This window comes from Panthera pardus, unplaced genomic scaffold (genome assembly GCF_024362965.1).
Source record: "Panthera pardus isolate Hobbes unplaced genomic scaffold, ASM2436296v1 HiC_scaffold_18, whole genome shotgun sequence".
Classification (NCBI taxonomy): Eukaryota; Metazoa; Chordata; class Mammalia; order Carnivora; family Felidae; genus Panthera; species Panthera pardus.
This window is the reverse complement of record NW_026526743.1, coordinates 10959301-11075161: the sequence shown is the minus strand read 5'-3', so window position 1 is coordinate 11075161 and position 115861 is coordinate 10959301. Positions and strand designations below refer to the sequence as shown.

Below are 115861 nucleotides of genomic sequence, written 5' to 3'. Positions count from 1 at the left end.
ATCTCCAGTCTCAAGAAAAGCCTGAGAATAGAGAAAGGAATGGGCAGGGGCGAACCCAGAACCAACCCAGCATTAAATAGGTGCAGACAAGAAACCAACAGTCATGTTAGGAATCCTAACAATCCTTCGAGAATATATTACAAAAAACTTAAAAGTCATCGTTGGTTACTTATTTGTGTGTGTGTGTGTGTGTGTGTGTGTGTGTGTTTTCTTGTGACAAGGTGAGAAAATAAAACGCAGCTTCCAATGAATATACATACAGTTATAAAAATGGAAACAGGGTGTGTATTTGACCCTGCTGTTCTGTCACAATTACTAAACACATCACCAAGGAGTAGACCTCCACATTATTTTTCCCCCATGTGTAAAAAAGGGAATCACAACACACAGATTTCTTTCTTTTTAAATGTTTGTTTACTTTTGAGAGAGAGAGAGACAGAGCAAGCAAGGGAGGGGCAGAAAGAGAGAGAGAGAATCCCAAGCACCCTCTGTGCTGTTAGCCCAGTGTGGGGCTTGATCTCATGAACCAAGAGATCGTGACCTGAGCCGAAATCCAGCCAGAGACTTAACCGACTGAGCTACCCCGGCACCCCAACACACATATTTCTTGTAAGTACTTATGTTTATTTGTTTTTTGAAGAAACAAGAATTAGTAGTGCTCTTACATAAATGGGTACAGGGAGATAAGAGAAACCTTCCTACAGAATTCTGAGTAACATATAGATAGCCTTATTTCAGATGGTGGAGTTTGATTCCCTTGAATTGGCTGGACTTAGTGACTAAGGATGAAAAGAAGAAAAGGGTAAGTTGACAGCAGAGGAAATGGGTAGACACCACCCTTACCGAGTGAGCAAGGTTAGCAGCATTAGTGATGTCCTGTTGACACCATGTACCACATAGTATGATGCAACAAAACTGTTCACTACTGTGATGTCCTTCCCCCAGACTCACCACTTTACTCATAAAAAAATCAGATAAGTGCGAATTGAGGAACATTGTATAAAATGTCCAATGAAAACTCATCAAAAGTGTTGGGATCATGAAAAACAAGTGTAACAAAGTAACTTGATTAAGTGCAACCTGGTGTCCTGGAATGGGATCTTGCAACACAAGGACATTAGTGGAGGGAAAAAAATGGTAAAATCCAAATAATTTGTAAACAATGTTCTATCAATGTCAATTTCTTAGCTTTGACAAATGTACCATATATCTGCATAATACATGAGGTGAAGCTGGGGTGGAAGTTACATAGAATGGGAAATACATACTTGCCACTTTACAGTAAATCTAAAATTATTTAAAAATAAAAATTTAAAAATTTAAAAATAAAAAAGAGCAAGGAGGGACTTCTAGCTTGACAACAGGAGTAGTTATGTGGACTCATTCCCTAGTGAAACTGGTGGAAAAAATTTAAGCGAACAAAAACCAAAACATACAAGATTTAATATCTCTGGAAATGGATGTACAACAACAAGGTTATACAACGAATGAAGAACATTTGTTCAAGATGATCTGTAATTCTGTAAAAAGAGTGCGAGTCTGCGGTTTTTGAACTGAGACATTTAATCTCCTTCAACCTTCCCAGTTCAGGGAGATAGAAAATCCACTACGGTGGTGCAGATGAGAGCGCAGGGATCCCTCACTCCCAGCTCCCACTTGGAGAGTTATCTTCCAGGAGGGCCAGGAGGTCAGCATCTCTCATCCTGCCCCCAGCTACTTGTTGTTAAGGTGAAGTTCCTGGCCAGTATGGTCCCCAGAGGTCTCTTTTAGCAGGACGCCGCTTCTGGGCTGGAGGTTCCGCCTTGGGCACCATGCTTCTGAGAATACTGGTCCACTCTCATTTTTGTGCCAGCCGAATGGAAGGATTTCCACACTCCGAGACGGCAGCTGAAAAGACTTGAGGCTACTTCCCACTCACCCCACCTCAAATGGGGGTGTCAGACAGAAGTGGGACATTGTCCCCACTCCCAGTTCAAGAGTGCTCACTCAGTCATTTTGCTCTGGGGAAGCAGAGAACCTGGGAAGAGAAATTTGGGAGTAGCCAGCCTGGGGAAGAACAAATATCCAACAACATAGGAACCCAAGAAGCTTGAATACTTTTGGTTCAGGCTGTAGAGCAATTTCCCCCAGAACTTTGCTGAAAGCAGTTCTGGAACTCTGTCCTTGAACCCCGTGAATGGTCTCTGTAGCTCTCTGTCAGTGAAAAAACTCACCAACTCCCAGCTTTTTCCTGGCCAGGAATGTGTTATGTGCCATGACCCTGGAATTCTGTAATCCGCTTCGTGTTCGTCCCCTGTCATTTTAGGGGGAATAGTCCTCTAACAGGTGTCCACTCCAGTCGGCTCTTCCTTCCATTCCTTGTAGAATCTCTCCTGTTCTCTTGAAACCAGGAGCACAAACGTATCTTTTTTTCCCCAATGTTTATTTATTTTTGAGAGAGGGACAGAGAGAGAGGGAGACACAGAATCCAAAGCAGGCTCCAGGCTCTGAGCTGTCGGCGGAGCCCAATGTGGGGCTTGAACTCACAAACTGCGAGATCATGACCTGAGCTGAAGTTGGACGCTTAACTGACTGAGCCAGCTAGGTGCCCCAGGAACACAAACATATCTTACTCTCAAACAATGACTCTTACCCAGGGACTACAGTTCCCTGTGAGTCACAGGCTAGTTCCTGGGAGCATAGAAAGGGAACGAGTAGATCAACAACCAATAGTCCTAACAATGGTGCCAAGGGACCAGGAGCATTTAGTAGCCTAATGGTAAAATCCACTCAACATTTGCTCTACAGATACTTCCAAGAGAAGCTGAGAGAAGGCACTTTGCAAAATGCTGTGAAGGATATAGTGTTGAGTCACTCACACCTGGATTGTAGACAGATGGTCCAGGGTGATGAGACTCAGTTCATGTCAACCATTACCTCCTCACAGAGGTTTCTCCATATCTCTCAATTTTAAATTAGTCCTCCACCCCAACATCACTCTTCTCTCTCTCTTGTCCCTCATAACGATTTGGAAATATATACATATATAGACATATATTTGATCAATATTTATTGAGTGCCCATTTTCTGGACAGGCACTGCCCTACACAATGGGGACACATATATACCAAAAAATAATGCATTCCTGTTCTAGAGGATCTTTCATCGTAACAACCAATAGTTTAAAAACAAGAACAATGAAAAACCTACACAATATAGGTTGGACGGGGGGAGTGCTGTGGAAACAGGAAAGTGTAGAGCGGATGAGAAATCGTGGGAGAGTAGAATGAAAGCAGTTTTGCAGCACTAAGTAACATGGTTGGGACAAGTCTAATGAGACATTTATTGTCTAAGCACAGACTCTGAGGACGGAAGGAGTCCTTATCTGAAGAAACAGGGTGTCACACAGAGAACACCTACGACAAGGAAACTGAAGGGGGAGAGCCCTGGGAGCCTGAAGAGGGGCAAGAATGTGGCCAGAGCTGCACCTGCAGGGGTTCGAGTGAGAGGAGAGGAGCCAGAGAGAGAAATGGAGACACTGCGGTGCCTTGGACCACACAGGAGGTTGGAATACACTTCCTGCGTGCTCTAGAATGTACCCAGGGACTGGTTGATCTCGTGCAGTAGCATACACAGACCTGAAAATGATTATCATGAAGGAAGTTTATTCCTACAGATCCATAGGCTCAGGATGCAGGGCACATGACTCAGGGTCTCCTGGAGACCAGGACGGGTCAGGAGGCAGAAGTGGAGGACAAAATGTGGTTCCGAGCTTTTGTATTTTGCACAAAGGAAAGGCAAGGCAGGGCAGGGGAGACAGCTTAGGATTGGCTAGTTTGAATACTATTAGCAGGCTTTAGAGCAGGAGGGCTGTCCTGATTTGTCTGGTGCCAGGATCTGGGATGATCCGCACAGAATACTGTTTCCTGAAGTGAAAGAGCCAGAAGGAGGAGGTGGTTCCCCTTAGTGTCTTTGTATTGTCTAATTTGCATATGAAAGGCAAGTCCACACCGGTAGTTTGCTACCTCTGAGGACTGGTTATCCTGGGAGGAGGCCGCCTGCCTGCCATGAGCAAGGCCCCAAATTTAGAGCATCAAGAATAGACAAGCAAATCCCCGCTGTGCAATGGGTAGTTATGGCAGGGTTTTAAGTAAAGTATTGATGTCATCTGATTCGTGTTGCAAAAAGATTACTCTGGGTGCTGCATGGGAGTTAGGCTATGGAAAGGGGAGGAGAGGGGGAAGATCTGTTGGAAAGTTCTCACTGCATTCCCCGTGGGTAAGGATGACGATGTAAGGTAGTGACAGCGGGGGTTGTTTATCACACACACTTGATCAGAAAGGAAAAGTAACCAAATTAGTACAAAAATATGGACATGACAAAACTACCCAAAACAATCTACATATTCAATGCAATCCCTATCAAAATAACACCAGCATTCTTCACAGAGCTAGAACAAACAATCCTAAAATTTGTATGGAACCAGAAAAGACCCCGAATAGCCAAAGCAATCTTGAGAAAGAAAACCAAAGCAGGAGTCATCACAGTCCTGGACTTCAAGATGTATTACAAAGCTGTAATCATCAAGATAGTATGGTACTGGCACAAAAACAGACACTCAGATTAATGGAACTGAATAGAGAATCCAAAAATGGACTCACAAACATACGGGCAACTCATCTTTGACAAAGCAGGAAAGAATATCCAATGGGATAAAGACAGTCTCTTCAGCAAGTGGTGCTGGGAAAACTGGACAGCGACATGCAGAAGAATGAAACTGAACCACTTTCTTACACCATACAGAAAAAATAAACTCAAAATGGATGAAAGACCTAAAGGAAGCCATCAAAATCCTCGAGGAGAAAACAGGCAAAAACCTCTTTGATACTGGCCACAGCAACTTCTTACTCAACACATCACCGGAGGCAAGGGAAACAAAAGCAAAAATGAACTATTGGGATCTCATCAAAATAAAAAGCTTCTGGGGCGCCTGGGTGGCGCAGTCGGTTAAGCGTCCGACTTCAGCCAGGTCACGATCTCACGGTCCGTGAGTTCGAGCCCCGCGTCAGGCTCTGGGCTGATGGCTCAGAGCCTGGAGCCTGTTTCCGATTCTGTGTCTCCCTCTCTCTCTGTCCCTCCCCCGTTCATGCTCTGTCTCTCTCTGTCCCAAAAATAAATAAACGTTGAAAAAAAAAAATTTAAAAAAAATAAAAATAAAAAAAAATAAAAAGCTTCTGCACAGCGAAGGAAACAATCAACAAAACTAAAAGGCAACCGACAGAATGGGAAAAGATATTTGCAAATGACATATCAGATAAAGGGTTAGTATCCAAAATCTATAAGGAATGTATCAAACACCCAAAAAACAAAAAATCCAGGGAAGAAATGGGCAAAAGACATGAATAGACACTTCTCCAACGAAGACATCCAGATGGCCAACTGACACAAGAAAAAATGCTCAACATCACTCATCGGGGACATACAAATCAAAACCACAACGAGATACCACCTCACGCCTGTCAGAATGGCTAACATTAACAATCCAGGAAACAACAGATGTTGGCAAAGATGTGGACAGAGCAGATCTCTTTTGTACTGCTGGTGGGAATGCAAACTGGTGCAGCCACTATGGAAAACGGTATGGAGTTCCTCAAAAAATTAAAAATGGAACCACCCTATGACCCAGCAATTGCACTACTAGGTATTTATTCAAAGGACACATGTATGCTGTTTCAAAGAGACACATGCACCCCAATGTTTATAGCAGCACTATCAACAATAGCCAAAGTATGGAAAGAGCCCAAATGTCCATCGACGGATGAATGGATAAAGAAGATGTGGTATATATATACAATGGAGTATTACTCGGCAATCAAAGGAATGAAATCTTGCCATTTGCTACTACATGGATGGAACTGAAGGGTATTATGCTAAGCGAAATTAGTCAGAAAAAGACAAATATATGACTTCACTCATATGAGGACTTTAAGACACAGAACAGATGAACACAAGGGAAGAAAAAATAATATAAAAACAGGGAGGGGAACAAAACATAAAAGACTCTTAAATATGGAGAACAAACAGAGGGTTACTGGAGGGGTTGTGGGAGGGGGAATGGGCTAAATAGGTAAGGAGCATTAAGGAATCTACTCCTGAAATAACTGTTGCACTATATGCTAATTTGGATGTAAATTTAAATTTTTTTTTTTCAATATGAGCATGAACATAATGGTTTCACAGTATGGATTGTTATTTTAATCCATCCATACCCTACACTGCCTCCTTCAAATGGTTATTAGCACATTTCTGATGACACTACCGTTTTCCTGTCACAGAAATACTTCACTACATAGAGATGCTCAGGCTGATAGCACCGTTTTGCTGTCACAGAGCCTAGGCCAGGGGCCAGCAGGGCGGACTGAGCAGAAATGCGCCAACTGAACAGGCTTTGGCTGCTCAAGTGCTACACATCCCAAAGGACCGGCCCCTGACCAGCTCTGGGAAGACCATCTAAGTGCTTAACATCTGGCCTGGGAAGTGATGTCACGCCTGAATCTGCAGGCCCCGCTCGCTGCATCCGTTTGACCAGATGATTGATGCGGACGGTGCGACTCACGGGGAGTGGTGGCTTTTGTAGGCCTGAGGCTCTGGGACACACTGTACCTCTGCCTTCTGCGGACCCCCGGAGTACCCACGGTCAGTCGCGAAGGCGCGGCGTGCCTCAGTAAGAAACCCCGGCATTAAAGCTTCGGTGAGCTTCCCTCATTGGCGACGCCTGAACATACTGTCACACCTTTGCCGAAGGACTTAAGCCTTGTGTGACTGTGCTGGGACGGGACACCTGAACGCTGGTGCTCAGTCTCCCTGGACCTTACCCTTTAGTGACCTTGGCCCGTGTCCCGCGCTGTCACAGGCAGGAACCGTGTTACAGCTGTTCTGAGTGAAGCACAACCTCCTAGCACACCGTCAAGCCTGAAGGTGGCTCTGGGGAGCAGAGAACAGTATGGACCCGTGCCGTGATCTAGAAGCACGTTCCGGTCAAGGCTCGCCGAGGAAATGCTATTTGAGATGAGAGGTGAGGGATAAGCCTGCCCTCACTGGGCAAAGTGGGGAGGGAGAGCCCATGGCAGGCGGAGGAGTGAAGGGAGACGGGGAGTGAAAAGCGGCCAGCGTCGTGCAAGAGGTAGTAAATGAGGCCCGTCCCCCACCAGGGAAGGCCCCGTGGATGGGCCACGTGAAGGATTCGGGGTTTACCCCAGGAGTGGAGGGGAGTCGTGGAACGTTTTAGGGGGAGAGGGCGGGTGAGCAGTCCGTGACCAAATCGGAGCCGGATCTCTGGCGTCAGTGTGGACAACGGATCGCCGAGGACACAGGTGGACCCAGCTGGAAAAGCAGGAGCCGAGGTGTCAGGTGACGTCTGCAGGCAGCAGGCAGCGGATCGCAGAGCCACCAGCTCCCCGGCGGGAAAAGTTCACAGCGCAGACACGCGCTTGACACACGGATGCCAGAAACGGAAGCGGAATAAATAGGGACTCGAAACCAGTCACCCAGCGCTAAGAGCGAGGTCAGGAGGCGCAGCAGGCAGCCCTACCAGAGGGCCCAGGCTCTGGACCCCGCTCCAAGAGGACAAAACGACTCGCCCGTCTACAGTCTGGCGCAGACCCTTCAGTTGTGACACGTGTAACCTACCTGTGAGCAAGCAGGTCGTCAGCCCTCACAACTCAAGGGTGACATCGTGGAGCATTCCAGAGGCACCCCCGCCCCGCATCCCACAGCGGAGACAGGAAAGGCCGCCTGGGAGAACAGAGGGAGCCGCACACGCTCCCGAGGCCAGCTTCCCAAGGTCTCCAGCATCACGCCTGCAGGGCGCCCTCCCAGCTGGAGCCCGAGGCTCCCACCGCCTCCCACTCACACGGACACGTACGTCACCTTGACGAAGCCTGCCAACACCACAGTCTTTAATCTGAAGTTATGCACATTTAATGATGCAGAAATCATGACCACATAGTTGATTTGCTTTTTGAAGCCAAAGGCTACAAGTTTCAACAGCGGGAACAAAGAATAAATATGAAATCACTGACGTATGTGCAATGGAAATACATAGCATTGACCTGGCCATTAGGTCTTTGTTGAAATCAAGGCAAAAGAGGGAATATTTGTAAGTCATATCACCTGAGGCCATATCTATACGGAGACAAGAGCCTTTCTCACCAGTCTCTGTACTTTGTAATCACTAAATTAAACCCTCCTTTGTGAGAATATCCACTGTGACTTCGTTTATATGTATATAAGCCTTCAACTCAAAGCTAGGACTTCATTGCAGCACATTGTATTTGTTTAATGCTTATAAAAGGTATTTGAGTTTACTCAGCTTTTTAGTACCATTCATGTCACTGTGAAGAAGAGTTAATAGAACAGGCCCAAGGCCACTGTCCTTTAGTCAAAGGAAAACTTTGTCAAAGGACAACTTTGCCACAGTTTGCCCTTGACTGGAGCTTGGGACCTTGTATTTCAGGAGGTTTCCTAGAATTCGCAGAAATGACAGCTGGCTCAGTGTGCCTGTGGTTGGTGTAAACAACGTGGCTTACGCTGGTGAACTGCTATCCTTCTGCAGGTCTAGAATTTGGGCTACATTTTAGAGAAAGAGTGCCCAATAAAAACCCTAGGCATGGACTTTCTAATGTGCTTCCCTAGTAGACACTTCACAGACGCTGTCATATCTCATTGATGGAACGTGAGTGCACTGGAACTCCCGAGGAACTTTAGCCCTTCTCCCTTGTCTGAGTTTGCTGTATATCCTTTTGCTGTAATAAACTGTAGCCGTTGAGTATATGCTGAGTCCTTCCTAATAAATCATTACCCCCGGGGTGGTCCGCAGGACTTTCAACACCACCATTCATTCAGACTTTTCAAGTCTTAGAGATCTGGCCATAAAGGCCCATGTGGGTTCTCTCCGAGGTCAACGTATGCCATATATTGTGCCAACTATACACACAGCTTTGTATAAACACTGTGTGAGGGACCCAAACGCTGTAAGAAAGATACACTGCTGTGTGTGACCATTCACTAAGACACACGTACATTAAGTGTCTACTAAGGAAAATAAGAGGTAAAGACAACAAAATGAGACACTGGCCGGACACCGGGATGATGAAAGGAAAATGGCTACAATGTAAGCAGCTCGGGCAAGAGGACAGAACACAGTGGGATTCACAGAGATATTTCTCAGGCACCTGAAACACGATGTGTAAAACTAAGTGCCTCCCGTAGCCCTCGTCTACCTCCCTGCCACCTCAAACCCAGAGGTTTTCTGTCATTTCCTATAATAGACTATGCAGCCGATAAGAATAAGTTTGGTTTATCTCACTCAACCTGAAGGGATGGCCAAGGTCTACAGTCAAAAGAGAAAAGGGGATTTTGAGCATAATTTGATCCATTTAGTAAAAATGATGACCAGGAAAACAAAGACTTACCCTGTAAGAAGGAATATAGGAAAGGATATGGACATGGACCCTACAGACACCCTAACTGACCTCAAATCTCTAATCTCATACTTCCTAGCTGAATGTAGAACTCTGGGTAAATTCCTTCACCTTTCTGTGCCTCAGTTTTCTGATCTGTAAAATGGGGAGAACATCACCTACCACGGACCTGTTGCAAAGGCTAAGAGTTGCTGTGTGTCAAACACCGCAAACGATGACTGATACACGGGAACACGCCATGTCTGCGTGCCGTCAGGATCATTATGGGTGCATCCTCGTGGGGACGGTCACGGCCGCCTGACACACGCACACAGGCTCAGTAGGTAGGAATACCGACAAGGTGTGGAACGATGACCAGAGAGAAACGTTCAACCTGGAGACAAGGACGTGGGGGAACTCTGTGATCACTGACAGAAAATGCCTCGGGGGCGGGGGGTTAACTCACTCAGGGATCCCCTCACAAGTGAGAAAGCAATGGCGACGCACGGATCCTGAGAAGCACAACTGTCTAATAGACGGAAGGAGACAAAGGGCCTCTGAAGAAGGGCAGGAAGTCACAGAAACCAGGAAAGTGCCTTCAGGTCAAAGAGGTGGGCAGCGGTAAAAGGCCCAATAACAGACTGGGGGCGGGGGGAAGCGTGGGAGCACAAGAGGGAACTCTGTGAGACCTGCTTCAGTCAGGTGCCAGTGGCGGAGGCCAGTGTTTAGTGGTCAGTGTAGTGCAGGGGGACGTGATGGGGGAGGCCAGACAGCGGACAGAACTGTTGCACAGGGTGTGTCTGGGAGAGAGGAGAAGGGCGGAGCTCACCGGCACGTGGGGCAGGAAGTGGGTGTGTGTGTGTGGGGGGGTGAGACTAGAGACTGGAACACAGGCATGGATTAAGAGGACAGAAAGGGATTAAGAGGGAGAAGTTAAAGACCAAGCGGTGAGGGTCTAAATGCGAACAGGTCCTAGACAAGCTGGGGATTGGCGGATGTGTCCAACCACGAAGAGGAAGAGTGATCCTTGGAGAGAAGAGACCTCTTTCCCTTTTGAGGCTATGCAGGTATCTCCTGCTTTTCAGAAGTTCACTTACACTGCATTGCTTTTACAAAAGACCTACATCAGCAACCTGTTTTCACTAAGCGAAAGAAACCCAACAAGGATTTTCACTTTTACCGGAAAAGGTGAAAAGCATTCGTTTTGTAGAGACAGCACACACCCCGAGCAGCAAGACTGGAACCACCAACCTCCTTCCCCAGGAACTATGCCATCTCAGCATTCAGCCACCATAGCTGTGAACTGTGTCTGTGAGCATTTCGGCTTTATCTCGATTTATTTTGTGCATCTGTGACCAAGATGTCCTAAGAAAAGCCTAAGAGGAGTTATTTTTGGGGTCTGGGAATGCTAAAAATGTTTTTCCATATAAATTAATGGTAATTGCTTCTTCACATTATACAGATCACTCACTCTTATGTTTCAGTGTTCTCAGAAATATTTATGGAAACCAGCACAGAAGACTTCAGGCCTTTCCTTCCTCCATACAGTTCGGGATTTCTATTCCAACTCAAGATAAACCACCAGAAAATATGACTTTAGACTACACAATTTTACCTATTTTCTCAGAGTCCTTCTTTGGTACTACAAACTAGGCAGAGAAACAGAAGACGTATAAAAGAAACAAAGAGAAATGAAAACAATTGAAAAATTCAAAAACCAAAATGAAAATTCACTGGGTGAGCTCAATGCTACATTAGATAGGAGAGAGGAAAGATTCAGTGAGCTCCAAGAGATCAATGGAAATTAATCAACCTAAGCAACAAGGAGAAGGCAGAGTGGGGTGAGGGAGTAGGAGTCCGAGGACCTTCTGGGACAAGAATAAAAGATCTACCACTCATGTTATTAGAGTCCTGAAAGAGAGGAGAAAGCGTGTGGCTGAAAAAATGTTTGAAGAATGAATACCTAAAAATCTTGCCAACTGGCAAAGGGCATATACATCATCGGATTCAAAGAGCTAAGCAAACACCAAACAGAATAAACCCCTCAAAATTTCATGCCAGGTTATATCATAATCAAACTTCTGAACTCTATATGCAATAAAAAAACCACTGTGAAAACAGCTTGACAGAAAGATGCATTACAGACAGAACAATGGGTCAAAATGGCAGACTTCTCATCTGCAACCAAGAACAGAAGGAAATAACATGCTTTTCGAGTACTAAAAAAGTGCTGACTCCAAATACTATATCCCACAAAAATATCCTACTAGAATGAAGGAGACTGAGACATTTATAGAAAAAGGAAAACAAGGGACGCCTGGGTGGCTCAGTCGGTTAAGTGTCCGACTTCGGCTCAGGTCATGATCTCACGGTCCGTGGGTTCGAGCCCTGCATCGGGCTCTGTGCTGACAGCTCAGAGCCTGGAGCCTGTTTCAGATTCTGTGTCTCCCTCTCTCTGTGACCCTCCCCCGTTCATGCTCTGTCTCTCTGTCTCAAAAATAATAAACGTTAAAAAAAAATTAAAAAAAAAAAAGAAAAAGGAAAACAAAAACATTTGTCATTAGAAGACCTACCTGATTACAGATGATCCCTGACTTACAATGGTTTCATGATTTTTTGACCTTATGACATTGTGAAAGTAATACGCATTCAGCAGAAATTGTACTTCCAAATCCAAATTTTGATTTTTTTCTCTGATTAACAAAATGCATTGTGATACTTTCTTTTGATGCTGGGAGCAGCCACATCTCCCAGTCAGCCCTGCAATCACAAGGGTAAACTACTGAAACTCTACGTCATACTGTGTTGCCGGCGTTTGGGGACATTGTGTTTCGTGTTTTCGCATCCCATCATGTCTACAAAACACCCATCCGTGTCTCCCGCTTCTGGGAGGCAATTACTCTACGAGAAGAGGAAGGCAATTACTCTTGAGATGAAACTCAATATAATTGCCTAGCATGAAGCAAGTCTTCGTACGTGTTAGGACTTTCTCAATCAACAGTCAGCCATGTTAATGGTCAGTATTGGTTAAATCCATTGTCCTCACAAAGCAAAGAGAGGGGCCAACTGGTAACATGGAGAAATTACTTGTCACATGGATAGAAGACCAAATACAGAAGCGCATACTGCTGACATTGCCAATCCAGGCTAACGCAAGAAGTCTTTTCAATCCACTAGAAGAGCATGCTAATGGTCCTACGCATGCAAATGTTCACAGAAAGTCTTAAGAGTTCCAATGCTTCAAGAGTCACCATAATTTTCATAATATTTAGGTCAGCAGTGAGGCAGCAACCGCCACTACTCACAGTGCTGAAGCTTTTAAGAAAGAGCTGCATAGGATACTTGTGGATAAGAAATACTTGCCAGAACAAATATTTGATGTCAGTAAAACGAGCTTGTTCTGGAAGTATATGCTGGGGCACACATACGTGCATCAAAAGCCCAAGACAGTGCCAGGATTCAAGGCACTGCAAGGCCATGTAATGCTGCTTTTGGGTGTTAATGTTGCGGATTTCAAGTTACAAGCCTTTTCTACTCTACCACTCAGAGAACCCTAGAGTATTCAAGAATGTGAGCAAGTATATGCTTCCCATTTATTATCACCATAACAAGAAAACCTGGATCACATTAGCAGTGTTTAAAGACTGGTTTTTGAACTGCTTTATTCCACAGTCAAGAGAATATTGTAGGCAAGACAACATCGCACCCATTCAAGATTCTTCTGATCTAATACTTGAGGTCATCCCCGGTATTTCAGGGACACGCATCCTGGTATAAAGGTTGTGTATCTGCCACCAAACACAACTGCAGTCAATCAATGAACCAAGGTTAAACAGCTATGTTCAAAGTATACTATTTATGTCATTTATGCTGGCTGTTGAGTGACTGAATCTAGCCAAGTTTTGGGAAGGCTTTTCACATTCTAAATGCTATCCAGAACATCACTACAGGAAGAGTCACATAGCAGTGCACGAAAGAAGAAAGTTTTGAAGATATGTGAACACATTCAAAGACTTTAAAGATTCTGCTGTTGAAGAAATAATAAGTAACAAGGTATTAGTGCTTGGGTAACAGCCAGAATTGGACACTGAAAATGAGGATATTCCTGAGCTTGTTGGCATTGAGGCTGAAAAGCTTTCTATTCTTTTTTTAAACTTTTTTTAAATGTTTATTTATTTTTGAAGAAGAGCGTGAGCAGCGGAGGGGCAGGAGGGAGGGAGACACAGAATCTGAAGAAGGCTCCAGGCTCTGAGGTGTCAGCACAGAGCCTGACGTGGGGCTCGAACTCACGCAAGGTGAGATCATGACCTGAGATGAAGTCAGACGCTTAACTAAACTAAGGAGCCACCCAGGCGCCTCAAGGCTGAAAAGCTTTCTATTGAGAAGCTAATCAGACTGGGGGAAGAAAGAAAGAAGTTTAGGCAGAATAAGTTAACCCATGAAGCACCAAGAAAGTTCACAGCAAACAAACGGATAGAGGTAACTGCTACTATCAGCAGTGGGTAGGGATATTAGAAGAAATGGATGTCAGTTACAAGACATTAACAAGAGCTGACAGGCTGATACAGGGTACTCTTGCTTGCTGCAGACAAATACATAATGAAAAGAAGAAACAAACTGCACAGTCAAAACCTGCTATCTTCCTAAGGAACACGATACTGGCTACACCATCAACAAACGCTGATGCCCTGGTGCCTTCTACCAGCTACTCTCTTTCATAAGAAAAAGAGACTGATGATCCCGTCACCTTAGCACCCCCATTACCCAGCAATTAATTTTAGTTCCTCATTTCACACATTCTTTAGGCCTGGTGTACTTTGGGCTGTGTATGTTAAGTACCCATACAATCACTGTTTTTCACTTTCAGTATAGTATTCAATAAATTACATGAGATATTCAACACTTTAGTATAAAATAGGTTTTGTGTGAAATGATTTGCCCAGCTGTAGGCCAACGTAAGCATTCTGAGTATGTTTAACAAAGGCTGGGCTAAACTGTGATGCTTAGTGGGTTAGGTGTACTAAATGCATTTTTAACCATGGTATTTTCAACTTACGATGGGTTTACTGACATGTAACTCCATCATAAGTCAAGGAAGATCTGTATAGGAGTTTGCAAAAAAAGAAATGTAACAGGAAAAAAAATATCTTGAGATTTCAAGAAGAACAATGGAATGGGTAAAAATATAGGTAAACACGTTACACTTCTCATGGGTTGTGTAAAAATTGTTTGATAATTGAAGCAAAAAAGAACATCATCCAATATGATGCTCAGTGTATGAAAAGGAAATACTTCTGTAAAAGGACCCAATGAAAGTTAAGGTTTCTACAATCAAAGTGCTAAGATGTTGATACTGTAGGCTGTGATAAATTACATATATATGAAACGATACCTAAAAAAACAGTAAAATACAAAGACTTATACTCAAAGTCATCACAGATATATCTATTAGAATTCTAAAAATTAAAGTAACCCACAGGAAGGCAAAGCAAAAAACAAAACAAAAAATAACCCCAAAACAACAGAGGAACAGTAAACAGGCAACAAAGAAAAACCAAATCATAAACTAGCCGACTTATGCCCTAACATATCAATAATCATTTTAAATTTAAATGGTCTAAATATAGCAATTAAAAAAAGAAGTCAGGAAAATGGGTAAAAAGAAAGCGTTACCCGAATACGTGCTATTCACAGAGGCTCACTTCAAATGTAATGATATAGACAAGGTTGAAAATAAAATTATGGAAAAATATAAACCAAAAATGCAAAATATTAACCCAAAAATGCAACAGTGACTATGTTAAATCAGATAAAGTATATTCCAAAGAAAAGTTACAGGGGCAAAAAGAGACATTACATAATGATAAAAGGGTCAATACACTAAGATGATTTAGCAATCCTAAATGTGTATGCACCTACAACAGACCTTTCAAATACAGCAAAAACTGATAGAACTTAAAAGGAGAAAGACAATTCCAGAATTATACTGCGGGACTTCCAACATGCCTCTCTCAGCTCTTGATAGAAATACTAAACAGAAATCAGCGGGGACCTAGAAAATCTGAATAACATCATCAACCAACAGGATCATGTGGACATTTATACAAACTCCACCTAACAACAGTAGAATACACATTCTCTTCAAGCCAACTTATATAACGTTCACCAAGATAAACCATATTTTGGGTCATAAAGCAAACCTCAACAAATTTAAACAGCCAGATCAAATATAAAACAAACTAGATGTGATTAACAAAGAGAGCATGAAATACTTCAAACGCTAGGAAATTAAACAACATACTTCTAAATTATTTATGGGTTAGACAGGAGGTCTTGACTAAAGAAATTCTTAGAACCAAATGAAATGATATTAAAATATATTAAAACTTGTAAGGAAAGTGCTGTGAGGGAACTTTATAGAATGTAATGCTTACATTAGAAAAGTAAAAAAATCTCAAATCAGTATTCAAAACATCCGTCTCAAGAAACTACAGAGGAAAATACCACCAAAGCAGGTGGAAGAACAGATATAATAAAGACCGAAACAGAGATATCAGTGAAATTAGGAACAAAAAGATAATAGAGAAAAAACAGTGGTATAAAGTGCTGCTTCTTTAAAAAGATTAAAAAAATTTGATAAACATCTGAGATTAACAAAAATAAAAATAACCGGCACATTTTCAATATCAGGAATATAACAGGAGATATAAGTACAGATTCTTCCATCATAAACAATATAATAAAGGAATACTTGGAACAAAAATGAAAATTTAGATGAAATGGAACAATTCCTAGAAAAAGACAACTACAAAAATTCATCCAATGTGAAATAGATATTCTGAACAATTCTATACATATTAAATAAAATAAATACATAATTAAAAGGCATCCAAAAGAAAAATCTCCAGGCATAAATAGTTCACTGGAGAATGCTACCAAACATTAAAGGAAGAAATAAAACCAATTCTATGCACTATCTTCCACATAACAGAAGAAAGAACACTCCCAATACATACTGGGAAGCCACTATCATCTAGACACCAAAACCAATGACAGTACCAAACATAGACAAAAACCAAAGAAACAAAAATGAACAAAAGAAAGAAAACTGCATATCATTATCACTCATGAAATTAGAGGAAAACTTTCTCAACATACTAGCATACTGAATACTGCAATACAATATATAAAAATAATTACACTCTACAATCAAGTAGGACTTGTTTCAAGAATACAAAGCTGCTTCAACATTCAAAACTCAAATCAATGTAATACATCATATCAACAAGCTGCAGAAGAAAAAAACATATGATTGTATCAATTGGTAGAGAAAAAGCATATGACAAAATTTAACACCCATTCACAATAACAACAACAACAAAAAAACCCACAGCAAATTAGGAATACGGGAAAATTTCTAAACTTGATTAAGAAACTTCTATGAAGAAAACCTTATACTAACATCATACTTGACAAAATACTGAATGTTTCCCCCCTAATATCAGAAGCCAGACAAGGATAGCCTTTCTTACTACTACTATTCAATATTGTATTGGAAACCCTAGCTAGTCCAGGAAAAGAAAATGAAGTAGACAGATGGTAAGGAAGAAATAAAACTACCTCTATTTGCAGATGGTATTTCTATGTAAAAAAACCCAAGCAGTCTATCAAAACAAATGCCTACAGTTCAGAAAGATTGTAGGATACCAAACTGACATCTAAAAATTAATTACATTTCTGTATACTACCAAAACGTGGGTGGAAACTTAAAAATCAATCCATTTATCATAAAGAAAAAAGACCACCTAGATATAAACTTTATAAAAATCATTCAGGACCTATTATTGAAATTTATAAAACAGTGATGAAATAAATCAAGCAATACTTAAATAAATGTACAGACATACCATGTTCTTAAACTGGAAGATACAACACCATAAAGAAGACAATTCTTAACAAACTAATCTGACAATTTAACTCAATTTCTATCGAAATTTGATACTTTTTTTCATAAATAGACAAGCTTCTCCAAGACTTTATGTGGAAATTCAGAGTAATGAGAGTGCTAAATCAGTTTTAAATAAGAAGAATAAAGAGATCATTTTATGCAACTAAAATATTTACCACCTAATTACAGCAATCAAGTAAACTAATAGTACAGGACCAAGAAAATCAGCTCCTTAAAGCCGCATGAAGAAAATGTTTGTTTTTTAAAAATCAAAGCCTTAAACAGTCTTAACTGGTAAAATAAAATGTGCCCATTCATAGGTGTATTCTTATCTCCTCAAATATAAAAGTGTTTGATGGCTTTAGCCATTACATTTCTCACAAAAATTAAGCTCTTTATGAACAGAGACAATGTTTTAGAACAGAGAAGACATTCATGAAAGTTTCCAAACCTGCCCTCAACTAACTCTCTTGACACTGGACAGCAATGAATGTATATACAAGACACATAAAAAGTCTAAGTCCTTTCCCTCTCAACAAAACCCTCCTCCTGCCAAGCAAACTAAGGAATCCATGACAAAGTGCCAAAGGCTTGGCAAGGAAGTCTGAAAGAAAATGTGTTTGAAGTTCATTGTCTAAGTCTCCTTAAAAAAAAGAAAAAGGAAAAAAAAATTCCTGAGATAACACTGCAGTGTAAATTAAGGAAAAGATACAGCTGAAGGTTTTCCTACATGCATATAACCGCTGGGTCTCTCCCTGGATGAGTTCTCAGTTGTAGAATAAGGCTCTAGGCTGGATGAATTTCCAGTATGACTCATTAGATGACAACAGATATCCTGCAACAGAAGGGTTTCTCACAGGGAAGAAAACTGAGGGGTTTCTCTTTGGTATGAACGATCAGATTCTGAGTAAGAGGTTTCCTCAGTGGCTACATTCAAAAAGTCTTTCCCCAACAGGAGCTCTTGGAGGTTGACCGAGGACTGCCCGCTCGCGAAGGGTCTCCCCACTTCTGCTGCGCTGCCCCTGACGGGGTGTCTCCCAGTATGAATCCTCTGATGCTGAGTGAGGGAGGAGCTGCGACTGAAGGCCTTGCCACACTCGCTGCATTCATAGGGCTTCTCCCCGGTGTGGATGATGGAGTGTCGGATGAGGTTTGTGCTCCAGCAGAAGGTTTTCCCACACTCGACACATTCATAGGGCTTCTCTCCACTGTGAATCCGCTGGTGCCTCGTGAGCCCCGAGCGGCGGTTGAAGGCCTTCCCGCACTCCATGCACTCGTAGGGCTTCTCCCCGGTGTGGATGCTGAAGTGTCGGATGAGGTCCGCACGATTGCTAAAGGCTTTCCCACATTCTTTGCACTCAAAAGGTTTTTCTCCGGTGTGGGCCCTTTTGTGCAAGATGAAAGTGGAACAGTGGGTGAAGGCCTTTCCACACTCCGTGCACACATAGGGCTTCTCCCCGGTGTGGATCCTCTGGTGCCTCTTGAGGTAGGACCTGTGGTTGAAGGCCTTCCCGCACTCCAGGCACTCGAAGGGCTTCTCCCCCGTGTGGATGACGTAGTGGTGAATGAGGGCCGCGCTCTCACAGAAGGCCTTCCCGCACTCGCTGCACTCGTAGGGCTTCTCCCCAGTGTGAGTCTGCTGGTGCCACATGAGGTAGGACCTGTGTTTGAAGACCTTGCCACACTCGAAGCATTCGTAGGGATTCTCGCCACTGTGGATTATGTAGTGACGTATGAAACCCGGCCTGTCTCGGAAGGCTTTTCCACACTCTTTGCACACAAAAGGTTTCTCTCCGGTGTGGCTCCTGTTATGCAAGACAAAAGTGGAGCGGTGGGTGAAGGCCTTTCCACACTCGTTGCACTTGTAAGGCTTCTCCCCGCTGTGAATCCGCTGGTGCTGTGTAAGGTGTGATTTGCGGTTGAAGGCCTTCCCGCACTCCATGCACTTGTAGGGCTTCTCCCCGGTGTGGACCATGTGGTGCTGGAGGAGGTAAGTGCTTTTACTAAAGGTTTTCCCACACTCAGTGCATTCGTAGGGCTTCACTCCAGAGTGAATTCTCTCGTGTCGAGCAAGGAGGCGTTTCTTGTTAAAAATTTTCCCACATTCGTTGCATTTAAAGATATCTTCTTCTTCTTGAATCATGGGATCTTTACCTGATCCACACGAGTCATGGTCATGGACAGCACCTCGCAGAGGGACTGGCTCCTGTACAATTCTTGAACACACATTATCAGCTGTCCCTACGTTGCCATCTTCAGAGCTTGATTTCCCGGGGAGTTTCTCCTTCTGGGGATCTATCTCTGGTCTCAAATGTCCTTCTTGCATTTCCAATGACCCATCCTGATCCTTGGTTTGGCGCTTCTGGGAGTCTCCTGCAACTCCTTGTATTAGTTGTTCCTGGACGGGGGCGCCCTCAGACAGGGCTGGCTCACCAATGGCAGATACTGTGGCCTTGGGTTTTCCTTTGTCACCTGAAAGAAATCCAATACACAAATAGGTCTGTTGGTAATGCCAACATAGGAGAAAAACGAGCATTTCAGTGAAATGAACAGAAAAAAAATGAAGATGAAAATAGTGTCTCTGAGTCTTGCCACCTCTGAATCCCAGGATAACAATTTCTTTCCTGGTCCTCAGACTGTTGACACCATGAAAGGGAGAGAGACCCAGGGGAATGGCTGGATTAGAAGACAAAGTGCTGGAGGGGAGACACAGTCAATTCCAGATTGGATATTTATGCAAATGGATAACTTATATAGGACCTCAGATAGTTCGCTTAAGAGATGATTCAGGGCAATGCTTGACCACACGAGAAAAGTCCAACCATGCAATTAGAGGATTTGTGTCTTGGGCTAGAAGATAGCAACTAGGCCTCTGGAAAGAGATGGGGAGGGGCAGGAGTCAGGTAGGAAATGATCCAATCAATTATGTTTATGTAATGGCAGTGAATAAAACTCTGGACGCTCAAGCCAAGTGAAATTCCTAGGCTGCCAATACTTCATGCATGTATTGCCCTACATCAATGCCAGAAGGGTAACAAGTCCCCGAGGACACAGTAGCTCATGTTTGGAACCCCTCCCAAAACTGGTCCTAAAATACACCTGATGCAGATGTACTGGACATGATTTACAACAACTATGTTAAAGAAGCTCAAAGAGCTAAAGTAAGATATGGAGAAAGTCAAGAAAACCATATATAAACAAAATGGAAGTACCAGCAAAGAGCAAGAAACCTAAATAGAAACCAAAACGTACAATAACTGAAATGAAAACTTCACTACAGGGATTGAAAGGAAGATTACAGTAGGATGAAGAAAGAATCAGCATATAGGACAATGGAAATTATGTCCAAACACAGAAAAAAAAAAAAGAAAAACATTTAAGAAAAGTGAAAATACCTTAATGGAACTGTGATAAACCACTAAGGGAACCAATACACTCACTGTGGGATTCCCAGAAAATAGTGAAAGAAAATATTTGAATAAATGGCTGAAAATGTCCCAAATTTGATGAAAGACATCAATTTAAATATCCAAAAAGATCAATGCACTCCAAGAAAAATGAACTAAAATAGACTCACACCAATAAAACTTATAATCAAACTTGTGAAAGCCAAAGACAGAGTATCTTGATAGCAAGCTTGAAGAAACTTGTCACATACAAGAAATTCTCAATAAGATTATCAGCAGAGTTCTCATCAGAAACTCGGGAGGCCAGAAAACAGAAAAAAATCTGTCAACCGAGAATCCTATATCCAGGGGCGCCTGTATGGCTCAGTCAGTTAAGCAACCAACTCTTGATTTCAGCTCAGGTCATGATCTCATGAAGCCTACTTGGGAATTCTCATTCTCCTTCTCTCCCTCTGACCTTTCCCTGCTCTCCCTCTCTCTCGAAATGAATAAATGAACTTAAAAAAAATCATATATCTGGCAAAACTCTTTTAACAGTGATGAGAGAAATTAAGTCATTCCCATATATAAAATCTGAGGAAGTCTGTTATCACTAGATCTGTCTTGCAAGAAATTCTCAAGGAAATCCTGCAGGGTGAAATGAAGGACACTACGGGGCGCCTGGGTGGCTCAGTCGGTTAAGCATCCGACTTCGGCTCAGGTCATGATCTCGCAGTCCGTGAGTTCAAGCCCCGCATCAGGCTCTGTGCTGACAGCTCAGAGCCTGGAGCCTGTTTCAAATTCTGTGTGTCTCCCTCTCTCTCTGACCCTCCCCCGTTCATGCTCTGTCTCTCTGTCTCAAAAATAAATAAACGTTTAAAAAAAAATTAAAAAAAAAAAAAAAAAAAAGAAATGAAAGGACACTAGACAGCAATTCAAAGCCATATTAAAAAATAAAGATCTCGGGGCGCCTGGGTGGCTCAGTTGGTTGAGCGGCCCACTTCGGCTCAGGTCATGATCTCGCGGTCCGTGAGTTTGAGCCCCGCGTCGGGCTCTGTGCTGACAGCTCGGAGCCTGGAGCCTGTTTCGGATTCTGTGTCTCCCTCTCTCTGACCCTCCCCCGTTCATGCTCTGTCTCTCTCTGTCTCAAAAATAAATAAACGTTAAAAAAAAAGATTTAAAATAAATAAATAAATAAATAAATAAATAAATAAAGATCTCAGTAAAGGTAAATATATGAACAATTATAAAAGCTACTATTATTTTAACAAGGGTTTATAACTACACTTTTTGTTTTTTACGTGATTTAGGAGACTAATTTAAAAAAACTGTATTAATCTAAAAGGCAGTGTTACTATAACTTCAGTTTATAACTCCACATTTAGTTTCCTACATAATTCAAGAGACTAATGGTTTTAAAAGAGTTATTAAGGTTGAGGGCATACAATATATAAAGACGTAATGTGGTAACATGACCAACTAAAAGAGGTGCGAACAGAACTGTAAAGGAGAACTTCTTCTCCTGATATAAAATCAAATTAGTGTTATAAATTTAAGATATTAAATGTAATCCCCATGGAAACCACAAATAATCAGCTAGGGATAATATACACAAAGGAAATGAGAAAGGAATTTAAACATTTCACTACAGAAAGTCAACTGAACACAAGAGAAGACAGTAATGAGAAACAAAAAAAATCTATGATGCATATAAAAAGCCAATATCAAAATGACAGAAGTCTCTCTGTATTAGTAATTACTTTATTTATTTTTTTTTTAATTTTTTTTTAACGTTTTATTTATTTTTGAGACAGAGAGAGTCAGAGCATGAATGGGGGAGGGTCAGAGAGAGGGAGACACAGAATCTGAAACAGGCTCCGGGCTCTGAGCTGTCAGCACAGGGGCCCGATGCGGGGTTCGAACTCACGGACCGCGAGATCGTGACCTGATCCGAAGTCGGCGCTCAACCGACTGAGCCACCCAGGCGCCCCTGTAATTACTTTAAATGTAAATGCATTAAACTCTCCAATTAAAAAACAGAGATTGGGGGTGCCTGGGTGGCTCAGTCAGTTGAGCGTCCAACTTCGACTCAGGTCATGATCTCACAGTTTGTGAGTCTGTGCCCCACATCAGGCTCGCTGCTGTCAGGGCAGAGCTTGCTTCAGATCCTCTGTCCCCCCCACTCTACCCCTTCCGCACTCATGCACTCTCTCAAAAAAATTAAACATTTAAAAAAGTTTTTAAATAATAATAAAAAACAGAGATTGGCAGAATTGATAAAACACGTGATCCAAGTATATGTGTCTACAAGAGACTTACTTTAGATCTAAAGACACAAATAGATTAAAAGTGAAAGAAAGGAAAACGATATTACATGGAAATACAAACCAAAAGCAAGCAGAAGTGGCTATATTATTATCAAACAAAATAGACTTTAAATCAGAAAAGATTACAAAAGACAATAAAGGACATTATATTTTAATAAAAAGTATAATACAGCAAGAAGCTATAATAATTGTAGACATATACTTAATGTCAAACCATCAAAACGTATGAAGCAAAAAGCGACACAATGAAGGAAGAAAGAGACAATCCTATGGTAATACACGGAAACTTCAATACCCCATTCTCAATAATGGATAGCACAACCAGACAAACTACAAGTAAGGAAATAGAGGACTTAACATAATAAGCTAACTAGAGCTAACAGACATATACAGAATATTCTACCCCACAACAATAGCATACACGTTCTTCTCAAGTGTACATGGAACATTTTCCAGGACGGACCATGTTAGGCCACAAATTAAGTCTCAATAGATTTAAAAAGATACCACATAAACTATGATTCATTTCCAATGAAAATGAAAATATAACATATCAAAACTTATGGGATGTAGGGGCGCCTGGGTGGCGCAGTCGGTTAAGCGTCCGACTTCAGCTCAGGTCACGATCTCGCGGTCCGTGAGTTCGAGCCCCGTGTCAGGCTCTGGGCTGATGGCTCAGAGCCTGGAGCCTGCTTCCGATTCTGTGTCTCCTTCTCTCTCTGCCCCTCCCCCCTTCATGCTCTGTCTCTCTCTGTCTCAAAAATAAATAAACGTTAAAAACAAATTAAAAAAAAAAGTATTAAAAAACTTATGGGATGCAATGAAAGCAGCATTAACTGGGAAATTTATAGCCATAAATGCTTACAAATTGATAGCTTATAAATGCTAAATAACAAAAGAGATATCAAACCAAAGAGGTTAGAGTGGGAGAGAGCCAAAGCATTAGAGACTGTTAAAAACTGAGAACAAACTGAGGGTTGATGGGGGGTGGGAGGGAGGGCAGGGTGGGATGGAGGGCAGGGTGGGTGATGGGTATTGAGGAGGGCACCTTTTGGGATGAGCACTGGGTGTTGTATGGAAACCAATTTGACAGTAAATTTCATATATTAAAAAATAAAAATAAAAAAATTAAAAAAAAAAAAAAAAAAAAAAGAGATATCAAACCAAACTAAAGACAACTTAAGGATGTAGGAAAAGAACAAACTGAAACCACAGCTAGGGGAAGGAAGGAAATAGTAAAGATTAAAGAGAACTGATATAGGGAATAGGAAAATAGAGAAAATCCATGAAACAAAAAGTTGGTTCTTTGAAAAGATAACAAAATTGGCAAACTTTTGGCTACTGAAAAAAAAAGATTCAGAGTACTAAATCAGAAATGGAAGTGGGGACATTACTATCAATTCTGCAGAAATGTTTAGTTTTTTTTTTTTAATGTTTATTTATTTTTGAGACACAAAGAGAGCATGGGAGGGGCAGAGAGAGAGGGAGATAGAGAATCTGAAGTGAGCCCCAGGTTCTGAGCTGTCAGCACAGAGCCCAATGTGGAGCTTGAACCCGCAAACGTTGAGATCATGACCTGAGCCAAAGTTGGATGCTTAACTGACTGAGCCACTGAGGTGTCCTGCAGAAGTATTTTTGAAAAAGATTATAAGAGAGTACTATGAACTGTACATCAACAAACTGTTTAACCTACATGAAATGGACAAGTTCCTAGAAACACAAAAGCCATGAAGACTAAATCAGGAAGAAACATAAGATCTGAATAAACCTATAACTAGTAAGGAGGCTGAATTAGTAGTAAAAAAAATCTACCAACAAAGAAAAACCCTGGCCCTGATGGCTACACTGATGAATTCTCCCAAACATTTTAAAAGAAGAATGAATAGCAATCCTCAAACTCCTCGAAAATATTAAAGAGAAAGAAACACTTCTTAACTCATTAAGGCCATTAGTACCCTGACACCAAAGCCAAAGACATTACAAGAAAACTACAAACTAATATCCCTTATGAACAATGATGCAAAAATTCCTCAACAAAATATCAGCAAACTGCAGTATATTAAAAGGACTGCACACCATGACCAAGTGGGGTTTATTCCTGTAATGCAAGAGCAATCTGACATATGAAAACTGATAAATGTGAATACACCACATTAATATAATGAAGGGAAAAGCCCACACAATCATCTCAATGCTGAAAAGCCTTTGACAAATTCAACATCCTTTCATGATAAAAACACTCAACAAACTAGGAATACAAGGAAACTTTCTCAATACAATGAAAGTCATAAATGAAAGACTCAGAGCAAACATGATACACAATGGTGAAAGACTGAAAGCTTTTCCTCTACTAAGATCAGGAACAGGGCAAGGATGTACCCTATCACCACTTCTATTCAACGTAACACTGGAAGTTCTAGGCAGAGGAATTAGTCAAGAAAGAGAAATAAAAGGCAGCAAAACTGGAAAGGAAAAAGCAAAATTATCTTTGTTTGCAAATAATATGATCTTATATGTAGAAAACTATAAAGATGCCACACACAGTAACTGTTAGAATGAGCTCACCAAAGTAGCAGGATACAAAGTCAACACAGAAAAATCAGTTGCATTTTTATATACTAATAATAAACTATCTGAAAACGAAATTACAAAAAAGGCCTGCTTACAACTGCATCAAAAAGAATGAAATACTTAGGAGTTAACCTAAACGACAAAGTAAAAGAGATAACAATGAAAACTACAAAATGTTGCTAAAATGAATTAAAGATGTAAATAAATGGAAACGCATACCATATTCTTGGACTGGAAGTCTTAGTATTGTTAAGATATGGATATAAGTGTCTGACTCGGCTCAGGTCATGATCTCACAGTCCATGGGTTTGAGCCTCACGTCAGGTTCTGTGCTGACAACTCAGAGCTTGGAACCTGCTTTAGATTCTGTGTTTCCGTCTCTCCCCTCCCCTGCTCACACTGTCTCCCTCTCTCTCTCTCAAAAATAAATATTAAAAAAAATTTTTTTAAAGATATTGATATAATCCAAAGTGATCTACAGATTCAATGCAATCCCTACCAAAATCCCAGGCATTTTTGGCAGAAACAGAAAAATCCATCATAACATCTATATAGTATCAGAATGGACCCTGAATAGCCAAAACAATCTTGAAAAAGAACAAACCTGAAGGACTCTAAGTTCCTGATTTCAAAACTTACTACAAAACTACAGTAATCAAAACAGTATGGTACTGGCATGAAGACAGACATAGACCAAGAGAACAGAATCAAGATCCCAGTAATGAACTATAGTATATATCATCAAATCATTTTTGATTAAGGGTGTCAAAACCATTCAATGGAGAAAAAGACACTGTTTACAACAAATGGTGCTTGGAAAACTAAGTATCTACATGCAAAAGAATGAAATTGAACCCTTATCTAACATCATATACAAAAATGAACTCAAAATCGATCAGAAACTTAAATGTGAGACCTACAACTATAAAATTCTTAGAGAACATAGAGCAAAACCTCCATGGCACTAGATTTGGCAATGATTTCTTAGATATGACACCAAAGGCGTAGGCAACAAAAGAAGAAACAAATTGGAGCTCATAAAAATTAAAAAACCGCATCAAGATATTATCAACAGAGCAAGATAACCCAAAGAATGAGAGAACATATTTGCTCATCATATATCTGATAAGGGATTAATATCATATATCTGATAAGGGATTAATATCCAGAATATAGAGAACTAAAACTCAAAAACAAAAAAATCCCAATGACAGAAATGGGCAAAGGACCTGAACTAGACATTTCCCCAAAGAGGATACACACACTGTCAGTAAGCACAAAAGATGTTCAACATCACTAATCATTAGAGAAATGCAAATCAAAACTACAGTAAGTTATCATCTCGACTTGATTAGGATGGTTATCAAAAAATCAGAAAATAACAAATACTGGAGCATGTAGAGCCATGGGAACTCTTGCGCAATGTTGGTGGAAATGTAAAATAACATAGTTTCTGTGGAAACGGTACGGTAGCTCCTCAAAAAGTTAAACAGTGGAATTACGAGACAATCCAGCAATTTTTCGTGACATACGCCAAAAGAATTAAAATCAGGCTCTCAAAGATTCTTGTACACCCATGTCACAGCAGAATTATTCACAATAGCTAAAATATGGAAGCCACCAAGTGTCCAACGAGTGATAAATGGATAAGCAAAGTGTGGGATGTGGAATGTCACCGAGCCTTAGAAAGGAAGGAAATTTTGACACACGCTACAACATGGATGAGATTTGAGGACATTATGCTAAGTGAAATAAACCAGTCATAAAGACACACACACACTGTATCATTCCACTAATATGAAGTATCTACAGTAGTCAAAATCAGACACAAAAAGTAAAATTGTGGTTGCCGGGGGCTAGGGCAGAGAGATTGGGGGCGGTTATTGTGTGATGGGGAAGGACTTTCAATTTTACACAATGAAGAGCTTTGGAGATAGAGGTGGTGATGTTGCACCACATTATGAATGTGCTTGATGCCACCACTGTATATTTAAAAATGATAAAATGTTAAGTTTTATGCTATGGATATTTTACTACAAAAAAAGGATAATATGAGAAATATACAAAAAATCCCTACAAATCAAAAAGAAAATGCAAACAAGTTAATAGAAAAATAGGTATTTATCATGAAAGGACATTTCAAAAAAAATACAGATTGACCAATCATCCTATGATCAGGTGCTAAAGTTCCTCCGCAATGAAAGAGAAATAAATGGAGACCACGGGAGACACAGTTTTGCACTCATTTGAGTGTCAAAAATTGAGGAGCCTTAGAGAATCGGGTCCTGGGCAAGGTATGGGTGGAAGGAGCTTCCATGCGTTCCCGGTGGAAGTGCCCTTTAGAACACACTGGCAATTATCCAGGAAAAACGTGGAAGTTGCATAGCCCGGAATCCATCAACCTCACTCCAGCAGACATCAAAGATGCCGTAACCACAGGCAGGAGGACCGCTGCGGGGACGACTCCGGGGACCTGGACGGCTCTGGACAGCGCCTGTGTGAGCAGTGAGCACGTGAGCGCATGGGGAGCGGGTGGGAGCCAAGTGAGCCGGGAACTTACTGACCTTCTTCAACGGTAAGGAGCTTGGGTCTATTTTTACACAGAGTACAGAAAGGATGAAGTTACGCTACACAACAAACAAAACGAAGGAGGAAATAATTCCCCTGAAAAGGTGCTCTGGACTCCGGTTCAGGAAGCGGCCCCGGGGCCAAGGGCAAGACCCCCTCTGCTGGATGGAAGGCGCAGCTGCAGACTCGAGAGCCCGAGTGAGTGTGGAAGGGTCGAGGCTCAAGCAGGGGAGGAGGCGCACTGCACTGTCAACGCCTCGGTCGCACGGAGACACGTCCGTGGCTGGGGAAGTGCCAGCCGTCTGGAACAGAGTCTGAGCACGTGGGGAGGCGCAGGCAGGACCTGGAGCCGAGCCGACCAGAGGCACCACGCAGACGTGGAGAGCGGTGGGGAGGCCAGCGGCCCCCCCAGGGAAGATGATGGGAGTGAGCAGGGAGCATGGGGGCGGGGCTGATGGAGGTGGCGGCATAAGGAACCGAGGCGGGAGATGCACCGGGCGGGACACGGCTGCACAGGACCTGGGGGCGCCGGCCAGAGAGAGGCACTGAGGGCGGGGGGAGGCTTGAGCGGCTCTCCGAGGCCGTGTCCGGTCCCCAACTTGCCACCGAAACTTGGCAGGTGGACGGAGGGAGAGACATTACGGGTCCCTGGCCGGGCACGCGGACTCTGGGTCAAAGGGTTCCCGGCTTCCGAACCACCGGAGAGGCCAGAACGAGAAGCTTCCCGGGGAACCAGGGCCCGCGGTCCCCTCCTGGTCTGCAGCCTGCAGGGTCTCCCGCGCGCCCGCATCCTGGCTCCTACCTGGATAGGTGTTCTGGGAGAGGCCTCTCTTCGCCGTCCACGGCTCCTGCCCGCGCTCCAGCTGGCAGATGAGCTCCGGTCTGGGGACGGGACACCCTGGTCACGGAGAAAGAAAGAAGGCACTGGGATTTTTGGGAAAACAAATTAAACCTCTCAATCTAGTCTGTAAAGAAGACCTTAGAATAAAGCTCCTTCCATCCACACAAAACGCTAACATGCAAACCCAGAAACCAAAAGCAGGCCATACTGCCAGGGAGATTTCTTTCCCTCACAGTAAGTCAAAAACCAATACGTAGAGTTTAATCATAAATGTCAAAATATAAAGTGTAATCATAGATAAACATAATCATAAGGGGCTGTGTCAAGCATCTCAGATGCATTATGTCATTTCAAAACTGAAATAAATTTACGGAGTAATTGAAACAACTGACATATTTAAAATATTGACTTATTCATTCAAAACAAGCTATTTGTCTTCATTGATCTAGGTCTTTTTCTAAATCCTAAGCAAAGTTTTGTATTGTTCTTCCTATAGGCCATGGACGAAATGAGGATTCTATCTCAGGATTTCCTCACAGCATTCTCAGCAAGTACAAATTGCAACCAGCACCACTTTGTAGATGAAGAAACTAACGCTCAGGCAAATCATGGGATTTGCCAGAGCGCACAGACCTGGTGAATGGCTGGGCCAAAACGGACACCCAAGTCCAGCCATACCCGCTCTCTATGCCGTTTTACCACAAAGCTACACAACACCGTTCCGGAAGTGCTGAGTCCCCGTGTGAGGATGATGAGGATCACAACGAGAGATATGGCACTGTCGGAGGGGTTCTTAACTGCTAACCTGCACACCACCTGCTCACACCAGGCATTGTTCTGAGCTCTGTTCAAAAGTTACCCATTCATCCTTGCTACAGTCTGGGGAAGTACATACATGAGTATCTGGGGAAGTATATACATGTTACCAGCGAGCACACCCAGGTGCAGTAATGTGCCTGCAGCCACAGCTTTAAGGGGCAGAGCTAGGACTGAACATCAGGGGTCTGGTTCTGGGCCTCTGTCTCCTAAACATGACACTAAGGAGGAAACGGCAACACCCTTGTGTGTGGCCAGCAGCCCCAGACCAAGTGGGGGGTGGAGGTGAGGTCGTCCTCAGAGAACTGGGGCCAAGGGAAGGACAGACTCAGGGACTCTAGACTTCAACATTACATGAACTACTCAAAAATAATAAAACTGAAAATCCTATGCAGTGATACTATCACATATGACCTTTACAGAAACATCAAATATCATACACTGTCATCGACATTAAACACAAAAAGGATTTTTACTACAGAGAAAAAAAAAAACAACAACAACAAAAAATGGAGAACAGCTCAAAAATCAACTACTGGGACCCCATCAAAATAAAAAGCTTCTGCACAGTGAAGGAAACAGTCAGCAAAACTAAAGAGCAACCGACAGAATGGGAGAAGATATTTGCAAATGACATAACAGATAAAGGGTTAGTATCCAAAATCTATAAAGAACTTATCAAACTCAACACCCGAAAAACAAATAATCCAGGGAAGAAATGGGCAAAAGACATGTATAGACACTTCTCCAAGGAAGACATCCAGATGGCCAACCGACACATGAAAAAATGCTCAACATCACTCATCATCAGGGAAATACAAATCAAAGCCACAATGAGATACCACCTCACACCTGTCAGAATGGCTAACATTAACAACTCAGGCAACGACAGATGTTGGCGAGGATGCAGAGAGAGAGGATCTCTTCTGCGCTGCTGGTGGGAATGCAAACTGGTGCAGCCACTCTGGAAAACAGTATGGCGGTTCCTCAAAAACCTAAAAATAGAACTACCCTATGACCCAGCTATTGCACTACTAGGCATTTATCCACGGGATCCAGGTGTGCTGTTTCGAAGGGACACATGCACCCCCATATTTATAGCAGCACTATCAACAATAGCCAAAGTATGGAAAGAGCCCAAATGTCCATCGATGGATGAATGGATATATATATATACACACACATACATATATATACACACACACACAATGAAATATTACTCGGCAATCAAAAAGAATGAAATCTTGCCATTTGCAACTACGTGGATGGAACTGGAGGGTATTATGCTAAGCGAAATTAGTCAAAGAAAGACAAATATCGTATGACTTCACTCATATGAGGACTTTAAGACACACAACAGATGAACATAAGGGAAAGGAAGCAAAAATAATATAAAAAAAGGAGGGGGGCAAAAACATAAGAGACTCATAAATATGGAGAACAAACTGAGGGCTACTGGAAGGGTTGTGGGAGGCGAGATGGGCTAAATGGGTCAGGGGCATTAAAGAATCTACTCTGAAATCATTGTTGCACTATATGCTAGCTAATTTGGATGTAAATTTTAAGAAATTAAAAGAAAACAGAGAACAGCTTCATAAAATGAAGTTCGTTCCAGACTGAGTAAATTAAGCTAAGGGACTCATTGTAGTGGCCAAGACTTCCGGAGGACTGCGATGCCATGAGATTGTGTGGGTGAAGCAGGAACAGTGCCTGGGACAGCGCTCCAAGGACCTGAACAGGCTGTGACTATTATTATTCACTTTTCCTAAAAGTGACCCACTTTTTATTTTGCTTAGATTCCTTCAACAAGGGAATCTGTATCACTCTAGTAAGTGGGAAACCGGAGTCACTGGCCTTGAAGGCAGGTCACCCTGAAGACGCAGCAATGAAACCAAAACCATCTTAATTCCCAGTGAGCTCAGGCTGCCTACTCGAGGCTGCGTGCTCACTCTGTTGAAAAGGGAAATGAGCAACAATTGCAGGTAAGGCATTAAGATTCAGCACTGAACCCAGATTTTTCCTCAACAATAATCAGGAGGCATTAATCATTCCATGAAATGATTATGTCAGGGTGTCCCTCAATGTCAGCTGATGAAGTGTCCATGCACCCTGTGACCACAGGGTTTTTCAACCTCTATACAATGGACATTTAGGTCAAGATACTTTTTTTTTTTTTTTTTTAGTTTATTTATTTTGAGAGAGAAAGCATGAGAGAGAGAGAGAGAGAGGGAGGGAAGGAGAGTGAGAGAGAGAGAGAGAGAGAGAGAGAGAGAATCCCAAACAGGCTCTGCACTGTCAGCGCAGAGCCCAATGTGGGGCTCGAACTCATGAACTGCGAGATCATGACCTGAGCCGGAACCAAGAGTTGGCTACTTAATCAACTGAGCCACCCAGGCACCCCAGGTCAAGACACTTCTTTGCAGGGAAGACAGGGAGGAAACTGTCCTGTGCGTTACAAGAATGTTTGGCAGCACTCCAGGTCTCCACCCACCAGGTGCCTGTCTCAGCCCCATCCCAGGGCGACAACCAAAATGTCTACAAACACTGCCCAGTGTCCCTCGGGGATGACATCGTCCCTGCTTGAGACCGCTAACCTGGAAGGCCATAACCGGGATGATGAGAGAAAGCGACAGGGATGGGGAAGGGCCCTGCATAAGATCTGGTGGTCAGGACACTGCTGGCGAGGAGGCGGGGACCGCGCACAGAAGGGTCACCGTCTGAGAGGCTGAAATGTCCACGAACACTCACCAGGCAGACACAACAGCAAGCTGAGGCCCGAGCCAGGTGTGTGCGCAGGAAACCACCAGATGCCCCGCACAGCCAGAGCAGGGGGAGCTCAGGGAGAGCACGGAAGGGGAGAGAAGAGCTCAGCAGGGCCAAAATGCACTTTCTATTTGTAAACGTTTTGTTACAAAATATTTAATCTATCAAACTTCTCTAATTTTGTTTTTGCCTCTTCTCACTGAGACCTGACTCCAGTTCTCCAAAAATCGGCACGTCTTCCCCTAAGCTCTGGGGTCTCAGATCGAATGGCCTCGTGGTGACTAACCTCAAGCAGAGAAACATCTAAGCTGGCGTTTCTCAACTGGGCGCCCTGGATTCTGCAGGCGGGATAATTCTTGTTGAGGGGCCCGTCGTGTCCATCGAAGGAGGTCTCCAGCATCTCCGGACTCTAACCACCAGATGCCAGTTCCACCCACACCCAAGGCGCGACAACCCAGAGTGCCCGCAGACGTTGCCAAATGGCTCCTGGGGGCAAAACTGCCACCCGCCGAGAAGCACTACTCTAACCGCCTCTCTCGTCCCGGCAGACGATCCCGGCCCTGGAAACAAGTGACAACCATGAGGGCACGTGAGCACAGAGAAGCCCCGTCACTGGGATCACCTCGTTTACAACAGTACCTGTCGGTGCTGAAGGCAAAGGCCTCCGGGGGGCCTGACTCCCTCCCTTCCCGGAGAACTTCCCATCACTCCCTGCCCTGCTGGCCCTGCTGAGGACACTTGAGCCAACCAGGCTCAGCCTGTCAGCTCCCCCTCTGGAATGTGAAATGAGGACCTCAGATGGGAGACCAGTCTGTCCCGGGCACTGGGGTGAGAGGTCCAGAGGACCTCGGGCTCAGGTGGCCATTTCTGCCTCAAGGACGCCCCACACAGCCCCGCAGCAGAGTAAGGAAGAGAAACAACAGAAACAGGCAAAGACGCAGAGGTGCGGAATCTGGGGGCCACGCCTGGAGACAGAAGGTCCTCTGACAACGAGGTGGCAGGTCCCCCCCTAGGGTGGAGTGGGGAGCACTTACCCAGAGACACCAGAAGTCCACAGTTTTCCAGCATCACCTCCTGGTACAGGGTCTTCTGGGCCGGGTCCAGCTGCCCCCACTCCTCCTGGGTGAAAGTCACGGCCACATCGTCGAAGGTCACAGATACCTGGATGTCAAACAGAGGTAGCAGCGTGTTGGTGTTGGGGTGCTGGATGGGATCGGGCCTCATCCCTACATCCCTGATAAAGGTACACAGTGATCAAGGCTCGAATCGCCAAGAACCTCGTGAGCGCCAAGCTCCGTGCTGGGCTCAAGGTGGGGGTGGACACAGCAGTGTAAGGGAGAAGCCTCCTCCACGGGAGCCACCGGAAGGTCACACAAGACAATGGAAGTGACGGGTGGACTGGGAGATGCAGACACCATGGGCCCCAGGACGTCAGAGGAATGAGTGAATGATGACAATAACAGCATTGGTGACAACGGCAGTACCTGAGCCTCACTGGTCCTGCTCACTGCCTGCCCCATGCTGAGGACTTCACATCTTCGTTAAAGTGACTGTAAGTACCCAGTTCTTTTTTTTTAATGTTTATTTATTGCGGGGGGTGGGGGGGAGTGGCAAAGAGAGAGAGAGAATCCCAAGCTGGTTCCCTGTTCAGCGAGGAGCCCAACACTGGGCTCAATTCCACGACTGTGAGTTCACAGCTGATATCAGGAGTCAGACACTTAACCTACTAAGCCACCCAACTGCCCCACCTTTTTAAAAAAATTTTTTTTCAAGTCCCCAGTTCTTAACTCACCTTGTTTCCACTAATGTGGTCTTGTGACTTAAAAACACTGTATATATGGAGGGACGCCTGGGTAGCTCAGTCAGTTAAAGTGTCCAACTTCAGCTCAGGTTATGATCTCAGAGTTCGTGAGTTCAAGCCCCGCGTAGGGCTCCGTGCTGACAGCTCAGAGCCGGGAGCCTGCTTTGGATTCTGTCTCTTTCTCTCTCTCTCTGCCCCTCCCCCACTAGTGCTCTGTCTCTCAAAAATAAATAAATCTAAAAAAAAAAGAAACAAAAAACACTGCATATGTAGTTTGCCTTGTTAATGTTACTTCCGTCACCATATTCTACAGTCTTCTGAGACATTCAACACATACAAGACCACCTTTCTGCGTGTGACCAGATCAGACCCACGAATTAAATATAAGTAACACAGCTACTCCACTCTCAGATGGACAGCCCCACCGCTGCGGGTCTGTAATTTAAACGCTCCAAGACCTTGGCTTATGGTTTTCCATCTGCACCTCCAGAGCCCACATCTCTGTGCTTTCTAGCTTTGCCCGCTCCACCAGTGCTCTTGAATTAATATTTCAATTAAACATCTGGAAAAGTCCTAACAGACTAATTGGTTGGTACACAGGAACCCTGCATCATGACTCGGTTCTGGTGCTGGATAAACTCACATCACTGGGAGCATGCTGGGCAGGTAGACACGCACAGAAGGGTTAACTACGGCCTCCACATTGATTCCCAGGTGATATATGCGTGAGTTATGAAAACTTTCCGACATGCAATCACGTAACATCGTACCTATCTGGTTGGTGAGAGGCAAATATACGGTTTTTCTGGTCGGTCTGAAGTTGGAAATGCAGAAAAAATTAGAGAGCGTCACTTATTAATCACATCCTGGCCATTTAGGGCCGACAGTTACCGAAGTCCTTGTTCAGCTTCCTGGATGGTCACTAGAGCTAGTAATCTGGCTTCCGGCGAGTATGACTTGGAGCGGGCCGGTTTCCTGGGTTGTTTACGATGGATACGGGGTTAGTTCCCTGGGCAGGTGGCTGCAAGTTTGGGTCAAAGTTCTACTTTTACGTACGTTCTGCCACTTGTCCCTCTGTATATTCAGCCTCCCACGTTACAAGGCTGGAGATCGAGTGACAAGCCCTCTCCACTCGTCCTACACAAACACAGCTGCAAACAGAAATCGAGTTCTCCCTCCAATTCCAGCTGCCCAGGAGCCCTCTCCGCAGCAGAGAGGCAGCAACGCCCAAAACATCGTCCACTCACCTGCGCAGGGTCCATCCACGCCGCCGCCATCATGGGACCCCGTGGACAGAGGCGGGTCCCGCGGGCTCGGCCGACCGCCACCTCTTCCCTGTCCTGGGAGGGGTGACCTCGGCTGACTTTCGCACTCCCCGGTCACCGCGCGGCTCACGGCCCGTTCAAATGCGCGGAGGTGAGTCGCAACCCTCCTTCTCCTCTTTTTGGATGAGCTGCACTGGAAGCGGCCACAGAACAGCGACCCCTCCCCACAGCTGGCGTGGACGGAATCGTCGCACACAAATGACGTATGCCTCCAGGAGGCCGGAAGCCCCGCCCCCATGTCAACGAGCCGCAGGAAATGCCCCTGTCCTGTCACTCAGTGGCCCCGGTACTGCCGCGGACACCCCCGTGCACAGCCTTCTGGGCGATGTAGTTTTTGCTCTAAAAACGAGTCCCAGAAGAACGCGTTCCAGAGCCAGTCTTCCTCGTGGTAAAACACTGATTAGGCCCAGATTCCCCTGTCAGGCCCGCCTCTTCACCGTGAACACAACCCAGGGGGGCCGAGGAGAATGGATGCCCGTCACATGCCCCGGGAAATCGAGGCTCCGAAGGCGGGAGCGTCCGCCTGGGGTCAGGGCACGTGTCACCTGTCCGCCTAGGGTCAGGCCCTAGGCTCGGCTCGCGACTTCCCCGTGCGTCTCACCTCCTCGCGATCTTCCTGGAGGGAGCTGGGCACACGAGCGGTAGGAAGAGCGAGCGCCAGGACACGGACGCCGGAAGCCCCCGCCTCCCACGCGGCGCATGCGCACCGTCCGGCCCCTCGCGGGCTCTATTCCAGCATCAGCTGCACGTGCTGCCGGGCCTTGACGCCCGCTGGTGAGCGAGGCTGGGGGAGGTCGGGACTCCGGGGTGGAGCACGGGCGCTGCATCCTGTGTCTGACTGCCGGAATAGGGGTCCTGCGTGGATCTGCATGTTGGGGAGTTGTTAGCGAACGGGGTTATCTCCAGTCTGAAGAGAAGCCTGAGAATAGATGGAGAAAGGAATGGGCAGGGGCGAACCCTGAACAACCCGGCGTTAAATAGGTGCAGACAAGGGGCACCTGGGTGGCTCTGTTGGTTAAATGGCCAACTTCGGCTCAGGTCACGATCTCGAGGTTCGTGAGTTCAAGCCCCACATCGGGCTCTGTGCCGACAGCCCAGAGCCTAGAGCCTGCTTCGGATTCTGTGTCTGCCTTTCTCTGCCCCTCCCCTCGCTCTATCTCTGTGTCTCTCTTTCAAAAATAAACCTTTAAAAAAAAAAAAATAGGTGCAGACAAGAAACCAACAGTCATATTGAGAATCCTCACAACCTTTTTAGAATTCTATTACATAAAGTCTCACAAGTCACCATCAGTGACTTTTGTTTTCTTCTCATAACTGTGAGTGTGAGAGAATACGATCTTGTTTCTAATGAGTTCAGAATACATATAGTTATGCAAATGGGAATGTAGTGTGCAGAAAATGCCCTCAAAAGATTTAGTTTTATGGTATATTACTCAGCCATAAAAAAGAATGAAATCTTGCCACCTGCAACAATTCGGATGGAGCTAGAGAGTATTATCCTAGGCAAAATAAGTCAGAAAAAAACACAAATACTATATGATTTAACTCATATGTGGAATTTAAGAAACAAAACAAATGATTGTGCGGGGGTGGGGGGAGAAGAAAACTAAGAAACAGACTCTGAACTATGGAGAACACACTTATGGTTACCAGAGGGAAGGTGGAGGGGGGGGGGGGTTAAATAAGGGATCACTTGTGATAAGCACCAGGTGTTGTATGAAGTGTTGAATCACTGTATTGTACACCTGAAACTAATATTACATGGTATGTTGACTGGGTTTTAAATAAAAACTAAAAAGAAAAAGAGATTTAATTTTAAAAGTGGAGAAAAGCATAGTAACAGGATGTTAATGGAATCAAGGATTAAGGTGGAGTTAATTTTCTAGAGGAAGATGTTTTTTATAAAAGGTTGTGGAAGGGTGCTTGGGTGGCTCAGCTGGTTGAGCATCGACTCTTGATTTTGGCCCAGATCATGGTCCCAGGATCCTGGGATCAAGCCCCACATCATGCTCCATGCTGAGCAGGGGATACTGCTTGGGATCCCTCTGCCCCTTTCCCTCTCTCTGAAACAAAATAAATAAAAATTCATATTAAAAAAAAAAGGGCGGGGGCACCTGAGTGGTTCAGTTGGTTGAGTGTCCACCTTCAGCTCAGGTCGTGATATCATGGTTCCTGAGTTTAAGCCCCACATCAGGCTCACTGCTGTCAGCCTGTCAGCACAGAGCCTGCTTCAGATCCTCTGTCCTCTCCTGCTGCCCCTCGCTGCTTGTGCTGTCCCAAAACTAAGGAAAAATTTTTTAAAACATTTAAAAAAAGATTGTGGAGAAATATGGCTAAATTAGCGTGTGATCCATCATTGGCCATAATAACTTGACCATATTGGAAACAGCATATTTCTCTTCACATGTAGTTGACACAGTTAAATTAAGTGATTTGAGGCTAGAATGTAAGTCAGATATTAAAGTTAAGATTTTTATATTCTCTTTATCACGAGAGGCAGAATGTTTGGAATCAGTGGTGGGGAAAGCTATATAGCTATTGGAAATCCCTGCTGTAAAGCATGTCAGAGTTTGCATGATTTAGACACATATCACCGGGTAGTCAACGTGGAAGCCCTAGTTTCCTTTCCTCTGCTTATCTTATCTACTTCCCTCAAAATGCACCCGGTGATGTGAATTTGTCTAGCACCAGAACCAAGTAATATTGCAGGGTTCCTATGTACAAACCAGTTAGTTTATTAGGAATTTCAAGGTGTTTAATTGAAGTATTACTTCAAGAGCACTGATAGAGAGGACAAAGCTAGAAAGCACAGAGATGTGGGCACTGGAGGTGCAGATGAAAAGCCACAAGCCAGTATCTTGGAGCCTTTAAATCATACATCTGCAGCAGGGGGTGGGGGCTGTCCGTCTGAGTAGCCGAGTTCCTTGTATCATGGGTCTGGTCACACATGGAGCCGTGGTCCTACACGTGCAGGACATGTCACATGAGGAGACTGCATAGAATACGGCAAAGGGAGTAACATGAACAAGGCAAGCTCCATACGTAGTGTTTGTAAGTCAGGTGACACAGCGGGGAAAGCGATGCCTGCAAAAATGAGCAAAAACCATGTTTTGAGCTCCCAGCTGTGTCTAGATGCTTATTCTGGGGCAGTCAGCTTACTGTGGATAGAGGGAGTGGCTGACACGTGACAGTGGGACAGAAGGATACAGGGGAAGGTTGGAAGAGCCCTAAATTGCTCCAAGTGGAGGATGTGATTTCAGAAGAGGTGACGGTCCGTCTATTAGGGGTGATTTAGTTGATGCAATCAGAATATGACACATCACAGAGCTACTGGTGAATCCATTTGAGAATTGAGCGGCAGTTGATGTTCAGTGAGACAGGTTATCAGACGGTAGCACGCTCGTGTCAGTATAAAGACGGTGGACCTCTGGGTTGACCCGTGTCCTGTTTTATAGATCCATGCTCCTGAGAAGATGGGAAATAGTAAATTGAGTCTAGAAGCAACTGTGATGGGGGATAGGGTATGCACCAAGGCAGTTATCTGAATGAAAATAGGAACTAGTTTTGCCGGTGAGTGGTTGAGTCACCACCCTGGGGACCCGGAGGGACATCATCTTGGGACGCTCTCATGGGAAAGAGTTTCTACAAGAAATAAAGATTCTACCCCATCAGACACCAACTCACAGAACCATAAAGACCTGGTAAAAAAAATGACTCAGCTTTTATTCATTAGTATCTTGCATCTTAGAAGAAACAAAAGACAGACAAGTTAGTAGAGCCAGGAGAGCTCCCTGGACAAATGCAATGAAACAGGTGCGGACAGGGCTCAAGAATCCATCTGAACAGATGGAGGCAGCACCCTCCGAGAGTGGGCCCGGACCCAGGGGTGCTCCAGGATCTGCGACAAAGGCAGCCGCTCCAAAGGCTGGTATCTGAGAAGCTTGGAGATCAAGTCCCGGGCCCCCAAAGGTATTGACGGAGGAAACCTGATGTCCACCTGATGAGGCCAGACAAGAAAAAAGAAAAGGATGGTTAATTTCTGTGCTCCATGTTTTCTGTTCCTTGAGTCCCTTCCAGGCACTCTTCTAGATCTTATTCGACAACCTTTATGTGCAGCCCAGGCTCTGTAGCACCCCGCCCCCACGAATTCCCAGAATGTGACCATCCCACCTTGAGGATACGTCTGTACGTCTCATTATGGGAATGGCTTTCAAAGGGTGGATTCCCCACCAGCAGCTCATAGCAGAGCACTCCAATGCACCACAGATCAACCGTCTCATTATATGTTCTCCTTTCTATCATTTCTGGGGGCAAGTAGTCCAGAGTCCCACACATGGTCTTTCTCCTAGAGGACAGCAGAGAAGGGAGGCCTGTGTAGAGGCCCCACACAGGGCAACCCTCCTTTTCTAGATTCCAGTGAGATGAGAGATGATAGAAAGGCCTGAGCAGTCCCCTCCCAAGCCTGGAAGTCTGGGAACACCAAGTTGTTTTTTTTTTTTTGGGACAGAGAGAGACAGAGCATGAACGGGGAGGGGCAGAGAGAGAGGGAGACACAGAATCGGAAACAGGCTCCAGGCTCCGAGCCATCAGCCCAGAGCCTGACGCGGGGCTCGAACTCACGGACCGCGAGATCGTGACCTGGCTGAAGTCGGACGCTTAACCGACTGCGCCACCCAGGCGCCCCTGGGAACACCAAATTTTAATAAGGATCGAGGTTTAGGGAAGGCGCAAGTCCTGGGACCCACCAATTCCATACTTCGGAATTACTTATACATTTAGCTCACGATCCAGGATGTTTTCATAATATTCTGGGCATCAATAGAGATTTGGAACAAACTGAAGGTGCATCAACAGAGACCAAGTAAAATTTCCGGAATTATGGAGCAATGATTGTTATTTACATGGAAACTTACTGGGGAAAGTTATATGTTAACAGAGATCAAAAGATAAAAGATGTGGTTCAGCCATTCTTTCCATCTACAAATGCACATTAAATATATACATATGAAAAAAGACAATGCTCAAATACAAACCCGGGGTTTTATCCCAGTCTTACACGTGCAATGGGTTAAATTGGATCATTCCTTACTGGCACCCAGGGCCCTTGCCACCACCAGGTGACCTACCTCAGAGATGGGGTGTGGACAGACCAGCCAAAGTCTGCAATCTTCACCTCACCCCTGAACCCCAGCAGCAGATTCTCCGGCTTGATATCCCTGTGAATCACCTTTTTCTCATGGCAGTATGTCAGAGCATCTGCTAATTCCTCCATTATCTGAGTGAGCAAAGAAAAAGCAGTCTGGAAATGAAGCCAGCCAGTTTTCCGTGTGAGATAAAATACTCCTCATACATTTTTATCATTGTAGTGGAATCTTTTTTTTTTTTTTTTTTAATTTGAGAGAGAGAGCACACAAGCAGGAGAGAGGCAGAGAAAAAGGAGAGAATCCCAAGCAGGCTCTGTACTGTCAGTGCAGAGCCCGATGCAGGGCTCCAACTCACAAATGGAGAGATCATGATCTGAGCCGAAACCAAGAGTAGGACGCTTAACTGACTGAGCTACCCAGGCACCCCTGTAGTGGAATCTTTTATGTCCTAGTTACCAACCCCATTACTTCCTTAATGGCACAATTAATTACTGGTGGGGAGGAATTCCTCTCCCCATTTTATGTGGTCTTAAAGGAGGGGTGCTAAAGTGGACAGAGCCTCTCTTTTGCTCTAGCACAGCAAGGAGCTGGACCAGGGCCCATGCTTGGCCAATCAGAGGATCGCCCACAGGACTGGAGTCCTGAAGAAATGATACAAAAATAGGAGGAAAATTGGAAGATCACTCATTCTGACAGCAAGCTGACCCAGCCCTTCCTGCTGGGATAACTGAGGCTCTGATTCCCCATCTGAGGCTCTGTAGAAATCTCTTGCTTTCTATTTCTAAGCCAGTTCTACTCATAGGCTTTCAACATGCTTCTTCACATAAGGTAGTGGAGATTCTGTTGCTTACAACCAAAGAATCCAAATTCATACACACTAATTATTAATATTCTGGGTAACTAGGGTATCAAAATGTGAAGCTATAGGATGTACGTGTCACTACATAAAAGGCAACAGAATTCAGAAATAAAAAAAAAAAAAAGCTGGACACTAATGATAGCCACAAGCAGTGATCCCCACCAGCCCAGAGTAAACTCACAGGCCCAAAGCCGCCAGCCCTCCCACCTCACCGTGGCTGTGTGCTGTTCATCCAAAGTGTTGCTCTTTTGCAGCTCCTTGTAGAGCTCACCCCTTGGAGCATATTCCAGAATCAGGTACACCCGGCGTGCATCATGGAAGTAGTTGTATAGGCGTAGGATATTGGGGTGCCTGGAGAAAAGATGGAGGAAGGGTCAGACTCATGAGACCCAACTCCCGATGCTACTAAAAGTGGTCGGACAAAGGACAAATTGCGCTGGGACCAGAATAATGGTCCGATACTGGAGTGTGTGAGGGGAGAGCAAGAGGAGGCATGAGGATTTGGGGGTCTGAGACAGGGAGGAGGTTTACACGGTGTAAGCGGAGTGAACTGCAGAAAAAATCTTCAAGGTGGACTCAAGGTGGCCTGTTGGAGGGTCATTTGGGGGTTGTGCTGGGTTCAGATGCCAGAGACGGAAGAGGAAACAGATGAAGAGGAAGAAGCTGGCGCTGGATTCTCCTGCAGCCCGTCCTTACTGTAGATGCGCCTGGATCTCAATTTCCCGGCGCAGCTGGTGCTCCAGTCCTTCCTTTTCTATCTGGGACTTGAAGATGACTTTCAGCGCCACAAGGAAATGGCTTTCCTTGAGCCGAGCCAGGTACACGTTCCCAAATTTTCCCTTGCCCAGAGGACGCCCGATTTCAAAGTCCTCAATCGTGAGGCGCCGCCTGAAAGTGAGAACAGAGCCTCAGTTTGGGGAAGAAAATGGCGGGCAGTGACGGACTCGAACCTCCTTCACCTCTCGCCTCCCGCCCCCGTGCCCCTTCCCCTTGTCAAGGGCGCAGCCAGGCTGTTCGGTTGGCCCACGAGCCAACACTTCCCACGTGCAGCTGGTCTTCATTTCTCGTCCCGCTCCGCTTCCTTCCAGAGACACTCACACGGGGGGCATGCCGAGCTCCACGAGGCCTGCCGCAGCTTCTTAGACAGACAGGGAGAGGTCAACACGCGCTTCTTGCACCCCACCCCCGCCCCCAACAACTGACACCAGTCCTTCTCCACCTGTTCCCTGGTCTCGGGTCTGCTCCTCTTCTTCATCTGCGGGCTGCACGCTGCCCGTCGCCATCGCAGCGTTTGGGTGGCTCCCCAGGAGACGGCACGGCGGCGACAGGACGCCTTCCCGAGCCCTTTGGAACTGTCCTCAAAAGCGGTGAGGGTAGGCAACAACCAGGCTGAGGCGCTTCGGAAGCCGACGGCCCCCCACGAACCCTCAGCGCAGCGCGCGGAGCTACAACGCCGGAGATCAAGGAACTCCCGGGAAGCCAGCGCTGGGGCCTTTATGTCTGCGCCCCCTCGTTGGCTGAGCCACAGTTCCTGACCGGCTCCCATTGGTTGGATCTTCTGGGCGCGCAGGCAGTGTGTCCAATAGAAAAGACAGAAATGGGAGCTTCCGCCCACGCTGAGCCAATGAGGTGGCAGGGCGCGGAGACCCGGGCGCTGCGGCGGGGCAGACTCAGGCGGGCCCCCGTGAGCTGGGGGAACCTGGGGGAATGGGAGGCGAAGCAAAGGGTCTCGGTGAACCAATTCCTGCGTGAGTCTCCGAGAGTGCGCGAATGCATTAATGAACTGACACCGTGTGCGTGTAAATGATGAGACACCAACCACAGAAAGCTGCGGGGGGTGGGGGTGGCTCTAAGGTCGGCAAACTCCCAAGCTACGTGCGCACCAAACCGGCCCCCGCTGGGAGGTCGTGTCCCGTTCAGGCCACTCCCCAGGGGCGTCCTCCATCTTGCTTCCCGAAGTTTCTGCCTCTGTCCTCGGGTGTCCTGCAGCCCCTGCTCTCCCCACTCCACCCCACAGCCCTTGGAGCCTCCCCCAGCCTGGGACTGTAGGCCCATTCGGCGCAATGGCACAGACCGCTCTCCCTTTGCCTCCATGAGCTGTGTATTTGCTGGACTCTTGACCTTAAAAATACAATAATACATTCATTGTATTTAACATTCGGTTATTTTTAACCAGCAAAAAAAAAGAAGAAAAAAAAAAGGGCTTATTTGGAAATAGAGAATTACAATATAGGGACAAGGAAGATGCAGCAAAAACGCTGTTTTATGGAGAAGGAAGTTTGGGAGGGCTTGTTTTGAAGGAAAGTCCATTGGAGAAAAGCAACAGTTGAGTAAAAGACACCTTCTCATTGGTTGAGTTGCCGGGGTGGTCAATTTCTTGTAGGAAATGCAACGTATATCTTTTCTCCTTGGGGCCTATAATTGATGATTCTTTACTGTAGGATTCTTCTGCCGGCGTCTGCAATTGACATCCCTAGTCAGGATGTGACAGCCCCCGTCTGGCCTCCTGGCTCCATTTTACTGAAGTTTCCTGTAATTAATTTTCACAGACACTGTCTGCAGTTTGCATTTGGGGGTCTCAAATAGTAAAATCAGCCCACATGTCTGTTTGTGTGGCATATACAGGCGTTACCAAAAATGTAAATTGCATTCTTTTAGACAGGTAACGTAGCAGGATTCTTGCAGAGAGTCTGACACTGAGGCTTTTCTTTCCAGGAAGCAACTTTATTCTTGCCAGCACGGCTCAGTTGGGTTTCTACCTGAAGAATTGAGCCCTGAACAAATGCCACGTGGCATAGTTTTTAATACATTTTCTATTTCTTTGTCTCCCATATAATGATAACACACAAACATGGAGTCTGATTAAGTGGTCTCATGTTACAAGGTCGAGAGGGATGTTGTCACATGTATAGCCAGGTTGCTTGAGGTTTTTTTTTGTTTTTGTTTTTGTTTTTTCATTCCTTATGGAGGGGACCCTACCACAGTAACAATATAACTTCTTGGAGGAATGTAATTTAGAAAGAAAAAATCTTCTCCCAACCCAGAAAACCTCCTCACAAAGATAGTAAAAACATAAATAAAAGTTTATTACTGAATAAACCTTAAACTGAATGCAATGCCGTATCACAGATAATTGCTAAGCGATGGAAAGTGAGAAAGATGCCATTTCGTAAAGCCAAGCAGACACTGGCTTTTCCAGTGTCTCCCATTACATAGCTTCATCACAAACAATAATTAGTCCTCACGTAAGAAAACATAACAGCACCATTTGTTACACAGAGTCATCCTAAATCTACCTGGTAATTGGGGTGGCTGTCTGCTCCTACATTGGCTTTCCATAAAGGAAAACAAACGTCTCATTTCTTGAGGATAGAAAGCAGTGTTAACCTTAAAAATAAAAGTTATTTTACCCACAAAAAAGTGTTATTTGGAAATAGCACAGAATTGCCATAGAGACACGCAAACTACAATAAAGCCACAGGCAAATCCAACAAACAAAAGTTATTTTATGGAGGAGGAGGGAGCTGGCAGGGTCGTTTTCAACAAATTCCATTGGAGGAAAGCAACAGTTCAAGATGATGGAAGTCTCTCATTGGTTGGGTTGCAGGGATGGTTGGTTTCTTTCGGGAGATGCAGGGTCCATCTTTTCCTGTTGGGGCCTGGAATTCCCGATCCTTCCTGTGATTGCCTTGGAGTGGTTTCGTGAGAGTTCTGCCTTCTGGCCTCCCAACTCTGTTGTAAATGAACGAGGCTTCCTTCGTGAATCTTCCCTTTTGCAACTTGGAGCCAGATGCCCACCAGAGAGGCTGTCTTCCCAGAGAAGCTGAGTGATAGAGATAACATCTCCCTCGATTTCTGCATTTCAAAGAGATGGCTCCCGAGTCTTTTAAGACATTCCTGGGGGGGGGGGGGTGGGGGGTCGGAGCGCACCGGGGGCCTGAGGAGAAGGCTAGTGGAGCTAGAACTGTGTGGCAGGGGTTCAAGCGGGACCAGGGGAGTTAGATAAATGGAGACAAATTGCGTAGAACCCTGTCAGCCTTTGTAAGGAGGCTGTAATTGGCTCCAGCACGTGTTCTAAAATGGACCTGGGATTTGTTTCCTCAGGTGTGGTAAGGCAGCAGATCTGGAAGGGACTGTCACAAAGGAAGAAGTTTATGCTCACATCCCTAGCAAATGGGAGTTACGGCATGTTACCCGTGGGAGACTCTGCGCCGTGTGGATGGAGGTCTCGTTCTCGGACTCCCCACAGAAGGTTTATGCGAGGACCGGCTCTCGGGGAAAGGCAGCCAGAAGGAAGGTAGCAAAGCACAATGCCCTTTAAGGACAGGCCGTTCTCAAGGTGGGAAAGCCAGGCACTGCCCTGAAGCTACAGGGCTCTTTTCTCTTCGTGGGTCATAGACCGGGTGGTCTCTCATAGAGGCTCCTTCCCGTCACTGGTCGGGAGGGGAGTCTCTGATCAAGCCCACCGTGTTCCTACCGGAACCATCTTGGCAGCCTTCCCCCGGGGGAGGGGGCAACGCTGCAGCGCACAGGCATGACCTTGGGCACGGATGGCCCTGCGGCACGGGCGGGAGCGTGCGTGTTCCGCCCCGGGGCTCCTGGTCTGTCAGCCCTGGCGTGTTGGAAGGCGGTCCGCACGTGTGACCCCAGGCTTCTAATGTGTAACCTACTTATCAGCACCCTAGCCTCCAGCTCCGAACTGCCTGTTCTACCAGACGTACACGGCGGAGCGGAGGAGCGGGGGAAGCACCAGGGTGGGTCGGAGACAGCAGTGACGGAGAAAGCACTGCCCACCACATGTGTCGTGTCTTCGGCAGGAAAAGGCAAGGCGGAACAGGTAAACAGTTTAGGATTGACTGGTTTGAATAATATGGTAGGGCTTTGGGGCATTGTCACTCCCTTCTAGTACTGGGCCCTAGAGTTTTAAGGAGACAGACAGGTGGGTCGTTTGCATGTGAAAAGCGAGGTCCTGGGGAAGTTGTTAGGGGTCTCTAATAACTGGCTGGTCCTGGGAGGGGCAGAATCTCCCCAGTCAGCAAGACTCCAAATGCCAGGACACAGAAAATTAAAAATATATAGTTAGTAAACTGTGAAATAGATGACCACCTGGGGAGGTTTTCAGGTGAATGGTAATATAATCCGATTTGTGAATTAAAAGGATCAATCTGAGTAGTGTGTGGAAATTAGACTATAGGAGGGGCAAGACAGAAGATCTATTCGACTGTTTTCCAGATGGCGGAGGACACGGACTTAAACTAAGGTAGTGACAGAGCGAAGTGGTTTATCACAAAGTACAAACAGTTGATCAGAAGGGACAGTAATCAAATTAGTACAAAAATATGAACATGAATATAATGGTTTCACAATATGAGTTGTTATTTTAATCAACCTATAACCACTCTGCCTCATTTAAATGGTAACCAGATTTTTTTTTTTTTTTTTTTTTTGAGAGATAGAGAGGAAGACACAGAATCTGAAGCAGGTTCCAGGCTCTAAGCTGTCAGCACAGAGTCTGAGGCGGGGCCCGAAACCACGAACTGTGAAATAATGACCTGAGCCAAAGTGGGACACTTAACTGAGCCACCCAGGCGCCCCTTAAGAGGTTAGCACATTTCTGATGACACTACCGTTTTCCTGTCACAGAAATACTTCACTACATAGAGATGCTCAGGCTGATAGCACCGTTTTGCTGTCACAGAGCCTAGGCCAGGGGCCAGCAGGGCGGACTGAGCAGAAATGCGCCAACTGAACAGGCTTTGGCTGCTCAAGTGCTACACATCCCAAAGGACCGGCCCCAGACCAGCTCTGGGAAGACAATCTGAGTGCTTAACATCTGGCCTGGGAAGTGATGTCACGCCTGAATCTGCAGGCCCCGCTCGCTGCATCCGTTTGACCAGATGATTGATGCGGACGGTGCGACTCACGGGGAGTGGTGGCTTTTGTAGGCCTGAGGCTCTGGGACACACTGTACCTCTGCCTTCTGCGGACCCCCGGAGTACCCACGGTCAGTCGCCAAGGCGCGGCGTGCCTCAGTAAGAAACCCCGGCATTAAAGCTTCGGTGAGCTTCCCTCATTGGCGACGCCTGAACATACTGTCACACCTTTGCCGAAGGACTTAAGCCTTGTGTGACTGTGCTGGGACGGGACACCTGAACGCTGGTGCTCAGTCTCCCTGGACCTTACCCTTTAGTGACCTTGGCCCGTGTCCCGCGCTGTCACAGGCAGGAACCGTGTTACAGCTGTTCTGAGTGAAGCACAACCTCCTAGCACACCATCAAGCCTGAAGGTGGCTCTGGGGAGCAGAGAACAGTATGGACCCGTGCCGTGATCTAGAAGCACGTTCCGGTCAAGGCTCGCCGAGGAAATGCTATTTGAGATGAGAGGTGAGGGATAAGCCTGCCCTCACTGGGCAAAGTGGGGAGGGAGAGCCCATGGCAGGCGGAGGAGTGAAGGGAGACGGGGAGTGAAAAGAGGCCAGCGTCGTGCAAGAGGTAGTAAATGAGGCCCGTCCCCCACCAGGGAAGGCCCCGTGGATGGGCCACGTGAAGGATTCGGGGTTTACCCCAGGAGTGGAGGGGAGTCGTGGAACGTTTTAGGGGGAGAGGGCGGGTGAGCAGTCCGTGACCAAATCGGAGCCGGATCTCTGGCGTCAGTGTGGACAAGGGATCGCCGAGGACACAGGTGGACCCAGCTGGAAAAGCAGGAGCCGAGGTGTCAGGTGACGTCTGCAGGCAGCAGGCAGCGGATCGCAGAGCCACCAGCTCCCCGGCGGGAAAAGTTCACAGCGCAGACACGCGCTTGACACACGGATGCCAGAAACGGAAGCGGAATAAATAGGGACTCGAAACCAGTCACCCAGCGCTAAGAGCGAGGTCAGGAGGCGCAGCAGGCAGCCCTACCAGAGGGCCCAGGCTCTGGACCCCGCTCCAAGAGGACAAAACGACTCGCCCGTCTACAGTCTGGCGCAGACCCTTCAGTTGTGACACGTGTAACCTACCTGTGAGCAAGCAGGTCGTCAGCCCTCACAACTCAAGGGTGACATCGTGGAGCATTCCAGAGGCACCCCCGCCCCGCATCCCACAGCGGAGACAGGAAAGGCCGCCTGGGAGAACAGAGGGAGCCGCACACGCTCCCGAGGCCAGCTTCCCAAGGTCTCCAGCATCACGCCGTAGGGCGCCCTCCCAGCTGGAGCCCGAGGCTCCCACCGCCTCCCACTCACACGGACACATACGTCACCTTGACGAAGCCACTAATTTCAAGTTAAGTGCACTGAATGATGCGCTTACTTTTCTGTCTGTTGAAGCCAGAGGCATGAACAGTAGGAATAAAGAGATTAAAAACTGTTGATGTGTACTGCAGAAACACGCCATGTCAATCTGGCCCTCACATTTTTATAGATCAAGGTAAGTAAGTGGTACATTTGCAAGTCAGACCACCGGAGGGCATATATCCTGACACACACGTATAGGTAACACACGTACCTCTATTAGGCATATACATACATGTGGAGAGTCCTAAGTGATGTGTACATGTACGCATACACACACACAAAACACCAGTGTTTGGAAGAAGCAAAGTCCTTTCTCACCAGCATCTCTGAACCTTGTCATCACTAAATTAAATCCTGGCTAGTTTCTTCTTCTTTTTTTTTTTTAACGTTTATTCATTTTTGAGAGGCAGAGACAGAACACGAGCAGGGGCGGGGCAGAGAGAGAGGGAGACACAGAATCCGAAGCAGGCTCCAGGCTCTGAGCTGTCAGCACAGAGCCCGATGCGGGGCTTGAACCCACGAACCGTGAGATCATGACCTGAGCCATGGCTTAACGGACTGAGCCACCCAGGCGCCCCAAATCCTGGCTAGTTTCTAAGTTCTACTGTGACTTGGTGATTTTTTTTTTGGTTACAGTGGTTCTGCTTATATAAGCCTTCAAAGTTGTGACTCTTAAAGTAACTGTATTTGCTTTATGTACAGAAATTTAACCAGCATTTTAATACCTTTCAGTCACTGTAAGGAAGTTACACAACAGGCCTGGGAACTCCCATCCTTTGAGCTTGCAGGGTTTACCCTTGGCCGGGGTTTGTGACCTCGGATGATGGCAGGTTTCCCACCACTTCCAGGAATGAATGGCTCAGAGTGCCTAAGTTTCTTGTGTAAACAATGTGGCTCACACTGAACCTGCTATCCTTCTGGAAATCTAGAACTTGGTGTGTGCTTTTGCACATACATATTCTCTCTCCAAAAGACCAAGGGTCTCTGATGAACTTCCCTAGAATTTTTAAAAATGTGTTTATTTACTTATTTTGAGAGAGCGAGCAAGTTGGGGTAGGACAGAGAGGGAGAGAATCCCAAGCAGTCTGTGCTGTCAGTGCAGAGCCCAATGTGGGGCTTGAACTCAGGAATCGGGAAATCATGACCTGACCGAAATCAAGGGTCGGACGCTTAACCAATGGACCACCCAGGCGTCCCCTAGTAAACTTTTAAAATCATGGTCTTAACTCCTTAATGGAGCTTAAGTTAAATGTGTCCCGTGTGCCTTCCCAGAAACAGGACTCTTGAAGCTTGTCTCTGATGGCCTCTGGCTTTCTCCATTCCTGGTGCCTCTCCTCGACTGCGTTTGCTGTGATAAATCACAGCCTGCCCCGAGTATGACAAAATGTGGAGTCCTGTGAGTCTTGCTAGCAAAACACTAAACAGGATGGTCCTGACGCCCTTAACCATCTGGCCATACAGGCCGTGCAGTTTCTCTTCAAGAGCCACATGCCACAGTGTCCCCCGCATAAACAGCTCTGTGTGAGCACTCTGGGAGGGACCCGAACTAGAAGACGCACGTATACTGAGGATCTGTAAGGGGGAGAGAAAGGAGAAATGAACAAAATGGCTGCAAGGTGTCTGACGTGGGCAAGAAGGCAGACGACAGTGACCTTCAGGGAGATGTGGGGCACCTCACGCACACAACCCCAGACCCCAACCCCTGCCCTAGCCGTTGTCTACCTCTGCGCCACCTCAAACCCGTCTGTACTCTCCGCGCAGTTGCAACAGATTATACGGCCGTTGAAAAGTGAGTGTGGTTTGTCTCCTGTACCGTCACACGAGAAGGTAACTTGCAGACAAACGGCAATGGCCCGCTCTATGGCGCAGTGGTGCACAGACCGGCCTATGGGAGGTGGCGAGGTGCTCAGGGCATGGCTTCTGCAGCAGCCCACCTGGCTCCAATCCCCAGTCCCGTACTTCCTAATCAACTGTGAAGCCTTGGGCAGATGTTTTAACCCTTCTGTGCCTCAGTTTTCTGATCTGTAAAATGGGGAGAACACCACCTACCACGGACCTGTTGCAAAGGCTAAGAGTTGCTGTGTGTCAAACACCGCAAACGATGACTGATACACGGGAACACGCCATGTCTGCTTGCCGTCAGGATCATTATGGGTGCATCCTCGTGGGGACGGTCACGGCCGCCTGACACACGCACACAGGCTCAGTAGGTAGGAATACCGACAAGGTGTGGAACGATGACCGGAAACATTCAACCTGGAGACAAGGACGTGGGGGAACTCTGTGATCACTGAGAGAAAATGCCTCGGGGGCGGGGGGTTAACTCACTCAGGGATCCCCTCACAAGTGAGAAAGCGATGGCGACGCACGGATCCTGAGAAGCACAACTGTCTAATAGACGGAAGGAGACAAAGGGCCTCTGAAGAAGGGCAGGAAGTCACAGAAACCAGGAAAGTGCCTTCAGGTCAAAGAGGTGGGCAGCGGTAAAAGGCCCAATAACAGACTGGGGGCGGGGGGAAGCGTGGGAGCACAAGAGGGAACTCTGTGAGACCTGCTTCGGTCAGGTGCCAGTGGCGGAGGCCAGTGTTTAGTGGTCAGTGTAGTGCAGGGGGACGTGACGGGGGAGGCCAGACAGCAGACAGAACTGTTGCACAGGGTGTGTCTGGGAGAGAGGAGAAGGGCGGAGCTCACCGGGCACGTGGGGCAGGAAGTGGGTGTGTGTGGGGGGGGGGGGGGGTGAGACTAGAGACTGGAACACAGGCATGGATTAAGAGGACAGAAAGGGATTAAGAGGGAGAAGTTAAAGACCAAGCGGTGAGGGTCTAAATTCGAACAGGTCCTAGACAAGCTGGGGATTGGGGGATGTGTCCAACCACGAAGAGCAAGAGTGACCCTTGGAGAGGAGGGACCCCTTCTCCTCTGGGGCTCTATCTAACAAGGCTTACAGAGCTGGGAAATTTTACACACGAATCTTGGAGACTATAACCCTGAATAATCTGCAGATCTTCAGTTTTAAGATCCATTTTTAGAAATATCTGTGGATAACAGGACTTCCATTTCTCTAGATACTTTAGGCTTTTTATTCCAATACCAAGATAAGCCACCAGAGTACCAGGACTTTGGACTACATAGTTTTGCCTGTTTTATTTCTAAGAGTCATTCTTTGGTATTATAAACTAGGCAAGGAATTAGAAAACGTAAAAAAGGAGCCAGTAGAAATTAAACTGGAAAAACACAAAACAACCTCAAAACCCCAACACCACAAAAGCCAAAGCGATAACTCACTGAGTAAGCTCAACAGGAGATGAGATGAGAGACAAAACAATCAGTGAGCTCAAAGATCAACAGAAATTGATAAATCTGAGTAACAGAGAGAATACAGACTAGATAAACAAAAAAAATCTGAGGAACTCATTTAATTCGAGTCCCTGAATGAGATGAGAAAGAGTAGGACTGAAAAACTATGAGAACATAATTACTGAATCCCCAGATTTGGCAAAAGACGTAGGTCTTTAAAAAGTTAAACAAATACCAAACAGGAAAACTCCAAAAATTCTGCGCCAGGACACATTGTAATCAAATTTACAAATACTATAGATAAAAACACCCTTCATGGAAAGGAAAAACTACACACAGGGCAACAATGGGCTGAACGGCAGTAAGTAGGTTTCTCATCTGAAACCATGGAGGACACAAAGAGGTATGTTTTTCTTGTACTAAAAGAACCGTAAACCTCAAGTCTTTTATCCCATGAGAACATCCTTCAGGAATGAAGGGGACAGAGAAACACTTTTAGATGACGGAAACCAAAATCATTTGTCAACAGCACACCTACCCCAGAAGAAAGACTACAGGAACTTTGCCAAACAGAAGGCAAATGTTAACATAAGGTCTGGAACTTCAAGAAGGGACAAAGAACAATGGAGATGGAATGAGTAAAAGTAGAGATAAACAGACCACTCTTTTCATGAGTTTTGTTTAAAAAAATGTTTGACAGCTGAGGCACAAATTACAACATCCAACATAGTGCTCGGTGTAAGAAGGGAAATACTTAATTAGATTTAAAATGGAAAATGCAAAGGAACCTAATGGAATTAAGGTTTCTATACATCAAAGTGCTTAAAATGCTGATAATAGCAGACTGATAAGTTATGTATATACAATGCCTACAGTACAAAAATTAAGACGACACTCAAAACATCATACGTATATCAAATGGAATTCTAAAAATTGTTGGGAGTAACCCACAGGAATGCAAAACAACACAAAACAGAACAGGAAAATAACAAAAACAACCAGAAAACGAGAAACAATGTGAAGGGAACACAGCAAAAAATAAAAAAAAATGGAACACTTAAGCCCTAACACACCAATAATTACTTTCAATTTAAGTGATGTGACTCTACCAATTAAAAGACAGAAAGTAGAAGGGATAAAAAAGCATGACCCAACTATATGCTGTTATAAGAAACCTCTTTCAAATGTAGTGACACAGATAAGGTTCAAAATAAAACTGGAAAAATATAAACCATGCAAACATTAATCAAAACATGCAATAGGGAGGAACGCCTGGTGGGCTCAGTTGTCTGACTTCGGCTCAGGTCATGATCTCAAGGTTCATGAGTTCCCTGTGTTGGGCTCTCTGCTGTCAGTGCAGAGCCTGCCTGGGATCCTGTCTTCTTTCTGCCCCTTCCCCACTCTCTCTTAAAAATAAACATTAAAAAAAAAACATGCAGTAGGAACTATATTAGTATTACTGAAGTATGCTTCAAAGTCAAGAAAATGAACATGGGCAAAAAGGGACATTAAATAATGAAAGGGTCAATAACCAAGATAACATATCAATACTAAATGTGAATGCACCAAACAACAGAGCTTTAAAATACCTGAAGCAGAAAATAATAGAATTTAAAGATGAACAGACAATAATGCTTCAGGACTTCACCATCCTCTCTGTGCAACTGACAGAAACACTAAACAGAAGGTCAGTAAGGATACAGAAAATTTGACTACTACCACCAACCAAGAGGATTGTGCAGGCATTCACAGAAATTCCACCCAATGACAGAACACATTCAAGTGGCATTTTAGAACATTCAAGAAGACAGACTGGGTCATAAACACACAACAAATTTAAACAGGCCAAATGTGAAACAAACCAGAAATCCAATAACAAAAGATAAAGAAAATACTCTACTAGAAAACTAAACAATAATCCATGAACCCAGTAGTCTCTTAAGGAGCTGAATAAACTGGAATTAAAATTAGCTGTGGTGGGGGATGCCTGGGCAGCTCAGTCAGTTAAGTATCCAACTCTTGATTTCAGCTCAGGTCATAATCTCATGGTTGGTGAGTTCAAGCCCCACATCGGGCTCTGCACTGACAGCAGAATTGGAATGTTCTCTCTCTCTCCCTCTCTCTCTGCCCCTCTCCTGGGCACACATATGCGCGTTCTCTCCCTCACACAAAATAAATAAATAAACTAAAAAATAAACTAAAAAAAAAAACACTTGTGGGATGAAGCTGTCACAATGCTATAAGGGAACTTTATAGTACTAAGTGCTTAAATCAGAAAATAAATGAGGAGCAAAAGACAACCAAAGCAAGTAGAAGAAAGGATATAATAAAGATCAGAACAGATGTTAGTGAAATTATATAAACAATACAAACAAATGAAATTAAGTGATGGTTCTTCAAAATGATCATTAAAACTGATAAATACCTAAGAAGATGGACAAAGATAGAGAGTGGACCTATTTCCAAAATCAGGTATCAAATGGGACAGAAGTATAGATCTTGCTGCCATTAAAATGGTAATAAGGAAATACTACAAGTCTACAAGTTAGAAAATTTAGATAAAACGGAACAATTCCTTGAAAATGCCAATCTTAAAACTATCCAATGTATCCAATATAAAAACTATTCTGAATTCAAGAAATTAGAGGAAAATTTCCTCAACAAAATATAATCAAATGGAATGTTTTAATACATAATATGTAAAAAAAAAAAAAAATTATACTCCACAACCAAGTGGGATTTATTCCAAGGATGCAAGACTGGTTCAATATTCAAACCTAATCAGTTAATACACTATATATCCATAAACTATAAAGGAAAAATCAGATAATCACATCAATTGATGGAGGCAAAGCATTTGGCAAAATCCAACGCTTATTCATAATTAAAAAAAAAAACAAACAACTCAGTAAATTAGGAATAGATGGAAATTTTCTAAACTTAATAAGAAAACTCCAAAAAGAACTTTTAACATTGTATTTGATGAAAAACTGAAAGTTTCCCGCCTCATTTGAGGAATCAGTCAAGGGCATCCTTTCTTACTACTCCTATCTGATATCACACTGGAAGTACACCTAGAGCAGTAAGAAAATAAAGTCATAGATAAACAGATGGGAAGGAAGAAATAAAACTCTATCTGCAGCTGATGTACCTTTGCAGAAAATCCTAAGGATTCTACCCAGAGAAATGGCTAGAAATAATGTGAGTTTAGCAAGGGTGCAGGTTACCAAAATATCATCCCCCAAACCAATGATCATTCTGCATACTACTGAAGATCATATGGAAAATCAAAGTGTAAAAATCAATGCCATTTACACTCAAAAAACAAAACACCTAGTTACAAATCTTAACAAAAATATACAGAGCCTGTATTGAAAATTATAAAACGGTAATGAAATACCAAGAATTAAATAAGTGAAGTACATCATAGCATGTACGATGTTCATGATGCTGCTTTTCAACAAACAGATCTACAAACCAATTTCTATAAAATGCAAACACGATTTTCTGCACCCTAAGATTTATATGAAAAGTCAAAGGAACTAGGAAAACTAAATCAATTTAAGTAATAGAGAGAAATCACTTTTACCTAATTTTGAGGTTTACCGTATAGCTACGGAAACTAAGTAAATAGATGGGATCAAGAAAAAGTCTGGGTGTTTGGGGTTTAAAACCAAATAAAAAAGTTTGTTTTCTAAAACTGTGAAGTCTTAACGTCTTAACTGGTGCAAGACAATGTGCCCATTCTTATGTGTGTATTTACCGCTTTGAATACCTGCCCTCTCGTCTGTCTAACTCTCCTGCCACTGAACAGTAATGAATGTATATACAAGACACACAAAGGGTCAAGGCCCGTGGCCTCTGAAACACCCCCCCTGCCCCAAGTAAACAAAGGAATCCATGACAAAGTGCTTGACAAAGCTTGACAGAGAAGCCTCACAAACTTTTCATTTCATTTGCCCTTCTAATCTCCACCTTCTTTTTATAAAAATTCCTGAGATAACGCTGCAGTGTAAACTAAGAAAAAAGTAGCTGAACATTTTACTTCCTGCATAATCAACACCGGTCTCTCCCGGATGAACTCTCAGATGCACAGTAAGGCTCTGGGCCGGGCCAATCTCTAACTGCATCTCTACACGACTCCTGACGGCCTGGGATGGATGATTTTCTCACAGCGAAGATACCTGGGGGGTCTCTCTTTGGTATGTTCGATCAGATGCCATGGTAGAGGTTTTCTCCGGCAAAAGGTTTTCCTCGGTGGTTACATTCAAGAAGTCTTTCCCCAGAAGGAGTTCTCGCAGGGTGACCGAGGACTGCCCGCTCGCGAAGGGTCTCCCCACTTCTGCTGCGCTGCCCCTGACGGGGTGTCTCCCGGTATGAATCCTCTGATGCTGAGTGAGGGAGGAGCTGCGACTGAAGGCCTTGCCACACTCGCTGCACTTATAGGGCTTCTCCCCGGTGTGGATGATGGCGTGCCTGATGAGGTTTGTGCTCCAGCAGAAGGATTTCCCACACTCCATGCACTCATAGGGCTTCTCTCCACTGTGAATCCGCTGGTGCCTCGTGAGCCCCGAGCGGCGGTTGAAGGCCTTCCCACACTCAGAGCACTCAAAGGGCTTCTCCCCGGTGTGGATGCTGAAGTGTCGGATGAGGTCCTTCCTAGTGCTAAAGGCTTTCCCACATTCTTTGCACTCAAAAGGTTTTTCTCCGGTGTGGGCCCTTTTGTGCAAGATGAAAGTGGAGCAGTGGGTGAAGGCCCTTCCACACTCGGTGCACACGAAAGGCTTCTCCCCGGTGTGGATCCTCTGGTGCCTCTTGAGGTAGGACCTGTGGTTGAAGGCCTTCCCGCACTCCAGGCACTCGAAGGGCTTCTCCCCCGTGTGGATGACGTAGTGGTGAATGAGGGCCGCGCTCTCACAGAAGGCCTTCCCGCACTCGCTGCACTCGTAGGGCTTCTCCCCAGTGTGAGTCTGCTGGTGCCACATGAGGTAGGACCTGTGTTTGAAGACCTTGCCACACTCGAAGCATTCGTAGGGATTCTCGCCAGTGTGGATGATGTGATGTCGAAGGAAACCCGGCCTGTGTCGAAAGACCTGCCCACACTCTTTGCACACAAAGGATTTCTCACCGGTGTGTCTCCTCTTATGCAGGACAAAATTGGAGCGGTGGGTGAAGGCCTTTCCACACTCGTTGCACTTATAAGGCTTCTCCCCGCTGTGAATCCGCTGGTGCTGTGTAAGGTAGGACTTGCGGTTGAAGGCCTTCCCGCACTCCATGCACTCGTAGGGCCTCTCCCCCGTGTGGATCATGTGGTGCTGGAGGAGGTGTGTGCTCTTAATGAAGGTTTTCCCGCACTCAGTGCATTCATAGGGCTTCACTCCAGAGTGAATCTTTTCGTGTCCAGCAAGAAGGTGCTTCTTATTAAAAGTTTTCCCGCATTCATTGCACTTAAAGGCATTTTCCTCTTCTTGAATCACGGGATCTTTACCCGATCCACATGAGTCACGGTCACGGATGGCACCACCTAGGGGGACCAGGTCCTGTGCAATCCGCGAACACACTCCATCAGCTGTCCCTAAACCACCACGTTCAGGGGTCATTTTCTCCCTCTGGGCTTCGAACCCTGGTCTCGAGTGTCCTTCCTGCGTTTCTGACGGTCCACGCTGATCCTTGGTTTGGCCCAGCTGGTAGTTCCCTGGGTCACCACGTCTTAGTTCCTGGAACAAGGCCCCCTCAGGCAGGGCTGGATCACAAGTGGTGGGTTCTATGGTCTTGGGTTTGTCCTTGTCACCTGAAAGAAACCCAATACACAAAAAGCCCTGTGAGTAATGACGACATGGGAAAAATAAAACTAGCGTTTCAGCGAAAGAAACGAAGATGAAAACAGGGCCCATCTCTGTTATGTTTTACTACTTCTGAACCTCAGGATTTTTACCCCTGGATCTTGGACTGTTGACTTCTTGAAAGGGAGACCCAGGAGAAGCCAGGCGAGGGGACAGGAGGTCTGAGGGGAAATACTACCACAATCCCATTGTGCATGCGTCTGCAGCCTAATTATGGTGCTGTGTGCTTCAAGATACCTCTATGCGTGGGCATCCCGCATGGGCACCTAGGAATGTATCCCTTAGTTTGGGACGGCAGGTAACTCATTAGAGGCCTCCAGTTTGTACTAAAGAGATAACTCGAGGCAAGGTCCAGCCACATAAGAAAAACCTACCATGAAATTAGAAAGTTGGGACTTTGAGCCACAAGATACCAGCTGGACCTCTGGAAAAGGAAAAAGAGCTAGACACTGAGTCCCACGGAGAGTAACTCAATTGCGCGTATGTAATGAAGGCTCAATAAAAATAGAAATAGTGATGCTCTGGCCAATCTCCCGAGTTGGCCATATCTGTGCACGTTATTGTCATACACTGATGCCAGGAGGGAACAAGTCACTGAAGACATGGAAGTTTTGTGTCTGAACACCTCTGGCCCTGCTTCTAAGCTGTATCCTTAATCTGTAACAAACACTGAAGGCAGGGGCGCCTGGGTGGCTCAGTCGGTTAAGCTCCTGACTTTGGCTCAGGTCATGATCTCGGTTTGTGAGTTCAAGCCCCGCGTAGGGCTCTGTGCTGACAGCTCAGAGCCAGGAGCCTGCTTTGGATTCTGTCCCCCTCCCTCTCTGCCCCTCCCCTGCTCAAACTCTCTCTCTCTCTCTCTCTCTCAAAAATAAACTTAAAAAAAAAAAAAAACAAAAAAAACCAAAAAAAAAAACAGGCAACAACAGATATTGGCGAGGATGCAGAGAGAGAGGATCTCTTTTGCACTGCTGGTGCCAATGCAAACTGGTGCAGCCACTCTGGAAAACAGTATGGTGGTTCCTCAAATAACTAAAAATAGAACTATCCTATGACCCAGCAATTGCACTACTAGGCATTTATCTACGGGATACAGGTGTGCTGTTTCAAAGGGACACATGTAATCCCATGTTTGTAGCAGCACTATCAACAATAGCCAAAGTATGGAAAGAGCCCAAATGTCCATCGATGGATGAATGGATAAAGAAGATGTGGTGTATGTATATGTTATGTGTATATTTATATATGTACATATATATATATATATATATATGTATATACATGTGTGTATATGTACACACACACACACATATATATAACGGAGTATTACATGGCAATCAAAAAGAATGAAATCTTGCCATGTGCAACTACGTGGATGGAACTCAAGGGTATTATGCTAAGCAAAATTAGTCAGAGAAAGACAAATATCATATGACTTCACTCCTATGAGGACTTTAAGAGACAAAACAGATGAACATAAGGGAAGGGAAACAAAAATAATATAAAAACAGGGAGGGGGACAAACAAAGGAGACTCTTAAATGTGGAGTATAAACAGAGGGTTGCTGGAGAGGTTGTGGGAGGGAGGATGGGCTAAATGGGTAAGAGGCATTAAGGAATCTACTCCTGAAATCATTGTTCCACTATATGGTAGCTTAGATGTAAATTAAAACAACAACAAAAACCTAAACAAACAAACAAACAAACAAACAAAAAAACACTGAGGGCAGAGTAAGAACAGATTTTAGGAAGTTTTTCTAGTCTTTCTAACAATGTGTCAAATCTAAGGATAGTTGTGGGAAATCTCTGAACTCCCACTGGTTTCGGATGACCTGGGAAGACTTGGCATTCTCGGGAGTTCTGTGTTCTTCGCCTTGAGCTTGGCTGTGTTCAGAAAGACATCAAGAGAGTTTTCCAGTAGGAGGTGCCCACGATGGGGGTCCCACTGGCAGCACAGGAGTCGCCCCAGAGAGGAAGTACCGAGGGTACAGTAGCCTCAGGGGACAGAATGTACAGGGGACCAAGAGTTTGAGGATGGTGTTGATGAGAATGCAGGGACAGAAAGGAGACAAGGGAACAGGATTCCCAAGGTTCTTGTGGGGGGGGGAGGGGGGTGGGCGGGAAGGGGACAGTGAAGACTCCCAGGACACGGCAGGAAGTGAGCAGGACTGGGCTGCATGTACTGAGTCTGGGAAAGAGACCAGCAAAATACACATGGATCTAGAGGAGAAAATGATAATACTTTACTTGAAGACATGAAGGAAGAGCTGGGTCAATGAACAGTACGATGTGGGGGTCAGAAGAGTCAGAGGAAGGTGTGTTGAAAGGGACAAACTTCCAGTTCCAAGGTTAAGGGCTAGGAACGGGACGTACCACACGAGGGCCCTAGCTACTCCTGCCTGCCGTGACAAGGCGCAGAGATGAGAGAGTAAATTGCAACAGTTCTCACCACAAGAAGAAACCTTTTTTCCTTTTTAATTTTCCTCCTTCCTTTACTTACACTGACATCAGGACCTGTTTCCACTAACTGAAAGAAATTCAAAGATTTTCACTCGTACGAAAACCACAAAAAGCAAAAATGGTGTTCAGCGTCTGTCGCGTCGAGCCGTCACAGAGGCAGTGGGCCCCCTGGGTGGCAGAGGTGGCCCACCGAGCTCCTTCACCAGAACAGTCCCTGACATTGAGCCGCCACAGCTCTGAACTGTGTCTGCGAGCATCTGTGCTTTCTCTCCACTTATTTTGGGCATCTGTCAGCAAGATGTGTCCTAGGGCATCAGAAAACCCTGAGAGAGATGATTTTTAAGTATAGAAATAGTAAAAAAAAAAAAAAAAAAAAAAAAAAAAATATTCCATATAAATAAATGCTGTTTTGGCTAATGAAAAGTTTCACAGGAACACTCTACTTTCACATGGTGGGGAAACCCGTACGGTGATGTGGGTCCATTATTACTTGACAAAACCAGGGGAATAAAACTTAATCACATAAAACTGACAATTCTACCCAAATGAGTAAAAAAAAAATTTCAATACAATTCCCTATAAAATGCCAACTGGGCCATCAAGGAACTTCACAGTCTGATGGTAGGACTTGTATGAAGGGTCAAACAGGCAACAATAAAAGGAAGGACACCTACCATGTCAGATGACAGTACTGCCACGGAATCACAGGCTCACACACTGTGGTACCAGCACACAGAGAAGACAAACGAGCAATGGAAAAAGAAGAGACTTTGGGAAACACACGCAGGGAGCTTTGGCAGACGGCAGAGAGGGCAGAGAAGCTGGGGGGTTGAAGAAGAGGAAACATAGTAAATGGAGCCAGAAAGACTGGTGTCGCACTGGAAATGCAAAACTGTACTCGTATCTCACAACAGACTCCAGTTCCACCTTGGATCGAAAGGTTAAATGTCAAATGTCTCTCTCTCAAAATAAGCAACAAACATTAAAAACATTTTTTCAGGGGCGCCTGGGTGGCTCAGTCGGTTAAGCGGCCGACTTCGGCTCAGGTCATGATCTCGCAGTCCGTGAGTTCAAGCCCCGCGTCGGGCTCTGTGCTGACTGCTCAGAGCCTGGAGCCTGTTTCAGATTCTGTGTCTCCCTCTCTCTGACCCTTCCCCGTTCATGCTCCATCTCTGTCTCAAAAATAAACGTTAAAAAAAAAAAAAATTTTTTTTTTTTTATAAAAACAAACAAAAAAAAATTTTTAAATAAAAAAAAGAACACAGTGGCAACTATCCAGTAAAAAACTTGAAAGTTTGCATAGCCTGGAATCCATCTACCTCACTCCAAGAAAACATCAAAGACGCTGTAACCACGTGCAGGATGACCTTCGGGGCGGCTCCGGGCAGCGCCTGAGCAGTGAGTACGTGAGTGCACGGGGAGCGGATGGGGGCTACGTGAGCCGGGAATTTACTGACCTTCTTTAACCATAAGGAGCTAGATATATGTATTTTTTATGTTTATTTTTGAGAAAGAGACAGAATATGAGCGTGAGCAGGGGAGGGGCAGAGAGAGAGACAGGGAGACACAGAATCTGAAACAGGCTCCAGGCTCCGAGCTGTCAGCACAGAGCCTGATGTGGGGCTTGAACTCATGACCTGTGAGATCATGACCTGAACTGAAGTTGGATACTCAACTGACTGAGCCACCCAGGCACCCCTTGAGCATATTTTTATGTTGAGTACAAAAAGGATGAAGTTACGCTACATAACAAACAAAACGAAGGAGGAAATAATTCCCCTGAAAAGGTGCTCTGGACTCCGGTTCAGGAAGCGGCCCCGGGGCCAAGGGCAAGACCCCCTCCGCTAGACGGAAGGCGCAGCTGCAGACTCGAGAGCCCGAGTGGGTGTGGAAGGGTCGAGGCTCAAGCAGGGGAGGAGGCGCACTGCACTGTCAACGCCTCGGTCGCACGGAGACACGTCCGTGGCTGGGGAAGTGCCAGCCGTCTGGAACAGAGTCTGAGCACGTGGGGAAGCGCAGGCAGGACCTGGAGCCGAGCCGACCAGAGGCACCACGCAGACGTGGAGAGCGGTGGGGAGGCCAGCGGCCCCCCCAGGGAAGATGATGGGAGTGAGCAGGGAGCATGGGGGCGGGGCTGATGGAGGCGGGAGATGCACCGGGCGGGACACGGCTGCACAGGACCTGGGGACGCCGGCCAGAGAGAGGCACTGAGGGCGGGAGGAGGCTTGAGCGGCTCTCCGAGGCCGTGTCCGGTCCCCAACTTGCCACCGAAACTTGGCAGGTGGACGGAGGGAGAGACATTACGGGTCCCTGGCCGGGCACGCGGACTCTGGGTCAAAGGGTTCCCGGCTTCCGAACCACCGGAGAGGCCAGAACGAGAAGCTTCCCGGGGAACCAGGGCCCGCGGTCCCCTCCTGGTCTGCAGCCTGCAGGGTCTCCCGCGCGCCCGCATCCTGGCTCCTACCTGGATAGGTGTTCTGGGAGAGGCCTCTCTTCGCCGTCCACGGCTCCTGCCCGCGCTCCAGCTGGCAGATGAGCTCCGGTCTGGGGACGGGACACCCTGGTCACGGAGAAAGAAAGAAGGCACTGGGATTTTTGGGAAAACAAATTAAACCTCTCAATCTAGTGTGGGACTTCTGGATATGGATATGACTTCAGAACGAAGCTGCTCCCATCCACATGAACACTGACTTGTCACCTGGAAACTGGCACAAACACCACTGCTGGGATCCAAAGACTTGAGACAGTAGTTCTGGCTGTGTAGACAGCACCTGTTTCCTTTGACTTCCAGCTCACAGAATCCCAGGGAAGAGGATCCCCTCCTTCCAGAGAGTGTTTTCTCGTTATTCCGAGCACGTGAGTCTCACCCACGTGTGCATCCACACCTCCCGGCACGTCCGCCTCACATCCAACGAACGCAAACCTCTGTAGGCGAGGCCTGGGTATCGGGAGATTTAAAAACCTTCCCAGCGGATTCTGGCATCAAAGGAAGGTCGAAACACCACTCTCTACCAACCTGCAAGTGGCTATGCCCCATCACCAATCGTTAGAGGAACATAAGTACACAACCTGGTAGGAGCCAGGACGGCTGAGTGGGTGGCATCCTGGGACTTTTATGAGGGAACCTGCCTCAAAGCCCTAGACCAGAGAGGGGGTAAAGAAACACACAGCTGGGCTGTCACTCGCCAAGCGGGGAGCCGGGATCACCTCTGAACTTACGAGACGAGAGAATGAACGTCCCTCAGGGTGAAGACTGAGCTGCTCTGTCATGTGGCTACTCACAGACGCAGGGAAAAGACACAGGACTGCAGAGAAGTCAATGGCAGAGGCACCAGGACCCACGGAAGGCTGTGCTGACAGACACAGAGCCACAGCCGGAGAGTATCAGTTGTCACTACGCAAACCTCACTTGCATCTGCTGCAGGCTCAGCTCGGGTGTCAAAACGGGAGTAAGACTTCCCTTCAGCTCTCAAGAGCCATGCCTCCTGTGACCCCAGGGCCTTTGCATGTGTTGGCCCTACTACCTAGCAGGCTGTTCTCTTCCCACCTTGTGCCTCTAGAGAACTCTAACTCTTCCGGTCTCGGCTCCCATGTTACTTCCGACAGGACTTCGCTGAAGCATGGCTTCATTAATCTGCCACATTGTTGTGGAGTTTCTCATCCTAACAATAAATGAAAAACTAGCATTTATAGGGTATAACCATATCCCAGGGAGTGCGGCAAGCAATTCAAATACGTTATGGTTTTTTTTTTTTTAATTTTTTTTAATGTTTATTTATTTTTGAGACAGAGAGAGACAGAGCATGAGCAGGGAAGGGGCAGAGAGAGAGAGGGAGACTCAGAATCTGAAGAAGGCTCCAGGCTCTGAGCTGTCAGCACAGAGCCCGACACGGGGCTCGAACTCATCAACCGCGAGATCATGACCTGAGCCGAAGCCAGACGCTCAACACACTGAGCCACCCAGGCGCCCCTCAAATACGTTATGTTTAAAGTGGAAATAAATTTATGGGATAATTTAAAGAACTGACATATTTAAAACACTGACTCCATTCAAAACAAAGTTTGCATCTTTACTGATCTTTTTTTTTAGATCCTAAGCAGAATCCTTCTGTAGTTTACAGGTGTGATGACCTAGGTCTGCAAGGGCTAACTCCCTAGTTGCCCCTGTATCGGCAAAAACCCATCTCATCCATCTGTTTTTCCATGGTCAAGTCTCTGGGTGGGTGCCCCAGGGACAACTAGGGTAAGTGGCTGTCGTGCCAGGCCAAGGTCCCCCCAGACTACCGTGCTGGGGTGCAGGTATGCCCAGTGAGCCAGCAACACTCAGTGCTGGGCTGCTCAGCTAGGTTCCCCAAGGGACTGATCGCACAGTCCCTTTTTCAAGGCGCATCTGGTGGAGTCCCAGCACTGGTCCCCTGTGTGGTATGAGGGATCTACTGGCCACACAGCCTGGGGCGCCCTCCTCAGATGATGTGGCACAAGAGGCTTCAACTGCTTCGAGGGCAAATCCTGCCATTGTTGCCGGCCTTACTGTTGTAGTCTGTCCCCCAACCCAGCAGGGATGGGACACCCCATTCTTGGAGACCCATGGTTCAATGTATAAGGGAGAAAAAAAAGCGTATGGGGTATCTTGTTCCTGCGAGGACACCTCAGGATGCATCTCCCTTTATGCCAGATTGCACAACCAATGTCAGGGCACCGGCCAGTGCATCCGGGCACCCCCGACCGCAGCTGCCCAGCAGCATGCCAGAGTCTCCTCCTTAAAACCACACTGACCCAATCAGAATGCCGATGCCGCCACCATGCTGCCCTAGACGTAAGCCCCGGCCCTCTGCGGCTGTCAGGGCACCCTACAGACGAGACTGCCACTCAACAGGGGCCACCTGGGACTGCCGGGAGCTCATCAGGTAAATACGCAAAGAAAAGGAAAATGACCAGGGACAGAGAGGTGACAACAAACAATTATGCTGGGGACCAGGGCCATCCCAGGGAGGCTGCTGCCCAGAGACCCCATGCCCTCCCCACCCCTCTCACCAGCAGGAGACAAATTCAATATGGGGCTGCAGGCAGCTAAAAGCCCAAGAAAATGAAGCGGGAGTAGGAGGGGTGCTTTAAAACTTATGTACCAAGCGAATACCAGGTTTAGAAAACAACACTCATCCTAAACTAGTGACTGATTTAAAAACAGTAACAAAAAGAAACCCCTAGATACACAGGAAGAAAATAAAAAATAACTAAATGCACAGTGTACAACTAAAACACTGTCTACAGTTTGGTGCGATTAGAAATGCAAAATTTATATGCTAAAAGTTAAGATAACAAATTATAATGATTCTGTATAGCATAATTATTCTGTATAATAATTCTGTATAGCATAACAAAATTTATATTCCAAAAAGATTATATTACCAAAACAAAACCGGGCACGGATTGGTTTTTCTGACTCTACAATATAGGTTCTGAATTAACTTCAGGATTTGCTAAAAGGCACCAATTGACAAAACTTCTTAAATTTAACCAATACCGGGGCTCAAATCCTAGTTATACCTGGAGATTCTTCTAAATTTAAACACAGCGCTGCCCAAACTTCAGTAGCTAATACAGGGGAAGAACAGGTATGTCTCACTTTATTTTTTTTTTATTTATTTATTTTTTTTATTTTATTTTTGGGACAGAGAGAGACAGAGCATGAACAGGGGAGGGGCAGAGAGAGAGGGAGACACAGAATCGGAAACAGGCTCCAGGCTCCGAGCCATCAGCCCAGAGCCTGACGCGGGGCTCGAACTCACGGACCGCGAGATCGTGACCTGGCTGAAGTCGGACGCTTAACCGACTGCGCCACCCAGGCGCCCCAGGTATGTCTCACTTTAACTGCAGATTTGCCTACAACTCCCTGCGTCCCAGCGCCCACTGTCCTAAATTATGCCCTATGGGCACAGGTGCCCTGACACATCACAGAATTAAAATACATTTCTGGCGCTTACAAACTGGCTTGGGAAAATGGGGCCCGCAGACCCCAATTAAAATAGTTAATACAGCCCAGTGGAAGCTGAAAAGGAGCCTTTTATCACATAAAAGCTGATCAATAAAGGAATGACCGTCCCACTGCTGCTCCACCTGACAGCCCAGTTGTGTCTGTGCTTGAACCCGGGACAAATGAAGGGCACCTCATGGGGGTGACTACAATCTTACTACTCTGGTCCACCACTGAGGGTCCCTGCTAGGAACGCAGCGTGTCCTCCCCTCAGTGTCATTATGCCCAAATTCCCAATGTGATCGTATCTGGAAGACAGGATCTTTAAGGAGGGAATTAAGGTTAAATGAGGTCAGGGGATGGGCCCCAATCTGGTAGGACTGGTGTCCTTGAAAGAAGAGGAAGAGACAGCCTTTCTGAGCCAGAGGAAAGGAGCCGTGAGGACACAGCATGAAGTGGCAGCTGGGAAGAGATCGCCATCAGACACCTCTCTGCCGGCACCTCGGGTCTGGAACGTCCAGCCTCCAGAATGACGTGGAAACAAAGCTATTGTTTCAGCCACACAGTGTGGCAGCCAGAGCGGACTCACACGATCCACACACCCAACATCCGACAGAGATCAAGGACATCATTCAATCCACACCCCGCTGATTCTGGGCTGAGAGCTCTGGCTAACCGTGCTGCCCGGTGCCTGCTCCGCCCCTCCTCTGCCGGCCTGTCTTTCCCCCGCAGGGAAACCCTTCTTCTCTCCTGGGCTGCCGGGGAGGGTGGCTCAACAACTCTGACCCGCACCCATCTCTGCAGACGAGATTTTAAGTGCCCCCACTTTCTCCCGGAGCACACGTGTGACGGTACATCGAGGACGACCTTGACCACAGAAGGTCATCTGACACACTCGGTTAGGGATACATAAACACAACCCAACATCTTTTAGTCCCTTTGTGGGATTAGTTATCTTATATTATAGTTTATTTATGTAACTATGAAGAGAGAGAGCACGCAAGCACAGGTAAGTGGGAGAGGGGTAGAGAGAAAATCCCAAGCAGGTTCTGAGCTGTCAGCTCGGAGCCCAACGTGGTGCTCAAACCCACACAAACTGTGAGATCATGACCTGAGCTGAAATCAAGAGTCTGACACTCAAACGACTGAGCCACCCAGGCGCCCCTGGGGGGTTAGTTTTAGATAATAACACTACTTAGCATTATCTGGGGTCTGGTTACTACATTCTTCATTTACACATTTTATTTAACCTCACCGGTGTTGACAGTTACAGGTCAGCCCACCTTAAATGAGGCTTCCTCCAACCAAGACTCCAAGACCTGTTCACAATACTGTTAACAGACGCTCCGGTGGGTGCCCTCAGAGACCCCTTCACTACAGAGGCTTTGGACGACCTCTTTCTCCTCGAGCCTCCTGGAGTCTCTGAATGACCAACGATGGCCACAAGGGCTTCTGATGGGACAACCGTCCCCAGTTCCAGCCTTGAGCAATACGCTGTTAAAACCACAGTGACTGACCACACACTAGGCCCTCCCGAAAACAGCCGCTCTCACAGACGGGAGCCTGCAACCTCCACGCCCAGCTGCCCACCGTGCCCTGGGTCACAGAAACAGCATGGCACAAGCTTGGCACCGCCACCGACGACTCCCTGAGACAGGCTGGAGCCCAGCCTGGGCCCCGTGGCACCCTCCCCTCGTGGGAGGTGGCGGCTTCTCCTGTCTGCAGTTCCCAGCCACATGTTCTGCTGCTGAAGGAGGTCACCTGTCCCCAGGCCCCCAGAAAACCCCTGGGAGTAACGGAGGGAATAGTTAGGGGAGTTTGGGGATTGTAAACGAGAGACTGTTTTCCGTCACACCCGAGGGGGCTCGGTGGAGTGTTGCTGCTTTCTAGCCCTTAGCCAGAACGTTCTAAATAAAACGGGACCTAAGAAACATCGCTTGGCCAAACTTCAGGGGGTTATTTTCACACCAGATGCCCTGATCAACAAACGGTCCCATCTCCACATTCATTATAAACTGCTGGGCCACTGCCCAAAAATGGACTCCTTCAGGGGAAAGAACTCGAAGACCCTCCCGTCTCACAGACACCCCCAAAATAAGTCAAAACCACGCATCTCTACACATACAAGGGCCACGATACAAGGCATGGCCAGGCATTCCTCGTTCCCTTCAGAGCTGCAGGCGATACTACTAATGGACACACACCTCACTTCTCCAATTACACAATGCTGGGCTCTGGGAAGAGAGAGACATTCAAGAGCTTTCGCGGCCCAAACATGCCCAAAATTGCTGGCTTAAGTAGAAGACATAACTCCTTTTCAAATCCCAGTGTGATAAAGAAACCCGAGTGGGTCTCTAGCTTGCCTTACAAAAGGCCTCTTGGCCTAACACCCCACGCTAACACCACTGTTTCAACCAAACGCGGCAAACACAGGAGGCGCCCAGCAACTTGAGCGGCCATTCACTCGCAAAGGATACCCCAGTCCCACACGTGGACAACACCGACCCAGACCAACACTCCAACGATGACAACTCCACGCCAACACTAAAACCTTCACCCCAGCATGTGTCCAGACTGCCTCTCCTAAGACCGAAATTAGACACAGAACCTTTTTGCTTTCTTCCATTAGGAATTCTATTATGTTCTTGAGGTGACTTTTTGGAACACTCTAAGGAGGGGCCAGGGGAACCAAACACATGCTTATAGCACTGGAATGTTCAGTTCCATCCCCCAACCTCTGGGCAGGCAACAGGGGCTGGAGACGGAGTTCAATCACCAATGGCCAGTGATTTCCTGCATGATGCCGATGTCATGAAGCTTTCGTCAGCAGCCCTAACTAACGTGGTTCAGTGAGTTTCCAGGCTGGTGAACACATCGAGGTGCAGGAAGGGTGGCAAGCCGAGACAGGGGGCATGGGAGCTCAGTGGCCTGTCCTGCACACCTCGTCCTCTGCGTCTCTTCCATCTGGCTGTTCCTGAATTCGATCCTTTACAATAACTGGGTAATATTAAATAAGGTGCTTTCCTAAGTTCTGTGAGCCACCCTAGCAAATTATCAAACCTGAGGAGGGGGTCATACCTGATTTATAGCCAGGTGACCCAGACAGGTGACGACCTGGACTCATGACTGGCATCTGAAGTGGATGTGTGGGAGGGGGAGGGGCTGTCCTAAGAGACCGAGCCCGTTTTAACCTGCGGGATCTGTGCGAACTCCAGTTAGTGTGTGGCAGAATTGCGTGGGGTCGAAAACAAGATTTTCATGTCAGAAGTGTTACTGAGTAGAGGAAAAAGAGATTCTTTTCGTTTATACACAACTAGCACACACATGGGCATGTATGTACAGACGTGCACAGGTGTGTACATATGTATGTAAATGCACACATAGAAACATGTAAAATACATGACAGCATTAACCTCTCTACATCATCTGTCACTAAGTCACCTCTATGAATGCAAATCTTGCAGGTGCAAATTCATACGGGGGGGATGCTGTGACAATTTACATGAGTGGAGCATGAATAAGCTGAACAGTCCACACAGTCAGTGCTCAGGGGATCTGTGATTGTTAACTGCTTTTGAACATGACCCATTTTTTTTTAATGTTTTATTTATTTTTGAGACAGAGAGAGACAGAGCATGACCAGGGGAGGGGCAGAGAGAGAGGGAGACACAGAATCCGAAGCAGGCTCTGGGCTCTGAGATAGCAGCACAGAGCCCGACGCGGGACTCGAACTCACGGACCGTGAGATCATGACCTGAGCCGAAGTCAGACGCTCAACCGATGGAGCCACCCAGGCGCCCCAAACATGACCCATTTTGAATTTTTCTTATTTTCTTCAAAGAAAGAATCCTGCATCATTCTGGTAAATGAGAAACCTAGAGTCTAGCCTTAGTGGAAGATCACCACAAAAACTCAGCAATGCCATCAAAATGCTGTTAAGTCCCAGTAAGCTCATGCTGCCTATTCATGGCTGTGGGCTCAAGGCTCCTTCTGTTTTAAAGGGAAAAGTGCCAACAACTGGAGGGTGGGGGTAGTAAAGAAGATGTATTAAGGTTCAGCACTAGGGGCACCTGGGTGGCTCAGTGGGTCAAGCATCCGACTCTTGGTTTCAGCTCAAGCCATCATCCTGGGGTTCGTGGGGTTGAGCCCAGGATGGGCTCTGTGCTGACAGGGGGAAGCCTGCTTGGGATTCTCTCTCCCTCTTTCTTTGCCCCTCCCCTGCTTGTATTCTTTCTCTCCTCCTCTATTTCTACCCCGCCCTCTCAAGATAAATGAGTCAACACTTGAGAAGAAAAAAAAAAAAAGATTCAGCACTAAATCCAGACTTGCCATCAAAAGCAATCAGAGGCAGGAAAAGAGAAGAAATAACGCAATCATCATATCAGGGTGTCTCTCAATGCCAGTTCATGTTCCTACACTCTCTGAAATAAGGTTTCTCAACCTGACATAATTATGTGGGTTACGGGCATGATTATTTAGGTCAAGACACTTCTTTGCAGGGAAGACAGGGAGGAAACTGTCCTGTGCGTTACAAGAATGTTTGGCAGCACTCCAGGTCTCCACCCACCAGGTGCCTGTCTCAGCCCCATCCCAGGGCGACAACCAAAATGTCTACAAACACTGCCCAGTGTCCCTCGGGGATGACATCGTCCCTGCTTGAGACCGCTAACCTGGAAGGCCATAACCGGGATGATGAGAGAAAGCGACAGGGATGGGGGAGGGCCCTGCATAAGATCTGGTGGTCAGGACACTGCTGGCGAGGAGGCGGGGACCGCGCACAGAAGGGTCACCGTCTGAGAGGCTGAAATGTCCACGAACACTCACCAGGCAGACACAACAGCAAGCTGAGGCCCGAGCCAGGTGTGTGCGCAGGAAACAACCAGACACCCCGCACAGCCAGAGCAGGGGGAGCTCAGGGAGAGCACGGAAGGGGAGAGAAGAGCTCAGCAGGGCCAAAATGCACTTTCTATTTGTAAACGTTTTGTTACAAAATATTTAATCTGTCAAACTTCTCTAATTTTGTTTTTGCCTCTTCTCACTGAGACCTGACTCCAGTTCTCCAAAAATCGGCACGTCTTCCCCTAAGCTCTGGGGTCTCAGATCGAATGGCCTCGTGGTGACTAACCTCAAGCAGAGAAACATCTAAGCTGGCGTTTCTCAACTGGGCGCCCTGGATTCTGCAGGCGGGATAATTCTTGAGGGGCCCGTCGTGTCCATCGAAGGAGGTCTCCAGCATCTCCGGACTCTAACCACCAGATGCCAGTTCCACCCACACCCAAGGCGCGACAACCCAGAGTGCCCGCAGACGTTGCCAAATGGCTCCTGGGGGCAAAACTGCCACCCGCCGAGAAGCACTACTCTAACCGCCTCTCTCGTCCCGGCAGACGATCCCGGCCCTGGAAACAAGTGACAACCATGAGGGCACGTGAGCACAGAGAAGCCCCGTCACTGGGATCACCTCGTTTACAACAGTACCTGTCGGTGCTGAAGGCAAAGGCCTCCGGGGGGCCTGACTCCCTCCCTTCCCGGAGAACTTCCCATCACTCCCTGCCCTGCTGGCCCTGCTGAGGACACTTGAGCCAACCAGGCTCAGCCTGTCAGCTCCCCCTCTGGAATGTGAAATGAGGACCTCAGATGGGAGACCAGTCTGTCCCGGGCACTGGGGTGAGAGGTCCAGAGGACCTCGGGCTCAGGTGGCCATTTCTGCCTCAAGGACGCCCCACACAGCCCCGCAGCAGAGTAGGGAAGAGAAACAACAGAAACAGGCAAAGACGCAGAGGTGCGGAATCTGGGGGCCACGCCTGGAGACAGAAGGTCCTCTGACAACGAGGTGGCAGGTCCCCCCCTAGGGTGGAGTGGGGAGCACTTACCCAGAGACACCAGAAGTCCACAGTTTTCCAGCATCACCTCCTGGTACAGGGTCTTCTGGGCCGGGTCCAGCTGCCCCCACTCCTCCTGGGTGAAAGTCACGGCCACATCGTCGAAGGTCACAGATACCTGGATGTCAAACAGAGGTAGCAGCGTGTTGGTGTTGGGGTGCTGGATGGGATCGGGCCTCATCCCTACATCCCTGATAAAGGTACACAGTGATCAAGGCTCGAATCGCCAAGAACCTCGTGAGCGCCAAGCTCCGTGCTGGGCTCAAGGTGGGGGTGGACACAGCAGTGTAAGGGAGAAGCCTCCTCCACGGGAGCCACCGGAAGGTCACACAAGACAATGGAAGTGACGGGTGGACTGGGAGATGCAGACACCATGGGCCCCAGGACGTCAGAGGAATGAGTGAATGATGACAATAACAGCATTGGTGACAACGGCAGTACCTGAGCCTCACTGGTCCTGCTCGCTGCCTGCCCCATGCTGAGGGGCACATCCTGGTTAAAGCGACTACAAGTCCCCAGTCCGTAAGTCAGTCTCCTGTGGCTGGAATCCAAACTCTTGAAAGCCGACACTTGCCAGCTGTGTTAACCTTGAAGACATCACTTCATTTCTCTGAGCGTCTGTTTCTGGATCAATACAATAATAGTTCCCGCTTCACTGGTCGCAGCCGTGAGACTTACATAGAGATGACTCAGCTCAGCTTCTTTGGGTTCTCGTTTCTCCCACAGCCCCCCCCGGGCGGGGGGGAGGGGGGAGACATCTCATCACCTCCAACCAGTCCCCGAAAGGCTAAGGGAGTTCCCCCAATTCACCCGAAGCCTTGCCTCTCACAAACCAGAGGCAACATGTTAACCGCTGCTTACTCTTGTACAGGGAGGAAGAGAGGGCATCGGGAATTCCTCCGTAATCACAGTGATTACGATGTACTGACATTGGGAAGCATGTGCCCCAACTTTTGTCGTTAAATACATTTCCATCAATCCTGAAACTATTTTCGTGAACGTGGGCAGAGGAGCAGAGCCCTCAGCACTGACCTCACAAGAACGGCACCTGGAGGGTTGGCGCCTCCCTGGGTAACCGGCAGGGACCGGACCTGCGCCGCCCGCTCCCCACCTCACTCCCGGGGAGACTCCACCAGGAACCATGAGCCTCCTTCCTGAGCTCTGACAGCACTTGCCCCGAGGCCAGGACACTTCGGGACCAGGGAGCACAAATGGCTACGGAGAACACAGGCTTTGGCCACGGGAAGAAGGGCCTCTGACTGGCCGCCAAGTCGGTGCTGGCGGAGAAGGGGTGGAGCATCCCGCCCCCCGCCCCCCGCCCCAGCAGCTGGGACCACCGCAACCTCACTGCCCCTCCCGGGCCCCCTGAACTTGTCTCTGCCCGGAAAGCGGGCCGCCCCCCCGCCCGACGCCCAAGGTCACCTGTTAGAAGAGGGCAGGTGGGGGCAGCGTGGGTCCTCCCAGATCCCGTTGGGGGCGGGATTTACCCTAAGACTGACGGGAGTCCCAGGCGGAAGCATCATTCGTTCTTTCCACAACTTACAGGCGAGCCCGAGACCAAGCACTCCACGGAACCGGGGGTCAGTTAAGCCGCAAGCCGGCCCCACCCTCCACACCCCGCGAATGCGGAGATCGGTCCAGCGGACGTCGGGGCTCCCGGCCCACCGGGGGCCCGTCTCCGCCCTCGCACAGACGCAGCAACTCCCGACGCCAACGTCCACTGACCTGGGTCGGGCCGGTCGGCGGCGCCGCCATCGTGGGCCCCGCGGGTCGAGCAAGGCGAAAAGAGGCGAGCGCCCGGGCGGCCTCGGTGTAAAAGACACCACGACTCGGGGCGCCGCCCTCGGCGACCGAGGGGATGAGGGCGGCCGAGAGGCCGCGGCCCGGCGAGCGGCCAGGGGGGCACACCCGCTGCAGGGAGTCGCGGCCCCTGCGAAGCGCGAAGGTGAAGCCTAGCCTCCTTCCCTGTTTGGTCCCCACGAAAGGCCTAAGGAGCGGCGCTGGCACCGCCCGCGGCCGGTCAAGGCCGTCCCAGGGCAAACGGCTGAGGCAAATGGCGGCGGCAGTGAAAACCCCGGAAGCCCCGCCCACGTACGTGAGCCGCAGGAAGCGCCCCTGTTCTTGGCAGGCATTGGCCTCCGATGCCTTCTGGGTAATGTGGTTTCCCTCCTCTGAATCCAACCGGGCAGGACGGACTTAACCAGGCGTCTTCCTCCGAGGGGAAGGAGCACAAGCAAGCGATCAACCGATCTGCCTTTTTTTTATTTTATTTTATTTTATTTTATTTTATTTTATTTTATTTTATTTTATTTTATTTTATTTTATTTTATTTTATTTTATTTTATTTTATTTTATTTTATTTATTATTATTTTTAACGTTTTATTTATTTTTGAGACAGAGAGAGAGCATGAACAGGGGAGGAGCAGAGAGAGAGGGAGACACAGAATCTGAAACAGGCTCCAGGCTCTGAGCTGTCAGCACAGAGCCCCACGCGGGGCTCGAACTCACAGACCGTGAGATCATGACCTGAGCCGAAGTCGGACGCTCAACCGACCAAGCCACCCAGGCGCCCCTCGATCTGCCTTTTTAAGTGGCCACAACTCGGAGGACCAAGGGGTAGGGGTGAAGCCTCCATTCTGTGCCTGGGAAGTTGAGGCTCCGGAGACAGACATTTGTCAGGGTGGAGGCCTATGAAAAGGCGAAGAACTGGCCTTCTGCCCCAGCTGGCCTGGTGACTTCCTTTTTTCAGTACCACCTTGCTCGATCCTCTTCTAGGGAAAGAGACCAAAAAGTAGCTTAAAAATCCTCCCAAGGAGGGAGCGCCTGATCAGCTCAGTTGGTTAACCATCTGACTCTTGATGTAGGCTCAGGTGATGATTTCACACTCTGCCGAGAGTGTAGAGCCTGCTTAGGATTTTCCCTTGCTCTTTGCCCAGTCCCCACTCGTGTTGTCTCAAAAAAAGAAAAAACAACCACCACAAAACCTCCCAAGGAGGACACTGAAAGTCCCCTTTCACAAGTTGCACACTCTCCAGGGACTTATTTAGCCTAGGGCCTTTTTCATAAGGTGAATGAACTTCTGAGTCGTATAGTTGGCCCAGATTAAGGAAGAATGGTTTTGGCATCCTGTGAGGTGGGGAGGAGCAGATACAGGAGGCTTAGAGGGAAACTTAGGACTCCAGCTTCCAGCATGGTCAATTTGAAATGTCCATGAGACCACGAGGCATGTGTTACATAGGCAGTTCAATGACAACATTGGAAAAGAGTTCAGCTTTGATAAAATAAAGGAAATTTTCAGCTTTTCACGTTTGTGGGCCTTGCTCCTGGGCTCCTGGGGAAATTATACTTTAACATTTACCAAGGTCACAATGGCTTGGCATGGGCTCTGTTTCTGCCCCAAGCACATGTTGTACATCTGCTTCACTGAAAATAAAAATAAAAATAACAGGGGCACCTGGGTGGCTCAATCGGTTAAGCACCTGACTCTTGATTTCAGCTCAGGTCAAGATCTCATGGTTCATGGGTTTGAGTCCCACATCCAGCTCTGCACTAACAGTGCAGAGCCTGTTTGGGAATTCTCTCTCCCTCCCTCTCTCTCTCTGCCTCTTGCCCACTCGTGTTCTCTCTCTCTCTCTCTTTCTCTCAAGATAAATAAATAAACTTAGAAAAGAAAAAGAACGAGAATGTAGCATTCCAAACATAAATATAAGAAAAAGAAAAAAACCTCCCTGGTTCCCCTAAGATTAGTCATATGTATTTGCACATACTAAAAACGTAAGACAAAGTCTGAATTTTTGGAATGTCCTGGGTCATAATGTTAATTAATAAAGAGTTACAATTCATTGTGTGTGTGTGTGTGTGTGTGTGTGTGTGTGTAGCACTGTACCAACCGTTCCTTCCCCAGAGCACCCTCTTCTTTGCTTTGTGAAGACTGTGTATCCTAGGTAGCTGTCTTAACATGAGCTCAAATAAAACCCTCTTCCTTTCTCTTTAAAATTTTAAAAAAGGTTTGTTCATTTTTGTGGACACTCCCGTGTATTTGAGAGTCGTTAGCTTGCACTGCTATTCCAAGTCATGACACTAGGTAAGACCAACAGAGGAATGAGTGTAGATTGGAGAAGAGAACGGACAGAGCATGAACCCTGGGCCAACCTGACTTTGTTAAGTTGTTGATGTCAAGAAACCAACAAACTCACATTAGGGGTTCTGATGTCCACCTAGAGGTACGTTAAGCAATCTAAGAAGTCACCATTGGTGACTTTTTTTTCATAACTGTGGAGCTGAGAGAATCAAATGCATCTTTGATGATTTGAGGATGGGTACAGATTCAGAACTGGAATCAGAGAGTATAGAAATGCCCTTCAGATTTAATATTTCTAAGATGAGAAAAGCATAGCAATAAGTTAATTAGGTGAAGGAATGAAGAACGTATGAAGAGTTCTATGGAGAACTAGTAAGATATGTTTTATAAATATTGACATGTATACATCTTTTATAACTATGTGTATGGTGTATATGTGTGTATCGCATATACATATGTAGTTGTAATATGTATATATGAGATTTATTTCAAGAAATTTGCTTATGTGATTGTGGGGCACAGCAAGTTTCAAATCCAGAGGGCAGAGGGTAGGCTAGTGAGTGGCCTGGAAACTCTCCAGCCAGAGGTAATGCTGCAGTCTTGAGGCTAATTTCTTTCCTTTTAAAAATTTTTCATATTTATTTATTTATTTTGAGAGAGAACGAGAGAGCACTTATGCACACATGAGAGCAGGGTAGGGGCCCAGCGAGGGAGAGAGAGAATGTCAAGCAGCCTCCACACCCAGTGCAGAGCCAGCAGCAGGGCTCCATCCCATGACCCTCGGACCACGACCTGAGCTGAAATCAAGAGTTGGATGCTCAACCCACTGAGCCACCTAGGCTCCTGGAGGCTGAACTTCTTCCTCAGGGAACTCTTACTTAAACCCTTAAGGCCTTTTCACTGATCGGGTAAGACCCACCCACATTATGAAAATAAAATCCTTTGCTTAAATAAGCCAATTGGTTGTAGATGTTAAGCACATCTATAAAATACCTTTACAACAACACCAAATTAGTGTTTGATCCAATAATGACTGGCTAGTATAGCCTAGCTAAGTTTACACATAAAACTAGCCATCACATTCTACTTCTTGTCAACTTGGCACTCAGATGCATCTCCTTAAACCATACATAATTTCCAAATAAAAATGGTGAAAAAAAAAAAAGACATACTTCTGTCTAACTAGATCAAATCTGGTATTGGTCCATTGGATTTTATATGATGAATGTAATATGATCTAAATTAATCTATTGATCTAATTTGTGTGTGTATACGAGAGGTAGGGGGGAGAGAAAGCATGAGCAGGGGACAGAGGGAGAGAGGTGATTGGGGGGGAGAGAGGTAGAATCTTAAGCAGGCTCCACACTCAGTGCTGAGCCCAATATGGGGCTCGAACCCACAACCGTGGGACAATGACCTGAATCAGAATCAAAGAGTCAGACGCTCAACCAACTGAGCCACCCAGGTACCCCTGTATTGATCTAATGTTAACTTCTCTGACATTAGAAATTGTCTTCTGATTGTGTAAGATAATATCTTTGTTCTCAGAAAATACAAATATGAGACATGAAGTTCTCAAATGGTTCAGAAAAGTATAAATTGATGGATAGCGGGCAGGGAAAAGGATGAATGATAAACCAAATGTGACAAAAATGGGAATTGGTAATTTCTGTGTGAAGAGTATACAGAGTTTCTTCATGCTACTCTTGCAACTTTTCTGTAATTTTGAAATTATTTACGAATAAAAGTATATATGTTTCTGTGTGTATCACTGATTAACTTCTGATACTTTGTTTATTTTAACTATTGTTTATTTCCTATTTTTCCATCTAGCTGTTGCTCCATGAGTGCAAAGGTCTTCCTTTTATTCACTGCTCACTGCTGTATCCCCTCCCCCAACTTCTAAAAATGTCTAGCACAAAGCAGACACATCATAGACATTTCAGTAAGATATAATGGAACATTATATCTTAATCTTGAAAATCATCTTGATTTTCATAGAGATTATGATTATAGAGAATCATAATCTTGAAAAGTTATGTTTTTTAAAGCAATGCAATTGATTTTTTAAACTACAATTTGTTTTTGAATAGGAAATGGATGCATATGGCACAAAACCAAAATGATAGGACAAGATTAGCAGTGAGAAGCTTTATTCCTACCTATTCCTTGATTCACAGGTAAGCAATTGAATGGCTTTGCTTTAAACAAAGACAAATGTACATCAGAGTTTTCCCCATTTATTAGCCAAAGGGTAGCATGACATATTCAGTCTTGGGCTTTATGTATTTTTGCCTAACACTATATCCCAGAGATAGTTCCATACCAGTATATGAAGGGTGTCTACATTGTTCTTAAAAGCTATAAGCCCTTTAAACTTCTGCAGAAGGAGTCTGCAAGATAAGAAGCAGACAATATTCTCTGGTTTCCCGCAGCTGCAAGGGAAGCAGATGTAGTCATAGCTAACTTTGTAGAAGCAAATGTCTAGAAAAGAGTTACATATGAACTGGAAAAATAATGCCTGACCTCTGAAAAGTCTGTTGTTCTGATTTATTTCTCTATTTAACATGCATGGCTATGGTAACAGTATTTAATTGTTTTTCTTTTCTCATAGGTATAAAGCCCTAATACATTGGGGTGTCTGGATGGCTCAGTCGGTAAAGAGACTGGCTTTGGCTCAGGTCACAATCTCACGGTTTGTGGGTTTGAGCCCCACATCAGGCTCTGAGCTGAACGCTTGCTCAGAGCCTGGGGCCTGCTTCAGATTCTGTGTCTCCTTTCTCTGCCCCTCCCCCACTGGTGCTCTGTCTCACTCTGTCTCTCAAAAATAAATAAATGTAAAAAAACTTATATAAAAAACCCAAAGCCTTAATAAATCTGTTAGCCAGAAGTGCATCCAGGGAGTTCTACCTGTACACAGCCACTATGAAAAAGGACTCTGAAGACTGCTCAGGTAAACAAAGACCATGACCATTATTGTTCATTTAAGTGAACAGCAAATATCTTTTGGGTTTTACAATTTGCCATGATCTTTCTTTTTGCTAGACCTTCAATTCCTTTTTTAAAAAAATTAGCCAAATTGGTTTTTTTAGAGCAATGTTGGGTTCACAGCATGAATGGAAAGTAATATTCCCATGTACCCCATCCCCACACGTTCAAAACCTCTCCCACTAACATACCCACACCACGGTGGTACAGGTTATAACTGAAGACTATACATCATATCATGATCATCCAAAGTCCACAGCTTACAACAGGGTTTACTCTTGGTGTACATTCCATGGGTTTAATAAATGTTTAATAACATGTATCCACCATTATATCATACAGAATAGTTACACTGCCCTAAAAAAAAAACAAAAAACCCCTCTGTGTTCTACCTATTATTCATGCCTCTCTCCCCTTAATGCCTGGTCTGACTTACTGCTGCCATAGCCAAGCCCGCTTCAGCCTGGAGAGACTACCTCTGAATAATGAGCACCAAAATGATGACAGAAATGGATTATAACACATTAGATAAAACATGGATTCTTGAGTCCATGTGTCATCCAAGTGAATTAACTAATTTCAAAAGGGTAGGGTGGGAAAAGTTCTTTACAAAAGAGCGCCAACTCAGAAATGTGCAATGGAGTGGAATGACAGAAATAGAATGTTCACATCATACTAATTGTAGATTCAGGCAAGAATCTATAATTCAGTGGAGGCTGAAGCCAGTAGTTGAAGTGTGGTGGGGGAACTGGGTATTATTGAGCTATCTCAAAGAATGGCTCCACATTAATTGCAGCGAGGAAAAGGTGGAGAGATCCGGCAGGTACCTCTTTAACCCAGCAAAGTTCAGAGTCTCCAAATGTGAAGAACTGATATTCAGGTGCCTCCTGATAGGAAGACACCACATCACTGCTATGGGGCTTCTGCCAAGCTGTGTAACCAGAATCAAATGAGGAAACCTCAGACAATCCAAAATTGAGAGACATACAAACACACAGAGATAAGAGATTAAAAATTAAATGTGGCAAAATCTAAATAATAAATCTAAATAATAATAATCCAAATAATAATGATTCTGGGGGAAAATTAATGTGTGTTCCCTGAGCTGTTGTTGAAACTCTGGAATAGGTATAAAGTTTGTTAAATTCAAAACATGCCCCCCCAAACTCCAATTTATTGACTGTCTGACCTTGTGCAAATTACCTATCTTTCTGGGTCTGTTTCCTAAAACGTTAAAAATCTGGGAATAATACTAGTACCTGCCCTACTCAGTTGTAACAAATACAAAATGAGAATATACTGAACTAATAACTTAGTTCAGTTCTGAAGGTATAATCAGGGCTCAATGAATGTTAGCTATTACAAACCCACGACAATTTACCTGCAATTCCAAAGGAAGAATGGTGCGAGAGCTGAAAGTTTCCTCATAAAATTGGAATAAAGGGTTTTGGTAGAATGAACTAACGAGAAGCTACATAAGGTCTCTCCTCACCTGGCTAGCATGAAGATACAAAGGCCTGAGGAAAACACTAACATGTTTGATCACAGGATATTTTTCATGCCACGGTTTTGGATAAGAGTCTGGATGTGTATTTCATTATTATCCTGGCCACATTGACAGAGGGAGGGGAACAAGGAGGAATTAGACATGGGAGGGTGAATGTGTAAAGGGGAAAGCTGGCCCAGTGATGGAGGGGGTTCAGATAATTTTCTTAGCTGTGGCTGTTGCCTCTTCTTTTTCCTGGAAGGACCAGTGCTCATTACCTACTCCAGTCCTGCGTTATCCTTACTCGGCCCAACCAACATTTGGGTCAAATCCCCCTATCCTTACACAGTCGCTCATGCTCTCAGGAGATGGAGACATCACTGAAGTCTCCCTGTGTTTGGGCACCAGGGTCATGGACAGATTCTGGCCCAGAGAATTACCCTGCGATCCTTCCCGGGGCACCAGGCTCCACCCAGATGACCCACTGAGGGGCCTAAGATTGGAGCTCTGTGATTCATTGGGAAGAGACGCGGAGAAAAAGTGAAGGCGTGAGAAAGGCACGGAACCAGACCCAGGAGGCCGGCGCCCTCCTCCGCATCAACATCGGGAGACCACCAGGAGACGACCACGCGGCCCGGGGCCACCTGGGACCCGCCTACGCCCACCCTGCCGGCCAGTTTCAGGCCATGCCGCACAAACGGGTCACAGCCACGGGAGGAGGTCCCCGACGTCCGTGGCCCCCCAACCCGAGCACCAGCTTGCCTCTTAAGCATCTCGGACGCGTTCCCTCCCGCCCAGGACGCCCACGGGGAACGCGGGCCTTCGGAAAGGCCCTGCCCAGGCGTCTGCCTCGTACACCCTACTGAGCACGCGCCGCCGCGCCCGCTCCAAGGCCGGATCCGCCCCGGCGAGCGCTGAAGTTTGCAAAACGGGGGCTACGGCGGCGCAGAACGCGTGCGCAGAGGAGGCTGCGCTCTGAGTGTCTGGAGACGGCCGCGCGGGGGCCCCCGAGGGGCCTGGAGAAGAGGCGGGAAAGAGGGCAAAGACCGCGGGAAACCGTCTGTGCTGAAAAGTTGAAAGCGAGAAAACGGAATCCCGCTAGTCATTAAGAGGAAGCATAAAAAAATAAATAAATAAATAAATCCCGGGGCGGCGAACACCGGCAGAGTTTGTTTGTATCCTTGCCTTGTCCAACACAGGTATATTCATGAATTGTACAAATGTCAGAAAATGGATAGCAGGAATTTAAAAATGTATTACTTCTGATTGCTGCCTCTGGAGGTGACCACTTTTCACGTGCTACGCCGTTCCTCACGGCTTAATCCACATTTTTTTTAATGCTTATTTTTTTATTTTTGAGAAAGAGAGAGAGAGCACGAGGGGAGAGAAGGGCAGAGAGAGAGAGAGAGAGGGAGACACAGAATCCAAACAGGATCCAGGCTCTGAGCTGTCAGCACAGTGCCCGACATGGGGCCCGAATCCATGAAACATGAGATCAAGACCTGAGCAGAAGTCGGACGCTCAACTGACTGCGCCACCCAGGCGCCCCACGACTGAATCCACATTTTTAGGTATAAGTATTAAGAATTCCCAATATATAGTGGAAAGTGGGATCATAACGGTGTTTCTTGATTAAAACTCATTGCATCTTATAAATAAATAAAACAAAACTCATTGCATCTTCTTCTCCATTTTCAAAAATTATACTTCTTCCTTGTCATTAACCAGCATCAATACCTTGACCATGACCAGTACCTTGACCAGTTAGAAAATTAAATTGGAAAAAGAACCAATTGAGAACAGTATATAGATATAAAACAAAAGGATTAGTTTAAAGTAATGAATTCAGAAAATGTACTTGCAAGACAAAGGACAAATGTAGCTTAATGTACAAGTTATTAAGAAAAAATGTTGTACCTAAGACGCAAAGGAGCTCAGAACAGCCCCCCCCCGCCCCCCCCCCCCCCCCACCATATGCCACTTTGGCATAAGGATTGTTTTGAGATAAAGGGATAAGAAAGGCCCACTGACGTCCCCTTTTACTCCCAGAAAATAGAAGGTAAAACTCCCATATGAAAAGGGCGCCTGGGGGGCTCAGTCAGTTAACCAACCAACTTCAGCTCAGGTCATGATCTCACAGTTCGTGGGTTCGAGCCCCATGTGGGGCTCTGTGCTGACAGCTCAGAGCCTGGAGCCTGCTTTGGATTCTGTGTCTCCCTCTCTCTCTCTCTGCCTCTCCCCCACTCACACTCTGTCTCTCTCTGAAAATAATAAACTTAAAAAAAAAAAAAAAACCTCCCATATCAAAGATGCCCTTTCTACACTAGGAAGAAAGAAACATTCTTATCACCGGAGATGAGGAGCCAAAACTAAGAAAAAATTCTGTGCAAGCAAACCTTGTTAAGATAACTTTTATCTTCCTTTAGTTTCCACATGTATTTTAGTTACTTTTCTAAAATCACCTCTCTTCGTTCAATCTAACATATAAGCACTTAGGTTTTGCTACTTTTTTGGGTCTTCACTTCCTTATGAAGCTTCGTGTATCAGGTAAAACTTACATTAAATAAATTTATAAACTTCTATCCTGGTAATCTGTTTTATATCAATTTAATTCTCAAGCCCAGCCAGAGCTCCTAAGAGGGTAAAGGTAAAATTTTGCCTCTTCTGCATAAACCAAGAATCTGAAAAGATCATCAAGGAAAAAAAAGAAAAATATGGCCAATTTATAAAAATTTATTAAAAATAGAGCCAAAACATTTAGTTAAAAGTGTTCAAACACACTAGTTCTCAAACAAGTTACAAATAAAGCAACGAGATACTATTGTTTCCAACTCTAAGATTTACAGTGATTGAAAGACTGATAACGTAGTGTGTGAGCAGGTATGAGAAAAAGAGAAAATATGAACAAAATGGAAGTTGCATATTACATTTTTCCTGAAATTAAATGGGAAAATTTTAAATTAAAATCTAAAAACAATGAATATGACAATTTGTTGAAAGAAAAATATACTGATCTGGGGCCAGGTGATAGGGTGGTTCAGTTTGTAAAAATTTATCAAGCTTTGTACTCACACTATGTGTACTTTTCAACATTTACATTATACTTCAATAAAAAGTTAAAATACTGGCAAAGAGGCATTCTATGAGAATGCAAGAAAGAAATCCTTATAAGCGGTAATAATATTATGCTTTTAATATAGACACAGGGACATAGAATTTGATTAATCATAATCATTGATTATGTATCTGATTGATACATGATACACTGAGTACAGAGCCTGCCTGGGATTCTCTCTCTCTGACCCTTGCCTGCTCTCTCTCTCTCTCTCTCTCTCAAAATAAATCAACATGTTTTTAAAATAAAAAAAATAAAATAAGTGTTTTTTAAAAATATACTGAGCACCTGGGTGGCTCAATGCATTAAGCGTCCGACTTCGGCTCAGTCATGATCTCAAGGTTTGTGAGTTCGAGCCCCGCTTCGGGCTCTGTGCCGACGGCTCAGGGCCTGGAGCCTGTTTCAGATTCTCTGTCTCCCTCTCTCTACCTCTTTCTCTCCCTCTCAAAATAATAAATAAACATTAAAAAATTTTTAAATGCATTCAAATTGACCATTCAATCAGTGATGCTTTTCAGAAGGCTATCAGAAAAGTTCAGTAATTTTTCCAAAGTCATACAGAACTTAAGTAGTAAAGCTAATATTCAGAACCATGTGTCTGGCTCCAGGATCTATATTCATAACCACTTTACTATATTGTCTCCCTAGCGTTACAAATATTTTCCCATAATTATAAAATATTTTATTTTTATCTTTAAATTCCAAGGATTTAAAAAACTTTATTACTGATATGGATGGGATCTGTTTTTATGTGATATATTGTGAGCTAGTTTTATGAGAAAGCTACTAATATTGTAGAAATACATATATATTATTGTAAGAAAGCTATTAATATTGTACATATATTTATTGATAATAAGAGTGTTCAATATATTGATATATGAAAAATAGCTTAGCAAACTATATACCTATCTAGTGAGAACTACAGAATTCCCAGCAAACAAACCCCTGCACCAAGAGACTTGACCAAACTCTTAGCATAGCTTCTGGTAGATAAGACCTGTGTCCTCAGCATGATCCCAGTTCCCCCCTTAAAATGCCTGCCTGGCAAAGGTCAACACTCCTAGAACTTACTAGCCAATACCTGAGACAGGTCCCTAACCTCCCTTTCTTTGAGTATTTACTAAAAAGGGCTTATAATTTTGAATTCTTCCTCTGTCCCTTTGAGATGTGTATGTATCTCCTACAATTCTGGGGTCTCTTTCTTTTTTTTTTTTTAATTTTTTTAACATTTATTTATTTTTTGAGAGACAGAGAGAGACAGAGCACAAGTGGGGGAGGGGCAGAGAGAGAAGGAGACACAGAATCTGAAGCAGCTCCAGGCTCCAAGCTGGTCAGCACAGAGCCTGATGTGGGGCTCGAACCCACGAACCGTGAGATCATGACCTGAACTGAAGTCGGCTGCTTAACCGACTGAGCCACCCAGGCGCCCATGGGGTGTCTTTCTTAAGGATCTAAAAGCCATTTCTTGGGGCACCTGGGTGGCTCAGTTGGTTAATTGTCTGACTTCAGCTCAGGTCATGATCTCACAGTTTGTGGGTTCGAGCCCCTCTTTGGACCCTGTGCTGACAGCTCAGAGCCTGGAGTCTGCTTTGGATTCTGTGTCTCCCTCTTTCTCTGCCCCTCCCCTGCTTGTGCTCGCTCTCTCTCTCTATCAAAAATAAATTACTAAACATTAAAAAAAAAAAAAGAAAAAAGTAATGATATTGACATATCAAAAGAAATAAAATAAAAGCCATTTCTTTGAAATGTCATCTTCAGGAAGCTTAGGGCCTCTGTCTTCCAGTCTCTGTGGAAGGACAGAATTCTAACTTTGATAACTGCCAGCTATCAGACACAGCTGGCCTGACAAAGTGTTGTAATTTTTCACTTTCCTGCTCTACTTGAGCCCTTCCTGCTCCTCCCGGCTCGGCTTGGCCCCTGCCACCCCAAGATCCAATTACTCTCCTTGCATTTAAGTTTTCCAATTGAGTGGCTACAGTTCCCCCTGTAAGGTGTGGCCGACAGAGAAGAACGATCATGGAGCCCTTCAAGGATACTGGGGCCTCTCTTACAACTGTATTTCCCAAAGTATTGGTGAAAGGTTATCTTACGGCCCCTCTGCCTAGTGTGGGTAAATAGATCTTAAATGACAAACACTCTCTAACATCCAAATCTCCCTAAGCCTTTGAATCCCTTGCTCTACAGTAAACCATGGGAAGTTGGGCTTTCCCAGTAGGCCACCTTTTGGTCCATGGTTCAGCCACCAACCAACCAACCAACCAACCAACCAAATTGTTAGAGGGCTAACTCCTTGAGTTACAGATGCAACTCAGAAGCAATTAGATGTGGAATCTCTGTTTTATGGGCCCATATCTAAAAATTCTACCTGACACAAATTTATGATCCCTCCACCGTTAATCCACACCCTTAGTTTCCATTCCCACACACGTTCCCTTGATTTCCACTTGTGTAATTTAGAAAACTCAAGCGGTTCTCTTGGAATGTAGTACACCTCCTCTTGGGTGACATTTTGTCATCTTACCTTTAGGAGCCTGCTGACATTTGAGTCTAATTATGAGTCTAAAAGCAGAGAGGTGGGTCCTGAGGAGAGTCAGCGTTGTCTTGGATGGCAACGGCCTCAGGGAAGGCCATCACCATTTCCTTAGGCAATGCTGTTAATTCCCTCAGAGGTGGATACCACTGGGGGTGGGGATGCCACTGCCCCTGCCACTTCCTCTAGAGGAGAAAAGACCTCTACCACTGGCAAAGAAGACTCATCCGAATTTAGGATCCCAGTGATAGCATTTTCATCAAGGTCTTCCCACACATCCCATCCCAACTTACAGGATCCCATTCTTTCCCTCTCAGTGCCCTCAGTTTGACAGAAGACGCCCTGTGAGGCTGGGAGTTCGATTTGTGTTGTAACTCAGCCAATCACAGGATGAGGTTTTGTATTTTTTGGCAACTTTAGCCCTGTATCTACAGGAGATAAGGGTCTCCCACAGGGCGCACATGGAAGTCTTGGGTCATTTATGTGATGTGTGAGCTGGGAAATCAAATTCCTGAGCTCCCCCTTTTCTCTCACCACTTTGTCAAGCAACATTAGGAACAACCAACCAACATCACCATGGTCCTTAATTTTCCAAAAATGTTTGGAAGTATCATAGGCAGGATCACTTAGCTCCTTGCTTCCTCTAGGTGATTGAGTACCAGCAACCAATGTTTTGCATATCTACTAAACCCTTCACCCCATAGACTCTCTGCTCCCTTTACTACTGGAAATACAGTCCTCAGTGAATTTAAATCTAATCATACCCAGGTACCCCCCCTCCTTAAAAATCTTTTCAGATCACACAAACATATATGGGTAACAAAACAAAACTTTCCTAGGGGCGCCTGAGTGGCTCAGTTGGTTAAGCGTCCGACTTCGGCTCAGGTCATGATCTCACGGTTCGTAGGTTTGAGCCCCACGTAGGCCTCTGTGCTGACAGCTCGGAGTGTGGAGCCTGCTTCGGATTCTGTGTCTCCCTCTCTCTCTGTTCCTCCCCCGCTTCCTCTCTCTCTCTTTCTCTCTCTCTCTCTGTCAAAAATAAAGATTAAAAAAAAACTTTAAAAAAGCAGTAAAACTTTCACTTTTATCCTGTAGTACTGTGGATTACAGCTGTGAACAATTGAAAGAATCTGTCGACTTCCATCAAGGCTGATTAATGACCCGGAGAGGAAATTGCCAGGGAGAGACCCCGAGAGTCACTGCACGTGGAACGTCACCTGAAACTGCTCCTGCCAGTGTGGGGCAGGATCTTGTTTTTAGTTACATTTTTGTATCTTATAAATGTGGACTTTTTGCAGTTAATTTTTATTTGTTTAAACATTGCATTCAAATATTATTTATTTTGATCACCGCAGTTTTTGCACCCCCTTAAATAGCTCCCGTGGTGAGAGCTACATCTTCCTCACCCTAATCCTGGAACTAATTAAAAAAAACTCTTTTGATTTTTGTTTGGTTTTGTTTGTTTGTTGTTTAAAGTAAGCTCTACGCCCAACATGGGGCTTGAACTCACAACACCGAAGAGTCTCACGCTCTACCGACTGAGCCAGCCAGGTGCTTCCCAAGAACCCTTTTAATATAAGTAAAGGTCACCACTTCAAAAGATTACGTGTAGAGCACTAAAAAAAAGCATAAAAAAATTATGTGTTAAAAAAATACATAGGTATAGAATAAACACTGAAAACAAGAAGATGTGTGAATACAGTAGCACTCAGAAGTGCTCTTGTGATGGTTTTGCGGTAGAGATTAGTAGAAATTATTAAATCTATCAATGGAAGAATGGGCGGTTTATCTAGCCCTTCCTAGATTAAGAGGGTCTGTTTGTAAGAAGTGATGTAATTGGTAAAGATAAAACTTCAGAATCACGAAAGATTAAACAAACAGGTGGGGCCATCCAGGCCGATGATATAAAACCGTCCTTGAGGCGGACGGTCTCCCGATCTAACCTTAAGACCTCAGGACTCCACCAACATGGCTCAAGATAATTCTCCAAACAGTAAGTTCCCCACACACCTGACTGAGGTTTCTGTTTCGTTGGTTTGGGAGGAAATTGACTACAAACTTATGGGTTTGCCACAACTTGTGGGAGTTCCATTTTAAAACTTTTTTTTTAACGTTTATTTATTTTTAAGAGGGGGGTGAAGGAGAGAGAATCCCAAGTAGGCTTCAGGCTGCCAGCACAGAGCCCAACTTGGGATTCAATCTCACTAATTGTGAGATCATGACCTGAGCCGAAATCAGGAGTCGGATGCTTGTCTGACTGAGCCCCATTTTTAAGCTTTAAAATAACTACTAGGATTGAGAAAAACTTTCTCTCATATGATATGAAAATATGCTGTTTTCTGTGTATTGTGCATTGGGAATTTCAGAAAGATACAGGCAATCATGAATTAAACAAAATAGAAGATTTTTGCTTCAGGAAGGAGAGGGAGAGAGATACATTTAAAGAAACTGTGGTGGGGCGCCTGGGTGGCTCAGTCGGTTAAGCGTCCGACTTCAGCTCAGGTCACGATCTCGCGGTCCGTGAGTTCGAGCCCCGCATCGGGCTCTGGGCTGATGGCTCAGAGCCTGGAGCCTGCTTCCGATTCTGTGTCTCCCTCTCTCTCTGCCCCTCCCCCGTTCATGCTCTGTCTCTCTCTGTCTCAAAAATAAATGTTAAAAAAAAAAATTAAAAAAAAAAATAAACTGTGGTAAAAAAAAAAAAAAGAGGGGGGCACCTGAGTGGTTCAGTTGGTTAAGCATCTGATTCTTGATTTCAGCTCAGGTCATGATCTCACAGTAAGTGAGTTTGAGCCCCACATCGAGCACCAAGCTGCTGGTACAGAGCCTGCTTGGGATTCACTCTCCTTCTCTGCCCCTCCTTCGCGTGCTTTCTCTCTCTTGTTTTTTTTTTTTTATTTTTTATATATTTTTTAACGTTTATTTATTTTTGAGACAGAGAGAGACAGAGCATGAATGGGGGGAGGGTCAGAGAGAGGGAGACACAGAATCTGAAATAGGCTCCGGGCTCTGAGCCGTCAGCACAGAGCCCGACTCGGGGCTTGAACTCACGGACCGTGAGATCGTGACCTGAGCTGAAGTCGGCCGCTTAACCGACTGAGCCACCCAGGCGCCCCGCTTTCTCTCTCAAAATAAATAAATAACCTTAAAAAACAACAACAACAACAAATGGGGCCCCTGGGTGGTTTAGTCGGTTAAGTGTCTGACTTCGGCTCGGGTCATGATCTCACGGTTCGTGGGTTCGAGCTCCATGTCGGGCTCTGTGCTGACGGCTCAGAGCCTGGAGCCTGCTTCTGATTCTGTGTCTCCCTCTCTCTCTGCCTCTCCCCTGCTCCAAAATGAATACACATTTAAAAAAATTGTTAAAAAAAAAAAAAAAAACAATGGGAGGTATGAGAGATTTCATAGACCAGAATATCTTTGGAATCAAAGAAACTTCCAGACTTCTTTCTCAAGACTGAACTTTACTCTTGAACTTTGGATTCATCGGTCTCACTTGTTTGTCTAACAAGTGTCCCAAACTCAGCGTGTCCCAAACTGGACTCCATGTTTACACCCAAACTCTCCCCCACAGAGTTTATCCTCACTGAGGACATGTCAGCTGTTCATGCTAAAAACTCTAGGGAACATCCTTGACCTACTTTTCTCTCATGACCTATATCTAATCAGCCTGGCAGTTCTGTTGATTTTAACTTTAAAATATTTTAGGAATCTGACCATTTCTTGGTCCATCCCCACACGGCCCTGCAAGGCCCTATACAATCTGTCTTCTACCCCCGCCACCAAGGTCTAGGACCTCACCTGTTTCTGCTTTGTTCCAGACTGTGTAGCCCTCTGCTCTCTCTTAAAGAGGCCAGGCAGGCTCCTACTGCCATCCCCAGTCCCTGCAAGGTGGTTCTCCACATGTCAGCATGGGTCCCTCTCTCATTTGCTTCAAGTCTTTGCTTAAGTCATTTGTTTTCTTCCTTTCAACATTTTCAATGTTTTGTTTATTTTTGAGACAGTGCACGTGGGGGTGGGTGGGTCAGAGACAGGGGGACAGTGGATCCAAAGCCGGCTCTGTGCTGACAGGCTGACAGAGAGAGCCCAATGCAGGGCTGGAACTCACGAACTGCAAGAACGTGACCTGAACCGAAAACCAAGAGTCAGAAGCGCCACCGACTGAACCACCCGGGTGCCCCGAATCAAGTCATTTTCTAAGTGAAGTCTTCCCTAATTACTTCGCTTAAAATTGTGACTTCACCCCATGCATTCTTTCTTTTCCCTCCTCCTTTATTTAAAAAAAAAAAAATTATGTTTAGGGGCGCCTAGGTGGCTCAGTCGGTTAAGCATTGACTTCGGCTCAGGTCATGATCTCGGTTCATGAGTTCGAGCCCCGCGTCGGGCTCTGTGCTGTCAGCTCGGAGCCTGGAGCCTGCTTCGGATTCTGTGTCTCCCTCTCTCTCTGCCTTTCCCTCCCTCACACTCTGTCTCTCTCTGTCTCAAATATAAATAAAAAACATTAATTAAAAAAATTAAAAAGAAATTTTTATGTTTATGTATTTTTTTTATTTTTATTTTTATTTTATTTTTTATTTTTTTTATGTTTATGTATTTTTGAGAGAGAGAGCCCACGCGCACGCAAGTGGGGGAGGGACAGAGAGGGAGGCAGACACAGAATCCGAAGCAGGCTCCAGGCTCTGAGCTGAGCTGTTAGCACAGAGCCCCTTCGGATTCTCTGTCTCCCTCTCTTCTCTGCCTCTCCCCCACTGCTGCCCTCTCTCTCAAAAAGAAATAAACATTTTTTAGAAAGTTTAGGGGCGCCTGGGTGGCTTGGTCGGTTGAGCGTCCGACTTCGGCTCAGGTCATGATCTCACGGTCTGTGAGTTCGAGCCCCGCGTCGGGCTCTGTGCTGACAGCTCAGAGCCTGGAGCCTGTTTCGGATTCTGTGTCTCCCTCTCTCTCTGCTCCTCCCCTGTTCATGTCTGTCTCTCTCTGTCTCAAAAATAAATAAACGTGGGGCGCCTGGGTGGCGCAGTCGGTTAAGCGTCCGACTTCAGCCAGGTCACGATCTCGCGGTCCGTGAGTTCGAGCCCCGCGTCAGGCTCTGGGCTGATGGCTCGGAGCCTGGAGCCTGTTTCCGATTCTGTGTCTCCCTCTCTCTCTGCCCCTCCCCCGTTCATGCTCTGTCTCTCTCTGTCCCAAAAATAAATAAAAAACGTTGAAAAAAAATTAAAAAAAAATAAATAAATAAACGTTAAAAAATAAAATAAAAATAAAAAATAAAAAGTTTAAAAAATCCAGTATAATACAGCACACAACACAGTTCACTGAAATGGTTTCAGACTCCTCGTGGCAGCTAATATCTAAGAAAGTTTATGCCACTTGTTATAGTGGGTTTTTAATTTGGTGGAGTTTTAATGATCTGAAAGGCTATTAAAGTACAACTCTGTGCCCAACTATATACACCTGTCTGAGGCTGTATATGTCATGATTGAGCTAAAAAGAACATCACAAGAGATCAGATGCAGCTGTAAGAATCCAGCTCTCTTCTATATGGCTAAGTATAGACATCAAAGTAATTTCCATAAATGTAAAGCAATGCCACTTACCTCAGTAATCATTTTTATTCCAAGGTGATAATTTTTTTAATAAAAATGTTATTTTTGTTAAAATGTAATGGGTTTGTTGACATTTGAAAATGGATTAATCAAGGGGTGCCTGGGTGGCTCAGTCGGTTAAGCATCTGACTTCAGCTCAGGTCATGATCTTGGGGTTTGTGGGTTTGAACCCCATGTCAGGCTCTGTGCTGACAGCTCAGCTCAGAGCCTGGAGCCTGCTTCAGAATGTGTGTCTCCCTCTCTCTCTGCCCCTCCCCTGCTCACACTCTATCTCTCGTTCTCAAAAATAAATAAACAAAAAAAGTTAAATAAAATGGATTAACCAATGTTCTCACTTTTAATTTTTAATAAGGTAAAACAAACGGTCTTTGGATATTCAGTTTTAAAAGTGCAAATGGGTCCTGAAGCCAAAAACATTGGGATTTAGTGATCTAGGAATACTTTCTAGAGAAAAAAAATTCTGCAATAATTTTCAAGTTTTTTTTTTTTTTTCTTTTTCTTGTCTTCTTAGTAACGCACAATTGATAGGTTACTGCTCCTCGGCAACACACACTTGCTTCCCCTCCCCGTGCACAGCCGTCCATCTGTTGCATCCAGTGCATTTCATGCCATTTAGAGATAGGTGTCTTGTGATATGTGTGTATCCTTCACAAATACACAACATTGTTTTGGTGGAATGTAACTTATTTAGATTAGTTGATCTTCACTGGAATCACTTGTTTCTCTCCAGCTTTTTATTGAAGTACAACTGCACATGGTAAAATGCAAATCATAAGTGTACAATTTGATTTAATTTACGTGTACACCTATGTAGGTATATACATAATTGCTACATAGAAATATTATTGCTCTGTATAAACTCCATTTTGTGCCTTCCTTTCTTGACTTAATTCTGTGCCTTTGAGACCTATCGATCTTGTTTCCCTTGTCATTTTTTTTTTCTCATTATTTTGGTCTTAAGGCATAAAATTCCATCACGGGGATATTAGCACATTTTACTTACCCATTCGTGTAGTCATGGGCATTTAGTTTGCTCCAACTGTTAATATGAACAGCATTCTGAAAAATATGTCATGGAGATTTGAGTGGGAAATAAATGACGGCATTACAATTACTGCACATAATTTAAGCAAGCAGAGCCCAATTGCCCCACCGACTATCTAGAATAAAGTACATTCCAACCAGTTCTCCAGAAGGGTTTCCATCTCCCCACCCCACCCCCATCATTGCAAGCATCTGACTTTATCTGATTTTCTAACTTTTGAACTGCAGTTTTCAGTTACGTCTTTGGTTCCAGAAATTTTTCCCATTGTGTTTTGGGAAGATTAAATAACTTATTGAACTCTTTTCTATCTCAATGGGACACGGGTTCTTTCGTACATGATTTTCCATTTATTTTTACATTTCACAGGTCTTTAATTTGGCATTTTGAAATATACTGTGTATCATGACTCAACTTCATTTTTCTTCATACAGCAAGCCATTTTCTTTACCCAACACTACCCTTTCCCGCTGATTTTGGAGGCTCTGGCTATCCCAAGTTCTATATAGAACAGACTTTCTGTTCCTCGGCTTTCTCTTGGGTTCCATTTGTCTACTGGTCTGTTTCTGCATGAGTACTGTAAGAAAAAGCTTTTACTACTCTATTTTATCTGGATAATTAAATGCATCATCTTTATCCTTTTTAAACATAATGTATAATCTACTTTGTGGGCTTGTATTCTCCCCGTATGTTTTAGGTGGCCCTCAAAATCCTGTTTGGTCTCTTCTCAGAAAACAGCCATATTCTCATCATGAGAAAAACATCAGATAAACTCCAATGAGGTTCTACAAAACACTTGCTCAGTACTCCTTAGAACTGTCTATATCATGAAAAACTAAAGTCTAAGAAACTGTCAGGGCCAAAGGGAGCCTAAGGAGATCTGAGGACCCATTGTAATATGGTACCTAGATAGCATCTGAGAACAGAAAAAGGATATTAGATAAAAACTTTTAGATAAAAACTTGGAAAATATGAATAAAGTATGGACTTTACTTACCAACAATGTATCAGTATCAATTCCTTCATTGTGAGAAATGTACTGTGGTAATATGTTAATAGGGGAGGGGTACCTAGTTGGCTCAGTTGGGAGAGCATGTGACTTTTTTTTTTTTTTCTGAGAACTGGGGAGAGGGGCTGAGGGATAGAGAGAAAGTGGGAGACTGAGCAATCTTAAGCAGGCTCCGTGCTCCATGCCCCACTCCCCCTTGGCGGGGGCACGGAGCCCTCTGTAGGGCTCAATCCCATGACCCTATGATCATGACCTGAACTGAAATCAAGAGTACAATGCTCAACCAACTGAGCCACCCAGGCGCCCCTGAGTATGTGGCTCTTTTTTTTTTTTTTTTTTAAGCTTATTTATTTTGAGAGAGAGAGAGAGAGTGAGCACAAGTGGGGAGGGGCAGAGAGTGGGAAAAAGACAGAATCCTAAGCAGGCTCTACACTGTCTGTGCAGAGCCTGATGTGGGGCTCGAATTCAGCAACCGTGAGATCATGACCTGAGCTGAAAGGTGGATGCTTAACTGACTGAGCCACCCAGGTGCCCCAAGCATGTGATTCCTGATCTCTGGGTCATGAGCTTGAGCCCCACACTGGGTGTAGAGATTACCTAGAAAAAAGTACAATGAATAATAGGGGAAACTGGGAATGGAAGATATGGGAACTCCTCATGCCAGCTTTGTAACTTCTCTGTAAATCTGAACATCCTAAAATAAGGTTTACTTCAAATATCCTGTTGGTATTTTTGTTTGGAAATGCAATTCCCTGTTAATGGACAGAATGTTCACTACTACCAACACTATGGCAGTGAATATCCATGTGTGTTACCCAGACGTACACGTGTCCGTTCCTCTAGGATAGAGACTCAGGAAGGGAATTACCAAGCTGTAACGGTCTGGAGCTTTGTGTCCCCCAGAGTCAGAGATGAACCATCTTGATACTGATCTCTAGGAACCGTTAGCTTATTGGGCTATAACATGCTCCTAGGTTGATAAAAGAGATCTTCCTCAGATTTTTCTCTTTGCTTTCCTCCTTTCTTATCCTTCATCTTACTTTAGCTCTTCATCTCTTGTTCCTCCCTGCCCACCCTCTACCTGTCAGTGTAGGAATTAGGCAGGAGGCCCTAATTTGCTTATCCCCGCCCCCCATTCCCTAGGGAGTTGATCTGGGTTAGTTAGAAGTTCCTCTATATCTACTTCAGGGCTTAAGCTTTCCTTTGAGCTTTTCACCGTAAAGGAATCTTCCTTTTAAGAATGTATACAGTCAAGGATCTGTGCACAGAGAAGAACCTACTTGAAGGTATAAGATCGGTGGGGTCCTGTGAGGGCTTTTTAACCTAAGGCCAACCTCAGAGAAGATTACTTTGCCATCAGAAAAATTCAATCACGACTATTTGGAGCACAGAGTGTGGGCCTTAGACTGGAGGGTCAGGGAAGGACTCTGAGAAGGTGGTGCTCAAGCTGGAACCTGTCACAAAGGAGCAAGCTAGTCCCTCATCACATGAAGGGCATCGCAGGAAGAGAAGAACAAGTACCAAGTTCTGGAGTAGAAGGAAGTTGGCCTGGTTGTGGGACAGAAAGTTGCTGGTAGTGGCTGGAGGACATATTTATTACAAGGTATAAGGCCAAGGAAGTCGTTATATGTGACTAGCTCAAAAATATTGGTGAGGGTCTGATCAACACGGTAAGATTCAAGAGGACTTGAGAATGATAGTAAAGTTAACCTTCTCCTTTCAGGGTGCCTGGCTCTCTCAGTTGGTAGATTATGTGACTCTTGACCTCAGGCTTGTAAGCTGGCCTCCAAGTTGGGTGTAGACATTACTTAAAAAAAATTTAGAACTCTAGGGACACCTGGGTGGCTCAGTCAGTCAAGCTTGTGGCTTTGGCTCAGGTCATAATCTCACAGTTCGTGAGTTTGAGCCTCGCGTCGGGCTTGCTGTCAGCACAGAGCCCGCTTTAGATCCTCTGTCTCTGTCTCTCTGTCCCTGTGCTGCTCAGGCACATACACACACTCTCTCTTTCTCTCTCTCAAAAATAAACATTAAAAGGGGCGCCTGGGTGGCTCAGTCGGTTAAGCGTCCGACTTCAGCTCGGGTCACGATCTCGCAGTCCGCAAGTTCGAGCCCCGCGTCGGGCTCTGGGCTGATGGCTCAGAGCCTGGAGCTTGCTTCTGATTCTGTGTCTCCCTCTCTCTCTGCCCCTCCCCCGTTCATGCTGTGTCTCTCTCTGTCTCAAAAATAAATAAAACGTTTAAAAAAAATTAAAAAATAAACATTAAAAAAATACAAAAATTTAGAAATAAAAACAAACAAACAAATAAATAAATAAAATTTTAGCCTTCTTTCAATGAAGTACAACAGACCAGGAGGTAGTAGACTGGTATGCAAATGAAGATTTAAACTTGTAGGAGGGACAAACATTCAAGGATCAAACAAAAAAAAGCATCCCTGTGGTCTGGGAATCCCAATGAATTCTTTATTTTGCAGTAGTTAAGAGTTTTGACTGGATTTTTTTTTTTTTTTGCATAAATGTGGAGTTTGACTTTTTTGAGTCTTGTTGTTTCCTTAGTTGTTAATTTTAGTCACTCTGACCTGTGTGAGGCGGTATCTCAATGTGGTTTTGGTTTGTATTTCCCTGATGATGAGTGATGCTGAGCATCTTTTCATATGTCTGTTGGCCATCTGGATGTCTTCTTTGGAAAAGTATCTATTCATGTCTTTTGCCCATTTCTTCACTGGATTGTTTGTCTTTTGGGTGTTGAGTTTGGTAAGTTCTTTATGTATTTTGGATACTAACCCTTTGTCTGATATGTTACTTGCAAATATCTTCTCCCATTCTGTCGGTTGCCTTTTAGTTTTGTTGATTGTTTCCTTCGTTGTGCAGACACTTTTTTATTTTGATGAGGTCCCAATAGTTCATTCTTGCTTTTGTTTCTCTTGCCTCTGGAGACATGTCTAGTAAGAAGTTGCTGCAGCCACAGTCAAAGAGGTTATTGCCTGTTTTCTCCTCTAGGATTTTGATGGTTTCCTGTCTTATGTTTAGGTCTTTCATCCACTTTGAGTATTTTTGCGTATGGTGTAAGAAAGTGGTCCAGGTTCATTCTTCTGCATGTTGCTATAAGAACCAAATGATCCTCCCCATAGTGTTTTTAAAAACATTTTGGAAAGTGATCCTGTTTATCTGCTATTGAGGGCAATGGATTTTACCCGGAAATTAAACCAGAAACACTGAAAGGGACTTAATGGTACTTCATTTGCTCTTCATTTCTATGGTTTCAAGTATTCATGATTGTAATGACCTATTATTACATGCCTTTTCTTGACTCATTCTTCTTAATCCATATGAACAGAACACATAAATTTTTCATGGTTTTTGAAAAATAGAAGACCTTGACTCCCAGTCATGGCATTCAGATAAAATAGAGAAGTTCAAGAATCACCTTTGTGTGGGGCACCTGGGTGGCTCAGTCGGTTAAGCGTCCGACTTTGGCTCAGGTCATGATCTCACGGTCCGTGGGTTCAAGCCCCGCGTCGGGCTCTGGGCTGACAGCTCAGAGCCTGGAGCCTGTTTCGGATTCTGTGTCTCCCTCTCTCTCTGACCCTCCCCCATTCATGCTCTGTCTCTCTCTGTCTCAAAAATAAATAAACGTTTAAAAAAAAAAAAAAGAATCACCCTTGTGTATTTAAGGGATTTATAATTGTGTCAGAGTTTTTTACTACTGGTTTCTGGTGGATTACAAAGGAAAAGAGGAAATCAAAGACTAGCTTGAGGCTGAAGTTTGAAATTTATAAGCTGGCCTATTAAATGCTTCGTCTTTCCTAATCTTTCCACAGAGACCACACCAGTGAATCACAGACGCAGCCGCACCAAATTCACACAAGATCAATTGAAAATCCTCATCAAAGCATTTGATAAAAACCCTTACCCAGGTTATGCTACCAAACAAAAACTTGCTTTAGAAGCCAATACTGAAGAGTCTCGAATCCAGGTAAGTTACAAATTCTGTATCTCCAAGACTAAAAGTAGACAAGGAGGCAAGGAAACTGTTAATCGAGCACATTATGTGCCAGTGTGCTAAGGGCTTTGCGTGAAGTAACTTGACACCCAGAATGAAGTCACAAGGATGCTGCTCTTTGTCTCACTCCACAAATGTGAGTACTGACGGTGAAAGAGTGTCTAGGAGTGGCAACGGCATGTGCAGGTGCTTCTTCAGAGAAGAGGAAATACTTGAGCCGGTTGATAAATGCATAATAATTGCAGCATCTATTTCTTAACTTAAAAAGATTACTATAGTCATGTTGGGAACAGATTGTGAAGATGCTAAATGCCAAACCTTGACCTAAGACTCAGTCGGATGTGACAGGTATCATAACAGTACTGAGCTTAGACCTATAAGAATCACACCCTTTGAAGACAGGCAGTAATAGGGTGAGATGACCTAGACATACTAAATTCTCTCATTTTCTTTTCCTCACTCAAGATTTGGTTTCAGAATCGAAGAGCTAGGCACCAGAAGAAATCAGAACCCGATGAGGACTTAGAATCAAGCCAAGACCAAGATCACCTTGAAGAGGAGATTCAAAGTAAATAGTCTGTTCCAGTCCTTCCACAACAGAGCTTCTTGGGTACACAAGGTCCTCTCTACTTGGAGCTAACTACTACTCTGAGTGGGAGAGGAATGTTCTTTCTCTCAGGGCCTCCTGTTCAAGGTCTTCTGGTAGCAATGGGTCCAATATGGCCCCTGGAAATTCTTTCCTGCATGGTTCATGGACCTTTTGAGACTTTGCTCTGCTTACCTTCTTTCCACTGGAAAGAACCAGCAACCTAGCCATATACTGTGTCTCTTCTAGAACCTTCTGCCTGGAATAAGCCAGGGCAAGGCCCTCTTAAGGAGATGCAATGTATTAGATGGAGACAGTGTAGGACAGGTTTGGGTTCCTTGTTTGGGAATATGTCAACTGACCTCTGAAATGTTCCGTGACCCTCAGTCTTGCACCTATCCTAGGTAGAGAAGACAGACGGAGTCGTACCAACTATACGTCCTTGCAATTACACGCCCTCATTGAGGCATTTTCGAACAATCCTTATCCTGGCTTTGATTCCAGAGAGCAACTTGCTAAAGAAATTGGTGTTCCCGAGTCAAGAGTCCAAGTAAGTGATAAAGAATTTGCCCCATCTCCTAGGATGGAGATGTAGGAGATGGGGAGCCCCGTGGATGGACATGTGAGGCACATTCCCACCCCAGGGCCTCTCATGAGCTATTCTCTCCATCTAGTAGGTTCTTGAGGCTTATTTATTTAGAGAGAGAGTGAACACGAGTAGAGGAGAGGCAGAGAGAGAGAGGGAGAGAGAATCCCAAGCAGGCTCCCTGCAGACAGCACAGAGCCTGATGTGGGCCTTGATCCCACAAACCATGAGATCATGACCTGAGCTGAAACCGAGAGTCAGACGCGTAACTACCTGAGCCACCCAGGCGCCCCTCCATCTGGTTGCCCTAGGGCCAGCTATCTCACCCCTTTCAGTTCTTTCTTGCTGTAACCAGTGTTTTATTTTTTGTTTTCTTTCTTTCTTTATTTTCACTGCATTTATTACTGATATTAAAAATATTTTTAAAAATTCTTTCTCAGTTCTGCAATGGCCCTCTTCCCTCCTTCTTGCCCACACTCCTGATGCATTTCCTCAGGACAGGTTGAAAACCGAACCTGTCTGCTGTTATTTTCACAGAAAGCAACCAGTGCCAGGGATGTCAGGGAAGAAGGTTGGAAGAAGGCAACAGTACTGCCCAGGTTCTATCCTAAGGTTGGCTGGGTGGAGATTCACAGAATTCAGTCAAAAAGTCTGGTGGCCTTGCAGTGACTTAGTCTAAGTAAAGTGGGCTGGAGAGGAGAATAGGGTAGCCCACCAGAGGCTTTAGAGAACACCTCAAAATCTTGTGTCAAACCCAGAAGAACTGACACCAGGAGAAGAATGGGGAGGACCAGGGAGTCAGTCTTGTGGAAAGTTCTACAATTCTCCCATGTTGAGAGGTTACAGGAAGTCTAGAGGTCACCAAGAGCCTCACTCATTTCGGCAGAAAAGCTCAACTCTAGCATTAGGACGTCAAAAAGAGACCAACCACATTGAAAAAGGCTACAAAGGGATGCACAGTTTCATAAGCACAGGGATCACAGACCAGAGTGGTGGGGATCATGCTGCTGACACACAGAAACTGCAAAATCCAAAAGCAAGGAGAATGGCCTTTCACTGGTAACTCCACCTGTCATTCAGACTTGACCCCAGGTCACACAACCTGGTGAATTTCGCAGAGCCGCTGGCAACACTGGGGGCAGAGGGTGTCACGTAAAAAGGACTTAAAACAAGCAGCTGGAAGGAGGGAATGATAGGAAACTGCTCCAGGGAATCGAGGGCAGTACTGGGGGCTGGGTGGACAGGTGCCCAAGCAACAGCGCCAAAGAGGTTTCCTGTAGAGCAGCCGGCTGGCACAGGGGACGATGACCCAGGAGGCAGATGAAGGGAACAAAGATGGGGTCCTGAACATGAGTCTCTGGAGGCTGGATCAGAAGAAAGACCACATACTGGGCACCAGTGATGACACACAACTCTGGACCAAAAGGGGGGGTGGGTGGAACAGCTTCAAAGTAGCCGTCACAGAGCCACAGGGGACTATGTGGCCTTCAGGTCACAGGAGGCTCCTCCCCGCCTGGATGGGAAGATACAGTCTCACAGGGTGGTCTGTTGATACCTGGGTGATAGAAGACACAGAGGTCCTCATATTGACACTGGCCCTTTTTGGCAAAGTGTCTGCATACAGGACAGTTGGATTTGTCTTCCATAACCTGGAGTCCATCCTTGGGCAGGGAGGTATTCTTGATAAGAGACCAGCTTCTGAGCTTCAAGAGTTTCTCTGCTCTTTGTTGGAAGCCTCCCCTGGAGGGACTCCCATGGCCTGGTCTGGGAGAACAAGGTTCAGCATTGCCCACGCCCTCCCCCAACCAACCACAACGATTTGGGCCTCATCTGGGGCCTGGGCCTCCCCGAATTGGGCCTCTGCCCAGGGGAGGAGGTGGGGCACTCAGCATTGTGGAGTCATTGGTCTTCTTGATTCTGGAGGACCTCCATGAGGAGCTGATTGGGGTCATCAAGCTTTCCATTGGCCACAAGGCCAGGTGGTCTAATGGGACTCCCGTCCTTCTCATTTCTGGTTTCTTTCCTCCTGCTCTGGCAGGGGGAGCTGTTGCTTGGGGTTCTGCATCTTGCGCTTTCGCATTATGGCCAAATGGCTGCAGTGGGATTTGGAGAGCAGCGACTGACGAAGGGATTGTTTTCTACTCTTTGTCTCCTGAATAGCGCCTGACACAAGGAATAATAATTTGTTGAATGAAGGAAGGAATGTTTCTTTAGATGCAATATGAGCCAGGCATTTATTTGCCTAAAGTCTTTATATCTATCACACTTTTCAGCCTTTCTAATTATCCCATGAGGTTGGAATTATTATGTCTAATTTAGAGATTTAACATTTAACTCAGAGAAATGTAGGATCCAGATGGAATAGAATTCTGTCAGACTGGTGTGCTCTGTGTGTGTATTTAGACCAGTGCTCCTTGGGTGCCTGGGTGGCTCAGTCAGTTAAGCATCTGAGTCTTGATTTTTGCCTTGGGTCATGAGATCGAGCCCAGGTTGACTCTGTGCTGACAGCAAGGAACCTGCTTGGGATTCTCTCTCTCCCTCTGCCCCTCCCCCACTCATTCTCTTTCTCTCTCAAAATAAATAAATACTAAAAAAAAAAAAAAACTGTTCTTTCCAGTAATCTGATAATTCCAACAGTATGATTAAATGTCACACAAATTTACCTCCTAGACAAATAGGAGCAAACAATGTGTTTGGTGTTTGGTCAGAAACAGTTTCACAGAGGAAAACTTGATCTGGGGCTCGCAAAGCAGAGAGAGATCCCATGGGGGAAGACCAGAAGAGAGGGGGTTCATAAGGGCAGCAGTTGTGGTAGACTGGATTCCTAGCAGCAGTCCTGTGGCTTCCAGAACATTGTGAATTGTCTATGGGCTGGTGAACTAGGGTGACATAAATATACTTAAGGAGGCCTCAAGTCTAGACCAGTTGTGACCGGTTGATTAAGCTGTTGTGTTCGGGTTTTGTGGACACCATCTTCCATTAGCCTGTGAGCTGTGATAGGGGGCCCATCTCTGATTAACCCCTGTATGCTGAGCAGAGCTCAAAAGTCTTGAAGTGGATTAGACACTTGGAAATACTTGCTATAAGAGTTTATATTTTATCCTTTGTGTGGTAGAGACATGCTCAAAGAATTAAGACAGAGGAGAAAGCATGCTCTGGTTACAGTTTGAAATAGCTCCTCTTCCTCCAGTGAAGAACGGACTCCACTATGGAAACAGGAAGTAAGTTTGACAATCAGTGAAAAGTCAAGGAGGCTGAGACATGGAAATGAGTGCTGTGTGAGAAACAGCACGGACACAGACTGATAGCAATGCATAGATGGGGTGTGGAGGACAGGGGTGGCGTGGAGAGGGAAAGAGATGAGATAACGAGGAAGACGTGGTGGGTCTAGCTTGGATGGATGGCTAATCTTGGTGTTATCCAGCAGGAGGATTGGGTTCTAGAGGAGGATGTGCCTCGGTGAGGGTTGGGAGATTCTATGGAGAAGATGGATATAAATGGAAGACTGATTTTTTTGAGTAAATGGTTTGGTGTGATTCTGAAGGAGCGTGTGAGTTGGGAGAGAAGAAAACAGAAGCTGGTGATGAAGTACGAAGCTAATCTTGTCCTAATGTAGCCATTCCAATATTCTTTGGGCTAGTTTTCTCCTCAGAATTCAAAGCTGAATATATTTTTCCTTAAATTCCAGATATTGTGGGGCACCTGGGTGCCTCAGTCAGCTAAGTGTCCGACTCTTGATTTTGGCTCGGGTCATGATCTCGTGGTTTGTGAGATCAAGCCCCGTGTAGGGCTCTGCACTGACAGAGGGGCGCCTGCTTAGGATTTTCTCTCTCCCTCTCTCTCTGCCCCTCCCCTGCTCTCTCTCTCTCAAAATAAACATTTAAAAAAATAGATCTTGGTAGGTGCAGAAATAATGAGAAATCTCTGAATGACTTTATCAACAGGGCACTCGTTCTCATAGGTACCACAAGCAAGGCAGATGGAGAAAATTTATGATTCAGGTGTAGAAACCGAACACAGGGTTGCATTATGTGCGGTTCCTCCAAAACAATCATTCACCTGCAGAGCGGTCTATACCTTCAGGAAGGACATGAAAGTTTTCATGGTATTACGTGACTTTTCCAAAGCCTGGTTTTTGGACTCCAGATCTGTGCCTATTCTATTTGCAACCTCTGTGAAAACCAAAAGCAGTAGTTGTGGAATGTGAGTGTGTGTGTGTGTGTGTGCGTAGTATATAAATACATATACGTTTTTCTAAAGTTATGTTATTATAAATAATATATACATATACTTGAGATATATATATAATGTGCATGTATGTGTGTAACTTATGGGCAGAGGCAAGGGGTAACAATTATGTCTTGTGGGATGAAAAATATCTCCCTAGACAGACAATATACTATCCTGGGTCATGGAAGAAACATAAGCCTTTTGAAGAGGAAGGAAAAAAAAGATGGGAAAAGAATTCCAGGCAGAGGGAAGAGCGTCAGTATAGGCATGGCACTTTAGGGAAAACCAGCACTGGTAATGAGGCGACCGTGGGGACTTAAGGATTTGAAACCCATCATGAAGGCACTAGGTGTGAGGTTCTGAATTTTGGGCTTTATCTTCAGACTTGATAGACCGTCCTAGCTGTCATATGGAAGGCTGGTGATTTTGGAATTAGGCCTAGAACCAACCCCCTCTCTCTTCCTTTTGCCTTGTGAAAGCAATGGTGAAACTTGCATGACATCATTTGATTGCATTAATTCTTGATGTTTTACCCACTTAGATTTGGTTTCAAAATCGGAGATCCAGATTCCATGCCCAGAGAAAAAGCGAACCTGATGATGGAGACTTAGAACAGAGACAAGACCAGGAACAGGATCTCTGAGATGAGAGAGTTCAAGGTAATCACCCTGTTGTTCTCATGTTGGCTCACCGAGCAGAGCCTCCTGAGTGCCCAGTCCTTCCACATGATGGAGTCAACTCCAACCATCTCTTGGGATACCTCCTACTCGAGTGCCTTATCAGACTCCATGGAGTAAGGGGATTAGTTATAGTTCCTGAAGACTCTTCCCAAGTCAGTGGTCCCCCAAAAGAATTCCACTGGCCACTTTCTAGCTGGAGCCCATAAACCCCGTTAGAATGTGAATTTGGGGGGGGGTGTCTGAGAGGCTCAGTTGAGCCTCCAACTCTTGAACTCAGCTCAGGTCTTGATCTCAGGGTCATGAGTTCAAGCCCCACATTGGGTTCTGTGCTGGGCATGAAGACTACTCGAACAAAACTCACATTCTCTCTCTCTCTCTTTTTAATCGATGTCTTCCTGGTACCTGGTACATAGTAAACAATCTGTTGACTTTGTGGAAGGTATGGTTGAAATAATGGAGGAGTCAGTCCTTAGGTTTGTTCTGCCAAAGGCCGGCTAGCGCATGGCTTTCCCAGGAGGTAGTAAGTTCTACACCGGACTAGAAAGGTGGGAACGAGTTTACTTCCGTGTTTGAATGTACAAACTGGCTTCTTCCATTTTTCTTTCCTCCTTAGGCATAGAAGCTACACAAAATGGCCCCAGTCTTTCTATCAGCTGTCTTATTTTTCCAGAGCCAGAGCAAGATAGACAGAGACATTCAGTGTATTTGATATCTTCAGCCTGGGCTCTACATTTCTCTCACTTGTCTTGGAAACATGTTTTCCTAAATATACCTCAGCTTTTCCAGAGCTGAGCCTGCCGGAGACACTCAACAGGACTTTAGGAGGCGGAGACAGACACATGGTGCCACACCCTACCGACCGATCCTGGATCCAGAGTTCAGCGGATCTTGAGGACAACGAGAATAAACTTATTAATATCATTTTTCAAGCATCATAGTCATTGTGATTTTTAAGAAAGATTTTGTTTTTAAGTAATCTCTACACTCAACATGGGGCTTGAACTCACAACTCTGAGATCAAGAGTCACACGCTCCACTAATGGAACCAGCTGGGCATCCCAGTTGTGCTTTTTAATAAGAGACATTTACTTTGTCTTCATCCCCCTTCCCAGCACAGAGCTTCTGAAACTTTTGGAGTTTCCTGTGATGACAGAAATTAGAGGATTGGCATTTTCAATCCTCCTGAACCTCTAAGAAGGAGAGAGGGGATGAAAGTTGAGTCAATTGCCAATGGCCAATGATTTATTTATTTTTTAATTCCATTATAGTTAACATACAGTGTTATTAGTTTCAGGGGTACAATTCAGCGATTCAATTCTTTACATTATTCAGTGCTCATAAGAAGTGTGCTCTCAATCCCCTTCCCCTATTTCATCCCCCCCCCCCCCCCCCGCTGCCTCCCCTCTGGTAATAAACAGTTTGTTCCCTGTATTTAAGAGTCTGTTGTTTCTTGGCTTGCCTTTTTCCCTTTGTTCATTTGTTTTGTTTCTTAAATTCTACGTATGAGTGAAATCATGGGATTTGTCTTTCTCTGCTTTATTTTTTACTTATTTTTAATTTTTTTAATGTTTATTTTTGGGAGCAAGAGAGACACAGCAAGAGTGGGGGAGGGACAGAGAGAGAGAGGGAGACACAGAATCTGAAGCAGGCTCCAGGCTCTGAGCTGTCAGCACAGAGCCTGACACGGGGCTCGAACCCACGAACCATGAGATCATGACCTGAACTGAAGTCAGACACTCAACTGACTGCGTCACCCAACTGACTGAGTCACATTTTAACATGTGATTAAAAAAAAATTAATGTTTATTTTTGAGAGAGAGAGAGAGAGAGAGCACAAGCAGGGGAGGGGCAGAGAGAGGGAGACACAGAATCTAAAGCAGGCTCCAGGCTCTGAACTGTCAGCACAGAGCCCCACGCGGGGCTTGAACCCAGAACTGTGAGATCATGACCTGAGCCAAAGTTGGGTGCTTAACTGACTAAGCCCCCCAGGCATCCCTGCATGTGATTTTTTAAAAACTTATTTTAGGAGTCTCTACCCCCAACATGGGTTTGGAACTCACAACCCCAAGATCAAGAGATGCACCAACATGGGGCGTCTGGGTGGTTCAGTTGTTTAAGTGGCTGCTTTCAGCTCAGGTTCGTGAGTTCAAGCCCCACGTTGGGGTCTCTGTTGTCTGCACAGAGCCTGCTTCAGATCTTCTGTCCCCATTTCTCTCTGCCCCTCTCCTGCTCTCTCATAAATGAATGAATGAATCAATAAGTAAGTAAGAGTTGCATACCCTACTGATTGAGACAGCCAGGCACCCTTTGATTTATTATACTTAGCATTATACTCTCCAGATTCATCATGTTGTTGCAAATGGTACGATTTCATTCTTTTTTTTAATGTTTTTTAATGTTTTTATTTATTTTTGAAGGAGAGAGAGAGAGAGACAGAGCATGAGTGGGGGAGGAACAGTGAGAGAGGGAGACACAGAATTCGAAGCAGTTTCCAGGCTCTAAGCTGTCAGCACAGAGCCACATGTGGGGCTCAAATTCACAAACTGTGAGATCATGACCTGAGCCGAAGTCGGACGCTTAACCAACTGAGCCAGTCAGGTGCCCCAGATTTCATTCTTTTTAATGGCTGAATAGTATTCTATTATACGTATATACTACATTTGGTTTAACCATTGATCCAGGGATGGACACTTAGGTTACTTCTATCTTTGGGCTATTGGGAACAATGATGCTGTAAACATAGGTTTACAAATATCTGTTTAAATCTCCATTTTGGGGGCACCTGGGTGGCTCAGTCATTTAAGCATTGGACTTCAGCTCAGGTCATGATCTCGCAGTTTGTGGGTTCAAGCCCTGCATTGGGCTCTGTGCTGACAGCTCAGAGACTGGAGCCTGCTTTGGATTCTGTGTCTGCCTCTCTCTCTGCCCCTTCCTTGCTCATGGTCTGTCCCTCTCTCTCTCAAAAATAAACAAACATTAAAAAGAATTAAAAAAAAACCCTCTGTTTTCAATTCTTTGGAGGTATATATCCAGAAGTGAATTGCTGGACCAAATTTAAAGAATTTTTAAATAGATATTATGAAGCAAGTATTTTTAAAAGTAAACACTATGACCAAGTATGGATTTCTACAAGGAGTGTGGTAATTTTACTTTATTTTATTATTATTTTTTTAATTAAAAAAAATTTTTTTTTTAGTGTTTTTATTTATTTTTGAGACAGACAGAGCATGAGCAGGGGAGGGGCAGAGAGGGAGGGAGACACAGAATCTAAAGCAGGCTCCAGGCTCTGAGCTGTCAGCACAGAGCCCGACGCCGGGCTCGAACTCACGGCCCGTGAGATCATGACCTGAGCTGAAGTCGGACACTTAACCGACTGAGCCACCCAGGCACCCGAGTGTGGTAATTTTAAATATTCTAAAATTTCATGCCCAGTTAATAGTTGCATTCCATAAAAATTAAAAGTAAAGAACTTATATACTAGATGGAAAACCCTTAACTGATGTATACACATACACATGAAGATGTTGGCTGTACTTTATTTGTAAATAAGTTCACGTTCTAGGTCAGTACAATCCAATAGAAATTTCTGCACTGATGGAAATATTCTACATTGGTGTTGTCCAATATAACAGCCGCAGGCCACAGCTGACTACTGAGTAGTAGAAATATGGTATGGCCAGTACGACAGAGGAACTGCATTAAAAAAAATTTTTTTTTAATGTTTACTTATTTTTGAGACAGAGACAGAGCACGAGTGGGGGAGGGGTAGAGAGAGAGACACACACACAGAATCTGAAGGAGTCTCCAGGCTCTGAGCTGTCAGCGCAGAGCCCGATGTGGGGCTCGAACCCACGGACCGTGAGATCATGACCTGAGCTGAAGTCAGACGCCCAACCGATTGAGCCACCCAGGTGCCCCAGAGGAACTGCCTTTTGAATTTAACTTATTTTAATTCAAATGTATATAGTCACATGTGGCTAGCAGTTACCCTATTGAATGGTACAGATCTACAAAGTGTTTTGTTACCTATTTCACTCAACATGACATTGGTAGCATCTTGTCAACTTTAAAGATGTGCTCCTCCAAAAGTAGCACCTATTTATTCGACGGTATTGTAGGTTAGAAAGTATAATAATGTAAACCTGTCTTTATCACAGCAAAACTGAAACCATGCCCCATGGGTTAATGAGGCTAAAACTAGAAGAAAGTATTAATCTTGGTTTTTAGGGAACGTCCCCCCGCCCAGTCAGCTATTGAGCCTTTTCAGACCCCGCTCACAAATCACTAGTTGTTTCTACAGACGCCTGGGCTCAGGGTCAACTGATATGGATCTAGCCTGGGAAAAAGCAAGGCCCTCTGTTCCTCACTCAAGAAAACGAGCCCAAAGTCCCATCCAGTTTATGTCAGCTCCTGGAGCATCACAGCTGCCTCCCCTTATCCTAAGATACACCTGACATCACGTGCTGGGTTTTGCTTCGTTCCGGTGTTAAGTCTTTACTACGAAATGAACATGGGATGTATGTGCTGTATATGTTTGCTCGGTACACACACTCCATCTTTCCTCATGAAAAGTCATGTTTCCCCACCCTTTCCATCAATATGTGTGTAACCTCACCCCGTGATTATAAAAAAAACTTGTTCTCTCCCCTTGTGGGAGGCAGATTTGAGGCTTGCCCTCTTGCCTCCTTGTCTCATCTCACTGTGTCTGGAATAAACCCTTTCCTTGCTGCCTGGTGTCTTGCCTTGCTTCCAAGCCTGGTGTCTCAGTAACTTGCTGCACGCCAGGCAGACAGACTCGGGTTCAGTTACAGAACCCAAACTATAAGGATACATTTTAAGAAAATGTACTCTATGACCCAGCAATTGCACTGCTAGGTATTTAGCCAAGGGATACAGGTATGCTGCTTTGAAGGGGCACATGCACCCCAATGTTTACAGCAGCACTATCAACAATAGCCAAAGTATGGAAAGAGCCCAAAAGTCCATCGATGGATGAACGGATAAAGAAGATGTGCTTTAGGGGTGCCTGGGTGTCTCAGTCAGTTAAGCGTCCGACTTTGGCTCAGGTCATGATCTCACAGTCCATGAGTTCGAGCCCCATGTCGGGCTCTGTGCTGACAGCTCAGAGCCTGGAGCCTGCTTCAGATTCTGTGTCTCCCTCTCTCTCTGCCCCTCCCCGGATCACACTCTGTCTCTCTCTCTCAAAAATAAACAAACATTAAAAAAAATTAATTAAAAAGATGTGGTATATATATACAATGGAGTATTACTCAGCAATCAAAAAGAATGAAACCTTGCCATTTGCAGCTACGTGGATGGAACTAAAGGGTACTATGCTAAGTGAAATTAGTCAGTCAGAGAAAGACAAATATCATATGACTTCACTCATACGGGGACTTTAAGACACAAAACAGATGAACACAAGGGAAGGGAAGCAAAGATAATATAAAAACAGGAGGGGAGCAAAAACATAAGAGACTCTTAAGTGTGGAGAACGACAGAGGGTTACTGGAGAGGTTGTGGGACAGGGGATGGGCTAAGGGGCATTAAGGAATCTACTCCTGAAATCATCGTTGCACTATATGCCAACTAACTTGGATGTAAATTAAAAAAAAATAAATTGAATAAAAATTTTTAAAAACCTATGGGATTACAAGGTGAAAAAAATAAAATAAAATAAAATTTACATGACCCAAATGAAAAAAAAAAAAAAAACTAAAATATTGCACTAAGGCACCTAAAAAGAGGACATGAATATTAGGAACGGTGGGGCTGGCATAGAACCCAGACGTCAGAAAACGAACTAACTAAATAAAGCAAAAGCATAAACACTTAATAAAGATAAAACAACCCGGGTGGTTTGGGGGCAGGGCCTCCTTAAAATAATTGAGTGGGAAAACACTCCTGGTGAGGTGATATTTTGAGCAACATTTATGGGAGGAGAATGCAGGGATTCTGTGAGGGTCTAGAGGAGAAGATTCCAAGACAAAGCAGTTCAAGAGTTCTGAAGTGAGAAAGAAACAAAGTGTCCAAGGGCCGGGAGAGAGGCTGTCTGATAAGACGCTGCTGAGGAAGGCGGTGCTCAGCGAGGTGGGGGAAAGAAAGGGGAAACAGTGAGCCATCCAAGGGTTTCCAGTCGGCCTTGGGTTTAAAAGGGCATTGATCTGGAGAACAGATAGCGCCAATAAGTGTTGAGAGGCTCATGAAAGAGAAGTGGGGCCGTGTGTTAGGGGATAACACAGTCCTGGACGCTACAGGGTTATGACGAATGTGGAATTTCCCCTCCCTTGTTCGCTGTGCAACCCCTGAGCTGGGGGGACAGCAACTTCCGAAACAAAGATAATATGCAGTTACTTTGTGCTGGGCGCCCTGCTGCATTCTTTCCGTGTCTTAGACCATCTAGTCCTCACTACATTGTGACTCCCTTCACTGCGACCATGGTAGGTGATAGGAGGCAGCTGAGGCCTGGGGTGATCGTGTCATTCGTTGGTGGTCTCACGGCTGGTACAAGGTGGAGCAGAAGCGTGGCACCAGAGTTCGCTTGCTTAGCCACTTAACCCAGCTCCTCCCAGCCTGGTGGAGTTTTTCTGAGTAGGCAGCCTTTAGTTCAGAGAAACGCTCGGTGCTGGAGGGGCAGCAGCCCGAGGACCGTGAGCTTACACATGGCATGGGAAGGACACGCAGGGGCACGTTCCTCAGTCACGACTCTAAAGTGTTAGGATATAATTACTTTTCCCATTGTTTTTATTTAAGAAAGATGGTTTGAGGGGCGCCTGGGTGGCTCAGTCGGTTAAGCGGCCGACTTCGGCTCAGGTCATGATATCACGGTCCGTGGGTTCGAGCCCCGCGTCGGGCTCTGTGCTGACCGCTCAGAGCCTGGAGCCTGTTTCGGATTCTGTGTCTCCCTCTCTCTGACCCTCCCCCGTTCATGCTTTGTCTCTCTCTGTCTCACAAATAAAAACGTAAAAAAAAAATTTTTTTTTTAAATAAAAAAAGAAAGATGCTTTGATTACGGCACCCGGGTGGCTCAGGCAGTTGAGCCTCCCACTCTTGACTTCAGCTCAGGTCATGATCCCAGGGTTGTGGGATTGAGCCCCACGAGCACAAGACATCACGGTCACTTTTAGGGAGCGGATTGGGGTTAGCAGAGATATTTTCGAGTGAATTTCCATGCAGACAGTAAACCAGCATTTGACGCTTCTGCATGAGGGGGACCAGTTCAACTATATCACCACTGTTACCATTTAAATCAATCTGAAATTCCTGTTCTTGCCATGTGGGAATAACAAGGATGCTGTTGAATTATATCTCCAGGCTCTAAACTCCACATTGGAATATTTCTGCAGCCTCCACCCCCATTTACTTTTCAAACCATTGTCTTAAGAAACGCTGCCCGCTAACACGAACACTGAACCCACATCCTAACACTTGTGAAGGATGACAGAGCAACGTTCCCGTGCCAATGCTCACCTTTGCCATAGTTACGGGGCAGGGGAGGGGGGGAAGTGATGTTAATGGTACCTTTCATTTCACCCCCCAAATCAGGGCTGATAGTGGAATCAATTCATGTTTTAGAAAGACAATTTTTTTTTTACGGTTTGGTAACATTTTCCTTTTTTTAATTTAAAATTTAGTTTATCGGCTAAAATGAACAACACAGAAAAAAACAGGTGTTGGCGAAGATGTGGAGAAAGGGGAACCCTCTTGCACTGTTGGTGGGAATGCAAACTGGTGCAGCCACTCTGAAGAATAGGGAGGTTCCTCAAAAAACTAAAAATATTGGGGCGCCTGGGTGGCTTGGTCAGTTAAGCATCTGACTTCGGCTCAGGTCATGATCTCACGGTCCGTGAGTTCGAGCCCCGCGTCGGGCTCTGTGCTGACAGCTCGGAGCCTGGAGCCTGTTTCGGATTCTGTGTCTCCCTCTCTCTCTGCCCCTCCCCTGTTCATGCTCTGTCTCTCTCTGTCTCAAAAATAAAGAAATGTTAAAAAAAATAAAAAATAAATAAAAAACTAAAAATAAAGCTACCCTACGACCCAGCAATTGCACTACTAGGTATTTACCCAAAGGATCCAAAAATACAGATTCAAAAGGGCACATGCACTCCAATGTTTATAGCAGTACTATGAACAATAGCCAAACTATGGAGAGAACTCACATGTCCATCGACTGATGAATGGATATAGAAAGATTTTTTAAGATAAGTTTTAGATTCACAGCAAAACTGGTAGAGAGGTACAGAAGGTTCCCATATACCCCAATCCCCCCCCCCAACATACCCTTCCTCCATTATCAACATGCCCCACCAGAGCAGTACATTCATTGCAATTGATGAGTCTACATTGACCGATCATTATCACCCAAAGACCATCACTTACATTAAGGTTTGTCCTTGGTGTTGTACATTCTCTAGGCTTGGGCCAGAGGGATGGGACAAATGCTTTCCACCCATATAGCATCATACAGGGTTTTTTTCATTGCCCTAAAAGTCTTCTGTGCTCTGCCTCTTTATCCCTCCCCTTCACAGTCAAGATGGTTTTACAAATAGCCATCTTCGGGTATGTTTGGGAGGATATCAAGTCTCTTGAAGCCTAGCTCATAAAATCTGCTGCGATCTTTCAGAATTCAGTTGGCAAGTTGCTATGTGTCTAGGCAGGGGTTACATAACAAGGATTTAAATTCAAGACCCAGACTATAGTGTAATCAATTGATATCTTGGTTTCATTTTGAGAGCATCAGGACAGCTGGAGAGCCCTTGCTAGGAGCACGTACCTTCCGTAAGGGCGGAGGACACTCCTTTTTTCTTTATCTGTGGCCCAACTTCACCCCAGGGCTGTCATCTGCTCTCTTCTGCTCCTCTTCCTGCTTAAAGAAATTCCAGTAAAGCATTTTCAGTTTGCAAATTATTTTCAACCAGAAGCAAAGATAGTTCATGAATGTAGAAAGTTATTTTTGACATTCGTTTTTACAACACAGTTGACGTAATGTTGAGAAGGTTCAAAAATATAACTTCTTATAAGATTTTTTTGTTGCTGTTTTATTTCATGGGGTCTTCAGGTATTTTTTTTTTAGGCTTATTTATTTTGAGAGAGAGAATGAGTGGGGAAGGAACAGAGAGAGAGAGGGGGAGAGAGAGAGAGCGTGAGCAGGAAAGGAGCAGAGAGGCAGACAGAGAGAATCTCAAGCAGGCTCCATACTGTCAGCACAGAGCCCAACTTGGGGCTCGAACTCACAAACCGTGAGATCATGACCTGAGCTGAAGTTGGACACCCAACCGACTGAGCCACCCAGGTGCTTCTCAATAACTTTGTTTTAAAATTTTGCTTTGCAACACCCTCCTTTTCAACTCCAGAGAAAAATGAAAGATGAAAATAAACCATCTTCAGAAATCGAAGTTACTAAGGCGAAGGGTATTTTTTTAATGTTTATGTATTTTTGAGAGACAGAGAGAGAGAGAGAGAGAGAGAGAATGAATCTCAATCAGGCTCTGAGCTGTTAGTGCAGAGCCTGACTCAGGGCTGGAACTCATGAACTGTAAGATCATGACCTGAGCTGAAATCAAGAGTCCATCACTTAACCGTGAGCCACCTGGTGCCCCAAAGGATATTTGTTGTTCTCACCCAGGCTCCATTTGTCTGGATTCTTGCCACCCTTGTGAACCCAGCCTCTGTAGGTGACTGTGTTTCAAGTACCTGTTTCCTGCGTGTTGCTTCTGTAGCTGGGAGAAGACTATGGTTTGGGAGACTTTTGGAACAGCTCAAAGTAACACAGGGACCATGCCTTTCCTGATGAGGCAGGAATTTCAGGAAGACACCATCTCAGAACAGTTCCTTCTTGAGTCTCCCCTGAGCCCGAGTTTGGGTTCTGAGAGCGTGTGGCTTCCCATCCCACCCACACCGGCAAGTTTACAAGGACAAGTGGGGATCAGTCAGGCTGAATTTTCACTGAGAGACAACTGTGCCTTTGGCACACATGTGAGAAGCACACGAAGCAGATTCCTGGAGCGATTTGCATGTGGTTGACATTTTGATCCCCCTTGAACCCTAATTTCCTTAGGTGACCATTTATCATTGCACATGTTGCTTTCAGTTGTGAGATGGGAAAATGAGTTGATAATGAAATGTCTTGTACTTGACTTTTTTTTTTTTTTTTACACTTTGGTAATTATTTTTTTTAATTTTTTTTTAAAATTTATTTTTGAGACAGAGAGAGACAGAGCATGAACGGGGGAGGGTCAGAGAGAGGCAGACACAGAATCATAAGCAGGCTCCAGGCTCTGAGCCCTCAGCACAGAGCCCGACGCGGGGCTCGAACTCACGGACCTCGAGATCATGACCTGAGCGGAAGTCGGACGCTCAACCGACAGAGCCACCCAGGCGCCCCATACACTTTGGTAATTATTTAAGGCAAATTGTGAGAAGTAGAATTGCAGGATCCGAGAGCTGCAGGAATTATGAAGAGTCGTGGGAACCCCATACCTGTGTAGCACTGCATGGAACACAGGGACATGGGCAGTAAAGTCAGCATCTGTTCAGATAGGGACCACCGAGGGAGAAGTGTGGTCTCTTGGGTAAATTGAGTGCACGAACTGTCTATGCTGGATGACCAGGCAGCTCCAGAGAAATTACGCTTTTTCATGGCTCTTTTCCATTTCCCCTCAGACCTTCCTTCCCAAGACTGTCTTGGCTCGAAATGGACAGGAAATGAACGATTTCCAGGTGTGTTTGGTAAAAAAATTAAAATCATCATAACAAACAAAATATGTCACTCATATTCCCATCACTCAGAATTAACCTCTGCTAACATTTTGCCATATTCTCCTCCTACATGCCTTCCTTCCATACCTTTATTAAAAGGTACGACACTCTCTGATTTTTTTTCCTTTCCTATCAAAACCAAAACATTTCAAGGAAAGCGAAAACATCTCTGCACGGAGCCTGACGGGGGGCTCGAACTCACAAACTGCAAGATGACTACCTGAGCCGAAGTCAGATGCTCAACCAACCGCACCACCCAGGAGCCTGCACATGTGCTAAATTTACGGAGCCCTCAGTGTCAGGGTTGTGTACACACTGAACAAATTTTTAAATTGTACTGGGGGGGGGGGCCCTCCCTCCATCCTAATCTTGGCTCTGGTTTCTTGAAAAGCTTGATCCTTTAAGGAAAAAAAAGCATTTCTTTGTTGTGTTTGGATTGACTGCTCTGGGCGATCCTGGAAGCTGGGTATTCCCCATTCACCCTTCCGGCAGGGGCGTATACGCACACTCCCACACACAACACTCATAAACACACACACACTCGCAGGGATATCCACACACGAATACAGAAACACACAAATACCCACATGCAACAGTCACACTCACATGTGCAAACACACACAGCTCTCACCGACATCAAGCTCCATGGTGGTTTCCACGAAC

General features: G+C 45.4%; 4 protein-coding genes and 1 pseudogene across 7 annotated transcripts; 1 reads left to right on the top strand and 4 right to left on the bottom strand.

The window, feature by feature from the left end:
• Positions 1–13067: 13067 nt before the first annotated feature.
• Positions 13068–36016, bottom strand: LOC109259375 (zinc finger protein 805-like). 2 transcript variants are annotated; one of them, XM_053906217.1, is made up of 4 exons: positions 35709–36016; positions 33695–33821; positions 29043–29138; positions 13068–19860 (listed from the first exon to the last, which is right to left on the bottom strand). In XM_053906217.1, exons 1-4 carry the CDS (start codon positions 35739–35741, stop codon positions 18242–18244), a joined length of 1875 nt encoding a protein of 624 aa, XP_053762192.1. In that variant the 5' UTR covers positions 35742–36016; the 3' UTR covers positions 13068–18241. The 2 variants fall into 2 exon arrangements, with proteins under 2 accessions (XP_053762192.1, XP_053762193.1); XM_053906218.1 differs by lacking the exon at positions 35709–36016 and adding an exon at positions 34453–34808.
• A 3467-nt stretch (positions 36017–39483) lies between these two features.
• AURKC (aurora kinase C) lies at positions 39484–43295 on the bottom strand. 2 transcript variants are annotated; one of them, XM_019436993.2, is made up of 7 exons: positions 43009–43295; positions 42888–42927; positions 42486–42677; positions 42002–42140; positions 40913–41061; positions 39957–40131; positions 39484–39783 (listed from the first exon to the last, which is right to left on the bottom strand). In XM_019436993.2, exons 1-7 carry the CDS (start codon positions 43070–43072, stop codon positions 39613–39615), a joined length of 930 nt encoding a protein of 309 aa, XP_019292538.1. In that variant the 5' UTR covers positions 43073–43295; the 3' UTR covers positions 39484–39612. The 2 variants fall into 2 exon arrangements, with proteins under 2 accessions (XP_019292538.1, XP_019292539.1); XM_019436994.2 differs by having other exon boundaries at positions 42888–42924.
• Positions 43296–55702: 12407 nt separating this feature from the next.
• LOC109259351 (zinc finger protein 264-like) lies at positions 55703–74664 on the bottom strand. Of its 2 annotated transcripts, XM_019436928.2 has the most exons (5): positions 74234–74606; positions 72950–73132; positions 72500–72626; positions 63120–63215; positions 55703–58147 (listed from the first exon to the last, which is right to left on the bottom strand). In XM_019436928.2, exons 2-5 carry the CDS (start codon positions 72983–72985, stop codon positions 56526–56528), a joined length of 1881 nt encoding a protein of 626 aa, XP_019292473.2. In that variant the 5' UTR covers positions 72986–73132; positions 74234–74606; the 3' UTR covers positions 55703–56525. The 2 variants fall into 2 exon arrangements, with proteins under 2 accessions (XP_019292473.2, XP_019292474.2); XM_019436929.2 differs by lacking the exon at positions 72950–73132 and having other exon boundaries at positions 74234–74664.
• A 14016-nt stretch (positions 74665–88680) lies between these two features.
• Positions 88681–104406, top strand: DUXA (double homeobox A). Its single transcript, XM_019436895.1, has 5 exons — positions 88681–88705; positions 98180–98334; positions 98827–98929; positions 99352–99497; positions 104305–104406. The coding sequence occupies exons 1-5, from the start codon at positions 88681–88683 to the stop codon at positions 104404–104406; spliced, it is 531 nt and encodes a 176-aa protein (XP_019292440.1).
• LOC109259338 (proline-rich protein 3-like) lies at positions 101021–101613 on the bottom strand (annotated as a pseudogene).
• Positions 104407–115861: the final 11455 nt, after the last annotated feature.

Excerpts from the sequence above, each read along its gene's own strand:
- LOC109259375 (XM_053906217.1), bottom strand. The coding sequence starts at position 35,741 with ATGATGGCGGCGGCGTGGATGGACCCTGCGCAG. Across the intron at positions 29,139-33,694 it reads TGGACTTCTGGTGTCTCTGG|GGTGTCCCGTCCCCAGACCG; the intron begins GTAAGTGCTCCC and ends CTCCGTGACCAG. Across the intron at positions 19,861-29,042 it reads CTCCCAGAACACCTATCCAG|GTGACAAAGGAAAACCCAAG; the intron begins GTAGGAGCCAGG and ends GATTTCTTTCAG.
- AURKC (XM_019436993.2), bottom strand. The coding sequence starts at position 43,072 with ATGGCGACGGGCAGCGTGCAGCCCGCAGATGAAGAAGAGGAGCAGACC. Across the intron at positions 42,928-43,008 it reads GACCCGAGACCAGGGAACAG|AAGCTGCGGCAGGCCTCGTG; the intron begins GTGGAGAAGGAC and ends TGTCTGTCTAAG. Across the intron at positions 42,141-42,485 it reads GAGATCCAGGCGCATCTACA|GCACCCCAATATCCTACGCC; the intron begins GTAAGGACGGGC and ends TCTTTTCTCCAG.
- LOC109259351 (XM_019436928.2), bottom strand. The coding sequence starts at position 72,985 with ATGGGGCAGGCAGCGAGCAGGACCAGTGAGGCTCAG. Across the intron at positions 72,627-72,949 it reads GCAGGACCAGTGAGGCTCAG|GTATCTGTGACCTTCGACGA; the intron begins GTACTGCCGTTG and ends TTTGACATCCAG. Across the intron at positions 58,148-63,119 it reads CTCCCAGAACACCTATCCAG|GTGACAAGGACAAACCCAAG; the intron begins GTAGGAGCCAGG and ends GGTTTCTTTCAG.
- DUXA (XM_019436895.1), top strand. The coding sequence starts at position 88,681 with ATGGCTCAAGATAATTCTCCAAACA. Across the intron at positions 98,335-98,826 it reads CTGAAGAGTCTCGAATCCAG|ATTTGGTTTCAGAATCGAAG; the intron begins GTAAGTTACAAA and ends TCCTCACTCAAG. Across the intron at positions 98,930-99,351 it reads CCTTGAAGAGGAGATTCAAA|GTAGAGAAGACAGACGGAGT; the intron begins GTAAATAGTCTG and ends CACCTATCCTAG.